Source organism: Enhydra lutris, unplaced genomic scaffold (genome assembly GCF_002288905.1).
Source record: "Enhydra lutris kenyoni isolate GAN:26980312 unplaced genomic scaffold, ASM228890v2 scaffoldscaffold20, whole genome shotgun sequence".
Taxonomy (NCBI): domain Eukaryota; kingdom Metazoa; phylum Chordata; class Mammalia; order Carnivora; family Mustelidae; genus Enhydra; species Enhydra lutris.
In genome coordinates this window covers 19,143,312-19,278,023 of record NW_019154104.1, presented here as the reverse complement: position 1 = coordinate 19,278,023, position 134,712 = coordinate 19,143,312, and the positions used below count along the sequence as shown (strand labels likewise).

General features: G+C 40.4%; 2 protein-coding genes and 1 pseudogene across 2 annotated transcripts; 1 reads left to right on the top strand and 2 right to left on the bottom strand.

Moving 5' to 3' along the window:
• The first annotated feature begins 17,404 nt into the window (after positions 1-17,404).
• Positions 17,405-95,054, top strand: LOC111148478 (YLP motif containing 1). Its single transcript, XM_022505050.1, is given in 22 exon segments — positions 17,405-18,138; positions 18,140-18,517; positions 27,813-28,049; positions 29,174-29,353; positions 30,106-31,100; positions 47,228-49,348; positions 51,965-52,085; positions 58,836-59,256; positions 59,369-59,461; positions 60,451-60,646; positions 61,135-61,253; positions 61,739-61,893; positions 65,339-65,401; positions 65,676-65,795; positions 66,017-66,193; positions 66,273-66,356; positions 66,641-66,724; positions 71,119-71,199; positions 74,376-74,427; positions 79,463-79,593; positions 94,133-94,315; positions 94,640-95,054. Coding segments are annotated over 21 exon segments (6,450 nt in total). The 5' UTR covers positions 17,405-17,643; the 3' UTR covers positions 94,280-94,315; positions 94,640-95,054.
• On the bottom strand, positions 56,511-58,361 carry LOC111148717 (annotated as a pseudogene).
• Positions 95,055-116,569: 21,515 nt separating the features above from the next.
• On the bottom strand, positions 116,570-126,333 carry LOC111148741 (prospero homeobox 2). Its single transcript, XM_022505532.1, has 5 exons — positions 126,328-126,333; positions 124,263-125,627; positions 120,173-120,280; positions 118,678-118,872; positions 116,570-117,242 (listed from the first exon to the last, which is right to left on the bottom strand). Exons 1-5 carry the CDS (start codon positions 126,331-126,333, stop codon positions 117,057-117,059), a joined length of 1,860 nt encoding a protein of 619 aa, XP_022361240.1. The 3' UTR covers positions 116,570-117,056.
• Between the last annotated feature and the right edge of the window lie 8,379 nt (positions 126,334-134,712).

Genomic DNA, 134,712 nt, shown 5'->3' with positions numbered 1-134,712 from the left:
TAAAAAAAAAGAATTTTATTTATTTATTTGACATAGACACAGCGAGAGAGGGAACAAGGCAGGGGGAGTGGGAGAGGGAGAAGGAGGTTTCCCACCAAGCAGGGAGCCTGATGCGGGGCTTGATCCCTGGGATCATGACCTGAGCCAAAGGCACATGCCACCCAGGCACCCCTGTGGAAGTGTTCTATATTTCTCTTGTTGTGATGGTAACTTGGATATATTGATTTGTCAAAATGCATTGACATGTACACAAAATGAGTGTGTTTTGTTGTGCATAGATTATAATTAAGTAAATTAAAAGAAAGAAAAAGACGTGCAAAAAATATGCTGCTTGAATATGCAATATGGAGAATGTAGAGGGTTTTTAGTGGCATAATGTCAATTTCATGAACATTCCATGTACACTTGGAAAGGAGGTACAGTCTCCATTATCAGGGTAAAAGTTTTGCTATTTATCCATAAGATCTACTTGATGTTTAGATCTTCTGTCTTCTTATTTTGACTCTTTTATCTGTCTCAAGCTGAGAGGAATGTATTAGTGTTTCCTAATATTGGTATGTTTTGTTTATTTCTCCTTGTACTTCTTAACGTCTCCACTTGATGAAATTTGCTACTATGTTGTTTTGTGCATAGGTTCTCATAACTGATATATTTCTTGTGGATTGTAACCTTTAGCATTATAATGTATCCGTTTTGTCTCATTTAATGCATTTGGGCCTGAATTCTATTTTTTCTGATACTGAGAATAGAATCTCTGCTTTCTCTTTCTTTTTTTGTAGTGCATTTGTCTTATATTCCTTTGGTAATCCTTTTATTTTTAGCTTTTTTTTTTTATGAATTCCTTGTCCCGAAACTGAGATGACCTTGCGTGGCTTATCTTGTAGACAGAATTGCTAGAAACCGGTCATTTCTATGTGCTCTTTTTTTCTTTCTTTTTCTGAATGAGAGTGTTCACTGCAGTTGTCCTGTTCCTGTTCCAACAATTGTGTGTTTGGTATATGAGGGCAGATAATTTGCCCTCTTGGTGCATTGATCTTTAGATCAAAACAAGCCACACCTGCTGATAACGATACTACTACATATAGTACATAATGGTCGACTACATATACATGTGCTTTACCTGGATATCTTGGACTTTGAGCATGATGTCATGACTGGACAAGATTTTGAGGATGTCTCTGTCGGGGGAGGGGATTGGCCTCTGGTAAGGAAAGTAAGGAAGCGAGCTCAACATTTGGTAACTTAAAGGGTGGAGTGTAGCGTTGGTTTGTGCTGTTCAGCAAACATTTCCAACTCTGTTTTAGGGACCCAGGGTAGGACTCCTCTTCCCCACCACCTTTGAAGTTAGATGTGGCAGCTGGAGTGAAGATGACATACTCATTCCTAAGCGGACGCTTTCAAAGTTGTTGTGTGATTAGCTTTGGCCCCTTTGTTTTTTCCCTGACAGTCATAAAAACAAAGATGGAAACTTGCTTTGCCTGGATCCCAGCCTAATGATGGGAATAGTAGAGTGAATGATAAATAAGCATTTGTTATTTTAAGCTATGAGATTTGGGTTGGCTTTTTGTTTGTTTTTATTACTGTAGCATAACTTAGCCTGTATCAACTGATAAAGCACATGTTAAAAAGTCTGGGTCAGAAAATTAGACGAGAAAAATAAAAGGCATCCAAATAGGAAATGAAGTAAAGTTCTCTCCCTTCACAGATGATGTGATCTTATATGTAGGAAATTCTAAAGAAACCATTTTTTAAAAAAGATTTATTTATTTATTTATTTATTTATTTGACAGAGGGAGAGAGATCACAAGTAGGCAGAGAGGCAGGCAGAGAGAGAGGGGGAAGCAGGCTGCCTGCTGAGCAGAGAGCCTGATGTAGGGCTCGATCCCAGGACCCTGAGACCATGACCTGAGGTGAAGGCAGAGGCTTAACCCACTGAGCCACCCAGGTGCCCCAAGAAACCATTTTTTATAAGTTTTTATTTTCATTCTGGTTAACATACAGTGTAATACTAGTTTCAAGTGTACCGAAGAAACCACTTTTAAAACTGTTAGAACTAAAATGCTTTCAGCAAAGTTTCAGGACACAAAATCAACATGGAAAAATTAGGTGCACCTCCGTATACTAACAATGATCAATTAAAAAAAATTTAAGAAAATCCAATATACTATAGCATCAAAAAGAATAAAATACTTAGGAATAAATGTAAGTAAGGAGGGGAAAGACTTGTACACTGAAATTACAAAATGTTACTAAAAGAATCAGAAAAGATACAAAGAAATGGAAAGGCATCCTGTGTTCTTGAAAGACTCTGTATAATGAAAATGTTCATATTACCCAAAGCGATCTACAGATTCAGTGCAATTTTTATCAAAATCCCAATGACATTTGTTTGCAGAAATAGGGAAAAAAATGCTAAAATTTATATAGAATTCCAAGGGATTCCAAATAGCCAAAACAATCTTGAAAAAGAAGAACAAAAAAAAAAGAGAGAGAGAGAGAGAGAGAGAGAGAGGAACAAAGTTGGAGACCTCACAATTCCTGGTTTCAAAACAAACTATAAACAAATAGCAATCAGGACAGTGTCCTACTGACATAAAAACAGAGATACAGGCCAATGGAACACAATAAAAGGCCCAAAAATAAACACTTGGTATAATGCCAAATGATTTGTGACAAGGGTGCTAAGATTACACAATTGGGAAAGGAAAGTTTCTTCAACCGATGGTACTGGGGGAAACTGGATATCCACATGCAAAAGAAGGGAAAATGACTCCTACATCATAAAATAATTAATTTTTAAAAATTAACTCAAAGTGGATCAAAGACCGAAACATAAGAGCTAAAACTAAAAGAACATGGGGGGAAACTTGAGGACATTGGATTCAGCAATGATTTCTTGGATATGACACCAAAAGCGCAGGCAACAAAACCCAAAATAGACAAGTGGAACCACATCAAATTTAAACAATTCCTTCTTTCAAAGGAAACAATCAACAGAGTAAACAGGCAAACCTTGGAATGGGAGAAAATATTTAGAAATCATACATCTGACAAGGGATTAAAATCTGGAATTACAAGGAAGTTGTACAACTCAACAACAAAAAAACCAAATAACCCAATTTAAAAATGAGCAAAAAGACCTGAATAGACAACTATCTGAAGAACCAACAAGCAAGAGAAAAGATGTTCAACATCACTAATTATAAGTGAGATGCACATTAAAACCACGGTGAGCTACCACCTCACATCCATGAGGATGGCTACTGTCAAAAGAACAGAAAATAAGTGCTGGCAAGGGTGCAGTCGGTATCCGATTAAATGGAACACTTGTCCCTGTGGGTGGGAATGTAAAATGGGATAGCCTCTATGGAAAACAGTATAGTGGTTTCTCAAAAAATTGAAAAATAGAATTGTCATGTGATCTGGCACTCCCACATCTGTGTATATATCCAATAGAATTCAAAGCAAGATCTTAAAGAGATACTTGCACGCCCATGTCCATTACAGCATTATTCACAATAAGCAAGAGATGGAAGCAACCCAGATATCCACTGATGGATGAAGGGATAAAGAAAATGTGGTATAGACACACAACGGACTATTATGCAGATTTTAAAAAGAAGGAAATCCTGTTACATTCTACAACATGGATAAATATCAAACATTATTCTAAGCAAAAAAGCCAGTCACAAAAGAACAAATACTATATAATTCCACTCATGAAGTGTCTAAATTAAGCTAAAATCGAGTCAGAGAGTAGAAACATGGTTGCCAAGTGCAGAAGAGAGGTGGGTAGGGGACATTAGTGGATAGAGTTCATCGTGCAAAATGAAAAAGTTGGAGAGATCTGTTGCACAACAATGTAAATATACTTAACATGAGATGTACACCTAAAAATGATAAAAGATGGTAAATTTAATGTGATGTGGTTTTTAGTACAATAAAAAATAGATATAAGATCAAAGAAATACACAGTGAGAAATGAAAGTTTAACTATCAAAGGAAGTCCCATTCCCTTTAAGAACTGCTGCTTTGTTTGTGATAGGCCTGTGGACTTAAGCACTGTTGGGTTTCGGATCTCTGTGTTTTGGGGACCCATCCCTGGTGTGGGAGCCCTTAAAAGTTGGGGCACTAGATGTGTAGTGCAAACCCTTCGGTCCTCAGGAAGAAGCTGGGAGTTGGGGGCTCCCTCCCAAGTATTTGGTGCTATGCTGAAAATGAGCTTCACGATGACAGCATGGCTTAGCCCTTCCTACCCTTTTTTGGGTGAGTATTTCTCATTTGCCTGATGTATGCTAGTCTCTCAGCCAGTTTCTGAATTTCTCTTGGAGGCAAATTTGTGTGTACATTCCGTGCGTCCATAGGAAGAGCAAAGTTCAGGAGCCTCTGATGTCAGTGTCTTGGTCTTTCTCCATAAAAGGACATTTTTTAATTATAGAGAAATGCAAAGAAGTGCAAAAATGGATGGGGACTTGTGAAAAGAAATAGGAGGCAGCTTGGAAAGGCTCCTTCTGGCCATATTTGAGACCTTTTAATCATCAAAATTAATAATAACAGGAATGGATTATCACATTGATTTTTAAACTATATTTGAACATACAATGTGTAAATTTAAGGTGTATGACATGTTAATACATTACTGATTTTTATTTTTTATTTATTTTTTATTTATTTTTAAAGATTTTATTTATTTGTCAGAAAGAGAGAGAATGAGAGCACAAGCAGGGGGAGTGGCAGGCAGAGGGAGAAGCAGGGTCCCCGCTGAGCAGAAAGCCCAATGTGGGACTCAATCCCAGGACCCCGGAATCATGACCTGAGCCAAAGGCAGATGCTTAATGAACTGAGCCACTCAGGTGTCCCCATACTGATTTTTTAGAAGATTTTATTTATTTATTTGACAGAGATCACAAGCAGGCAGAGAGGCAGGTGGTGGCGGGGGGGGGGGGGGGAGCAGGCTCCCCACTGAGCAGAAAGCCCGATGTGGGGCTCAACCCCAGAACCCGGGGATCACGACCTGAGCCAAAGGCAGAGGCTCTAACCCACTGAGTCACCCAGGTGCCCCACCATACTGATTTTAAATAAAGAATCCATGAGTCCATAAGACACTAAGAATAAACAAATAAAATGGGATAGGAGAGCTTTCATATATAGGAATATGACAACTATTAAGTGTGGAAGGAATGATTGGAATATAAAATCATTGTTTTATAACCACCATTGTAATACTGTTTCAGGCAGGAATCGTCAGTGGATGCTAGAACCATTGGTGGAAGACTGTAGGGAACAAGATAGTTCCAGAACCTGAAAGTATCACCACACAGATTAGTTATATACACCTTTGCAATAGAGAAATTTGGCAGTCACTGCCTTTACCAAATGATCAAGCTGGATATTTCTATTCAGGGTTTAAACTAGCATAATGTATGTGATGTATGGAAGGAAACAGTACCCTGTAATATTTTTGTCCCCCAAATTAAAATTTTTTTACCTGAATCTAATTATGAAGAAACTATCTATCAAACCCCAAATTGAGGGACAGTCTGCAAAAATTGTCTTAGATTCATTTTTTTTTTAAAGATTCATTTATTTATTTCAGAGAGAGAAAGAGAATCCTGAAGTGGACTCCCCATTGAGTGCAGAGCCCAGTGCAGGGCTTGATCCCTGAGATCATGATCTGAGATCATGACCTGAATTGGCTTGGATTTTTAAAAACGTCAATAGCATGAGACAGAGGAGGGAGAAAAAAAAAAAAAGGCTGGTGAACTGAAGGACACTAACAAGGCACGACAACTAAATGCAAAGTGTTATCCTTTGTTATCCTTCAGACTAGACTCTGAATTTAAAAAGAGAAGAAGAAGAAGAAGAAGAAGAGGAAGAGGAAGAGGAAGGAGAAGGAGAAGAAGAAGAAGAAGAACGTGAAGAAGGAGAAGAAGAGAAGGAAGAAGAGGAGGAGGAGGAGGAGGGGGGAGGAGGAGGAGGAGGGGGAGGAGGGGGAGGGAGGAGGAGGAGGGGGAGGAGGGGGAGGAGGAGGAGGGGGAGGAGGGGGAGGAGGAGGAGGAGGAGAAGGAGGAGGAGGAGTAGAAGGAGGAGGAGGAGAAGAAGAAGAAGGGGACACCTGGGTGGCTCAGTCATTTAAGCATCTTGATTTCAGCTCAGATCTTGATCTCAGGGTCATGAGTTCAAGCCCTGTAACAAAACGAAACAGGGGTGCCTGGGTGGCTCAGTCAGTTGAGTGTCCAACTCTTGATTTTTGCTCAGGTCATGATCTCAGTGTCGTGGGATCAAGACCTGCATCAGGCTCTGTGCTCAGCAGAGAGTCTGCTGCTTCTTCTCCCTCTGCTCCTCCCCACAACCTGCTCCCCCACTTTCTCTCAAATAGATAAAATCTTTAAACAAAAGCAAACCAAAAAACCAAGAAGCCATAAAGGATATTGGGACGCTTAGGGAAATTTAAATATGGACTGATTGCTAGATAGCATAATTGTATTTATATTAAATATCCTTAGCATGAACATTATATTGTAATTACATATAAGAATACCCTTGTTTGGGGCGCCTGGGTGGTTCAGTGGGTTAAGCCTCTGCCTTTGGCTCAGGTCAAGGTCTCAGGGTCCTGGAATCGAGCCCCACATCGGGCTCTCTGCTCAGTGGTGAGCCTGCTTCCTCCTCTCTCTCTCTGCCTGCCTCTCTGCCTACTCGTGATCTCTGTCTGTCAAATAAATAAAATCTTTAAAAAAAAAAGAATACCCTTGTTTTAGGAAATACATGCTGAATGTTTATGTATGAAGAGTTACAGTGTCTTCAAGTAACTGATGGTTTGGGGGAAGAGGGATAGATAGAAAGAAAGAGGGATAGATAGATACATACATACATAAATAGATGAGAGAGAAAGGACAAGGAAGAACGAGAATGTGAGAAAATGCTAACAAATGGTGTGCCTAAATGAGGGGTAGAGAGGTGTTTATTTACTATTTTTACAACTTTTCTCTAGGTTTGGCATTTTTCAAAATAGAAAGTCATGAAAAAATAATATAAGTGAAACACACAGTAGAGTGAAAGTATAACGTAGAGTAGTGTCAAGGGATGGAATCTAGAACATAAAGACAAGCATTAACTTGGCACAGGAGAAGAGCCACTCAAAACTGGAGGATAGGAGGCTGGGGTGGCTGCCAGTAAAGACTAGTATGTAGGAGAGTGAGCAGAAGTTGAAGGAGTTTGTGCCTATTGGTCCCTGTAAAGTTGAAAGTGAGGCCATTTATTGAGGGACAAGGCTTGAGGTTGTGGTGAAGGATTGAGATAGCTACTGTACTGAGTGGGAGAGGTCGATGACATAAAATGATGGCAAAGTAATGATGAGAACCCAGACAGGACTGCAGAGCCTGAAATAGTAGTAGTATTAATGGCATGCTATGTGGTTTCTCCATAATCACTCAGTAAAAGAAAGTTCAGTAAGCTATATGGGAAATTTACAGGCCAAGTACCACAGTAGAACAGAATTGAGGATGCATGCAAAAGAGGTCGAATTGACATAACATAGATTCAAGAACTGATAGGTAAAGAAGTAAAACCATTGAGAGGAGCAGTGAACTGGGGGTTAAGGATTAGTCAAGGGGCTGGGGCTCAAGAAGGTTGACTAATGTGTATAAAAAATTGGGGATTGAGAGGGCTACAGAAATAAAAGATTGAGATATGTGGGGTGCCTAGGTGGCTCAGTGGGTAAAAGCCTCTGCCTTTGGCTCAGGTCATGATCCTAGGGTCCTGGGATCGAGCCCCACGTCGGGCTCTCTGCTCAGCTTCCCCCTCTCTCTCTGCCTGCCTGTCTGCCTACTTGTGATCTCTGTCTGTCAAATAAACAAATAAATAAAATCTTTGAAAAAAAGATTGAGATATGTAATTAAAGTATCAGAGGTTTGGGTTACCTGGGTGGCTCAGTGGGTTGGGCCTCTACCTTCAGCTCGGGTCGTGATCCCGGGGTCCTGGGATCGAGCCCTGCACCGGGCTCTCTGCTGGGCAGGGAGCCTGCTTCCTCTACTCTCTCTGCCTGCCTCTCTGCCTACTTGTGATCTCTGTCAAATAAATAAATAAAATCTTTTTTAAAAAGATTGAGATATGTAATTAAAGTATCAGAGGTTCCAGCAAAGATAAGGACTGATGTATGTTGCTGTACAGGTACCAATGGTGGATAAAGATTTTGAGATTGACATGATGAAAAAATTTTGAGCCTAGGTTGTTCAGTGATTAATCCACCTATGTGCTGAACAGAAGCCCTAGCATAAGTAGCACACACATAGGCCAATTCTAAGAGGTTCCTTCAATACAAATTGCCAAACTGGTCCTTCATGATCACAAACTTGATTCTGTTAATTGAGTCAAAGTTATGGGCAAATTACCCACAAATATCCAATGGACAGATTGACCAAGAGATCATGAGGTGGGCTGTTAAGAAAGTTTTGTCCTAAAGAAGTAGATCCTCTCTTTGGGGAATTTAGATCCAAAGACATGAAGAGTTGAATAGTCATAGACAGAATAGAAGCCATACATAAAAGCAGTGGTGCATTTAATACCAGAGTACCACAATGTCAGATCCCGGGGTAGGAATTGATCAAGAACCTCTTAATGCTGAGGGAGTAACAGCTATATCTACTTTGGGTCCTAAGTACCATTGAGATCCTGAAACACATTCTCATCTCTGTAAGGTCCACATATGCAGCCCGTCTGATAGTGCCTAGTGGAGTTTCTGAGTTTCCATGGGCCCAGCTCTGTGTCTGAGATACCTGTGACCATATGTATCCTTAGAATATATATCCAGATTTCAGTTATGGTGCTTTCAGTGCAAACAATAAGGAAATAAATCTTAAATAACAGGAATTTCAAAGGTAGTGTAGCTCTATGCACAGTACAATCAGTAGAAGCTCTACATCCCTCAATTCTGCACTTTGTCATCAAAGCCCCAAGTTGGCTTTAAACAGCGATTGGAGCAACAAGCTCATTGTTCACATCCATTGGAAAGAAAGAGGGCTTCTTTCCCAATTATGTAATAAAAATCCTTGTCTTTAGTATGATTGTACCAACTTTGGGCAGATGCCAACCCTTGGGTGGCCAAGGAAATGTCACATGCTGATTAGGTTACTACAGAATCTCCCAATAAATGGCATGAGGGAAGATATAATCATGATTGACTTAAACTAATTGGAACGTACTCTTGGAGCCAAAGATGGTCAGCTTTTTCTGAGTGACATGGGATATATATGGGGAGTTGTGAACACCTGAGCAAAACTGAAATTTTATTAAGGAAGAAGGAAGGAAATGGATGTTCTATGGGCACCTCATTCTCAAATACTTGAGTGTTTGAGGTAGAGTTACACAAGTTGAAACTATGTTTTAGAGTATAGAACAAATGTCAAGAGTTTTTTTCTAATTTTTCCTAAACCCACTTTATTTTTTATTTTATTTTATTTATTTGAGAGAGAGAGGGAGGGAGAGGGAGAAGCAGACTATCTGCTGAGCAGAGAGCTCAATGTGGGACTCGATCCCAGGACCCTGAGATCAGGACCTGAGCTGAAAGCAGACACTTAACCGACTGAGCCACCCAGGCGCACCCTCCACCCACTTTAATATTTCTCCATTCTCCTTTAATTTTCCCACACTAAAGAATGTAATACTTTATGCATTTATGTTACATATTTGAATATGCCTTTGAATTATGACAAATTATATGATATAAATATTGGATATATAGAGTATATTTAAGGTATGAAGAATATTACTAGGGGCACCTGGGTAGCTCAGTCAATTAAGTATCTGCCTCCAACTTAGGTCATGATCCCAGGGTCTTGGGATTGAGACCTGGGGTCAGGCTCACTATTCAGCAGGGAGTCTGCTTATCCCTCTCTCTGTCCCTCACCCCCGTTCCTATGCATGTGTGCTCTCTCTCCAATAGATAAAATCTTAAAAAAAAAGAATATTACTAAAATAGACGCCCTTGTACCCTATCCTAATTTAAGAAAAAGAATAGTACCCATAACTTTGAAACTTTCTGTGTAATTCTCCCTGATTACATTCCCCTGCCTTCAACTCCACCCCACCTCTGAGATAAACATGGTCCTGGATTTTATATTTTTGTCCTTTTGATTTTCATTATAGCTTTACCCATTATTTGAATACCTTGACTATATATTTGCAAGGTGTATGTTTTTGAGCTCCCTATAAATGAAATCATATGTAGTATTTCTTAATGTGGTAACACAAAATTTACCATTTTAACCATCTTTAAGTGGACAGTATGGTGGCATGAAGGGCATTCACATTGCTGTGAGATCATCACCACCAGCCAATGCCAGAATTTTTTTTCATTTTCCCAAACTAAAACTCCGTCCCCATTAAACAACAACTCCCCACTCCTCTCTTCCCCCAGCCCCTATCAATCATGATTCTATTTTTGTCTCCATGAATTTTAGTACTCTGGGTACCTTATTTAAGTAGAACCATACAGTATATGTCCTTTTCTGGCTTATTTCACTTAGCATAATGTTCAAGATTCATAATGTTCAAGATGTATCAGAATGTCCTTCTTTTAAGACTGAATAATATTCTACTGTATGCATAAACCACATTTGTTTTTCCATTCATCTGTCGATGGACACTTGGGTTGTTTCCACCTTTTGGCTGTTGTGAATAATGCTTCTATGAACATGGGTCTACAAATATCCCATCAGGTCTCTGCTTTCAGTTCTTTTGGGCATATTCCTAATATATATAGTCTTTTGGTTGTTGTTATGTTTCTAAGATTCATCCATGGTAATAGGTGGAGCTGTTGTTCATTCACCTTCATTGCTGCATGATATTTCATTGTGTGAATATTAAACATTTTGTTTATCCATTCTCCTCTAGATGGTCATTGGAGTTTCCAATTTTTGCTGTTACCAACAGGGCTGCATTCTCTTACATGCCTCCTTGTACATATGTATAAAAGTATCTCTAGTTCCCAATATATACTTAAAAGTGAAATTGTGTCATAAGGCACTGTATATCTTCAGTGATGATAGATATTGTCAAATTACACTTTCTGTACACCTTTGTACTCGCATCAACAGCATATGTAAGCTTCCATTGCTCCACAGCCTCATTAGAACTTGGTATTGTCAAGTTCAATACTTGAATGCAGATACTGCCAGTTGTCCCCGGATACTCCTTTGTCTTCCCTTAATAATATATCTCATGAGTTTTACCTGTGTTGCCCAGGTGGAAACTTTATTTCCAAGCCTTCCTGAGGCTGGGGAAGGCCAACCAACTAAGGTGTAGCCAACAGGATGTCACTGAAAGTGATATGTATCTCTTCTGGGTCCTTACTTTAAAAGGTATGCTTTTTTTTAAAAAATTTTTTTAAATTAACATATAATGTATTATTTGCCCCAGGGGTACAGATCTGTGAATTTCCAGGTTTACACCCTTCACGGCACTCACCATCACACATACCTTCCCCAATGTCCATAACCCAACCACTCTCTCCCTACCCACTCTACCCCCAGCAACCCTCCATTTGTTTTGTGAGATTAAGAGTCTCTCATGCTTTGTCTCCCTCCTGATCCCATCTTGTTTTATTTTTTTCCTTCCCTAGCCCCCAAACCCCCCACTTTGCCTCTCAACTTCCTCATATCAGGGAGATCATGTGATAATTGTCTTTCTCTGATTGACTTATTTCGCTCAGCATAATACCCTCTAGTTCCATCCACGTCGTTGCAAATGGCAAGATTTCATTTCTTTTGATGGCTGCATAGTATTCTATTGTATATATATACCACCTCTTCTGTATCCATTCATCTGTTGATGGACATCTAGGTTCTTTCCATAGTTTGGCTATTGTGGACATCACTGCTATAAACATTTGGGTGCACGTGCCCCTTCGGATCACTACGTTTGTATCTTTAGGGTAAATACCCAGTGGTGCAATTGCTGGGTCTTAGGGTAGCTCTATTTTCAACTTTTTGAGGAACCTCCATGCTGTTTTCCAGAGTGGCTGCACCAGCTTGCATTCCCACCAACAGTGTAGGAGGGTTCCCCTTTCTCTGCATCCTCACCAGCTTCTGTCATTTCCTGACTTGTTAATTTTAGCTATTCTGACAGGCATGACGTGGTATCTCATTGTGGTTTTGATTTGTATTTCCCTGATGCCAAGTGATATGGAGCACTTTTTCATGTCTGTTGGATGTCTTCTTTGCAGAAATGTCTGTTCATGTCCTCTGCCCATTTCTTGATTGGATTATTTGTTCTTTGGGTGTTGAGTTTGATAAGTTCTTTATAGATTTCAGATACTAGCCCTTTATCTGATAATGTCGTTTGCAAATATCTTCTCCCATTCTGTCAGTTGTCTTTTGGTTTTGTTGACTGTTTCCTTTGCTGTGCAAAAGCTTTTGATCTTGATGAAGTCCCAATAGTTCATTTTTGCCTTGTTTCCCTTGCCTTTGGTGATGTTTCTAGGAAGAAGTTGCAGCAGCTGTGTTCTCCTCAAGGATTTTGATGGATTCCTTTCTCACATTGAGATCTTTCATCCATTTGGAGTCTATTTTTGTGTGTGGTGTAGGGAAATGGTCCAGTTTCATTTTTCTGCATGTGGCTGTCCAATTTTCCCAACACCATTTGTTGAAGAGGCTGTCTTTTTTCCATTGGACGTTCTTTCCTGCTTCGTCGAAGATTAGCTGACCACGGAGTTGAGGGTCTATTTCTGGGCTCCCTATTCTGTTCCACTAATCTATGTGTCTGTTTTTGTGCCAGAACCATACTGTCTTGATGATGACAACTTCGTAATAGAGCTTGAAGTCTGGAATTGTGATGCCAAAAAGGTATGCTTTTTAAAAGGTGTGGTTCCCTAACCCATCTACTTGCTTACGGCTAGGTGCAGATTTGATGGCAGGAGCCAGAGTAGCCACTTTGAACCCAGAAATGGAAACTTTATATTGAAGAGGATAACTTTGGGCTGATTACCTCTGAACTATTTAATGAGTGAAAAAATGAACTTTCGTTTCAGCCACTATAGTGTTTCATTGTTATAGCATCTTAGACTGCATCCTAATTAATACATTAGTTATTCAGTTTAAAGTCATTCCCAATTTCACCTTTGCTCAGAGGGCTTGTGTTTGTTCTCTCTCAAGATCTTTCTGGTGATGTTCTTTTTGCATTTGATCTATACTGCTAAACTCCTTTTTATGCTCCTGTCCTTACGCATATTAGCCTGACAACAGTGGCCCAGGGTAGTGGATGTTTGTTGTTGCTTATCCACATCCACTTTTCCTTCCTAACAGCACCCAGACTTTTTTGTTTTGGTTTGGTTTTGAACGTTACATTTTCCCCAGTTGTATGCAATTTCCCCAGTGTTGCATTTTCCACAGTTGTCTGCAGGATTTAGATCAGAGTATCCAGCTCTTTTGCTATAGAAGATAAGGGGAACAATGGAGACTCTTTCTTCTAGATCCTTTCTCTTACCAGCCCATACATCTGCAAGGGCACCGAGTGGCTAAAGGTTAAAGAAAAAAAAAAAAAGAGTCGAACTTTGTTTCTTACAGCATTCAGAATTTTGATGATAGAATAGCTCCTGCCTCGGCTTTGTACTACTTCTAGATCTAGTTAAATGACCTTCTTGTCTATTTTGTGATTCCCACAGTATCTTTTCAACACATTAAAAAAAAAATTTCAGCTGTTGCTATGGATAACATCAAAAGAACTGTAATGGATACAACCACCCTCAAATTCTAGGCTTTTCTAAACTGCGACCCGTTGGAAATGGTTGGAAGGACTTGCTACATGTTAACTGGGATTACATATGAACACCTGTGGGTTTCTTTAAGACAAAATGAGAACAATAGAGGAGGAGAGCGTAATAGGGAGGGGAAGAAGCACTAACATGGCCAAGGTTATGTGTGACCAGTTTACTCGTAAGTCTGGACATTATCCATCCAAAATCCTGGTGAACTGCCTGCCTAAGGATGCAAAGGTCCAACAGTAGACAATCTGCCTCTAGATCCTGTTGCTTAGAGCAATATGAGCTGCAAGAGCTAACAGAGATTTGTATTCCTCAAGGTGGTATGTAAGCCATCAGCCAATCAGAATATGACCTCAGACCATTAACCAATCAAATGCCACCTCCTCTTCCCAGCCCTCACCCAAGTCCCCCTAGCAACAGCAAGAATGAAACGTAACAGGAAAGAAGTACAGCTGGGTTATAAACCTACACCGGAGAAGACTCATGCAAGTTGACTTTGACAGCACTGACAATTAAGAGCTAACCCCCTCTGGAGTCTCCCACACAAAACCTTCTGCATGATTTGTGCTTTAATTCAAACCTTAGCTCATTTTGAAGGAGCACTTTATATTTTTGTTGTTACTTTTTTCAAACTAGATTAGTAAAATTCATCTCTAAAAACTTGGCCCGGAATTGGTCATATAATGTGAAGTTGCTGTCAATAAGATGTCTTGAGGAGATCTTCTCTTCAAGAATTTTCTGGTATGGATAGGGGTTCTGTATCCTAAAGATGGCTGTGATTTTCTGAAAACTCTGCAGGCTAGAAGTTTTGAGTGGCCAGCTATATGTTAGTTCCCTGAGAGTAAGAATGTAGGGGACAGGATTTCCCATAGCGTCTAAAATAATTCCCAGTTGGATCTTTATCTTGAAATAATGAGGGGAATGTGGAAGGGCCTGTTTAAACATAGGTGCTGTCTCCCAAGTAGGTGCTGAAAAACCCATGGTTGTTGAGGGATGGAATAGAGGATGGAATAGCTAGAACCTACCAATGCCAGGTGGAAAAGAAAAAGACAAAGAGAAACCTTCTACTTCCTTCCATCTAATCTCATCTTTCTCTATCACTTTCCTCCTTCCCACTTTTTTTTAGCTTTTAAAAAACTGTGAAGTACACCACACAAAGTGGAAAGCACAAAGGATAAACATACAGTTCAGTGAGTTTTAACAAAGCAAATGTTTGTGGAATTACTGTTTGGTTCAAGAAATAGAACATTGTTAGCATTTCAGAAACCCTACTTGTATCCCCTTCTAACCACTACCCTTTCCCTCTCTCTAAAGGCAACCACTAAACTCACTTTTAACATTATCAGATCAAGAAGCAGAACATTACCAGCAGCTGCCTTTTATGCCCCCCTTAAATCACTATCCCTTCACCCCAAGAGTAACTTCTATCCTGAATTCTAATGTTGCATATCAATTGTTTTTTTGAACTTATATATGTGAAAACATACAGTACATATTCTTTTTTTGCCTAGCTTCTTTTGTTCAACATTATGTTTGTGAGATTCACCTGAATTGTTGTATGTGGTTATAGTTTGTTCATTTTCATTGTTCTTGTATAAATGTATAAATGTACATTTATAAATGTACTTTGTATAAATGTACCACAATTTCATTATACATTCTAGTGGAGGTGGACCTTTGTGTTGTTTTCCAGTTTTCAAACATTACAAATAGTGCTGCTCTGAACATTCTTGTACATACCTTCTGTATAACATATACATGCATTTCTTTTCATTATATGCCTAGTGATGGGATTCCTGGGTCATAGGCTATGCGTCTATTCTGCTTTAGTAAGTACTGACAAATAGTTTTTCAGAATTGTTGCCCTAAATTTACACTTCCACCATCAATGTATGAGAATTTCATTTGTTCCACTCTAGCTTGCAGCTGCATAAATCTTATCTTGGTTTTCAGCATCACATGGGCATTGTCTCTGTGTGTCTGTGTCTTCACATGACCATCTTTTTATAAGGACACTAGTCGTATTGGATTGGCCCTACTACAATGTGATCTTATCTTAACTAATTACATCTGAACAACCTTATTTCCAGAGAAAGTCACATTCTGAGGTACCGGGGATTAGGACTTAAACATTTGAGGGGTGGGATGGGACACAATTCAATCCATAACCGATGTGATGGTACTGAACATATGTTGTTGATCCCAGTGGGAAAACTTCAACTTTTCACAATTCAGTGTGATGTTTGCTGTAGTTTTTTAAAAACAAATACTCTATAAGATTAAGATGTTCCCTTTTATTTCTGGTTTGCTAAAATTTTTAAAAATTGTGGCCAGATGTTGAAATTTGTCATACGCTTTTTCTTCATCTAATGAGACAGTCATCTCATATTCTCCTTTAGGCTATCACTATAGTAAGTTACATGTATTTTTAATATTTTTCAAAAGAACTTTGATAGAAATATTAAAATTCCAAGTAAGTGGGATTTATGAGTTGGAAAATGTTCTGTTTCTCTTTTCTTTCTCTCTTCTCTTTTTGGGAAAAGAAGGGGCACAAGGGCAGGCAGGCATCTGACCTGGCCCTAATGTTCTGTTTCTTGATCAGGGTGCTAGTTACAACAGTGTGATTGGTTTGTGAAAATTCACTAACCTGTACACTTATGATGTTTAACTTTATGTATATATGTTATATGTCAACAAAAAATTAAGAGAAATTCAGCTAAATTCCTATGAGAATGAAAGCTCTTCTGAAAGATACTTAGATGCCCCAATTTCCACTCACATCAGCCTCCTAAGAGAGGTGAAGATCTGGGTTGCTAAGATGGAAGGAAGGTCAAATCTTTAAGTGGTTCACAACTGACACACTGACACACTTAATATGAGTTAGGTAGTTTGTTTTTTTTTTTCTCTCTCCAGAATTCAGTGTGTATCAGCCTTGTTTTTCAGTGATTCATTCAAGCCAAAGTTGAGTATTATGTTGACAGATTGGATTATTTTCTAGGTCACCCTCTCCGGACAACCTTTGAATCTGGTTTTTGCTATCTTTGCTTTAGTTGAGATTTTTCAACATGAATTTTTATGCGTTGAGTTATTCTAAAAAATTCCATTCTTCACCTTTAGCAGACGTTATCTTTCATATACCTGTAGGGATTGGTGTAGTCTTACATTCTGTCTTCAAAATGTTTCTATTCTTCACAGCTTTGTTCCCAACTGGATTTTTTGTTAGAATTGAATTAACTCTACTCATTTAATTTGAGAAGAGCTGACATCTCTACAATTTTTCCCTTTTCATTCAGGATCATGGTAAGCCTCTCCATTATTTCAAGTCTAATTTATTCCCCTCGGATATGATTCTGTATGGTTCTGTAGTTTTCTTCATATAAATTCTACATATTTCTTATTAGAGTTATTCCTACTTGTTTCATGTCTCTTTTGTTGTTGTTGAGATTGTTGCTATTGTGAATGGACCCCCCCCCCCTTTTTTTTTTTTTCATTCAAAAATGAACCTTTGGAGCGATAGGATCTCTACCAACCCTTTTAGCGGTGAGACTCTATGGTTCCTTGGTTCTATGAGAATATTCTACTCGCACGTCCATTATCCGAACCTGAAGGAAGATGGCAACCGAGAGTCACTAAGCAAAGGGTCACTCTATCTCGCCTTTGTTCTCCTCTCGGTGGCTACTGCGCAGGCGTAGTCGCTCCAGTGCCGTCCCCGCCTTCCCGGTCGCGGGCCCAGCTCGGTAGCGCCGGCGCACTGGCGCGCTCCGTTTACACGCTCCGGGGCCTGTAGGCGCCGCGAGTTCCGGCTGTCGCCGTCGCCGCCGCAGCTCCTGGAGGTCGGTTGCGACGAGTAACGGCGCCGGGACGAGCCCTGCGCCGCCTTCTCCGATATGTACCCGAATTGGGGCCGGTATGGCGGGAGCAGCCACTATCCGCCGCCGCCGGTCCCGCCGCCGCCACCGCCGGTGGCGCTTCCTGAGGCCTCGCCGGGGCCCGGGTACTCGAGCTCGACGACTCCCGCGGCCCCCTCCTCCTCGGGCTTCATGAGCTTCCGCGAGCAGCACCTGGCGCAGCTCCAGCAGCTGCAGCAGATGCACCAGAAGCAAATGCAGTGCGTGCTCCAGCCCCATCACCTTCCTCCGCCCCCCCTGCCGCCCCCGCCGGTGATGCCGGGGGGCGGCTACGGGGACTGGCAGCCACCGCCGCCACCGATGCCCCCCCCGCCTGGGCCGGCCCTCAGCTATCAGAAGCAGCAGCAGTACAAACACCAGATGCTCCACCACCAACGAGATGGGTCTCCTGGTTTGGTTCCCATGGAGCTGGATTCCCCCCCTGAATCTCCCCCTGTACCGCCGGGATCTTATATGCCCCCTTCCCCGGCCTTCCATGCCCCCCCCTCAGCCGCCACCCTCGTACTACCCCCCGGCCTCATCTCAGCCCTACCTACCTCCCGCTCAGCCGTCCCCTTCTCAGTCCCCACCTTCCCAATCCTACCTGGCGCCCACCCCTTCTTATTCTTCCTCTTCCTCCTCCTCGCAATCCTATTTGAGCCATTCCCAGTCCTACTTGCCCTCCTCTCAGGCATCTCCTTCCCGCCCCTCCCAGGGCCATTCTAAATCCCAGCTACTAGCTCCACCACCACCGTCCGCCCCTTCTGGGAATAAGACAACTGTCCAGCAAGAGCCTTTGGAGAGTGGGGCCAAGAACAAGAGTGCTGAACAGCAAGCTGCCCCAGAGCCAGATCCCTCAACAATGACTCCACAGGTAAGAAAGCATCTGCCTGAGCTGCATCTTTCACCTAGAGGGCCCTAAGTGAGCAGGCCTCAGGGCTTTAACCTGTGCTTAGGCTAATTCCAACACAATGAATAGCTAATTTACACTCCAAAGGATTCCTTAAGAGTCAAGTCTGACATCTCTGCTTTTCAAATAGCTAAATGTGAATTATTAAAAGAACAGTGTTTGAGGATGTTTCTGAACACCACAGAGTAGTGGGATGGCTGAAAAATTACTTCTCAGACATATTCTTTGGTTCCCTTTGACCCACCTCCTAGATTTTGTTGCTTTTGCAAAGCACTTTCTTTTATAAAATTGTATTTTAACCTCAAATTTCCATTTGAGACGCAGCATAAAAAAGTTTCCCAAAGGCTGTTACTTGAAATGTATACAAACCTTATGACTAGTTAGCTTCTTTAAAAAGTTATTCAGGGGCCACTGATAGCTGTCAGCTTCGTGAATTCCAAATGTTAGCAAATGAGGAATGGAAATCTTATTCTTACCAGGAGCATCCTAATTATGTGTATAGATGTGTATGCGATACATAAGAAGTCTCTTCACCTTTGACCATTTGGGAGTCTCTTGGTTATTTTAAGGAATGGACCCATTCATCCTTTTCCCACATCACTTAAAGCAAGCTTTAAGACATAACCAGTTTGCTGCAATGCATTGTTACCATTCGCTCCAGAGTAACTGCCTTGGAATTTGGCCAAGGTGAAGAAAAGTTACTGATATATCTTCCTCCATGAGAGAGTCATTCCTATAAACTTCTGTTTTAAGTGATGCTTGCTACAGAGCAGTCACAGATGGACAGGATAGCAGTAACAAATGAATTCCTCCCTTAAGAAAGAAGATAGAACTAAAGTGGAGTAAATAACTTGTTAATGACTTCTTACAATAGACACTTCGAACAATTACTAATCTCCCTTAGATTCCCTAATGAAAAGAGAGTCTTAGTCTGCAAACTCAGATTTACATATAAAAGATTTCCAGAAGATAGGGATGTGGTGCTCTAATGGTTTGCCATTAGAAATTAAGAACACAAGTTGTTTTAAGTAAGCAAGATGTTGTGCTCGACACATCATCAGGAGAAGACACTTGTGATATTGGAGTAAAATAGGAGAATAAGATATTCTGTGGGCTTACACCATCCCATCAGGTTATTTTCCCCAGATTCCTCTGTTATAGAGAAGAAATTTCTGTCCCCATTCCCAACCCATTCTGAAATTCCCATTGTTTTTGTTGTCAAAACACTATCGGAGTTAGTCCATGCCAAAGTATAACATCCATATCCTCCTCTCTACTAGACTTTTTCTGGCCTTTTGAGAGACAAATGAATTGTTTTTGGAGGGAGGGGAGGAGGAATCAGACCCGTCTTTAATACAAATACATGAACATTGGTTTGCTGGTTTTGCTTTTCTGCCTTTACACCCTTGTCTGTATTGAACTTCTTTCAGTGCTTTGCGTATTCATTGCCTCCAATTCTTTGGTGAGAGCCAGAAAAAAAGAGTGGAAGATGAGGCTTGAGAATTGTAGGGGGCAGACCAAGAAGGGCCTCATAAGCTTGTTTAGGTTTTCTTACCTCTGTCTAGAATTCACCCCAAGTTTCTCAACCCTCTCTCCCTGCCTTAGTTGTATTATTTTCAAGATACATCTCAAATATCAGGGTCTCTGTGAAGCCATCCCTGACTCACCCACCTGGTTGGTTGGTTTTCAAGTCCCTTGCAGACAGGGACCATCTCACTCATCTTTTTATCCTCTGTAGCACCTAGGACAGTGCCTTGCAAATTGTAGACTCTGCATGGAGATTTGTTGAATAAGCTACGAGAGTTGTCATGTTCTAGACTTAGGATACTTTGGCTTATTAGATTACACAGGTTTTCTTCATGCCAGTACTGATCTCTGACAATGAACCCTTCTGCAAATTTATTATTCTTTGGTTCATATTTTATTTTTGGATTATGTCATTAGAAATTTTGATGGCAAAAGATTATAAACACACCCAAAAGTAGAGAAAATGGTATGGTTTCTTCTTTAAACCCATCATTCGGATTCAAAAACTGTCAAGATTTTATCATGTTTACTTGACCTGTGCCTTTTTTTTTTATTGCTGCTGAAATATTTTAAAGCAAATCTTAGATGTCATGTCATGTCGTCTCTACATTCTTAGTCATCTTTTTAAAAAATGGACCTTTGCGGAGCGCCTGGGTGGCTCAGCTGTTAAGTGGCTGCCTTTAGCTCAGGTCATGATCCCAGGATCCTGGGATCAAGCCCGCATCGGGCTCCCTGCTCAGTGGGAAGCCTTCTTCTCCCTCTCTCACTCCTTCTGCTTGTGTTCCCTCTCTTGCTGTCTCTTTCTGTTAAATAAATAAATAAAATCTTTTTTTTTTTTTTAAAGGACCTTTTCTTAGGTAAATACATTATAACACCTACAAAATGTAACAACAATTTCTTTGTATCATCTAATACCTGACCCATTCAGACTTCCCCTATTGTCTCATCATACTAATTTAAAAAAATTCCTTGGTATCATCCATGTTAAAATTCCCCAGTGAACTCAGTCATGTTTTAATGGTTTATTCAGATCAGGATCCAGTACTGACATTGTGAAGCAGGACCATTCTTTGTCACGGAAGGCAGTCCTGTGCATTGTAAGATGTTTAGCACACCTCTGTGCTGTAACTACTAGATGTTGGTAGCAGCCTCCAGTGGGAAATGAAAATGTTTCCAGACATTGCCAAATATCCCTTGGGGGTTAAAATCACCCTCAGTTAAGAACGCCTATTAGTCTCTCCTATTCTCTTTTTCTATCCCATGCCATTGAACCTGATGAGAAATCTGTCTCACTTGTTCTGCAGAATGTCCCACATTCTGGATTTGCCTGCTTTCTCTTGGTTTCTTATCATTTGACTTGTCCCACTCCCTTTCACGTTTCTGGTAAACTCTTGAAAGCTTAGATTTAAGTTCACATTTCTTTTTTTTTTTTTTTTTTAAGATTTTATTTATTTATTTGACAGACAGAGATCACAAGTAGGCAGAGAGACAGGCAGAGAGAGAGGAGGAAACAGGCTCCCTGCTGAGCAGAGAGCCCAATGTGGGGCTCGATCCCAGGACCCTGGGATCATGACCCGAGCCAAAGGCAGACGCTTAACGACTGAGCCACCCAGGTGCCCCTAAGTTCACATTTCTTTTGGCAAGTGTACTTCATAACGAGGGTGGTGCTGTGTACTTCATTTGCATCCCATGAAGAGACACACGGTGCCTGGTTGTCCCACTGTTAGTGGAGCCAAGATTGATCAGGGGTTAACAGTCTAGTCCCTCCATTGTCCCGTCAATTTTGCCTCTAATGTTCCATCTGGTGATTCATCCGCTGATAGTCTTTGCCTGAGTAAATTAGTTTTTCACTGAAAGTTATTACATGGTGATTTTTTCTTGCCATTTCTTCTACATTTACTATATGGAATTCTGTAAAGAAAAACTTTCATGAACTAGAACTATTTAATTGGAAATACAGTTGGTATAGGAAAGGTAGGATAAGTGCTTCATATTCTTCCATTTAATTTCTAGTTTTCAGGGTAAAGCATTGATGATTTAATGGAATGTGTATTTTTGAAGAATTAACTTTTCTATGTGTTTAAGGGACTGGCTAGGTAGAGTGTATACTAGCCTTTTATTCATAACTTGTGACTTTATTAATCCTTTTATTCTCAAAACTTAAACTGTTGACTTGGATTAGAATTTGTAGTCACTTATTTTTTTATTTTTTGAAGATTTTATTTATTTATTTATTTGACAGAGAGACACAGTGAGAGAGGGAACACAAGCAGGGGGAGTTGGAGAGGGAAAAGCAGGTTTCCCACTGAGCAGGGAGCCAATGCGGGGCTTGATCCCAGGACTCTGGGATCATGACCTGAGCTGAAGGCAGCTGCTTAATGGCTAAGCCACCCAGGAGCCCCAGTCATTTATTTAATATTCATGTATTTATTGAGTAGCAATTATGTGCCAAGTGCTGTGCTTAGTTTAGTACCAGAGATTAAATAGTGAAGAAAGTAAGACATGACACTTGCCCTCAATGACTTGTCCCAATGGGAAGAACAAGACATTTAATAAGTAATTAAGAGGAGTACAAGGTGCTGTGGGATTATAAAATACACAGTATCAGTAGACTGTTCCATGAGGAATGGGAAAAGGTCAGGGTTTTTTGTTTTGTTTTATCTTCTGGTTTTAAGCTCACCATTACATTTGCAGTGTCTTGCTCAGGGTCTAGCATGTAGTAGGTGAGAAACAAATATTTTTTAAGTAATTGAATATAGTTGAGAGCTATAACCTAATTGAAGAGGCCTCCCTTTGAAGTGATATTTGAGTGAAACTTGAAGAACGAGTAGGAATTAACCAGATAGCATTCAAAGTAAGGCTTACTGAAAGCTAAGGGTAAGAATGGTAGACACAAACCAGGTCGGGAGGGCCTATGAGGACTTTGAGGCAGTAGGAAGCAATTGAAGGGTTTTGTATAGTCGAATATGACAGATGTGGGCATTTTTGAAAGCTTATTGTGTTTGCTGTCTGGAGAGTGAAACTGAGAAGAGCAAGGGTGATTTAGAGACAATACTTAATAAAATAATCCAGGCAAGAGACAACAGTGGCTTGGACTTGGATGGTCATAGTGGAGATGGAGAGAAGTGGAAGGACTGGAGAAATATTTGTGCACTAGGATGTAATTGGAAATTGAGTAGTAGTAGAGAGGGAGGTGTCAAAGAGGATTCCTGAGTTTCTGGAATCGACTGCCAGGTAGATGGTGGTCCCATTTACTAATAAAATAGGAAAACCTGGAAGAGGAGGAAGAACAGGTCTGGGAATGATGTGAAAGGGCGAGTGTAGTTTTAGACCTACCGAGTTTGAGGTCTGTGAACCATATGATTCCAATGGAGATGTTCAGTTGAAAGTTAGGTACAGGTCTGGAGCCTAGAAGTGAGATCTCGGAGACAGAAAGAGTTGTGAGTCATCAGCATAAAAATGGTATTTGGGGCACAGAAATAGATGAGGTCTCCTGAGGAATGTGTGTAGAGTAAGGATAAGAGTTTAAAGGACACTGAGCCCTAGTCCCGCAGAATCTCGGTATCCAGGGAAACCAACAGAAGAAAGACCAAACGGGTAGGTGGAAAGTCAGGACGGTGCAGTCCCACAGAAGTACAAAGAAGACTGTTTCTAGGAAGAGGGAGTGGTCAGCTGTGTCACTACCACTGAGAGGTCAAGCAAGATAAAGACCGTGAGTTATCTTTTGCATTTACTGACATGTAGATTATTGTTGACCTTGGCAGGAGCAGTTTCATAGTGACTGAAGCCATATTGCATTGATTTGAGGAGTGATGGAAGGTGAGGAAATGGGGATGGTGAGTATAGACAACTCTTTCAAGAAGTTTGACTGAAGGAGAGAGAGAGAGAATGAGGGCAGGAGCTGGAGGAAGAGGTGAAGTAAAGGAGCTTTCTTTTTTAGTTCTAATTTTTTTTAGATGGGACTAAGATTATCTGGTGACCTTATTCCTGGAGTGGAATGTGAACCTCAAAAGTATTAAAACTAAATAGGTTTTAAATAAGACTAAAAAATGGAAAATCATTATTTTGCCAGATTTCTCCCCACCCCTTGCTTTAGGATGTAGGCCATAGTACATTGAGTGTTACAGGCATTGATAATAACCTGGATAGGAAAGGCAACCTTCTGAAATTGATCTCTAAAACATCTCTCTCTCTCTCTTTCTCTCTCCCTCTCTGTCTCTCCCTTCCTGCCCCACCTCACACATTCTCTGCTTTATATTTCCCTGCTTGGAAAATCATTTAGTACCTAGTTCATTACTGTACTGGTAGCAAGTGGTTAGTAAATGCTTGCTGAATAAATTAGCATCTTTTTGATAATGATATTTGTGACAAATAATTCTTACATCCTTTTGAACTCTCTCCGTTCAATCTCTTTTTGAATGTGACATATGCATTGATTTTCCTCTATCTGTGAACTAGCATCCCATGTAAGATTGAGTTGTCTGATACGATGGGACAGTCAGAAAAAGTGGCTACTAGTTTGGCTTTGGCTTCATTAGTAAGTCCAAGCAGGTTTTATTCCTTTCTAAAATAGAGATAAATCACTTTTCTCTTGGGGTCACTGAGGACATGTCTGAATGATGCTCATCTGTAGAGCTTTAAAAATGTGCTGAAGACTGGTCCTAGGACTGAATTAGATCTAGTTACTCTGCTTCTTGGGTTCATATGAAATAGAAATTGACCTACAGTGCTACTGTCAGCAAATCAACAAGTACTCGAGCTCCTAATAAGGTTCTTAACCTTAGACTAGGTCTTAGACAAAGATGGGAAGCTTTGACAGTTAGGTGGATACATACAAATTCATCAAGAATCTAGATCTGTACAGTCCTCCATGTCTGTAGCCATTGGCTTCTGGTTTATGAAAGATGGTTTGCATCTTTGTATCTTTTAGTGATGCTTTCAAAGCAACTAAAAACAAGGGAAACTTTTAACTTCTACTTGAAAGAGACTGAGTTTATTAATTTTTTTTATTAATTTTTTTAAGCTGAAAGATAAACCTGTTGCTATTTTCATAAAATAGTGGAAGACATTGAAAATGTTTTAATGGTACATTATTGTCAACTATCATGGTCAGTGTGCTGGTTTTTTTTTTTTTTTAATGTTCAATAGGAAAAGTAATTATATTTATGGAGCTGATGATTATGTACATGGTAATTAAAAACATAATAGCTCATTCATGACCCAGACTTCAAGATGTAGGTAGTGAGATGGAATTTATTCCTCTGAATAGTTTGAAGCAAGTTTCAGGTCATAGAAATGAGTGGAAAGGAAGTCTTCAGTTGATCAATAACCCTTTACTGACATTCTCCTGTGCTCTAGCACTATGCTTAAGCACCAGGTAGGATATAAGAAAAGCATGAGACAGCTCTCTCTCAAGAAAATTACATTCTGTGAGTGAAAAAACAGATAATAAAACATTATGTTCAGTGAGAAGAGTATATATTATATATTTTTTATCCATTTTGCTTGCATGTGGGAAACTGGACAGGATGTACAATAAAATATTAGCAATATAGAAAATCCTGGTTATCCAAAGATAGTGAATCCCCGTGAATCTAAGCAAAACGAATCCACTCAACACAGGTACCCAAAGTTTATGTAGAAAGTAAAAAATTTGATTTGGGACACAATCTTAAAAAACAAAGCCCCAAATCATAAGGAATAGCTGAGTGTTAGAATGAACAAAGAATAGTGTTAATTTGGTTTCTGTACTATAATTTTTAGTTATAATACCAACACAATTATATGGCAGCATTATATGTCGTCTTTTATTTTGGTTTTAGATATATTAAAGAAGAAAGTAGAGATTTATCAGTTTTCCTAGGAGCTGTTTTCAGACTTTGATATTCATATTCTCTTTTGCAATTCCTATTATAAAAAATGTTTTGGGGGGCACCTGGGTGGCTCAGTGGGTTGAGCCGCTGCCTTCGGCTCGGGTCGTGATCTCAGGGTCCTGGGATCGAGTCCCGCATCGGGCTCTCTGCTCAGCGGGGAGCCTGCTTCCCTCTCTCTCTCTCTCTCTCTGCCTGCCTCTCCGTCTACTTGTGATCTCTCTCTCTGTCAAATAAATAATAAATAAAATCTTAAAAAAAAAAAAATGTTTTGGTTGTTAACTGACAGGACTTCTGCTAGATCCTCAGCTGTCAGTAATGGGTTCCAAAGTTCTCCAACATCGCTTTCATAAAATCCTACATCTTTATAATTGTAGTAGAAATACATGCTGTTGTTAATTGTGGAAGTATAAAGGGTAGTACATGTGTTAATATTTTAGTGTTATGACAATTCTTTTCTGTACGCAACCTTGTAACCATAGGGAAATATATGATAAATACTGGGAAAATGAAGATCCTGTAGTTAGGTCTGAGTGGTGAGATTTTTTAATTGATTTTAATTAATTAGTTATTGCTTATTTGTACAGTCTGTTCTCCTTATTTTGAGGTATTTGTGTTCCATAAAGTTGCCAGGAACATTGCATTAGTGAATACGAAACCATTGCTCCCAGGGGCAAACACAGGGTTCGGTTCCTGTGAGCCTTTGGTTTCGTGTCATTTCCATCAACCAGTTAATACATAACCTTGTTTCACGTGTGCTCCTGTCTAATGACACCTTATTTAATATACTTTGTTGATTCATTAACATTGAACTCACAGCCAACAGCATAACACGTGTCTGAATGAAATTTATCTAACACACAGGTTTTCTGTGTGAAGCACATCACAGCTTCCTTGCACTTAGGAACACCAGACCACACACCACACTAGGCTTGCAGTCATTTTAAGCAGCAAAGTCACCAACCAAAAGCACAGAAATCTGAAAAATGTGGTCCTAAATAGACCATGAAAAGGACACTTGTTTACAGTATGAGAGCGAAACAAAGAGGCAGAGCATGGCCTTGTTCTGCCACAGCAGGAAATGTGCAAGTCTGGCAACTCAGAATTTTCAGTGCTGTATTACGCATGTCCACAAATGACAGCCAGAGTTTCCCGAGTATTGATTTTGGAGTTAGAAATAAACTTTAGCAAGTAGGCATATTTGCAAATATAGAATCCGTGAATAATGAGGAGCTGCTGTATTTTCTAGTTATTTCTGCATTAGACTTGTTACTGTTGTAACGTTTTTCAAGTGGACGCACAAAACAAGCTTCCAGAAAGTTAAATTACAGTATAATTTGGAGGACAAAGCTGAGACTTTTAAAATAAATAGTATTCTAAAACACAGTATATTCTCATTTATGTGTATAGAGCTGGCATACAGCAGGTGTTCAAAAGAGGGACGAGCACTGGAGGAGAGAGAAGGCAAAGAGGAGACAGAACTGTTTGGTTGTGTTCATTAATTATGAGACTCCTTGGATAAATCCACAGCAGCCAGTGGCAGGTTAAAAGCAAGCAGCTGTGAATACTGAAAGGATTTCCTGTGAGCATTTACCAGAAAGACTGCTCTCACTTCCAGAAGTATGTGTGTTGAAAGAGTAGAGAAGTATGTTGAATTAATATATGTGGTTTAGCTTTAATGTATATACTTGGAGGGGGGGAATTGAAAGATTATGTTTACTTATTTGCCTTTCTCAGTCCAGCTTTGCCTTTTCTTACGTACAGCCACGTGACCACACACACAAACGCAGGTCTCTGTCAACACCAAGTTGCAAATATATGGGATTTTCAACTACCGTTCTTAAAACTGCCCTCTGTCATAGGAACAGCAGCAATATTGGTATCGGCAGCACCTGCTCAGTTTGCAGCAGAGGACAAAAGTGCACTTGCCAGGACACAAGAAAGGTCCCGTCATAGCAAAGGATGCCCCTGAGCCGGTTAAAGAAGAAGTTACAGTACCTGCCACCAATCAAGTACCAGAACCCTCTTCGTCCGACGAGCCCCCGTTGCCACCACCTAATGAGGAGGTACCGCCTCCTCTCCCACCTGAGGAACCCCAGGTAACCATGAAATTAATTACTTGCTGTTTAAGAAATTGTTCAGCTTTTCTCTGATTCTTTTGTATATACCTTTGTCAAATGAATGTATGTCAAATGAATATATGAATATATGTTTTTTTTTTAAACATGTAAAATTCCAATATGGGAAAATTGGATAAATGCCTGATCGGGTTTAGAAAAGGCATTTTTCTGGTGGTTGAAGTGAGTGGAGAATTAGACACTCTTCTGTACGGAGGCTCTCTAAGCGCTGAAGGGATGCCCGGGAGCCATCACACTGGCAGCCAGGGCAGCCCTCAGGAGCTGCCGTGTCTGTCGTTCAGGTGCTCCGGCGGCAGGGGCGGCGCTGCCCCTTGCTGGTGTAGGGGACTCTGCACAAGTTGGTTAGCCATTCCGTGCTGCAGTTTCCTCATCTGCAGAATGGGTATATTCAAACAGTGGCTATCTTACAGAGCTGTTGAAGCATTCAGTGTGATCATCCTTGTCACCAGCTGACACACGGAAAGTTCTCACTTTGGTCCGAAGGTATTTGTTCTCCCAAGAGCCTGTGTGGAGACTTTATTGAGCCGTAATGAGGACATTGTAATCTCTTAGTTGAAAGTGGCTAATGTGAAAAAGAAAAAGGTCTCTCTCTCTCTTTTTTTTATTTGACAGAGATCACAAGTAGGCAGAGAAGCAGGCAGAGAGAGGGGCGGGGGAAGCAGGCTCCCCACTGAGCAGAGATCATGACCCTGGGATCATGACCCGAGCCCAAGGCAGAGGCTTTAACCCACTGAGCCACCCAGGTGCCCCAAAGGTTTCTCATAGAGTGCAAAGGACATAGCTATAAAGCGACCGTTTTGGGGAAATGGTTGCCCTGTTCAGGAACAGTGAGATGATTATTCCAGTGAAGACTGTGGGATTCATAAAGTCCTTTATATAAGTACTCGTGAGCCACAGTGTAAGCAGAGCCAGGGATTTTTATCCAAACACAAAATAACTTTTCTCGGTCAGCCAGAGTTGTAGAGATTCTGGACTATTCTGGACTATTAAGTAATACAATACTTCATAAAATATTTGGGTCTTTTGTTAATTTGGTTGCTGTTTTGTTACTTATATAAAAGTGTATTCTGTCTTTTATCTTTCAGTCTGAAGACCCGGAAGAGGACGCTAGGTTAAAACAGCTGCAGGCCGCAGCCGCGCACTGGCAGCAGCACCAGCAGCATCGAGTTGGCTTCCAGTATCAGGGAATAATGCAGAAGCACACTCAGTTACAGCAGATCCTCCAGCAGTACCAGCAGATTATCCAGCAGCCGCCACATATGCAGGCAAGTGCCGCCTCAGCTCACACGTGGGAAGTTGCCCCAAGTCATGGAGGAGTTGTTATTCCTGAAAGAGATCTAAATGTGAAGGAGAGAAATTAAATTTGATCTTTCCACGGGGGTTCCAAGTAGTTACCTGTCACATCACCGGGGATTTGGGAAGTACAGCTTTATGGAAATGCCCTTGGGATGGGGCAGGTGTGGTGCAGACTTCTGGTCATGTCAACCCAGGCAGGTGTTAAAGGACCGTTGCTAAGGATTTTAAGAACCAGAGATTCTTATCATGTAGTTTCAAGTTGCCTACAAATCACTTCAGTGACAGACAAGCAAAAAATCCACCAAAAAGATCATAGCAATCACCACAGAAACCTAGAAACAGAGCAAAAGATAACTGCTCTTTTTATATCCGGAAGACACAAGCTTGTGTCTGTATGTCTATAGTAATAAATCGTTTTTTAAATTCTTAAAGTGATCCATGGTAGTACGAAAAACTTGAAAACAATTATTACTGAGATAGGTATTTGCTTTAGTGTTTAGTTGGTTTCTCCAGCTCTATGATAACTTAGAGAAATGAGTCAAAGGAAGAAAGAATGATCGTCATTAAGGAGATACAACAAGTTTATCCTTACTAGTCTCCTGAAGTCTTTAGCGTTTTAATTTCTTAAGACTACAGATGCCCTTGATTCGTTAATATTTTAACTTTAGGGTCAGTTCTCTTATAGGAATGTCTTGAAATAATTGTCACCCTTTGTTCGTAGACCATGTCTGTAGACGTGCAGCTGCGGCATTATGAGATGCAGCAGCAACAGTTTCAACATCTCTACCAAGAATGGGAGCGGGAGTTTCAGCTGTGGGAGGAGCAGCTCCATTCTTATCCTCATAAAGATCAGCTTCAGGAGTATGAGAAGCAGTGGAAAACATGGCAGGGACATATGAAAGCGACTCAGACCTATCTCCAGGAGAAAGTCAATTCCTTTCAGAACATGAAGAACCAGTATATGGGGAACATGTCAATGCCACCTCCTTTCGTTCCGTATTCTCAGATGCCTCCACCTCTACCGACAATGCCCCCTCCGGTATTGCCTCCATCATTGCCACCACCAGTGATGCCCCCTGCCCTGCCTGCTTCAGTGCCACCGCCTGGCATGCCCCCACCTGTGATGCCACCTTCTCTACCAACCTCTGTGCCCCCACCTGGGATGCCTCCATCTCTCTCTTCTGCAGGGCCACCGCCAGTTCTTCCCCCGCCTTCCCTCTCCTCTGCAGGGCCACCGCCCGTTCTTCCCCCACCTTCCCTCTCCTCAACGGCACCTCCACCTGTCCTGCCCCTGCCACCATTGTCTTTAGCCACACCTCCTCCAGGATTACCTCCCCCGGGGGTTCCACAGGGGATGCCTCCTCAGTTAGGATCAGCCCCAGTCCCACCAGCCTCCACTTCTCAGAGTTCACAGGTTCCAGAGAAACCTAGACCAGCACTGCTTCCCACTCCTGTGTCTTTTGGTTCAGGCCCGCCCTCAGCCTACCACCCTCCATTGCAATCAGCTGTTAGCCCATCAGAACAAATGAATTCTAAAGCTCCTCTGAGCAAGTCTACTCTGCCATATAGTTCATTCTCATCTGAGCAAGGACTTGGGGAGTCTTCAGCTGCTCCATCTCAGCCAATCACTGGAGTCAAGGATATGCCAGTGAGGTCAGGTGGACTGCTTCCAGATCCTCCTAGAAGCAGTTACTTGGAAGGCCCAAGAGGCCCAAGGTAGGTCTGCCTTTGTTTGGTTGGTTGGTTTGGTTTGGCTTTTTTGTTGTTTAGGCTAAGTAGGCCTTGATGGTATAAAAAACTTTATACGATTTTTATATTCTTTTTGTACTTTTATATACATTCCTGGTTTACAGTTAATAATGTTAGTATTGTTCACTTCTCAGATGTGACATAATAAGATCTAGAAGTAGTACATGCCCCCATTTCTTTGATGTCACTGCTTTTATCCTACATGTAGAGATCATAGTCCAGAATGAATGTCCTGTTTTAGGGTAATGCTTCTCAATTTCTTGCTGACTTTTTAGCTTCAGAAGTAGTATTTATTAAGTTTATCTTTTTTTTTTTTTTTTTCTTAATTTCACAATTAACTGAATCGGTAACTTCTCTTTGTTAGGTAATATGCCTGCTCTTGGCGATAAAGATGAATAAGCCAATATTCTAATGAAATAGGCAACAAAATTTAGTATAAGAGTAAATAGGACTTTCACCCATTTGTTTAGCAAATATTTATTGCTCTGTGCTTATAACAATGAATATAACCGAGCAGACAAAATCCCCGCCCCCATGGAGCTTATTTCCTGTATATCTCCCTCAATTTGGGAGATGTTTTCCTTTTGTCTGAACCACATTTTTATTTAGAAAAGCACACAGAGAAATTTACTAGTAGTCTTAAGTTTTTTTGTTTTTGTTTTTTGTTTGTTTTTACTTTGCTTTTTAAAAGGTGTTAAATTCATTTTTCAAGTTTGTAAAAGTATAGTCCCCCCCTGCAGGTTGACCTAAATGTTAATTTTCCTGTAGAAAAACCTTACCAATCACATTTTTTTCCCAATTGGAAATTGTGATAGAAATACGTACTCCTTATACTTAATTTAGATAGTACAAAAAAAAATTCTAAAAAGTGAAATTCACCTAATTCCACAATCTAGAGATAATAATTAAAAATATATATGTCATCAAAAATGGGATCATACTGAGCATTTTGTCTTGTAAACTTTTTCTACTCGTCAGTACATTGGTTAGTTTTCCATCTCAGTGTCAGTGTTATCTATATTATTTTAATTTAACCTGAATTTTGACTTTTGGAAACAAAATATATCTTTTATTTGTTCCCCAAATTTATAACTCTTAAAACATGGCACAAAACTCCACCATCAAATAAGGGGTTGACAGTTCTCTAGAAAACTTGTTTCTTGCATTGAACCTAAATGTGTTGCTGTAACCTCTACCTGTTGATTCTAGATCTGCCTCTGTGGTTAACACATAATTAACATGAATTCCTCTGGGTGCCAGAAGACTTGCCAGAGGCTTTACATGCATTATGTTATCTCGTAGAGTCTTCTCAGCAACCTGTAAACGAGGCAGGCTCATACCCTGTGTTTACCCTTTAGAGACTGGGCCTGAGAGGTTGAGTAACTTGCTCAGCATCATGTAACTGGGAGAGTAGAGCCTGAGTCCACACCCAGTGGGAGCAGAGTCCAGGGGGCTCCCAGAGCAAAAGCACTAGTTAACTGCTGTATTTAATGCCATGATTCAGTGATATTCATACTGTCAGTGATTACAAGTACATTTTGTAGTCTTGATTTACTTGGTATGTGTAACTTTTTTATTAGAATTCCCACTTACCTCTTAGATTAAGCATTGCCTTTTGGATCTGGTAATGAATTTGCTGTCAGAAAAGTACATTATTCTTAACACCTTAAGAAACAGAGATTTCCTGCTCCCTTTTTTCCCTATCATATTAATGTTTTCTGTCTTTTGCCCAACAAATCTTGTTGTAAATTTAGGACCTATTTTAAGTTTTTTTCTTACCATAAGGTACAGCTAATAATTTCACTTCTAGGCAGATCTTAGCAATTATCTAGCACAATATCCCGTCTATAGCAATTGATATTTGTGTTGCATTTTAGGTTGTCATCCTGGGTCTTGCACATATTCTCTTATTATTTCTCTGTGATCTCATGAAGTAAACATATAAGGGAAGTTAAGATTTGGAGAGATTCTAAATAAATTGCCCCAGATGACGTTGCTAGTAAATGATTAAGATGGAATTAGAATCCAAGGCCTTCTGATCGCCCCCCCCTTTTAAAGATTTTTTTTTTTTTTTTTTTTTTTTTGAGGGAGAGAGAATGAGCCTGTGCCAGTGGTGTGGGGTTGTGTGTAGAAGGAGAGGGAGGGAGGGTCCCAAGCAGACTCAGTACTGAGCGTGGAGTCCAGTGTGGGACTCAACCTCATGACCCTGAGATCATAACCTGAGCCGAAACCAAGAGTCAAACACTCAACCAACTGTACCACCCAGGTGCCCCGATCCACTTTTGAGTTCATTTTACTTCCTGTGACAAGTAGTTGATGGCCTCTTCTTAAACATTGGCACTGCGATAAGGAATACCAGTATAATAAGGTATTGACAGTTTTCTGGAAAGTTGTGCCTAAATGTGTTGCTGTCACTTCTGCCTGTTGATTCTAGATCTGGCTCTATGGTACAATAGATAATTATCCTATCCCCATCTATAGCATGTCCCTGCGGTTCTTTAGACACCGCTCTCCTGTCTCCCCCATCAGGCCTTACCTGCTCTTCTCTGCCATCGCAGAAACTCAGATTCTTCTTTTCTTTTCACACTAACATTGGGTCTGGCCTCCTCCTGCTACATTGCTCCTTATCTCGCGAAGGGCCTTGAATTTGTCAGTCTCCTTCAGAATGAACACTTACTTCAGATGCAGGGAACCGTAGAGCCTGTTACCAGCTTTGTTATAAATAACGTACTTGTGTAGCTGAACAAAACATCAGTTTGGCTTCCCTGGTCTTTTTCACATTAGCCGTTACTAGGGCAAGCCTCTCTCATCCCAAACTTGTATAGTTGTTTTTGTTTTGTTTTTCTCTTTTTCTAAGACTTTATTTTACATTTCATCTAGTTAGGTTTGGGCCAACTTTCTGGTCTGCTGCAATCTTAATAAATGTTGATTATATTGCTTTTACATGTTCCTCTCCAGCTTTTTCACCTGCAACTTTGATAAGGATGGCTTTTTTTGGTTTTTGAATTGGATCCTGCTCACATTATCTACCCTGTTTCTAAAACCTTTCCCCAGTCTAGCTTATGTCATTTCCATTTCTCTTATCTTTCTAGTTCTTTTGCTCACTTAGCTCATATCACGTTTAATTTGTGACTGTTGCCTAGGCATGGTTCTTTTTCCTCCTGTGTACCTAGGTTACAAAAAAAAAAATCAGTGGGAAGCTGGTAAGTGAATGAAAGAGACTGAGGTAGGAATAATCCACACTGTCAAGGAAACCTGTGAAAGCTGGGTAGAGAAACAAGAATGGAGAACACAGATAACTAACTTACCAATAACACACTATCAAAATAAAGTAATGTAAATGACTTTGAGTTTTTGCAAAATCCAGATTTACGCTGCTTTCTAAAAACTGTGAAGGTTTCCAAGAAGTCCAGTGGTAGAACTGCATCATGTGTAAATTCCATACTGGAGCATCTGGGGCAGCTGTTTTAAATTTGTGTGTATGTATGTGTATCATTTGATTCATCAGGTCTTCTAGAAGACTACCACTGCTCTAAAACTGTTAGGTCAGTGGATGTTGGTTTCCCAGAACCCTTTATTTTTCAGTCATAAGATTTATTTATTAAAGGGTGACATACAGAGATATGCACAATCCTGAGTGCATAACTTAGTGAATTTTCACAAAGTAAACACACTTGTGTTATCACGACTGAGATCAAGACATGAAGATAACTAGTGTCTGAGTAGTATCCTCATGCCCCTTCCCATTTTCCGTCACCCCAAAGATAACCACTAGACCAACTTTTTATATCATAGATTAGTTTTGCCCGTTTTTGAAGTTTATATAAATGGAATCCTACTGTGTGTACTCTTTTTGAGTCTGGCATCTTTCATTTGACATTATGTTATTGTGAGATTCATCCCTGGTGTGTTCATTCCCATTTCTCTACAGTATTTTGTTTTGTGACTATACCACAATCTGTTTATCTAGTCTAATAGTGATGATCATTTAAGCTTTTGGTTATTAGGAAAAGCACTGCTTTGTGTCTTTTTGTGCTGTATGTGTCCCTTTAGGGGTGTGTGTGTGTGTGTGTGTGTGTGTGTGTGTGTGTATTTTGTTTAGAAATGTACCAGCGATAGGAATTGCTGCATTAGGGGGTAGGTATGGTTCTGCTTGGATAGATACTGTCAAACAGTTTTCTGAAATGATTGTATCCATGTACATTCTCACCAGCGGGTTTTTTGCATCCTCATCAACACTTGGTATTGTTAAATTTTTAAATCTTAGCAATCTTGGTGGACATCTAGTGGTGTTGTGGTATGGCTTTAATTTGTATTTCCCTGATTACAAATGAGGTTAACTTGTCTTTCCATTTGATTATTGTTAAGTTGAATTTCCTCTCTTATGAAATGCTGATTGAGGTCTTTTCCCAGTTTTCCTATTGGGTTATGTATTTTTCTTACTGATTTGTAGGAATTCCTAATGTATGCTAGATATCATTCTGTGTCTAGATTGTCTCAACTGTTTCTCACTCTACAGCCCTTTGTCTTTCTCATCCTCACTGTACTGAAAAAGTGTCATATTGATCCAGCGGACCCTTTTAACATTTTAAAGGAATTTTACAAATAACTTACAGAAGTAACAAAGGGATAGTGAAGAACAACTTATAGGAATTTTTATAAATATTTTACAAGCGTAGAGCTCTGCCTCAAGTAAATTTTGGCACATAAACGTAAACATAAAAGATGAAATAATCCTGTCACACATTCTCCTGGCAAAGCAAAATGGTCCAGGTTCTTGGCACAAATTACTATGTGATGACATCCTTCCAGTTTAATGACTAAGCGGATGACAGTACATTTCCTTTCTGTCCTTAGAAATCTATTGTTCACTCATCGAATCTTGAGCTTGAGAATATTAATCTAGGGTACTGTCATCTGAGGACTTAACAGTTGGAGATTTCACTTTTATGATTGGTTTCACAGCTTTATTAGAGCCTAGAGTGCTTCTCTCTCTGTGTTTATTTTTTTATTTTGACACAGCTTCCTCTCTCACTTTTCTTTGCCATGCTGGTCAGAAAATGAAAATTTCTAAATTCTCAATTGTGTTCAATGAAGCCTAAAAGTAGGGTGTAATATTTTGGGCAATACAAAGTGGGGTGAGGTGACAGCTGTTTTCACCTTTGCTTCATCTTTTAGGCAAATCCATCATTCCTTCATTACCTTTGTATGTTAATCTTCTTTGGCATAGTTGGGGATAATTGATAAGTAATGATGAGTGAGTAATGAATTGCAGAATATTTAAGATATAGAAGAAAGTCACTTAGGATCCCATAGTGTGTCTTAAATTTATGAAAGGCTATAATGGACCCATATAGTAATCGCATGATAATGTAAGTTTTATTCTTTTTTAAGAGGTAAATTTTCTCTTTGTTCTCGGGAAAGCCTATAAGAAAAAAGTCATGAAATAGCAATCCTCATAATAGAACTGTTTATTTTTTAAGAGTTCATTTCAATTCCAGTTAGTTAGCATACAGTGTAATGTGTGTTTCAGGTACTACAATATGGTGACCCAACACTTCCATGCAACTCCTGGTACGCATCACAGCAGCTGCGCTTTCTAATCTCCGTCCTCTATTTATCCCATCCCCAGCCCTGCCCACCTCTTCTCTGGTAACATCACTTTTTTCTCTAGAGTTAGAGTCTGTTTCTTGTGAGGGGGGCACCTGGCTGGCTCAGCCAGTAGAGCATGGGACTCTTGATCTCAAGGTTGAGTTCAAGCCCCGTGTTGGGAGTAGAGCCTACTTTAAAAAAGAAAATCTTTCTTGGTTTGTCTATTTTTTTTTCCCTTTACTCATTTGTTTTGTTTCTTAAATTCCACATTGAGTGAAATCATCTGGTAATCCTGTCTCTGACATTTTGCTTAGCATAATGCTTTCCAGCTCCATCCACATGGTTGCAAATGGCAAGATTTCATTCTTTTTTATGGCTGACTAATATTCCATTACACATACACATGTATATGTATATATACAAACACACACCCCCTCCCCACACACATCTTTATCCATTCATCAGTGAATGGGTACTTGGGCTGTTTCCATGATTTGGCTATTGTAGAAAATGCTGCTGTATACATGGGGGTGCATGTATCCTTTTGAATTAGTACTTGTGTATTCTTGGGGTAAATACCTAGTAGTGCAATTGATGGATCAAAGGGTAGTTCTCTTTTTAACTTTTTGAGGAGCATCCATACTGTTTTCTATAGTGGCTGTACCAGCTGGCATTCCCAGCAATGGTGTAAGAGGGTTCCCATTTCTCCACATCCTCACCAACAGCTTTTGTTTCTTGTGTTGTTGATTTTAGCCATTCTCATAGGTTGTGAGTATACTAGACTGTCTAAAAACAAAACAAAACAATTCTAAAATTAGGATCCAGTGAACCCAGAGGAACCTCAAAAGTTAATGGTGTCTTTTGATTAATAGACATTATTGATTTTAATTTAATAGTCTAATTTGTTGATCTTTTCCTTCATGGTTGGTGCTTTTTTGTGTCCCACTTTAAGAAATCTTTGTTTACAACAAAGCCATAAATACATTATCCTATTTTATCTTCTGTCTTTTATTGTTTTACCTTTTATTTTTAGGTCAACAATCTATATAGAATAGATTGTTCGTTAATGTGTGGTATGAGGTAGGGGTCATGGTTTATTATTTTTCATATGGCTGTGTAGTTGACCCCAGTGCCATTTATTGAAAAAGTCATCTTTTCCTTACTATGTTGGTAGTAACTCCATCATGAGTCAAATGACTATATGTGGGAATTTATTTCTGGACTCTATTTGTCCATCCTTGCACCAGTATCCTGTTTTAAGTACTGTAGTTTTGTTAATAAATCTTGATATCTCTTAGTATAAGTCCTCCAATTCTGTGTCTTTAGATCAGAGGTTGGCAAACTTTCTCTGTGAAGGGCCAAATGGTAAATATTTTTAGGCTTTGTAGACCACGTTTGGTTTCTGTCAAATATTTTTCTTTCTTCCTTTTATTTTTCACCTTTAAAAATGTAAAAAAAATCATTCTTAACTTTATTTGCCCCATGGGCCTTAGTTTACTGACCCCCAATCTAGATTGACTTGTCTATTCTTGGTCCTCTCTCTTTCCCACATAATGCTTAGAATCAGCTTGTCAGTTTTCAGAAACCTGCTGGAATTTTGATGAAAATTGCATAGAATCTCTTGACCATTTTGCACAAGAATTGCCATCTTTGTAATATCTCGGCTTCTGATCTGTCACACATACTTTTTGATTGGCTTTCAGGTTGGAATTGTGGACCTCTTCTGTTCTGTACCTATCTTATTAGGATTAGTAAGGGATTATAAACACTATAATTTTACTCTGCTTTCATTTGTTATGGTTGTTCCTGTTTATAGAGATTACTCTTGGGGGGAATTTTGATTTTAGGATCTTGGTTGTACATATTAGAAAATAACTGAAAAATTATCTCACATGAAAATTAAAAGGACAGGAATTTGGTTCCAGTATTGAGTATTTTGTAATTCCCATGGTCAGCTGATTTGAGTATGTTTATGTAACTGTTGTGACAATAAGATGTTATCTTGTTTAAGGGTATATGTATTTTCCTGCATACCTCTTAAGTTTTTATACCAACATTTGGAGTCTATTTTTTTATGTCAAATCTTTTATAAAGTTTTATAAATACCTTTAATGGTTTCATACCTAGTTTGGGGTTTTTTATTTTTTAGAAGTTTATGGAATGCCTAACTGTACAAAAATTTTTAAATATTTAAATGCCAAATATTTGTTTTTCTTTTCATCTAATCAATGGGCAATGCATGTGTTTTTATGTGATTGTATTCAGTGAATATATACTATGTTTGTACTTTATTTCAAATGTTTTTATATGTTAAAAAGGTCATAGCATTTCATTGTATTGATGTAAACATGACTTATTTTTGTGCATACTTTTAAATTGAATATCTCTTAATATATTTCTTCTAAAGGCTTAAGAATTCTTTACTTTTATAAATACAAAAGGTTTTGATAGTCTTAACATTTTGTTACATCCTCAAGCTTTAAACATGTGAAAGTGCAGTGCTGATAAATAATTGCCATTTACGTGTAGTGTTGAAAGTAGATTTCAGTTGCTTTAACATTTTCTTACTCCCCAAATAAAAATAAAATGATGACCCTTCGCTGTTGATCAGCAATTTAATCTGAAAGCAAAGCGCCCTCCCCTTTAAGGAAACTGCATACTGTATGTGCGGGCATGATGCTTGTAGTAATGAGTTCCTTAACTTTTACAGGCTTGCCACTGTGTTCTCTTCTTCCTTATCTGCACATCTTTTAGTGCCTCTCTGGCTTCGTTTTTCCTTTCCTCTGGCTTTGACACGTGCTCTTTTCTTTGTCTGGAATCCCTTTCCTGTCAGTTTTTGCTTTACTGCTTCCTATTTTTCCTGCCCTAGGGGCAGGGAGCCCTTTAGTAATTATGTGTTGAGATCCTTCAGTGAGTCAGACCATGGGGATCCCTCAGTGAACAAGGCCAACATGTCCCATTTGATCAAATTGTGTTCTAATTGTTGGTTTACTTGCCTCATTCATCCCGTGGACTGTGAACTGGAGTTATGTATCCGTTTATTTCTAGAGCTGACAGGTCCTGACAGGTGTTCAATCAGTCTTGCTTATGTCAGAATGTCTCGGTTATGGACAAAATTCTGAAGGCGTTCACAGTTTGGGTAGGAAGGCAGTTCATTTGTATTCAGATTTGTTGATAAAACTGGGTAACAAATGCACAAGGGTTCTTACTCTTGTACCTTGTGGAGGATAGTCTTACTTAACACTTAAGTGAACTACTAGTGATTATTGAATTGAATACAAAGCCGATGGCTTTACACAATTTTATTGATCTCAGGTGTTTTTCCAGGCACTTTGAATTAATAAATGTAACTTCAAGAAAAGGAACTAAACCATCACAATCCGTGAAACAGTATCATAAATAGGTAAATAAGTAAATAAGTGACCTCCATCCTAAGCATTGTGGTGTATCCTTTGACACGTCTCTGGTCAGCTCCTTTTCCTTTGCCCGACAATAACGATGCCAAGCCTTCACCACTTTGCAGAGACCATCTGCACTAGTGCTGCTTTCTTTGTCTCCACAAACATTTTTATTTTGCTTTGTATCTTTATTTTAGCTTCCTGCCTCCTAGAGAAAATCAAGGCTTTCAGGCCCAGTGAAACTCACTTCCTGCCCTTCTGTTTACCTTATCTTACTATCCTCATCTTTCTTCTTCTAGCCTCAGAGTAAGTCCTTCTTCCTCATGGTTAGGGGTAATCTCTCTGTGCCACTTAAATTCATTTTATATTTTTATCCAAGTGGTACATACATACAGTTTGGAAAAATCAGGCAAAGCAGCCAGCCTAGATTCTAATGACATCTTTTAATTCTTTAGCTGTTTCTTCTGGTAATTACCTTCCTGTCAATAAATAATATGCTCCGGCTTTCTGGACTTACACATTTTAGATGTTATATATTTGCTTCCAGGTCTGATAAGGATTTAATTCTTACACTACTCCAACCCCATCTGTCTAATACATTTATATCACTGTTGTTAGATAAGTAAACCAGGTTTGCTATAGAGGTAAGCAGTGTATTATAATTATATTTTCTTTAGTGTAATGACTTTTCTAGAATTTCCAATTGTCTTCTTGAAAAATATTTAAAATAATTCTCCAACCCTCGTCTCAAAAGCACCAGGTCTTTTTTTCCTGAGGAGATCGCTTTCCCAAATTTATTCATCTTGCTTTTCACCTGGGCGGGTTGGGTGGTTGGTTGCTCAAAAGATCTGCCGTATGGCTGTTACTCCAGCATTTCCCTTGACTATCCTCCTGGATTGGATTCACTCTCTACTGAATCTCATGGCTTCCTGTTTGTGGTTTAGTGCCTCTTTTTCCCCAGAGTGCATGCCCAAGTAGCTTACTGAGAGATCGTGGGTTGGAGGTAGGTACATTTTCTGAGTCTTGTGTGTGTGATAATATTTTTTTTTAAAGATTTTATTTATTTATTTGACAAAGAGAGATCACAAGTAGACGGAGAGGCAGGCAGAGAGAGAGAGAGAGAGAGGGAAGCAGGCTCCCTGCTGAGCAGAGAGCCCAATGTGGGACTCGATCCCAGGACCCTGAGATCATGACCTGAGCCGAAGGCAGCGGCTTAACCCACTGAGCCACCCAGGCGCCCCGTGTGATAATATTTTTATTCTAACCTCACACTTGATTAATCATTTGGATATAGAATTTGAAGTTAAGCATTTAAAATTTTTTGATGTAATTAAACTAAAAAAATTAGTTCACCCATTTCCCCCTTAACCCCACACCTGCCTCTGGCAACCACGAGCCTGTTCTCTGTATCTATGAGCTTGGTTTTTTTCTATTGATTTATTTATTTTTACATTCCACATGTAAGAGAGCTCATACGGTATTGGTCTGACTTACTTCACTTAGCGTAATGCCCTCGAGGTTTATCCATGCTGTCACAAGTGGCAAGATTTCATTCTTTTTCATGGCTGAATAATATTCAGTTCAGTATTCACGTTCTTTATCCATTCTTCCATTGATGGACACTGAGGTTGTTTCCATATTTTGGCTACTGTGAATAATGCTGCAGTGAACATGAGGATGCATGTATCTTTTCAAGTTAGTTTTTTGTTTTCTTCACATACAAATACCCAGAAGTGGAATTGATGTATCATATGGTAGTTTTACTTTTAATTTTTTGAGGAACCTTCATACTGATTTCCTTGTGGCAGCACCATTTACATTCCCACTAACTGTGTACAAGAGTTCTCTTTTTTCCATATCCTTGCCAACACTTGTTATTTCTAGTCTTTTTGAAAATAGCCATTCTAACAGATGTAGGGTAATATCTCATTGTGGTTTTTGTTTTTGTTTTTTTAAATTTATTTATTTGACAGAGATCACAAGTAGTCAGAGAGGCAGGCAGAGAGAGGGGGGAAGGAGGCTCCCCACTGAGCAGAGAACCTGATGTGGGGCTCTATCCCAGGACCCCGGGATCATGACCTGAGCCGAAGGCAGAGACTTAACCCACTGAGCCACCCAGGTGCGCCTCTCATTGTGGTTTTGATTTGCACTTCCTTAATGAAGGAAAGATGCATACAAAAGATGTAGAATATCTTTTCATGTACCTACTGGCCATCTGTATATCTTCTTTGGAAGAATATCAGTTCAGATCTTCTGCCCTTTTTTTAATCAGATTGTCTGTATTTTTGCCAGAGTTGTATGAGTTCTTTATTTTGGGTGTTAGCCCCTTATCAGATATAATATTTGCAAGTATTTTCTCCCAATCAGTAGGTTGCCTTTCTGTTTTTTGTTGATGGTATTCATTTTGTTTGTCTGTTTCTTAAGGTTTTTTTTTTAATCTATTTGACAGAGCAAGAGAGGGAACACAAGCAGGGGGAGTGGGAGAGGGAGAATGTAGGCTTCATGCTGAGCAGGGAGCCCGATGTGGGGCTCAATCCCAGGACCCTGGGATCGTGACCTGAGCTGAAGGCCATAGATGCTTATCTGAGTGAGCCACCCAGGTGCCCTCATTGATGGTTTTCTTTGCTGTACAGAAGCTTGGTAGTTTAATGTGGTCCCACTTGTTTATTTTTGCTTTTTGCTTTTGATGTCAGGTTAAAAAAATCATTGCCAGGACCTACGCCAAGGAGCTTACCTCTTGTTTTTTTCTAGGAGTTTTTTGGTTTGGGGTCTTACTTTCAAGTCTTTAATCCATTTTGAGTTAGTTTTTGTGTATAGTATGAGATAGCTCCATAGTTGCATTCTCTCGTATGTGGCTGTTTGATGATTTTCCCAGGATGATTTATTGAAGAGACTGTCCTTTCTCCATTTTATATTCGTGGCTCCTTTGTCATGAAGTAATTGACCATATATGTGCAGGTTTATTTTGGGCCTCTCTCTTCTGTTCCATTGATCTGTGTGTCTGTTTTTATGCCAGTACCAAACTGTTTAATACCATTTAAGTATTGAAGTTGAACGTAATTATTCCTCAAGGTTTTAGGAACATCATTCTATTTTCTTCTGTCACTTAGTGTAGTTGCTGTACTGTTGTGATTCTTGTCCTTTTTATTGTTTTTAATTTTTTTTAATTCTTGTCCTTTTTAGATGACTTCTCCCTATTGCCAGAAACTCCTCCCCCTCTTCCCCCAGTATTCTAAAAGTTCATAGTTTGTTTTGTTTTGTTTTACTAATTATACTGGGTACTTAGTGAGCTAGGCTCTTTCTGTCTGGATATGAGAGTCTCTTAACTCTTAAATTTTTATGGTATTTCTTCATTAATTTTTTTTTTCTTCTTTTATGTTTTTCTCTTTCTGGAACTCCTTGTTAGTAGACTTTTGGACCTGCTAGATTGATTTTATTTGTCTCTTTTCTCTTTCATTTGGTTGTACTTTGAGATACTACTAATCCTTTTATTGCATTTTGTTTGGATAATTTTTAAAAAAATTTCTGTAGTTCTTTTGGTTCTGATCCTTTTTTATATATAGCAAATTGATTTATAGCTACAATATCTTTAAGAATCTCTCTGAGGATATTATTTGGGTTTTTTTTTTTTTTAAAGTTCTCTTGTGTTTTTTGCATTATCTCTGTTTTCTCCAGATTTAGGACTTTGTTTACCTTTGGTCTTTTCCTTTTGTTTTAGAGACATTCCTCAAATATCTAGATATTAAAATAAATATCCATTTATATTTAAGAATGGGGGACACAGACAAGCTAATTGGAAACTCTGTGTGCATATGGGGGGCATATCAAATATTCTTGCTCTCATTCAGTAAATTCAGGCTTTGTTTTAGGTGGTAGGGCAAAGAACTGTCTGCTAAAGTTAGAGGGCCCTCAGATTCAAAAATTTAGGGACATTCAGCCTAAAGAAAGTCTGTTTTGATGGTTCTGAATATAGATTTTAATTTACATATTTTAGCCCTCAAGTCTTATTTCTGTCCTTCATGGTATCTGAGAATGTTGACTCTCTAGTTTCTGTGAGCAAACCAGCCCCATTTTATTTAATGTCCTTCTACTACCATCATTCTAAACTGCAGCTTCTCCTTGCTCCATATGTTACCATTCATGTTTGCTCTTTGTCTAACAGAATTTAAAAACAAAATTCTCATCTGCTATTGGTCTCCTTTCTGTTTATAATGGATTTATGTATATCAAAATTCCTTGTGATAACTCTGTGTGGTGTCAGTTTGGCTAGGCTGTAGTACCCTTCCCAGAGTTCCCTTATATGTTTCTGATTAGGGTGGGAGATTTTTGCATCTGACATGAAATATTTATCCCTGGACAACTGAAAAAAGATTCTTACCTATTTCCCGGAAGAGGATATAAAGTCCCTTTTTTGTCCTTGGAGAAATTTTCATTCTTCTAGCTGGTTCACAGTCTCTCTTTGACACTCTGTAATTTAAACTCTTGAGATACAAAATTAACTATTATTTATACATCTCATGTTAGATGATAAGGAAGAAAAATCAACCAACAATATTTGACTAATAATGTGTATATATTTAAACATACCAAATTAAGGAAGAAATACTCATAACTATTACAGTTCTTTCTGCAACTGGTCATGTAACTATAGTTGGTATTTATAACTTCCTTCTTCCACTACCCATTTTATAGTCCCTTTGCTCTCAGCATGCACCTCGGGTGGTCCTGGTTTTTTGCCTGGTGGAGTGACCCAAACCTTCATTCCTGAAGGGTCTGGGCTATTGACAAGCCTGTCTGAATTGAGTTACTATAATTTTTAATTGACTTTAATCACAGGACATGGAAGTGCTAAGAGGTGTTCTAGAGGCTCTCCATTGCAGACATAGTCTTCCTTATCCTCATTGTGCAGTAGTAACCCAATTTCCCCTTGCAGCTCAGGGCCAAGTCACCCCCAGCCAGTATAGTAAGTCCCTTCTTTGCCTTTGATCAGAACCCAAAGTAGCCAGGTGGCAGTCTCAACTTGAGTTTAATGGAGTTATTGTTGTGTCCCCTGATGAGAGCATTCCTCCCTTTGATACTAAAAGACTTCTAGACCAGCAAAACCTGATGCCTATTCCTGATAGGGATAGGAGATATATGCTTTATCCGAAACCGAAATTTTTATTTTTCACTGATTTCCCAAGCAAATAAGAGAAAAATTCTTTCTCATTAAAAGCATGAAAGGTATCACCATCGGTTGAGGCCTAAGCCAGAAACCTTGGAATCATCCTAAATTCTTTTGTTATCATTTTAATCTCACATGTTAGAAAATCCGATCCATTTTACCTTCCTTCACATCTCTCACTTTTATCTCCTCTACATCCTCATGTCAGTCACTGCCATAGAACAGGCTTCACTTTCATTTACCCAAATTGTAGAAACAATCTACAAAAAACTTTTCCCACCTATCCATCTGCTACTTTTCTGCTAGGGCAATCTTTTAAAAATCAGACCATCTGTAGTTGGCTCTAAGTCTCATTAAGTAATTCCCAGCTTCTTACCCAGCTGAATTAATTCATCTATGGTAACAAACCCACAGTCACATACTTTAATAAATTAGAGGTTTATTCTTTCTCAGCACTTATGTGATGGCTGTACAATGTCAAGAGTCCAGGTTCCTTCTAATTTGTTACTTTTCATCCCCTCGTGTATTGCCCTTATCTGCATGGTCCAAGATGCTTCCCCACCATGTCAGGGCCAGCATGAAAAAGGAAATATTGAAGAGGAAGATGTGCCCTTCCTCTTATAACCCAGGAAGGTATAACCAGAAGAATGCACCAGTCATTTTTCACTCTCAGCCCATTGGCCAGAACATGGCTACAAGTTCTAGCCGCAGGAGAATTTGGGAGAGTCAGTCTTTAGTTTGGTTAGCTTTGTGTCCAGCTAAAAATGAAGAGGCTTAGTTACTGAAGGGAAAGGGGGAATGACTACTGGAGGAGCACCAGTAGTCTCTGCACAAGGCACACAAGGTCTCCTGGAGATTGATTCTTGCCTACTCTTTACCTTGTCTCTTCGTTCCCTCCCTTTGCACTCCTTTCCTGGCTCTCACCTACTCTGGCTCCTCTTGGCTGCCGCCATGCTGAACTGTTTGCAGACATGCCATGCTGCTGTGTGTTTCTCTGCCTTTCCTCACAGTGCTTCCTTAACCTTCGATGCGCTCGCCACCCATTTCCCTTATTTCCAATACACTCTGTTAGCCTGGCCTCAGAGAATTTGTCTTTCCAGACTTAATGTCAGCATCATCTATTGTATAAAGCCTTTATTGCATAGCAGCCTGTACCCCCTTAGTCTGCTAGAACTGACCATCCCCTCCTCTGTTGCCTTTGTTAAATGCAGATAGACTTCTGTCATTATACCTCTGGGCACTTACTTACACTTAGATCCTCTTTCTCTTCGATTGTAAACCCTTTGAAGGCAACAGATGACATTTTATTTGTATATCCCTTGGATGTACCATAGTGCTTTGCAGGGGATATGCACTAAAAATTTACAGAATGAGCAAGTAGGTCCATAGCAGATTTTTAGGGCCCTGTCCAGACTTTAAAATGTCAGGGTGCACTCCTAAGATATAGCTGGCTACTGTCTTTTTGAATTTTTGTCAGTCCAGATGATCTTAGTTCCAACAATATTTATAATCATCCCTTATTATAATAGTAATTGTTTCCTATTTAGTTTTTGGCTGTATTTTAATTCTAAAAGTACGCTCAGAATTAGCTGTGGCATTTTTTTCCCATTAAAAAAGTGAGTGGACTTTTCCATCTACTAAGTCACAATGTTTATATTTGCTTTTTAACAATTTAGTGTATCAGTGACTTGCTGCAGGAGATGTTTTGAAGTGAATTATAATAATACTGACGTGAATTCCAAAGCCTGTCCTGAGACCTTCTGAGCACTGCCACTTTAGCATACTGATTCTAGGTAGATGCCTCAGGATTTATATAATGACTGAAAGAGTCATTTTTGTATAAACAGATTCTAAGGCACGATTGCCTTAAATATTCTTACATGGAGAATTTTTTTTTTCTGCTTTACTGTCTTGAGTAATATCTTTTGTTTTACTTGTAGATTTGATGGTCCTCGAAGATTTGAGGATTTAGGGTCAAGGTGTGAAGGACCGAGACCCAAAGGGCCTCGTTTTGAAGGAAATCGCCCCGATGGGCCAAGACCCAGATATGAAGGTCACCCACCAGAGGGCACTAAAAGCAAATGGGGAATGATTCCCCGGGGGCCAGCATCTCAGTTTTATATTACCCCCAATACGTCCCTCAGTCCTCGACAAAGTGGACCACAGTGGAAAGGCCCCAAGCCAGCTTTTGGACAGCAACATCAGCAGCAACCTAAGTCACAAGCAGAACCTCTTTCAGGAAACAAAGAACAATTAGCAGACACCAATAGTAACCAGCAGAAGAATTTTAAAATGCAGTCAGCTACATTTTCCATTGCTGCAGATGTAAAGGACACCAAGGCGGCTCAGTCAAATGAGAATCTAAGCGACTCTCAACAAGAGCCACCTAAAAGCGAAGTCTCGGAAGGGCCCATAGAGCCTTCTGATTGGGACCAGAATTCTCAAAGTATGGAGACTCAAATGGACAAAGCCCAAGCTGTTACTCAGCCTGTATCCCTTGCAAATAAACCTCTACCTTCTCAATCTGCTTTTCCCTCAAAACCAGGGGGGATGGAGGGAGGAGCAGCAGTGACAACGTCATCGTCATTAACTGCAGATAATGATTTTAAACCTTTGGGTATCGGTCTGCCCCATTCAGAAAACAGCCAAGAGAAGGGGCTGCCTCGGCCAGATAACAGAGATACTAGGTTAGAAGGCAATCGAGGCAGCAGCTCATCTTACAGAGGTCCTGGGCAAAGCAGGATGGAAGACACACGGGAAAAAGGACTAGTAAATAGAGGTCGAGGCCAGGCACTCAGCCGTGGCCCAGGGTTGGTCAAGCAAGAAGACTTTCGTGATAAGATGATGGGTAGAAGAGAAGACAGTCGAGAGAAGATGAATAGAGGAGAAGGCAGTCGAGACAGAGGGTTGATGAGGCCAGGAGGCAGTCGAGAGAAAGTGCCAGGTGGTCTGCAAGGCAGCCAGGACAGGGGTAGAGCTGGCAGCCGAGAAAGGGGACTACCTCGAAGGGCCGGCAGTCAGGAGAGAGGACCACCTCGAAGGGCTGGGAGTAGGGAGAGAGTACCACCACGAAGAGCCGGGAGTAGGGAGAGGGGACCGCCTCGAGGGCCTGGCAGTAGGGAAAGGGGACTGGGAAGACCAGATTTTGTTCGTGACAGAGGTCCATTTAGACCAGAACCAGGAGATGGTGGGGAAAAAATGTATCCATATCACCGAGATGAGCCTCCTAGGGCTCCATGGAACCATGGAGAAGAGAGAGGGCACGAAGAGTTCCCATTAGATGGTAGGAATGCTCCAATGGAACGAGAAAGACTTGATGATTGGGATAGAGAAAGATACTGGAGAGAATGTGAACGTGACTATCAAGAAGAAACACTAGATCCATATAACAGAGAGGACAGGTTCTCAGCACCACCATCTCGGTCTCATGATGGAGATAGACGAGGCCCTTGGTGGGATGATTGGGAGAGAGATCAGGATATGGATGAGGACTACAACAGGGAAATGGACAGGGACTTGGACAGGGATGTGGATCGGATTGGAAGACCCATGGATATGTATGATAGAAATTTGGATAATGAGTGGGACAGAGATTATGGGAGACCACTGGATGAACAAGAATCACAGTTTCGTGAACGGGATATTCCATCTCTTCCACCTTTACCACCCCTCCCACCTCTTCCACCTTTGGATAGATATCGGGATGATAGATGGAGAGAAGAAAGAAATCGAGACCATGGGTATGATCGAGATTTTCGTGATAGGGGTGAGTTGAGGATCCGAGAGTATCCAGAAAGAGGAGATACATGGCGGGAAAAGAGAGATTATATCCCTGACAGAATGGACTGGGAAAGAGAACGGTTGTCAGACAGATGGTACCCATCTGATGTGGATAGACATTCCCCCATGGCGGAACATATGCCCTCCTCACATCATTCTTCTGAAATGATGGGGTCGGATACAAACTTAGACTCTGACCAAGGCCTTGGAGGGGTAATGGTTCTCAGTCAGAGGCAGCACGAAATCATTTTGAAAGCTGCACAAGAACTGAAAATGCTTCGGTAAGTTGACTACTTAAGATCATTTCTTTTAGTCAAAACCACATGCAGACTGCTCTTTTAAAGTGATGTGATATATTTGAATGGAATAATTTTGCTTCAAGTTCTTATCTTGTAATTTTAATTTGTAACCTGGCTGTTCAGTGCTGTTTTAGGGTTAGGGTATGTATTTAGGAACTGTGTTAATTGTGAGCTTATGTCCTGAAATGTGAAAATTTGGTAGCCACTCTTGGCTTTTATAGATGTGTTGCGGACATACCGTATACTTGTGCATGTTTCAAGTGTCAAACTTCAACTTTCCAGTGCTCTGGACTTCACAGAGCTCATATGTAACACCTTCTCCCCCCACCCCTCCCAGAGGCATTTTGTTCTTTGGTATTATATCTCATAGACTTCATATTCGCTAATCTTCGATAAAACTTTGGAAAGTGCTGTAAGGTTTTTCTCTGCTGAAGCCAAGAATGGTTTACCTGAAAGTGTCCTCAGATTTGTCTAACCATTGATACTTTCTTTCTGGGGTGTTTTATCTTTCCTTATAACTAGAAGCAGATATCTCTACTTGAGGATGTTACTTGTTTCTGCATAATCAAATATTTTCTTTGTGAAGTGGAGACTAGAACTTGGATTTCTTGATTTACAATCACCTATGTATAGGGATCTACGTAATGCTTCCCAGGTAGTTGCAATAAAAATAAATAAAATTAAAAAGCTAACATTGCATGCTTACTATGTGCCTGGAACTGTATTGAATACTTTGTATATATTCATTTAATCCTTAAACCAACTGTATCCTGAGAGGAGAATTTAGGAGTCATTGATAGATTGTAAGCCTTTGAGTAATTTCTTAGGAATTAACAGTGTTTTGAGAAAATAAAGTAATGGTTAGGTTTTGATATATTCCAGTGTATTATGTTTCCTTCATTTTTCAATTCTGGTCTACATTTGTGGATTATACCAGTTGAAATTATAACTGCAGCTTTATGACTGGAAAAATGTAATGAGGAAAAGTACCTGTAGGTCCAGATGAAAGATCTGGTACCTTGGGCAGCACAGGAGATTTCTGTCTGTAGAAGATACGCTCTGAGAGATTGGACGCTTCCAGATGACTCATGAAGAAGGTGTGAAAACATGCTAGAGAACATTTAGTTGCTACACTGTTCAGTTTTAAGTTACAGACACCTTTAATTTAACCCCCACTGTGTGCGGGGCACTGTGCTAATAACTTAGTATGTATTATCCCAGTCCTCCTGTCTCAGATCCTTTTATCTCAAAGGCTTGCAGAGATAAGTAGACGCATCCGCATCCATATCCTCGCTTCACAGATGACACTAAACTCAGAGAGGTTAAGTCCACTTGGCTAATCAGTGGCAAACCCAGAATTTGAATGCAGTCTGTCCAGCTCTAAAATCTGTTTTGTTTATGGAGAACACCAAGCTGATTGGTGTTAGCAAGCTGCCAAGGTTTCTTTCCTTTTCTTTTTAAAATTTCCTTGTCATCCATTATTGCTTTATATGGAATGCTGGATAAAAGGTGCTTCTTCTTCACCATCTTTTTTTATAAAGCTCTTTCTAGGCAACATAAACATAATTAAAATATATGAAGGTGATTGGTAAGAATTGTCATAGTTGAATACATGTAAGCTATGTTGTATTGGTGTACAGTCATAATATGATTTATATGAGGCAAAAAATAAACTATATTGACCCTTATTTTGTGTCTATTTGAGTCACTACACCCAATGTAGGGAAAAGATTATAGAAGGTCTGAAGAGGTTATAGTAGATGTTACACCTGATTAAAGTAGGCATTTTAAGGAAAAGTTAAAAAAAAAAAAGAATTTGATCAGAGATTTGAAGAAAAGCATAAAGAGTTACAAAATTACTCTTTAGGAATATGAAATGTCATTTTTAAAGGTCTAGACTGACATTTGTTCTCACTGTACATAGCAGGGCCTGTAATTAAAATACCCACAAGAACTACACAGGTAACTAAAAATGAGTAAAAGTGGGCCAGTATAACTGGGGTGTGGTGAGGAATGTGGCAGACTGCTTCATGTAAAGTGGACAGCCACTACTCCAGGCAGTTAATTGTTGACATGAGGAAACGTAGGCCCATTGTTACCAAGCCCCTTTAAAATGTGAATTTATATGTGAATTTTTATGTGAAATATCTTGCTTTGTAAATAATGGCAGCTAATTCAGATTTTAAAAACTGATGTGAAAGCCAAATTAAAGCAAAAAAATTTCTAGGCCATATTTGGCCACCATTTTGCAACTTCTGGTCTAGAGTCTTGAACAAAAAATATAGGGGAGAACTTTTTGTTCAATGAAAGAAACACATGACAAGTAGATAATATTTTAGAATAGACTCATGAGGCAGATTGTAGAGTCTGCCCATGAAGATCCTTGAATACTTTGTAGTCATTTATAGGTTGTACGTGACAGGTCAGTTAGCTGTATAAAGGCAAGAGAGTGTTACCCTGCAGGTGCTCTGTGAGCACTGTAGAGGGTTTTAGAGCAAGGTTTTTAGGTCTCTTTTTTGTTCTGTGATAACAATTGTAGTCACTTAGGAATGGAGTAAACATGCCTTAATGGACCATGGCAATTTTATTTGTTCACAGGGAGCAGAAAGAACAGCTTCAGAAGATGAAGGACTTTGGGTCGGAGCCACAGATGCCTGACCATCTGCCGCCCCAGGACGCGAGGTTGCAGAACGCATCTTCAAGGCCTGGAATGTACCCGGTATGGGAAAATATGTGCTCAGGAAATGAAGGTGTTCCTGCTTTGTTTGTTTCTATGTTGTTTGATTTTTTTCTGTTGTAGTGAGTATCAAATTTCCTCTAGAAAAAATGTAAATTTGGGGAAAGTAAAAAGTTAATGGTAATTGACCTTCGAAAATCTTTTAAGTGTGGTCAGAAGTGTGACAAGTGCATCTTTTCCCTAGGTTTTGATAAGTACACCAAGCATGCCTGAGCTACATGGCTTCATGATCACAAAACTGTAGAATTTTCCTAATAATCTCTTTTGTTCAAAAAGTCCTGTTTTTCATCTGGGCAGTTGCAGGGGCTCCCCGTGAACCTTGTTCCTGTGAGCCTCCTGGTCTCCCCACCTCCTTGGGCTACTGGTTCCTCAGCTATGGAAGGGATCAAACATCAGGCCCCAGTTCAGGCGGTAAAGTTCTGTTAAAGACTTGTTTGACCAAGTTCTCCCTTTGTTTTCCATTCATTTTTGTTGTTTGTTGTTTTTACCTTTACGCCAGTGATGGGCTTTTAAAAATGTTGTCATGCAAATAACTTTATAACAATACAATGAGAGAAAAAAACTCAAACAATTTCATGAGGTTAACTCTTCATTTTTCAATGTTCCCTTTCATCCTGGTCTAACAGATAAAACTCACATAGTTGTTAACGCCAACGGCCGCCATGATTTCACCTCTCTGTGTCTCCTGTCCCGACCTGTGCATGCGTCCATCAGCTTCCCGATGTGTGTCCTGTCACTCAGCGTATTCAAATTGGAGCTCATTATCATTCTCCACTAAACTTGTTCTTTCTCCTCACCATCACCCAGTCGCGCAATCTGGAAACCTGAAAATCAGCCTTAACTCTTTTCCTTTGTCCTGCCCTTCCATCTTCAGTCATTCTGTTGACTGATTTTACTACCTTTTTAATATTATTCAAATATACTGTCCTGCACTTCCTCACAACCTCAGTCCTAGCCTTTGTCAGCTCTTGCCTAGATTATTCCAGAAACAACCTCGTTCATCTCCCCATCTCATTCCCCTCTGATACATTCTCCATTCTGCTGCTAGAGTAATTATTTTACTGTATTTTTGAATCAAATTTTGAAGTATAGTTTACATGTCATAAGTCATTTTAAGCCTACGTAGGCTTGAGTTTTGACAAATACAAAGAAGAACAGAATTTCTATTACCCTCCCCCAAGGTTCTCTAGTGCCATTCTTTACCCCTCTGCTTCATTTCAGACAGCACTGATAGAACTTCTAGCCAGATGGACATGGAAAAACATAAACCTCACTATGTTGTGTGCACCCTGTTCCCCCATGGCTTTCAGGATAAAATCTAGAACATTTTATGTTCTTCCTGAACTGGCCTGACCTCTGCTTACCATTACTTACCATTACCATCACTCTCCTACACTCTGCTTTTCTTCCACATGGAGCTTCTTACAACTCTGCAAGTGTGCCAGGCTCTTACCTCTCCATTCCTTTGCACATGCGTGTTGTTTTCTAAAGCCAGAGTTTCTTTTCTTTCTCTTCTTATCCCCTTCTCCACCTCATTCATTCTTGTTCATTTTTTAGAACTCAGCTCTGTATCTTTTCCACTTGTGTAAGGTGGTTGCCTTCACATGTACCCCTGTAACATCTTGTACAAGCCTCTGTCATAGCCATTATCCTATTGTAGTTTGTCTGTTAACCTTGCTAGTCTTTCCTTTTAAACAGAGCTCATGGGGTGCCTGGGTGGCTCACTTGGTTAAGTGTCTGCTTCGGCTCAGGTCGTGATCTCAGGGTCCTGGGATTGAGCCTCATGTTGGGGCCCTGCTCAGAGGGGAGTCTGCTTCTCCCTCTGCCCCTCCCCCTGCTTGTTTGTGCACTTTCTCTCTCTCAAATAAATAAAATCTTAAAAAATAATAAGAAGAATCATCTTAAATTCCCAAAGTGGGATACTTCAGTTACAGAATAAGGACATTTTTAATGATTCCTGGAATACAGCCAATGGCTCTTGAAAATAGTTGTATAACATGTATACTAGAGCCTTGCAAGTGTCAGCTACTTAATATTTTTAGTAGATTTAATAGTTTTAATAAGATATTTTAATATGCATTTTTTATAATTAGTGAATGTGAGGTTTTTTTCCCATATTTCTTCTTATAAAAATTCTATTTTGTTCTTTACCCATTTATCTCTTTGACTCTTGAGGTTTTTTTTAGCAATTTATTTTATTATTAATGTAGTTATTAATTCTTTCTTATGTAAATACTGTAGGGATGTTTTGTTTTTTGTTTTTTACAAATATATATATTGCTTTCACTGTGTAGTGTGAAGAAAACATTTTCTATTTTATTTATAGACATGGTCCCAAGAGCTCTTAAGATATTTGAAACAGGACTGGATAGCTCCAGACACAATAGTTTTTGTCTTATATTGGCATTTTCTTCAAGTTTAAAATGCCATAATTGAATGTTTACCCTTAGGTAGTAACCCTTTGTCTTTAACTGCAGCCTATAGTGATCTCTAATTAAACAACATTTCTTGTGTATTGGCCAAATCCATTTGTTACTCAAAAAGTTCGTTTTTAAAGTACAACCCATCCATGAGTAAATATGTAAGTAATATATATTGTTGGCTGGTCTCTGTAAGGTCTAAAATAGCTGTCCGTGAAGAACAAACAGGTAAATAAATAAAATCTTTAAAAAAAATAAAATAAAAAAATAAAAAATTAAAAGAATAAACAAACCAGAAACAATGAACTAAGAGAAAAGTGTAGTGAGCATTTGAATCAAGCTTGCGAAGATTAAAATAAAATTTGACAACTGGGGTTCAGTATTGACTAGATAGGACCTGTCAAGAGGTTTCACTATCTCTTTAATACACATTTCTGTTGACATTTGGTGATTGCTTTGGGAAAACCATTGTAAACATTGCACGCTACAGTGGCTCTCCCTCTTGGGGAGGTTACCAAATGTCCCACTCAGTTTCTTTGGTTTGTTGTTTCCTGGTGTTGATGTTGTATGTTGGCACCAATCTTGCCACAAACTACTCTTGTCAACCAGACAACTGAATAGAAATGAGGAGGCTAGCTAGAGTTTATTTCTGTCTCTGGAAATTCACTCTCTTTGTAGCAAGAGGTCACCAGAGTGAGAAAGATAGTTTATAGCAGAGGTTCTTAGCCAAGGAGTCAACGTCAGAATTATTCACAGAAGTTTTGTTTTTAACTAATGCTAGGCTTACACCCTGTGGAAATTCAGTAAGTGTGGGGTGGGCCTGGGACATTTATATTTAAATAGCTAAGTCCCTAACTTTTCAGGAAGGAGAAAAAGAGGGTGGTACATTGTGGGGAGGGGATGATAATGTTGAGGACAAGGTTTTTTTGTTTGTTTGTTTTTTAATTATGTTCAGTTAGCTACTGTATAGTACATAATTAGTCCTTGATGCAGTGTTCAGCGATTCATTAGTTAACGCCCAATGCTTTTGAAGTGGGTATTTTATTTTATTTTATTTTTTTAAAGATTATTTATTTATTTATTTGATAGACAGAGATCACAAGTAGGCACAGAGGCAGGCAGAGAGAGAGAGAGAGAGGAGGAAGCAGGCTCCCCGCTGAGCAGAGAGCCCAATGTGGGGCTCGATACCAGGACCCTGAGATCATGACCTGAGCAGAAGGCAGAGGCTTTAACCCACTGAGTCACCCAGGCGCCCCTGAAGTGGGTATTTTATTTATTTATACTTAAACCTATAAACCAACCAGCCAACTGGTACTATTATCATAATACATTAAAATACAAAACATCTTTCCGCAAATACTAGAATAATGAACAAATTAGGAGTTATAGTAAAACAACACAAGGGGCAGAGGAAACCCATGAAGCACATTATAGCTTAACGCTTCACTGTAACAACTGAGGTTATTAACAACTAAAGCCTCACAATGTCAGAAAATACAAATAATCCTTCATCACACACCTTAGTATTTTTTTAAAAAGATTTTATTTATTTATTTGACAGAGATCACAAGTAGGCAGGGAGGCAGGCAGAGAGAGAAAGGAGGAAGCAGGCTTCCTGCTGAGCAGAGAGCCTGATGCGGGCTCGATCCCAAGACCCTGGGATCACGACCCAAGCCGAAGGCATAGGCTTTAACCCACTGAGCCACCCAGGCACCCCACACCTTTGTGTTTTTACTTCCAATTCTTGAGATTAGATTTTAGAGACTAAAGATATCCAAATTATCACTGCATCTAGTTATCTTTCGCCAGAGGCATGCTATGTTGTCCATAGCAGCCAATGCTACTGAAACTTCTTTGATTAGACTCCATTTGTACCCCCTCAGTTGACACAGCATAGTGAGAAACAATATCAAGGCAGAGATGCAGGACCCTAAAAGACAGATCCTAGGAGATGTGCCCAAATTGAGATTGAATAATATACTCATCGTCACTCATCTTCAGGCTGTATGTTCAGAGTCCTTTGAGAATAAATCCATTCTTTGCTGGGTGCTAAGGTACTTAGCAGTTTGCTGTATTACTCTATAGCTTCCCCAGCCGTTTCTAAGATAGACTCCACATCACTGACCAGAGTTGACTAGAACTGGATCTGGGGCTGCAGGGATTCTTCTCCACAGTTGTGGAGCTGGTTGTTCCAGGAATCGTTGTTCCAGGCCTGGGGACACCAGGTCTGACTGTTGCAGGAATGGTTGCTCCCTATGGAAAGGTTCTGGAAGTGTTCATCAGTTATCCCTGGTGACAGGAAGAGAAGCCTGGGTGTTCTGTATTTGCTGATCTGTCCTGAGTCATGCCGTTGCTATTTGGCCAATTGTGTTTCTGGCACCTCTTACATTTCATTCTCTGTTTCTGGAACCGTGTCTTAATGTGCTTGTAGCTAATGTTCGGAATTGGGAAATTCTTGGATCTGCTGGGAGACTGAGGTATTTCTGTCTCTGAAATTCGTCATTGAGTATATGTAGTTGGGTCTGAGAGAACAGGGTTCTGATCTTTGGTTTCTTGGCCAAGGCCATATCTTCCTTCTTCGCTGTTCTCTCCTCTATAGAAGTGGGTAGTAGTTTTACTCTGGGACTGGTGGAAGAATCGGGCTGTCCTGAACAAACGGATCCATGGAGGGAGGAAGAGGAGAGATGGTCTCCATGTGGGGTGTCTCAACAGATGACATTTGCAAGGATGCATGATTTTCTTCAGGCCTGTAAATCTCAGGCATTGGAGAAATGTCCCTAGAATTGGGTGCATCAGGGCAAGGTGGACACTGGGGCTGAGCCAGATCCGTACTCCTGTTACTGAGTTGAGGGTAGAGGGAAGAAAAAACTGAAGAGTGAGATTGTTTGTTTTAAGATTTTATTTGTTTTGTTATTAGAGAGACAGAGAGAGAGCAGGCAGAGGGGCAGAGGGAGAGGGAGAGAATCTCAGTCTCTGCTTACTCCAGAGCTTGCCATGGGACTTGATGCCACAACCCAAGATCACTATCTGAGCCGAAATCAAGAGGGTTCGCCCAACAGACTGAGCCACCTCGGCACCCAAAGAGTGAGATTGTAAGAAAGGCCCTGGGTTTGTGTATCTAGGTGGGAGAGCTTAGAGAAGTAGGAAGATCTCCAGATGTAAGAATATCAGGCAGGATGAGGTGGGTCACCACTGCAATAGCGAGAGCCAGCCAGCCCAGTCTAGCAAAAGGTCGAAGACCATTGTTTTTCTTTTTCCCAAATAACCTAATTGAGGTACTTACATAACAAAGAATCTACCCATTTTCAGTGTGTGACTCAGTGATTTTTAATAAATTTTACCAAGCTGTGCAATCATCACCATAACCCAGTTTTAGAACATGGTCATTACCCCAGTAAGATTCCCTTTTGCCAGTTTGCAATTAATCCTCATTCCTGCCCCAGGTTCCAGGCAACAATTAATCTACTTTTTGACTCTCTAGATTTGTCTTTCTGGGCATGTCATTTAAATGGAATTCATACAATATGTGGTCTTTCATGTCTCTCAAGTAGCCTCATGTTTTCAAAGTTCATCCATGTTGTAGCGTGGATCATCACTTCATTTCGTTTTATTGCCAAGAATATTCTGTTGTATGGATATACCATGTTTTGTTTATCCATTCACCAGCTGATAGACCTTTGGGTTACTGAATAATGCTGCTATGAATACTTGTGCAAGTCCCTGAGTGGGTATGTTTCTCTTGGATAGACACCTGGGAATGGAAGTGCTGGGTGTATGGTAAATTTATGTTTAACCTTTTGAGCAACTATTGAGCCATTTACCAAAGTGGTTGCACCATTTTACATTCCCATTGGCAATCTAAGAGGGTTCTTGTTTCTCTGCGTTCTTAGCATCCTTTGCTATTGTCTGTTTCATTAACTACAGCCATTCTACTGGGTCTGAGAGGGTATCTCATTATGGTTTAACTTGTATTTCCCTGATGACTGATGATGTTAAGTATCTTTTCAAGTGCTTATTCTGGTATCTTCTTTGGAGAAATGTCCAAATTTTTTGCCTATATATTTTTTTCTATTGTTTGTCTTATTAAGTTAGAAAAATTTTTTGTATTCTAAATACAAGTCCTTTATCAGATACGTGATTTGCGTTATTTCTCTCCGATGGTGTATTTTAAAACACAAAAAGTTTTTAATTTTGAGTGACTCCAGTTTATCAACTTTTTCTTTTATGGATGGAGAATCGGATTTTAATTTCTACTGATGTGTGAAAACATGGTGGTCTGCTTATCCACTAAAGCATTTACTCTGTTCTCCAGCCTCCAGGGTCCTATAGACCACCCCCTCCTATGGGTAAACCACCAGGTTCGATTATAAGGCCTTCTGCTCCACCAGTAAGATCGTCTGTTCCTGTGACCAGGCCGCCTATCCCAATACCACCACCGCCGCCACCACCTCCTCCACCTCCACCTCCTCCTCCAGTAATAAAGCCACAGACTTCAGCTGTGGAACAGGAACGCTGGGATGAAGATTCTTTCTATGGTCTCTGGGATACAAATGATGAACAAGGGCTGAATTCAGAATTTAAACCAGAAACTGGAACAATTCCACCTGCTCCAGTATTACCACCTCCACATGTTCACCCTTCTATCCCCCCTCCTGGCCCATTGCCTATGGGTATGCCACCAATGTCCAAGCCACCGCCAGTGCAGCAGACTGTTGATTACGGCCATGGCCGAGGTAAGTGATGGTGACAGGTCTGTATTTGGGATTCTTAAGAAGTTGTTAGCTTCACCTTTGTCTTCTTTAACCTTCATTCTTACAGTGTTTTTTCCCTGATTTGGTTCACCAGATATGTCCACTAATAAAGTTGAGCAGATACCCTATGGAGAAAGAATAACTTTGCGCCCAGATCCATTACCTGAAAGATCAACTTTTGAGACAGGTAGGAGTCAGAGAGATCAGTACTTTTTTCATTATTAACATATAATGTGTTATTTGTTTCAGGGGTACAGGTCTGTGTACCTGTACAATACACAGTGCTCACCACAACACATACTCTCCCCAGTGTCCCATCACCTTGCCACCCCATCCCTCCCGCCACCCCCCTCCTCCAGTAACCCTCAGTTTGTTTCCTGTGATTAAGAGTCTCTTACGGTTTGTCTCTTTCTCTGGTTTTATCTTGTTTCATTTTTTCCCTCTTCCCCTATGACCCTCTGCCTTGTTTCTCAAATTCCATATATCAGTGAGATCATATGATAATTGTCTTTCTCTGATTGACTTATCTCGGTTAGCATAATGCCCTCTAGTTCTGTCCACACTGTTGCAAATGGCAAGACTTCATTTTTTGATGGCTCCATAATATTCCATTATATATATATACCACATCTTCTTTATGCATTCATCTGTCAATGGACCTCTGGGCTCTTTCCATAGTTTGGCTATTGTGGACATTGCTGTTATAAACATTGGGGTACAGGTGCCCCTTCGGATCACTACATTTGTATCGTTGGGGTAAATACCGAGTAGTGCAATTGCTGGGTCATAGAGTCATTCTCTTTTCATCTTTTTGAGGAACCTCCGTACTGTTTTCCAGAGTGGCTGCACCAGCTTGCATTCCCACCAGAAGTGTAGGAGGGTTTCCCTTTCTCCAAATCCTTGAAAACATCTGTTGTTTCCTGACTTGTTAATTTTAGCCATTCTGACTGGTGTGAGGTGGTTTGAGAGATCAATATTCTTAAACCTTTTAGGACCTAATTACATGTGATTTTCTTTTTGGTAAATTATCTGGGTCTCCCTTACATATAGTTAAAAGATTCATAAGTTGAGTTTAGAATCATAATTTATACCAGTTCTAAAGTTAAATTTGCACCTTTCCGCTTTTATTTCAGAAAAGGGGATGTAGCTCTTACTGTGTACTAATTGTTTTCGTAGAGCACACAGGCCAACGTGACCGTTATGATAGAGACAGAGACCGTGAGCCTTATTTTGATCGTCAGAGTAATGTCATGGCAGATCATCGAGATTTCAAAAGGGATCGGGAGACACACAGAGACCGAGACCGGGATCGGGGTGTGATTGACTATGACCGGGATCGATTTGATAGAGAACGCCGACCTCGAGATGATAGGTGTGTTATGAAAAATATCTTTTTGCCTGGTATACAAATTATCATAGACTTAAGTTCAGCAAATTCATTGTATCTAAAGGAAATTCAGTAAATGATGTGTTCTTCTTGTACATATGTATGTATAATTTGGAAAGGTATGAGCAGTTCCAGACTAGGTACATAGTCTGCTTAAACTTTGTGAGCTTGAATTCCAGAGAATTGAATGGGAGATGGAGATATCTAGTAAGGAAAAGAAATAATATTGTTAGTAAAGGTGTAGTCATTACCTAAGTAGTAGGCAAACAGTGTATTTTTGCAATTCATGAGCTCTTTAGATGTGTATATGCAAGGCAGATCTAAATGGAAAAGCAAAATAAAAATGAAAATGTTGACTGTGTAGTAGCTATGCATGGAGAAAATTGGGCAGATAGTAAATATTGCATTGTAAGACAGAGACCTCCAATTTTTTTTTTTTAATTTTCTAAAGCACTTCCTGTTACATCTTACAGGACTCAGTCATATCGAGACAAAAAAGACCATTCCTCATCCAGAAGAGGGGGATTTGATAGGCCATCCTATGACCGGAAGTCTGACCGACCAGCCTACGAAGGTCCATCCATGTTTGGAGGTATGTTTGGAGGATGTTGAGAATGCAAATCAGTGGAGATGTTTCTGTATCCAAATCAGCTATGGATATAAACTTTCAGAGTAAAATGTACTCACAGATTTTTCAGAGATGGCAACATTATTATCAAAAGTAGCAGTGTAGAGGCACCTGGGTGGCAGAGCAGGTTAAAGCCTCTGCCATCGGCTCGGGTCATGATCTCAGGGTCCTGGGATCAAGCCCCGCATAGGGCTCTCTTTTTGCTAAATTTAATACAAACAAAGATGATTTCAGTATTTTTCAGGACATTCTGTTTGCCTGAAATCGTACCTGAATCTTTTTATTTTCTTGATTTTAATAATTTATGTTTCTTTAGACTTTCTCTCATTAAGGTTAAAAGTGGCCCCCCAAAAATCATGAATTATATTACCTTAGCATGAGTGAAGAGAGTTAAAATTTAAAATAATTACCACATAAATAGTAATTTTGTTCAACTGCTGGAATTCTAGGAGAACGAAGACCTTACCAAGAGGAACGAATGCCCCTGCCAGCTCCTTCACTAAGCCACCAGCCACCTCCAGCTCCACGGGTTGAGAAGAAACCCGAATCTAAGAACGTGGATGATATTTTGAAACCCCCTGGCCGAGAGAGCCGACCTGAGCGAGTGAGTCCTATGTAGTTGACTTTTTTGTCAATCAGAGGCTGATAGGAGATCTTTTTAATATCCTGAGTAGAGGGGTGCCAGGATAGCTCAGTGGGTTAAAGCTGCTCGGGTCATCATCCTGGAGGCCTGGGATCGAGCCCCCACATCTGGCTCTCTGCTTGGCAGGGAGCCTGCTTCCCCTTCTCTCTCTTTGCCTGCTTCTCTGCCTACTTGTGATCTCTGTCAAATAAATAAATAAAATCTAAAAAAAAATTTTTTTTTAAATATCCTGAGTAGAATTTCTCGATTTTTCTGTGACATGGTAGTACCAGAGTCAAGGCATCTTACCATCTCCAAGTCATTATATAATCTCAAATTGCTTACCCTATAGAATTTAGGAAATTAGAGATTAATTGCTTGGCAGAAAAAGATGTTGAAAACTTCAGAAACCAGTTCATAAGAGGTCCATTCATTGTTCTGTTATTTTGAAGAGGGGGAAGGTGGATTTGGTTTTATGGCATGTGAAACAAAAAGAGGGAGAATTAGGAGACTTGATTTGCTTGGGCTTGTTTTCCTAGTGACCTCCAAATGTGTATTTTTTCCAGTTAGTTAACAGTGTTACATTAGTTTCAGGTGTACAATATAGTGATTCAACACTTCGATACATCACCTGGTGCTCATCAGGACAAGGGCACTCCTTAATCCCCACCCCGGTTTAACCCATCCCCTCACCCTTCTCCCCTCTAGTAACCATCAGTTTGTTCTCTTAAGAGTATGTATCTTGATTTGTTTCTCTCTCTCCCTCTTTTTTTCCCTTTGCTCATTTGTTTCTTAAATTCTACATGTGAGTAAGATGATACGGTATTTGTCTTTCTTTGACTGACTTATTTCACTTAGCATTGTGCTCTTTCCGTCCATGTCATTGCACATGGCAAGATTTCTTCTTTTTATGCCTAAATAATATTCTATTATATATATATACCACATCTTCTTTGTCCAAATGGGTATTTGGGCTGCTTCTATATCTTGACTATTGTAAATAATGCTCCTGTAAAGATAGGAGTGCATGTATGCCTTTGAATTAGTGTTTTTGTATTCTTTGGGTAAATAACCCAGTAGTGCCATTGCTAGATCATGGGGTAGTTGTATTTTTAACTTTTGAGGACCCTCCATGCTGTTTTCCACAGCGCTGCACCAGTTTGCATCCCCACCAACAGTGCACAAGGGTTCCTTTTTCTCCACATCCTTGCCAACACCTGCTATGTCTTATGTTGTTGATTTTAGCCATTCTGACAGGTGTCAAATGTATACATTCTTAAATTTATATTGCAAAATAGTTAGATTCTAATTCAGTAAACTGATACTAGAGATTTCCATCAGATGTTTGACTACATAAATCATTGTCATAAAATCTATTTCATCTCTTTTTAGTATAGCTATCCTAGCTTTCCTGTGGTTGCTTATTTGCATGATTTATCTTTTCCATCCTTTTATTTTCAGGCTATTTGTCTTTGAATCTGAAGTAGGTCTCTATTAGACAGCACAGCATATAGTTGGATCACGTTTTTTAATGCAGTCTAACAACTTCTGCCTTTTAATTGGATTGTTTAAGCCACTCACATTTTAATATTGTTATTGATATAGTTAGCTTAATTCCATTCTGGGGTTTCCAGTTGTATAGAAATACAACTGACTTTTATATATTGATCTTATTTTATATATTGATCCTGCAACATTGCTAAACTCCATTTATTCTAACTAATTTTTAGTGGATTCCCTAGGATTTTCTATATACCAGATCATGTCATCTGAAGATAGTGAGGGTTTTACTTCTTCCTTTCCATTCCAAATGCCTTTTCATTTTTTTCTTTTCTTGCTTACCTCCAGTACAGTATTGAATAGATGTGGTAAGAGTAGACATCCTTATTTACTCTTGATCTTAGAGAGAAAGCTTTCAGTATTTCACCACGAAGTGTGATGTGAGCTGTGGGTTTTGAGTAGATGCCGTTTATTAGGTTGAAGAGATTCCCTTCCATTCCTAGTGTGTTGAATGTTTTTATCATGAAATGATGTTGGATTTTGTTGAATGCTTTTCCTGCATCAATTGAGATTTTTGTGATTTTTATTTTTTAATGTGTGTGATTTTATTCTTTTGTATGTGATTTTTGGGGGGTTGTTTTTTGTTTGTTTTCTCTATTGATAATGATGTATTGATTACAGTGATTGGTTTTTGGATGTTAATTTGCATCCCTGGGATAAATCCCATTTAGTCATGTTGTATAATTCTTTTTACATGTTGCTGGACTCCCTTTGCCAGTATTTCATTGGGGATTTTTGCATCCATATTCATAAGAGATAATCTATAGTTTTCTTGTGATGTTTTTGGTGTTTGGTTTTAGAGTATCTGCTTGATTTGAATTGCTGGCCTCATAAAATGAGTAGAGAGTTGTTCCTTCCTCTTCTGTTTTTTGGAAGAGCTTGTAAAGAGTTCTTTAAATATTTGTTGGAATTTAGTGATGAAATTATATGGACCTCTGAGCTTTTCTTTGCAGGTAGTTTTCTTTTTCTTTTCTTTTTTTTTTTTTTTATTGTGTTATGTTAGTCACCATACAGTACATCAGCAGGTAGTTTTCAGTTACTTATTTAATCTCTTCACTTGTCATGGGCATATTCAGATTGTCTATTTTTTCTTGAGTCATTTTCAGTTGTCTGTGTTTTTCGAGGGATTCGCCCATTTCACCTAAGGTGTCTAATTTGTTTGTATACAACTGTTGGTAGTATTCCTTTAAACAATTTTTTATTTCTGTTAAGTTGCCAGTTGTGTTCCATCCTTCATTTCTGATTCTAATAATTTGAGTCTTTTCTCTTTTTTCTTAGTCTAGCTAAAGGTTTGTCAATTTTGTTGATCTTTTCAAGAACCAGCTTTTTGTTCTATTGATTTTTCTTTATTGTTTTTCAGTTGTCCATTTTATTGACTTCTGCTCTAATATTATTTCCTTCTTTCTGCTTGCTTCAGGTTTGGTTTGTTTTTCTTTTTCCAATGTCTGAAGGTGAAGGTTAGGTTATCGATCGGAGATCTTTCTTCTTCATGTAGGTGTTTATGGCTATAAACTTCCTTTTGAGCACTGCTGTAGCTGCGTCCCATAAGTTTTGGCATTTTTATTTATCTCAAAGTATTTTCTGATGTTTAAATTCCTTCCTTGACCCATTGGTTATTTGGGAGTGTGGTGTTTAATTTCCACATACTTGTGAATTTTTCAAAATTTTCCTACTATTTCTAATTTCATTCCATTATGGTCAGAGACATACTTTATATTATTTCTGTCCTTTCAAATGTATTAAGGTTTGTTTCATGTCCTATCATATGGTGTATCCTGGAGAATGGTGTGTCACTTAACTATAAGACATCATTGTAAAAAAAAATCTTCTCTGAGTGATTTTTTTTTGGTTTTTCATTATGTTTCAGATTGTTGTTATAATGAGAGGATTGCCTGGCAGTGGAAAGACACATGTTGCAAAGCTTATTCGAGTGAGTATGGGAAAGCCAAAAAATCCGTTGCTTTTGTTCCTTCTTGTATGATATTGATACTGGTATTTCCTATTTGATTCATTCTTATTGGCCCATGTGGGAGATGCTGTCCCATAAACATTTTGTTCCGCTTAAACAAATATTTTTGCCTTTGCTTGATTTGAAACCACCAGAAGATTGCCTGTTACGTAGCCATGAGAAGGAACTCTGGTTTGAGCATTCATTAATTTATTCTTTGGATTCTCTTTAACTCTCTTGACTATATGATTCTTAGGATAAAGAGGTAGAATTTGGAGGACCTGCACCTAGAGTTCTAAGCTTAGATGATTACTTCATCACTGAAGTGGAAAAAGAAGAAAAAGACCCAGATTCTGGAAAGAAGGTGAAAAAGAAGGTATGGCATATTCCTCTCGGACTGTGCTCTGATTCATTAATAATATTGAGAGGAAAATGTGTTCAGAGACTAATTGTGTCTTTTTTTGAACACAAACTTTAGTACTTAGGTGTGAAGGAAAGACTACAAAGTTATCTCTATCCAGAGGCTAACCAGGGAAGAGGTTTAGGATGGTTCTTTGTTTTTGCTAACTCCGTATCTCTTCTGGGATGTCTCACTAGGTCATGGAATATGAATACGAAGCTGAGATGGAGGAAACCTACCGCACCAGCATGTTCAAAACTTTCAAAAAGACTCTGGATGATGGCTTCTTCCCCTTTATCATCCTGGATGCCATCAATGACAGAGTTAGACATTTTGACCAGTTCTGGAGTGCAGCAAAAACCAAGGGTTTTGAGGTAAAACAGCTTTGGAGTACTTTATATTATCATGTAAGTGTTACATTTGTTTGCTTAATCACTATTCATTCTTTCTTAGGTATATTTGGCTGAAATGAGCGCAGATAACCAGACTTGTGGCAAGAGAAATATTCATGGAAGAAAACTTAAAGAAATAAATAAGGTGATTTTTGGAAACAGGAAGTGTTGTATTCTCAGCTTCATTTTGTCTGTATGATCAATGTTGTCTGGAAGTTCTTGTTTATCCTCTTTACTTCCAGAAATATCTTTTCTACCTTCTTTAGCCAATGATTCTTATCCTTTGTATCTAAGTGAAAAAGGTGTAGCCTTCTTCCAGGAACTGGCCTGTTAGACTTCACAGTATTAGTTAAATTTGTCTTAAATGCGCAGTTGGTCTGTCTTTGAGTAGTTTCCCGAGATGACTTGACTTCCTGAATCTTTCAATAGATGGCTGACCACTGGGAAACTGCACCTCGTCATATGATGCGCCTGGACATTCGTTCTCTGCTGCAAGATGCTGCTATTGAGGAGGTGAGTGTCCTCTGCCATGAAAGCAGCACAGAAGGGACCTTTTTTTTGCAGCTTTTTTATCTGGAAAAAACTTTAAACTACAGAAAAGTTGCATGAATCGTGTAAGAACAACTTATACAACTTTCATTGAGATTTCTGATAATATTTTTGCCACATTTTTCTTTATATAGATATATATGTCCTTTTTTTTTTCATTTAAATTCAATTAATTAACATACAGTGTATTATTAGTTTCAGAGGTAGAGGTCAGGAATTCATCAGTCTTATATAACACTCAGTGCTCATTCCATCAAGTGCTGTCCCTAATGCCCATCACCCAGGTACCCCACTCTCCTTCAGCAACCCTCAGCTTGTTTCCTGTGATTAAGAGTCTCTGATTAATCACAGGAAACTCTGATTAAGACTCTCTGATTTCATCTTGTTTTATTTTTCCCTCGCTTCCCCTATGCTTCTCTGTTTTGTTTCTTAAATTCCACATATGAGTCATATGATGATTGTCTTTCTCTGATTGACTTATTTCACTTAGCATAATGCCCTCTCACTCCATCCATGTTGTTGCAAATGGCAAGATTTCATTCCTTATGACTGAGTAATGTTCCATCGTTTATATTATACCACATCTTCTTTATCCATTCATCTGTCAGTGGACATCTGGGCTCTTTCCATAGTTTGGCTCTTTCGGGTCATTGCTGCTATAAATATTGGGGTGCAGGTGCCCCTTTGGATCACTACATTTGTGTCTTTGGGGTAAATACCTAATAGTGCAATGGCTGGATCACAGGGTAATTCTATTTTCAACTTTTTGAGGAACCTCCATATCGTTTTCCAGAGTGGCTGCACCAGTTTGGGAAGTTTGCATTCCCACCAACAGTGTAAGAGGGTTCCCTTTTCTCCACATCCTTGCCAACATCTGTGTTTCCTGACTTGTTACTTTTAGCCATTCTGACTGGTGTGAGGTGGTATCTCATTGTGGGTTTGATTTGTATTTCCCTGATGCCGAGTGATGTGGAGCATTTTTTCAGGTGCCTGTTGGCCATCTGGATGTCATCTTTGCAGAAATGTCTGTTCATGTCCTCTGCCCATTTCTTGACTGGATTATTTGTTCTTTGGGTGTTGAGTTTGGTAAATTCTTTATAGATTTTGGATACTAGTCCTTTATCTGATAAGACATTTGCAGATATCTTCTCCCATTCTGTCGGTTGTCTTTTGGTTCTGTTGACTGTTTCCTTTGCTGTGCAAAAACTTTTTATCTCCGTGAAATCCCAATACTTCATTTTTGGCTTTCTCTTGCATATGGAGGCATGTCTAGCAAGAAGTTGCTCTGGCTGAGGTCAAAGAAGTTGCTGCCTGTGTTCTCTAGGATTTTGATGGCTATGACATAGATATATATGTCTTCTTATTCCTACTGTTGTTATCACTGTGATTGTAGAACTGTTTGAGAGTTAAGTTGTAAGCCTCATAACCCTTAGCCCTTCACCCCTAATACAGTGTTTCAGTATGTATCTCCCAAGAACAAGGGCATTCTCTTACAAAACTAGAAGTCCCAATTATCAAATTCAGGAAATTTAACATTGATAAAGTATTATATTAAGTAGTACAAATTTCCTGAATTAAATTTCCTGAATTATCTCATGTAACGTCCATATTTACATTTCATTAAACGTTCCCATAATGTGCTTTATAGCAATTTTTAAAAATCCAGGAGGTCATCCTTTAATATTAAAAAAATACTTTCTCAGCCATGTCATTGTTTGGAAAGACAAGGAATTTTTGAAGAGTATAGGCCAGTTGTTTTGTAGACTACCCCTCAATTTGGGTTTGTCTGGTTGTTTTCACATGATTCGTTTTTTTTTTTGTTTTTTTTTTTTATTTTTTATAAACATATAATATATTTTTATCCCCAGGGGTACAAGTCTGTGAATCGCCAGGTTTACACACTTCACAGCATTCACCATAGCACATACCCTCCCCACTGTCCATAACCCCACCCCCCTTCTCCCAACCCCCTCCCCCTAGCAACCCTCAGTTTGTTTTGTGAGATTAAGAGTCACTTATGGTTTGTCTCCCTCCCAATCCCATCTTGTTTCATTTATTCTTCTCCTAACCCCTTAACCCCCCATGTTGCATCTCCACTTCCTCATATCAGGGAGATCATATGATAGTTGTCTTTCTCCGATTGACTTATTTCGCTAAGCATGATACCCTCTAGTTCCATCCACGTCGTCGCAAATGGCAAGATTTCATTTCTTTTGATGGCTGCATAGTATTCCATTGTGTATATATACCACATCTTCTTTATCCATTCATCTGTTGATGGACATCTAGGTTCTTTCCATAGTTTGGCTATTGTAGACATTGCTACTATAAACATTCTAGTGCACGTGCCCCTTCGGATCACTACGTTTGTATCTTTAGGGTAAATACCCAGTAGTGCAATTGCTGGGTCATAGGGTAGTTCTATTTTCAACATTTTGAGGAACCTCCATGCTGTTTTCCAGAGTGGTTGCACCAGCTTGCATTCCCACCAACAGTGTAGGAGGGTTCCCCTTTCTCCGCATCCTCGCCAGCTTCTGTCATTTCCTGACTTGTTAATTTTAGCCATTCTGACTGGTGTGAGGTGATATCTCACTGTGGTTTTGATTTGTATTTCCCTGATGCCGAGTGATGTGGAGCACTTTTTCATGTGTCTGTTGGCCATCTGGATGTCTTCTTTGCAGAAATATCTGTTCATGTCTTCTGCCCATTTCTTGATTGGATTATTTGTTCTTTGGTGTTGAGTTTGCTAAGTTCTTTATAGATTTTGGACACTAGCCCTTTATCTGATATGTCGTTTGCAAATATCTTCTCCCATTCTGTCAGTTGTCTTTTGGTTTTGTTAACTGTTTCCTTTGCTGTGCAAAAGCAAAAACATGATTCATTTTCAGTTAAACATTACCAGAAATGCTGTGGTGGAATTTACTTTGGTGGAAGTAAATCTTTATCATGAAAAGGAGAGATTTTTCTCTTTTAATCAGTTGTGTACTTCTGTTTGGTTTGAGCTCCTGTGAATGAGAGTTTTCTATACTTAATGTTGTCATTGTGTTTTTATGTGTTTTTACCTCCCAGTGCCATTCGTCTACCAATTTCCTCTGGTTTCTGCCCCATCCATTCTGATACATTCTCAGCAAAGATTTCCATGAAAATAGAGAATTCTCACTTCTGTTGCCTAATCCTGCAGCCACATATGACTTAGTTGACCATGTCCACCTTCTTGATAACATTTTTCTTTTGGCTCCTGCGAGTCTACTTTCTCCTGGTTTTCCTCATGCATCTCTGGCCATTCCTTTCAGTCTCCTTTGATGGCTTTTCTTCCTACTCAGTCCTAAATGTTGGAGTTCTTTAGGGCTCTATCTTAGGATCTTATCATTCTGTACTTTTGATATAGATAGCTTGGATTGCCACATATGTGCCCTTAATATTAAATTGTGAGGAATCAAATTAATTTTATCAGCATCTTAACACTAGTTATATCTTAGTAGAGGGATTATGGGTGATTTTTATAATTCTATAGAATTATAAATTCTAATTCTATAGATAGAATAAATAAAATCTAATTCTATAAAAATTTTATAATTTTTAAATTCTATAGAATTTAAAATTCTATAATTTTAAAATTCTATAATTTTCCAAATTCTTTGCCGAAAACACATTACTTTAGCACATCTCAAGTTCAGCCTGTCCACTATGTAATTCATCCAAACCTGTTCCTCTTCTGGTATTCTCTTTCTTAGTGATTAGACCCACCAATCACTTGGTAACTGAAACCTTGACTCTACTCTGTTGTCTTTTGCTCTTTATTCTGTGTTATATAAACTTTCAGCCTTATCCCTCCAGCATGTAGTCAGTCTACAAGTTTTGTCAATTTTACCTTATAAATACTTCTCTAATCCATCTACTCTCTATTTGCATCACTACCATTCTGGGCCAAGCTATTATCATCTTATTTTTCACGATACCCTTTCTTACATTTTGAAATTTGAATCATACACATGTTTTAGTGGATTGGAGAAATACTTGCTAGAGGTTTTGAAGAGAAATTCTGGTAATCACAGGCATTCAAAACAAGTAATCATCAACTTAGCATATATTATTATATTCAACTTAATAGGAAATTATAAAGATGGATATCCTGGGAAAATGAAAGGCAGGACTATCATTCTGTCTTTTTATAAGTTCTGTTTCAAACTTTAGGGTTTTAAAATTAGGATGTAACAGTGATTCTGTGCTGCCCTGCTTTGGGCACCTTTGCTGTTTCAGATCTCACTGAGGGACTCAACGTTTTCCTAAATGTTAACTCATCTTTTTTTTTTCTTTTTTTTTCTTTTTTTTTTTTAATTATTATTGGGGTGGTGTAGGTAGAGATGGAGGATTTTGATGCAAATATCGAAGAACAGAAGGAAGAAAAGAAAGATGCAGAGGAAGAGGAAAGCGAACTGGTAGGAGACAGACCAACCACTTTGAACAAAGTGTCTCTATTAAAATTTTTAAGGGTTTAATCTCAGATCTATGGTCAGATTCCTACTGTTGATTTACACCTTAATGGTAGAAATTTCTATAATCATCTTCAAGGAGACTTCTGGTACTTTTTCTTTTTCCCCTGATCAGAAGAACCCTCTACTGTATTGTTACATGAAAATTTTAAGAATGCTAAGAAACTTACCCTGTACTCACTCATCTACTTGTGGGTGACTTTAGGGAAGTCTACTTTTTAAAAAAATCAATTACATATGAAAGGGCATTCTTACACTCCAGCAGATATGTGGTACAGCCTACCCAACGTATGCATAATTGTCTCTTCTTTGCTATGAGATTTCAAAATTGAGTTTCTGTCAACTGAGGCAGAAGAACTTCTAGAATGAGAAGGCAGAGGGTTGCCACTGACTGCTGAATTTGTTCTTCTGCATTTTATCCTTTTCAGTGATGGGGAAAATGATTTGAGTGTGTAGGCAATGCATTTTATTGAGGCTTATTAGAGGCTTCCGTAGTGTGAGTTCAAAGTTCCCGTGTACCTACTGTAAATGCTTTTGATCACACCTCTGTAGAGATGTTTGCCTTACCCTGTCATTGAAAAATATGCGACCTGTAGAATTATGTTACTTTTCAGTGTTTGCTAACGAGGCACAGAGATTAGCAATGTCTTGAAACAGTGTTGCTTTTTTAATTCAAAATATCATTTGGTTTATTTAATACATCAGCCCTTGCTAAAGCTGCTTCTCATACTCTTCCGGAAATGTACAAAGTGAGAACCCTGAATCTTACCCCTAGAGAATATAGACTCTCTAAGGAGTGGTCCCATCAATCCCATGTGTGATACAGAGGACTTTGAAAAGAAACTGTGTGTGCTTAGAGATGGTGTCAACCTCTACATTCCTAGATTTCATATGCGGATTAAAAAATAAGCTTTAAAGTTAATTGCATTTGAGTCTCAGTATGTTTTTTCTTTAAACAAAATATTTTTCTTAATTAGGTTGTTTTTTTGACATATATGATCTAAAACTTAGGCAGGAAGTTCATTTAAAGGCCCACGCTGTTGTGGAATATGGCTAATGACCTGTGGCTACTTGCAGCGTGTGTCCTAGAAAGTGATCATGTGATAAATCTATAATGCTAGCTTTCTGAAGCTCCGTCTTCCTTTTGTGGAGATTTCAGTTCAGGATATGGTTCGTAACATCTGACTTGTCTAAGTGTAGGTCAAAGCTCGAAACTTTTAATTGAATGTACTATTTATTTTGAAAAGTGAAACACGCTGTAATACTCTATTATTACATCAAAAAACATGGCAAGGAAGTCTTAGAACTCTACCCTGCTGGACTATCTCTTTTATTTCCAAGTGGCTTAACATTTCAACCAGTGAGAAGATGATACAATTTTAAAGAAGAACAGGGTGGTTCCAGCAGGAGGAAATTAATATACTCATTTTGCATATCTTTATATTCTAAAACTTCTCTTAACCCATTCAAAAATGCCAAATCCAGATCTTCTGCTATTGGGTTCTATTCCAAGAGTAAAAGATTCTTGGAGAATTTTAACCAAAGGGTTAAGAGCAAGTCTCATGTCATTTGGACCATTTTAGTGGAATTCTCAATAAACTTTGCATTTTCTGCTTTGTACTAATCACTGCAACTGGGCAAAATCCAACCTTTTCTTGGTTAAGAGAATCCTTTTGGGGGATCACTGGTATGATATTTTTCCTTCTTTAGTACTTCAGTGAACCTAGTAGATATGATTCACAATCTATAAATATGTTATTCTAGTGATGCTTAAGGTTTTCAGGTGATTTCTGAGATATGACTTGTACAGATCGCATCAGTACTTTTAGCGCCAATCACTTCAGCATAGCTTTGTCTTGGTTTGTTCTAGAAATGCATTTGGGAAAGATGGTATGATTTATAATCTGAAGTACTACCTAATAAGTGAAAGTGAATTATTAGTCTGGCTTAAAGACTAGAAAAGTGCCACACCTGTAGGTTTCCTGGAAGAACTATGATGCTCCAGTATTCATACACAGCAGTTGTTGTCATGAAGCGTTCAGCATCCTTTCCAACCTACCTTTGTGTCAGTCTGTTCCATGAACTTGAATATTCCCAAGAGTAGAGATACTAATTCTTAAAAGAAGATGCTGACACCTGTGATGAATCTGTTCTATATAATAAGCCCTAATACTAAAGTTCTGTATGTTAGGATCTAATAGAGAACAGAGTCCAGGTAAAGGAAAAGAGGAATCACAACCGTACATTTGCTAGGTGAATAAGCAGAAAGGATTACTATATAGTAAAATAGGTATATTGGGAAATTTGAAAATCTTACAGGACATTGTTTGAAATAAACCAGGTTTGTTTTTGTTTTTTGTTTGTTGTTTTTTTTTTTACTAAATAAAATATAAATACCTGTGGGGATTTCTGGTTTTTCGTATATTAGGAAAATGTCATTTTAAAAGACATTGAAAATAATAATCTAGGTTCCAACCAATGAAAAAGAAATGCTTTCACGTTGATTCAGTAAAAACCAGCCTTTGTAAGATCTAACCGGTAAATGGGTTGAGTCATTTTTAAATGAAGTTGGAACTTTGTAGTTGTGTTCAGTGATACCATGTTTTCTTCTTTCGAGTACTGAAACTTACACTGCGATATAAAGTAGTTGTCTCGAAGAACACTCTTTGTACCATCACTTGAGAACCACAGTTGTATTTAGAAAATAAGCTAGCTAGTTATTATAAATGCTCTGCTACTCTGAATGGTATTAATACTAGCGCAGTAACGACCGTACGTTCTCACCATATTTGCTGTCCAGCTGTTGTTCGGACTACAACTGTGTGTCCCGAACTGTAGCTGCCTCAAAGCGCCTTCATGATACTATTTTGAAGTGACTACTCTGAAATCTGGGCAGTGAAGTTGGGTGAATTGAATAATTCAGTTTCTTCAGAGATAATGAGACTGTGTGTTCCCTAAGGAGATATATATATATATATATATATATATACATACATATATATATAAAACTAGTGAGTGGAAACTGAATCCGTTCCCAGTTTTAATGCTTTTCCAGTTCAACAGTGATATGCATGTATGTGTCTCTTTCTAACCCTTCGAGCTTCTCTCTGTGTGCGATTTAGGGTTACATTCCGAAAAGCAAATGGGAGATGGACACATCTGAGGCCAAGCTAGGTGGGTATCTCCTTTTTCCTGTTTTTATATGTGATACCTGATGGTAATGGTCATAGATCTTTCTGCTGTAAGAAGAACAAATTTCCCCAAATTTCTGCTTTAAACCAAGATTTTTGGCCTACCTTACATCCTCAGTCTGTTTCGCTAGCTTTCAGTTTAATTAGTTTCATCTTGTGTCAGAGTGAAAGAAGAGTATTTAGAAGAATCACCTTCACTGTCACTTCAAGATTTTAGAGTAAGGGGAAGTATGAATTTAGCAATAAAATACTGTCACTTCTAAAATCCGTTCTGTTATATTAATCAAATGTTAGTGCTGATGAGATTTCTGCTTTTTTAAAAGAGTATTTAACTGCAGTCCAAAGCTGAACCTGATGATGAATACTTTGGGAAATAATAGTAGTAATAATAATAAATATTGAAGTTTAAACATTCCTTAAAAGGCAGTTATTTTCCTTGTATAATAAATAGAGTTTCTGGGTGGGGGGAGGTAGATATGTAATTCAGGTTTTTGAGGAGCCTACTTTATAAGATTCTTACCTTCAACTTGTTTTTAGTGGCAGATTACAAGGTAAACTGGTTAAAATTACTGTCTAAATCAAAAGTTGGAGTTGCTTAATGTGAGGTTGTCTGTCAAATAGAAAATCAAACATATCCAGTGGATTTTCTTCCAGTATTTCATGGTAATAATTGCAAAACATTTTTTCTTTTCTTTTTTTTCCACTTCACTTAAAGAGAATCATTTATCACGTTGATTAAGATGTATTAATAAACAATCTTTAAAAATGAGATAAGGGCTTTCCGGAAGATTGACCTTTCTAGTGTATGAAGTGTAACCGTCAGGCTCTGCGTTTCTCTTCGAATATCATGGTGTTACTCCAAAACTGAAGTAACCATCTAAATATCTTAAGTTCATAGAACAAATCTGAGTCATTTAGCTGCTTCACTGTTTGGGATACATTGTGTTTCTGATGTAAGAGGAGTGCATTTTGCACAAGTTGCGTAAGTTTCTGCCTTTTATTTTGCCCAGCTGATCACGTTAGCGATTGATGTTCACTAGGTCCTATGTAAAAGGTAGTTCCATAAACTTTAGGATTACTCTGTTATTGGGATAGGTGCTTTGATATAAAGTCCAGGATTTTTTTTTTTAATGTGTGACAGGTGAAAATTGTGCGTGCTTACTGACATATTCTTAAACTAGTCTTCCCTCTTTGGGAAATCTTTGTCAGTGATCTCTTCCTCTAAACTTTTAAAGCATTTATAAATGTTTAAGTGCGATTAAATACTTGGAAAATAATAATCACAAACTACTTTCTAAATAATAATGCTTTAGATCTGCTTATTTTGATATTAAATTAAGTCTGTTTGAAGTTCTGTACTGTACTTTGAGAATAACCTATAAGACTGCAAGATCATTTCCTTCTTCTGGTTCTCTAAATAGCAATTACCTTTTGGAACAAAAAGATCATAAATAAAGAGACAAGAAGATTGTAAAAGTGATCAGTATTTTAACTAAGCATATAATATTCAGAGGCATTGTGTAATATATGATCTATGATAATGCTTTTTTAAACTTGAGCCAGTCCATTTTCTATTCTTTTTTCTAATTTCTAAAGAGAAAGGATAATGGAATTTAGCTTTGATGAATATTCAAGAAAATATGATATTAAACTTGGTATTGATTTTGGAAAAAATCCTGGCCTGTCTACCATTTGCTTCTCAGAAAATACATTTTATACAAATTCAGTCCATCTTAAAGAAAGACTGTTAGGCAGTTAATTCCAGAAATGGATTTGATAAATAGACATTTCAGTTAAAGGCACCGCAGGTCCAGTAAGAATTCAGAACATAAATCCACCATGTTTGCTGCTGCTGCTGTTTTAATAAGAGTGACAGTGATGTTTCATATAATGACTCACATCTTGTACCACTCTGTTACCTTAAGAGCCAATCTACCCGTGGAGGAATGCAGATTGAGTGTGAGCATTCTTGAAAGTGCTGGCTTCTTCGAGATTGGTCCATGTAGCCAAATGAAACAAAGATTCTTCCCTAAAACATGAGGCTTTTCATCTGAGAATTAACCTATTTATGGTGCCTTCTTTAGCACAACAAACTCAATAGATTGATTACCAGGTCCAAATAATTTTTGTGAGTACTCTACCAACATTCTTGAATTACTTTGGGTAACATGATCATGCGAGATGGAAACATACTAAGCTTCATCGGTATCACACACTGAGCCAGAAGAGCTACATCTGTACCTGGGGAGTTTTGATTCACAAATGAGTCTACCAATGAGAAAGGACTCGTTCACCTTTCGTGCAGCTGGTTCAGTCTCATTGCGGATTCTTGATCTGTGTTTATTAGGTACAGTATGCAGTTCAGCTGATGTTTAAGTGTTAAATCAGGAGTGGCGTAATTTTAGAAAGATTCAGAACCGGCCTGAAATGCATCTGGCACGGGTGTCGTGGAGTTGTAACGACTGTCTGTGGCCCACTCCAGTTGCCCCTGACCGGCTCCTTCTCAGCTGGGGCACAGGCACCCTCATACAAGGGTGGGTGTTACGTGCCACCTCAGATGCTCGGATTCGGCACTGAAGCTACTTAAATTCCGATGATACAGCTTTGGTTTCTCCAACTGTGAGAAACCAAGAGAAGGTCTGAGAGTGTTATCCTATTATAGGTTTCTCCATACCAAGTACTTTTGCTTTCCTCATCTGTCATTTGTCTCTGCTTATCGGTTATTGTGTATTAGCCTGCTACGTGTCAGGCAGATTCATCTCTTCACAGTTGGAATGCACTTATTCGTATAGGCACATACCCCTCGTATGTTTACCATGAACGAATTTTCAGAAACACCATTTATATTTAGAAAATGCATATATGTATTTACAAAAATTTTCTGTTGTGCTATATAATATTTACTGTTCTGAAGATGTGGGAAAATTCTGTGACCTGCCAAGTTGGATGTTTAGACCTTCATCCTCATCTTAAAACTTCATCTTTTGAAATTCAGACCTCTGAAAGTCATTAGTATGGGTGTATGGGACACCAGCCGTCTTCTGTAATTAACACCCCAGATTCCTCTTCCCTCACCTTATGCCATACATCTGTGTGTTTGGGTTTCCAGGATGCCATGTGGAAGAGGTATGAACCTTTCTTCATCCCCAAGAAGGAAGCTTTAAACATGCTGTGCACAATGAAATTTCCAATTAAACATTACAAACAAAGGTGTTCAGACTAGAAGTACATGCTCTTCTGATCTTCCATGTTGCAAATATGGGACTCCTGGTCTGTAACTCCTGTCACTTACCCGGTGTCTGAGGAAACGTTCTTGCAGTTTTCACCCTTGCCCTTCTGCATTGCTGCCTTGGCCATGCTCTATTCTTGGAATTCAGATATGAATTTTTTTTCCTTTCAAGTATGTTAATGTCAAAGTTAATCTTAAGTTTGGAAATCGTCTGAGGTTTATTTACTAAGTATGTTAGAGCTTCCTACTCTTCTAGTAACACTGTATCCTGTTGAACTAGAACAGTTTTATTGTTTATAGGACTTCATTGGTTTTCTAATACCATAATCTGTGTCCCTGAGCAGTCAAGGGATCACTTTAAGAATTTGTATACTACAGCCTGTCATACCCGTGAAGATAGAGCCATTTGGTACAGCATGTGATTTACAGAAGAGATCAGGAAACCGTTTCTTTTGAACTCATTCATGTTAAAAGTTTTTCCAAAGTGATATGATAAAAATTTATTGAGTTTTGTAAAGTGTTGTAGTTTGCTTGCAGATTTTTCAGTAATACTGCTTTTATGGGTGAGGGTTTTAGGAAATAAAAGCTTTGCCAAGTATGTGAAATCTTACTGGTTTTTTAAGCCTGTATGGTGTGGTACAGTTAGTTGTGTGTGAATCTTTCACATTTGAAGCACAAACTCACCCTCTTTTCCTGCCACTGCTTCCATTGTATTTTCCTTTTCATATCAAGTTCTCTCCAACTTGGTGCCTAACAGATTTTTTATCATATATACACTCTGCACCCTTTATGGAGTTTAATGAAGTGTGGTTATTGTGTATTTCTGACGTTTTTCGGTTTTCTTTTATTGACTTTCTTAATAATAGTGTGTGTATGTAATCACAGATGATTCAAGAGTTTAGTACTTCAATGTAGCTAAAAATATAAATAACTCGTAATATTTCACATAGGGAATTCCAAATCAGTGTTAACCAATTAAAAATGACTACACATTTTCATCATGTGTTCTTGAAGACACCTAAACTCATGTCTCAGAATTTCTGAATCCTCAATCTCTCTTCTTTTAATTGGTTACAGTTTGGGGCCCTTGAGAAACCTAGCCCTCTCAGATTGAGGATTCAGAAAGAAAATTTAGATCTGGTCACTTTGGTGGACTAACTCTTAGCCTCAGAATGGTCAGTAGCACTTCACAGCATAACCAAAGAATGTGGTGATTCATACAGTCAGCTTACTCAGAAACATTAACTCGTGGGGAATCCTTGCACACTGGTCAAAATCCCAAGGAACTATTAATCTAAAACCTTTTTAAACATTAGCTTGGCTCATTAAGTTGTTGGTACTATCTACTTTTCATAAGACACGGTATCACACATGATTACAGATCAAATACGGGTGGTGTTAATATTGCGTTAAAGGAAAAAAAAAAAGAGTAGAAGAAACAGATTTTAGAAAAACCCGTCTCCGCATTTTCCTTCAGAACACAAGAGCTGAAGTGTGATTTGGTGGTGTGGGAGGCCAGGAGACAAGTGACTTTTCTTGCCCTGTCCATGTTTGTTACTTAAACCAACTTTGTAACGTAATGCCTGCCAGTGTGAACACCAGATAAACAATGGAAATTGCCCAGAACTGTTACCTCGGCCAAGAAGATAGTTTGGATCTGCAAGCGATGCTGCTCTCAAAAATGTGGCTCTGCCCTCTGACAGTGTTCCAGACTTCTTTTCCTTTGTTTGTGTGTTGTGTGCAAACTCACACTCCTCCTTAATGCTGCGGCTCTGTGTTTGTCCCTCAGACAAGTTGGATGGCTTGAGAACTGGTACTAAAAGGAAACGTGACTGGGAGGCAATTGCCAGCAGAATGGAGGATTATCTTCAGCTCCCTGATGATTACGACACTCGTGCTTCTGAACCTGGGAAGAAGAGGGTAAGAGACTTTGTCGATAATTGCCATTAGGTGAAGGGCTCCTTTAGGCAGCTGCTTTTAGAAAGTTATAGGCAGATAAGAATATGGATGCTGTTTTTTAGAGTGATTCAATTTATACTATATCATACTACAGATCAAAAGAAGGAGTCAAGACCTTATAAATTATCAGGTTAAAATGCACAGGTAACTTTAAAAAATGAAGAACAGAATCTCATGGCCAGCACATTGTCAACGGAATTTGAAGTGGCCACTTGTGCTGTTTTGTCCTGGGGCACAATAGCCAGGTGCAGAGGAAAGTGTTGAAGAGAATCTGTGGAGTTCTTTTTTTTTTTTTTTTTCTTTTAAGATTTATTTATTTATGTGAGAGAAAGTGAGTACAGGGCAGGGAGGGGCAGAGGGAGAGAGAGGATCTCAAGAAGACTCCCTACTGAGCACAGAGCCCCATGACCACGAGGGGTTTGATCCAATGACCATCAGGTCATAACCTGAGCTGACATCAGGAGTGAGATGTTTAACCAACTGAGCCGCCCAGGTGCCCCAAGAATCTGTAGGATTTCCTAGTGGATTAGATATAGAGGGTCCAGGAGTGGCTGGAAACAAAGGTGAATCTTCAGGGTTCTGGCCATAAGCATGCCATGTGTGTGGTGCCATTTACTGAGTCAGAGAAAACCAGGGGAGTCCAGTTTGAGACTAAAAAACGAGGTCAGTGAGGGACCATTTAAGTTAGAAATGATAATAAGACGCAGGACCTCAAAATTTAGAAATTCACGTAGAGGTGAATGTTTCAAGAAGTAGAATAGTTAATTCTTAAATGATACAGAGAAGGCAAGTAACAGAGGAATGGGAACAGAGAAATGGCTATTAGGTTTGGCAACATGGAGATCACTGATTGATCAGTAATCAGTCAGGTTTTCTTAGAGAGTTAAAGGGCACAAGCCCTTTAACTCTCTTCTTTAGCAGATTAAAGAAGTAACAGGAAATGAACTGTAGAACAGCAGATGGAGACACCTTTTTGATGAACTTTGCTATGAAAAGGAGCAGAGAAATGTAACCAAAACATTGTACAGACATTAAATTTAGGTAAAGTGACCTTTGTGTATATCCTTTAAAACAAAATTAACAAAGTAAAAAATCATGTTATATATGATCTGGATAAGCCTTGTCTAGCTAATATGTCTTGGTCTTCCTATTTAAGTATATACAGATCTACCATTCTTTTTCAATAGCTACCTAATGCTTGGTTGTACAGTTATCAGGTCCCTTACTGATGGATACTTATGCTGTTTTCACTGTATTGTTAATGTAAATACTATGGGGAAAGTTTTGGTGCACATGTTCTTGGCATCATTTTGAAAGTATATCCCTAGGGTAGAAAGCACTAAAGCTGCAATCTTCTATCAGTTTGACAAATACTGTGAGCTCTCTTTCCAAAAAGATTACATCTGTTCATACACCCACATGTAAGTAAATGCCTGTTTTTCCACACTTACACTGAAGGTGCTATTATCAGACTTTTAAACTTTTGACAATTTGATAGGTAAGACAAAAATGGCATCTGCATTTCCTTAATTAAAATGACGTTGTGTGTCATTTCTTTACACATCTTTTCTTTTTTATGGATTTCTGCAGTACTTTTAATATTGAAAGAGTATTTATTATACGAGAATAAAAATGCCAGTAACAGTTCATTACATTGGATAACATTACAAAGAACTCCAGTTTTCCAAGCTCCTTTAAATAGTTCAGATGGCCCCTAGGCCCACCAGTGTCTATGTACCTGGAAAGGAGGGAAAAGGGCGATTAGGGGCCTTCTGTGTGCCTCACTTCATCCAGGCACTACCTGTGTTGATTCCTCCTATTCCAGTTTTAAATTTGGAGCAATAGAATCAGAAATAGCTCAGGGTGCCTGGGTGGCTCAGTTGGTTAAGCATCTGCCTTTGGCTCAGGTCAGGATCCCAGGGTCCTGGGATCAAGTCCTGCATCAGGCTCCTTGCTCAGCAGGGAGCTTGCTTCTCTCTCTGCCAGCTTCTATCCCTGCTTGTGTTCTCTCTCTCTCTGACAAATAAAGGAATTAAAAAAAATTTAAAAACTCCCTTTGGAGGGAAAAAAAAAGAATTAGAAATAGCTCCTCCTTGGGAATAATAATTTGGTATAGTTCAGTAACAATGAATAATCTCAAATGAGAAATATTTTCTCTGGTTTATTTTTAGTCAAATAACTGTTACTCTATGGAGTATGTAATCCCATGTAATTTACTGTGTAAGCTGGGTGAACAAAGAGAATTAGGCTGTGTACATCCTAGTTGTTGGGTTTTTTTTTTTTAAGTCTTTATTTTAATTCCAGTTAGTTAACATACCATGTTATACTAGTTTTAGGTGTACAATGTAGTAATTCAGTACTTCCATTCAGCAGCTGGTGCTCATCATGACAAGTGCACTCCTTATTCCCCATGGACTATTTAACCCATTCCCCCCCAACCCCCATCACCTCCCCTCTGGTAATCCTCAGTTTGTCCTTTATACTTGAGAGTCTGTTTCTTTCTTTCTTTCTTTCTTTTTTTTTTTTTTAAAGATTTTATTTATTTATTTATTTATTTGAGAGAGAGAGAAAGAGCATACGTAGGGCGGGGGCAGAGAAAGAGGGAGAGAGTCTCAAGCAGCCTCTGCACTGAGCGTAGAGCCCGAAGCAGGGCTTGATCTCAGGACCTATGAGATCATGACCCAAACCCAAACCAAGGGTCGGGTACTCAACTGACTGAGCGACCCAGGTGCTCTAAGAGTCTTTTTTTTTTATTTGTCTCTTTCTCTGTCTTTTTTCCCCTTTGATCATTTGTTTCTTAAATTCTACATATGAGGGGTGCCTGGGTAGCTCAGTGGGTTAAAGCCTCTGCCTTCGGCTCAGGTCATGATCTCAGGGTCCTGGGATCAAGCCCCGCATCGGGCTCTCTGCTCAGCAGGGAGCCTGCTTCCCTCTCTCTCTCTCTCTCTGCCTATCTCTCTGCCTACTTGTGATCTCTGTCTGTCAAATAAATAAAATCTTAAAAAAAAAATTCCACATATGAGTAAAACCGTATAATAGTTGTCTTTCTCTGACTTACTTATTTCGCTTAGCATTATTTACACACACACACACCCCCCATATCTTTATCCACTCATTAATCAGTGGACACTTAGGCTGCTTCCATAATTTGGTTATTGTAAATAATGCTGTTGTAAACATAGAAGTACATGTATCCCTTTGAATTAGTGTTTTTGTATTCTTTGGATAAATACCCAGTAGTGCAATTGCTAGATTATAGGGTAGTTGTATTTTTAACTTTGGAGGAACCTCCATACTGTTTTTCACAGTGGCTGCGCCAGCTTGCATTCCCACCAATAGTGTGTAAGTGTTCCTTTTTCTCCACATCCTTGCCAGCACCTGTTGTTTCTTGTGCTGTTGATTTTAGCCATTCTGACGGGTTTGAGGTGATATCTCATTATAGTTTTGATTTGCATTTCCCTTGATGATAAGTGATGATGAGCGTCTTTTCATGTGTCTGTTGGCCATCTTGTATGTCTTTGGAGAAATGTCTGTTCATATCTTCTGCCCATGTTTTAATTGGATTATTTGGTTTTTGGTTCTTGAGTTTTATCAGTTCTTTATGTAATGTGGATACTAACCCGTTATTGGATATGTCATTTGCAAATATCTTCTCCCATTCCATAAGTTGTCTTTTAGTTTTGTTGATTGTTTCCTTTGCTGTGCAGAAACTTTTTGTTTTAAAGTAGTCCCAGTAGTTTATTTTTGCTTTTGTTTCCCTTGCCTTAGAAGACCAGGAAGAGGTTGCTACAGCCTGTGTCATAGAAGTTACTGTGTGTGTTCTCTTCTAGGATTTTTGTGGTTTCTGGTCTCACATTTAGATCTTTAATTCATTTTGAATTTATTTTTGTGTATGAAACATGGTCCAGTTTCTTTCTTTTACATGGTGCTGTCCAGTTTTTCCAACACCATTTGTTGAGGAGGCTTTTTCCCATTAGATATTCTTTCCTGCTTTGTTGAAGATTAGTTGACCATATTAATGGTCAATTTATGTTGACCATTATAAATGGTAGGTAGGTAGGTAGATTCATTTCTGGGTTTTCTATTCTGTTCCATTGATCTGTGTGTCTGTTTTTGTGCCAGTACCATACGGTTTCAATTACTGCAGCTTTAATTTAACTTGAAGTCCAGAATTGTGATGCCTCCAGCTTTTCTTTGCTTTTTCAAGATTGCTTTGGCTATTTGGGATCTTTTGTGGTTCCATACAAATTTTAGAATTGTTGTTCTAGTTCTGAGAAAAATGACATTGCTATTTTGATAGGGATTGCATTAAATGTGTAGATTGCTTAGGATAGAGTATAGACATTTTAACAAGATTTGTTCTTTTAATCCATGAGAATGTCTTCCCATTTCTTTGTGTCATCTTCAATTTCTTTCCTCAGTGTTTTATAGTTTTCAGAGTACGGGTCTTTCACTTCTTTGGCTAGGTTTATTCCTGGGTATCTGATTCTTTTTGGTGCAGTTGTAAATGGGATTGTTTTCTTAATTTCTTTTGCTGCAGTTTCATTATTGTTGTATAGAAGTGTAACAGATTTCTGCACATTGATTTTTGTATCCTGTGACTTTGCTAAATTCGTGTAGCAGTTTTTCGGTGGAGTCTTTCATATTTTCTTTATTAGTATCATGTTGTCTGCAAATAGGGAAAGTTTTACTGCTTACTTACTGACTTAGATGCCTTTCTGTCCTTTTTGTTGTCTGATTGCTGTGTCTCGGACTTCTAGAATTATGTTGAATAAAAGTAGTGAGAGTGAATATCCTTGTTTTGTTTCTGTTCTCTCCGTTTTTTTTCCCATTAAAGATGATACTGGCTGTGGGTTTTTCATATATGGCCTTTATTATGTTGAGTTGTGTTCCCTCTAAACCTAATTTGTTGAGGGTTTTTATCATAAATGGATGTTGTACTTTGTCAAATGCTTTTTCTCCATCTGTTGAAATGATCATATGGTTCTTATCCTTTATCTTATTGATGTGACGTTGATTGATGTGCAAATATGAATTACCCTGGAAACCCAGGAATAAATCCCACTTGATTGTGGTGAATGATTTTTTTTAATGTATTGTTGGATTCAGTATGCTAGTATTTTGTTGAGGATTTTACATCTACATTCATCAGGGATATTGGCCTATAGATCTCTTTTTTAGTGGTGTCTTTCTCTGGTTTTGTTATGAGAATAATGCTGCCTCATAGGATGAATATGGAAGTTTTCCTTTTCTGTTTTTTGGAATAGTTTGAGAGCTATTAACTCTTTCTTTTTTTTTTTTTTTTTTAAGATTTTATTTATTTATTTGACAGACAGAGATTACAAGTAGGCAGAGAGGCAGGCAGAGAGAGAGGAGGAAGCAGGCTCCCCGCTGAGCAGAGAGCCCGATGTGGGGCTCGATCCCAGGACCCTGGAATCATGACCCGAGCTGAAGGCAGAGGCTTTAACCCACTGAGCCACCCAGGCGCCCCCTATTAACTCTTTCTTTAAGTGTTTGGTAGAATTTGCCCGTGAAGCCATCTGGTCCTGGACTTTTGTTTGTTGGCAGTTTTTCGATTCCTGATTCCATTTCTTTGCTGGTTATCAGTCTGTTCAAATTTTCTATTTCTTACTGTTGCAGTTTTGGTAGTTTTATGTTTCTAGGAATTTATCTACTTCCTCTAGGTTGTCTGGGTTTGTTGGCATATAGTTTTTCATAATACTCACGTATAATTGTTTGTATTTCTGTTGTGTTGGTTTTTATTTCTCCTCTCTCATTTGTGATTTTGAGTCCTTTCTCTTTTTTACTTGGTAAGGCTGGCTGCAGGTTTATCAATTTAATTGATACTGATTGATATTGAACTAGCTCCTGGTTTCGTTGGTCTGTTCTATTGTTTTTTTAGTTTCTGTATCACTTACTTCTGTTCTCATGTTTATTATTTCCTTTCTTCTTCTGGTTTTACATTTTGTTTGTTCTTTTTTTTCCTAGCTTCTTTAGGTGTCAGGTTAAATTGTTTGAGATTTTTCTTCTTGAGGTATGCCTATAATATTTTATACTTCCCTCTTAGAACTGCTTCTGCTGCATCCCAGAGGTTTTGGTCTGTTGTATTTTCATTTTCATTAGTTTCCATGTACTTTTTAAATATCTTCTTTTATTTCCTTTTTGACCCATTCATTCACAGTAGCACATTATTTAACCTCCACATATCTGTGCTCTTTCCAGATTTTTTCTTGTGGTTGACTTTTAGTTTCATAGCATTGTGGTCAGAAAAGATGAATGGTATGACTTTCATCTTGAATCTGTTGAGGCTTGTTTTGTGGGCTAAATATTTGGTCTCTTCTGGAGAATGTTCCATATGTACTTGAAAAGAATGTGTGTTCTGCTGTTCTAGGCTGGAATGTTCTGAATATGTCTGTTAAATCCATCTGTTCCAAAGTGTCATTCAAAGCCATTGTTTCTTTGTTGATTTTCTGTTTAGATGATCTATTGATGTAAGAGGGGTGTTAAAGTCCCATACTATTACTGTATTATTGATTAGTTCCTTTATGTTTGTTATTAACTGTTTTATGTATTTAGGTTTTCCCTTGTTGGGTGTGTAAATATTTACAGTTGTTATATCTTCTTTTTGGATTGTCTCTCTCGTTGTTACTATTATGTCCTTCTTTATCTCTTGTTTCAGTCTTTGAGTTTTTTGTTTTTAAATATTTTATTTACTTATTTATTTGACAGAGATCACAAGTAGGCAGAGCGGCAGGCAGAGAGAGAGAGGGAGGAAGCAGGCTCCCTGCTAAGCAGAGAGCCCGATGTGGGGCTCGATCCCAGGACACTGGGATCTTGACCTGAGCTGAAGGTAGAGGCTTTAACACACTGAGCCACCCAGGTGCCCCTACAGTTTTTGTTTTAAAGTATTTTGTCCAATGTAAGTATTGCTACTCTGGCTTTCTTTTGACATCCATTTGCAGGATAGATATTTCTCTATCCCCTCATTTTCAATCTGCAGGTGCCTTTAGGTCTAAAATGAATGAGTCTCTTATAGGCAGCATATAGATGGGTCTCATTTTTTTTATTATCTTTTTAATTATTTTTAATTATTTTTTATTGTTTTTTTTTATTATTCCATCACCATATGTCTTAATTGGAGCATTTAGTCCATTTACATTCAGTATAATTATTGACAAATATGTTTTTATTGTCATTTTATTATGTTTTGTGGTTGTTTCTGAAGGTATTCTCTGATCCTTTCTTGTCTTTCTCTCGTTGTTTGCTGATTTTCTTTAGTGATGTATTTGATTTCATTCTCCTCATTCTTTGCATATTTATTAGTGGTTTTTGCTGTATGGTTATCTTTAGGTTTGCTTATAACCTCTTCTGCATGTAGCAGTCTATATTAATAGTCATTTAAGTTTGAACTCATTGTTTTTGCCTTTCCTCCCCACATTTTAAGTATATGTTGTAATATTTTGCATCCTTTTATTTTGTGAGTTCCTTGACTGTTTTTTTTAAAGATTTTATTTATTTATTTACTTGAGAGAGAGAGAATGAGAACAAAAACATGAGCGGGGGAAGGGCAGAGAGAGAAGCAGACCCCCTGCTGAGCAAGGAGCCCAATGTGGGACTTGATCCTGGGACTCCAGGATCATGGCCTGAGCTGAAGGCAGTTGCTCAACCAACTGAGCCACCCAGGCGCCCCGCCTTGACCGATTTTTTAACAGAAATATTCATTTTTATTGCTTTTGTGTTTCATACCTTTATACTGTCACTTTTGCTCTCCTTTCCAGTCAGAGTCCCCTTTAATATTTCTTGCGGGGCTGGTTTACTGATCATGAACTCCCTTGTTTTTTGTTTGTCTCGGAAACTCTCTATCTCTCCTTTCTGAATGGTAGCCTTACTGAATAGTGTATTCTCCGCAGCAGATTTTTCCCATTTAGCACTTTGAATATATCATGCCACTCTCTTCTGGCTTGGAAAGTATCTGCTGAAAAATCTCCTGCTAGCCTTATGAGTTTTCCCTTGTAAGTTACTGCCTTATTTTGTCTTGTTCCTTTTAAGACTTTTTCTTTATTATTATATTTTGCCAGTTTAATTACAATATGTCTTGGTGTGGATCTGCTTTTGTTGATTTTGGTGGGAGTCCTTTGTGCTTTCTGGATCTGGATATGTTTCCTTCCCCAGATTAGGGAAGTTTTTAGCTATTATTTCTATTTCTTCAGATAAATTTTCTGTCCCCTCTTGTCTCTCTCCTTCTTCTGAGACTCCTATAATAAGAATGTTATTACATTTGATAGAGTCACTGAGTGCCCTAAGACTATTCTCATTTTGCATAATTGTTTTTTGTCTCCTTTGTTCAGCCCAATTACTTTCCATTACTCGGTCTCCTTAGATCACTAATTCCTTCTTCTGCTTCTTCCATCCTGCTGTTCATTCCCTCAAGCATGTTTCTCATTTCATTTATTGTACTCTTTATCTCTGCTGTGCTATTCCTTCTCTCTCTCTCTGCTAAGGGTCTCACTGATGTTCTCCACTCTTTTCTCAGATCCAGTGAGTATCTTTATGATCATTACTTCAAATTCTTTATTAGGCATGTTACTTATATCTGTTTTGCTTAGATTTCTGGCCCTGTCCTTGTTCTTTCCTTTAGGATAAATTTCTGTTTTCTCATTTTGTCTAACTCTGTGCCTCTTTCTGTGTGTTAGGAAAGTCAGCTACAGCTCTCATTCTTGAGGGTGATGGCCTTATGAAGAAGAGGTCCTGTAGTGCCCTGCTCTTTATCCCCTATTCCCCAAGGCCTGGCACTTCCAGGAGTATATGCTTCTGGGAGTATATGCTGCATAAGGTCTGCTCTTTTGTCCTAGCCATTTTATCCTTCAGGCTAGTTGTCTGCAGAGGCTCTTTGCTAGTTGTGGGCAGTGTTAGGTCCCTGGCCTGAATGTAGTACATTTTAACTAGGTGTGCTGTGGTCGGTTTGTGAAATGAGACCTGTTGCCCCCACTGCCAGAACTGAAGCTCTGCAAAACCCCTACCTCCGGAGATGGCAGCGTGAGCAAGACTGGTTCAGTCTTGGGGAGAGGGTTTCTGCTTGCTGGGACTGAGGCTAGTGTGATTGGGAGAGGCAGGTCCACCAGAGTTTGTGCATGCACAGAGTGGGGAGGGGTCTCGGGTTGGGGAGGGGTCTCGGTTTAGGCAAGTTAGGTAGTGAATGTCAAGTGTTGGGTGTCAGTGCTGTGCTGGTTCCCACAGGTAGTCCTGCGCTTGTGCTTCCGGGGCAGGGGAGGGAAATGGTGCTGGCCAGTTCTTTGTTTCCAGAGGAGTCTCTCTCTGTGAATGCTCTCTCGGGGGTGTGCTCCAAGATGAGCAAATGACCTTCCCACTGTATGCCACAGGCACTCGATTGCTGTTACCATGCTGCACGCTTGCCTGTCTTCTCTCCAAGAGCAGGGCAGTGCCCTCAGGGCTGTCTCCAGCCAAGCCTGCTGACTTTTGAAACTCCATTACCAGAAGTCATGAAATTCAGCCCCTCTTGCTTTCCAAGACAATTAGATGGGGATTCGTTTTCCCCTGCACTCCCCAGTGTGTTAGTATGTCTCTCCGCCTTCTCCCTGACCACTGCTTCCTCCATTTCTCTCCCAAACTGCCTCTTTACACTTTCTACCTTCTTCATTGTGGCCTCTCCTCTACCTTTAGTTGTGTGGTTTGTTCTGCCAGTCTTCAGCTTGATTTCTGGTGTATTTAGGATGACTTTTTTTCCCAAAGATTTTATTTATTTATTTGACAGACAAGAGATCACAAGTAGGCAGAGAGGCAGGCAGAGAGAGAGAGGAAGAAGCAGGCTCCCTGCTGAGCAGAGAGCCCAATGATGTGGGGCTTGATCCCAGAATCCTGGGATCAGGACCCTGGGATCATGACCTGAGTCAAAGGCAGAGGCTTTAACCCACCCAGGTACCCCTATTTAGGATGATTTGATAGTTATCTAGTTGTATTTGTGGGCCAAGGTGAGCCTAGGGTCCTCCTACTTTGCTGCCATCTTCTTGACCCCCACATCCTAGTTCTTTGAAGTGGCTTATCTTTGACTCCTCCCCTGCCTCATATCCTCATTTCAAATAGTTTTTAACTCTAAAACCACTCACCAAATCAACACCAGACCACAAGGAGCTCCTGCGGGTAGCAACTAATGCAGAATTCATAACTTATTCCTTTTCTGGAGTCTCTTGCTTTCTTTATAATTGAGGTTTTTTTACAAATACCAGGCAGGTTGCTAGAATTAATGTCCACTATAACAAGAAGGTAGTTTTTCCCATTTAGCACTTTGGGTTAATCATAACTAGAATTTTATAAAAATGTTATATTTTTAAAATATAATTCATTTTTTAAAAATTTTGGTTGCTTAGTTGGGCATAAAATGGTAGCTCCAGTGGACTTTGTGTTTCTTTGATGAATGGAAGGTGAACAGTTCCCTTGTTTGCAGGACTCACACATTTTAGAAATATTTTTAGTGATAGTGGCTGAAACATATATACCTCAAACCTTTGAGTGTTAGTCAAGACTTTTCTATATTGCACATTTTTTTAATGGTTAAGATAAATGGAAAAAAAAAAAGATGGTAAATCTCAGTTAAAGTACCGCTAGGAAGATTAAGAGAGGCACTGACATTTAAGAAACCATTTCAAGTTGAAAGCATTATTCTGCTCCGATATTTAGTGTTTTGGTAATCATTCATTCATTCTACAGTGTTGAGTGTGTGTCAGATCTGCAAATGAGGCCTCTTAAGAGCAGACCTCCAGTGGAGGAGTCCAAGATGCAAATAAATAATGTTAATATAGCACCAGTGTATATTAAAGATATGAACAAAATACAGTAGTTTCCAAAATATTTTATTTTTTATTTCTTAAAAAGAATTTATTTACGGGGGCACCTGGGTGGCTCAGCCATTAAGCATCTGCCTTCAACTCAGGTCACAATCCCAGGGTCCTGGGATGGAGCCCTGTATCAGGCTCCCTGCTTGGTGGAAAGCCTGTTTCTCGCTCTCCCAACTCCCACTGCTTGTGTTCCCTCTCTGGCTGTTTCTGTCCGCTAAATACATAAATAAAATTTTTTTTTAAAATTTTATTTATGTATTTGACAGAGAGTGAGCGAGCACAAGCAGGGGTGTGGTAGGCAAAGGGAGAGGGAGAAGCTGGCTCCTTGAGGAGCAAAAAACCCGATTCGAGGCTTGATCCCAGGACCCTGGAATTATGACCTGAGCCAAAGGCAGATGCTTAACTGACTGAGCAACCCAGGGGCCCCCAAAATATTTTAATTTCAACTTAAAATTGTGGTCATTTGTTCTAAAACATATTGCTTATTTAAAAAATAATTACATACTTTTCATTCTAATCCTATGTTCTTTATTTTATCTGAGTTTTAAAGACTTAATTTAAGCTACAGACTTAAAAGTTAGCTCTTAGTTTGTTCAGGGTAAGATGGACCAGTGTGTTTAACTCTGTACCAAAGATGTACTGTGGACTATTTACCATTTCTTTCTTCGGTGGCCACAATCTGTCCATTCTTTTTTTTTTTTTTTTTTTTAAGATTTTTTATTTATTTATTTGACACAGAGAGAGAGATCACAAGTAGGCAGGCAGAGAGAGGAGGAAGCAGGCTCCCTGCTGAGCAGAGAGCCCAATGCGGGGCTCGATCTCAGGACCCTGGGATCAGGACCTGAGCTGAAGACAGAGGATAAACCCACTGAGCCACTCAGGCGCCCCTAGTCTGTCCATTCTTCATTCCCCTTAACCATAATCATTTTTTGCTAAAATGCGTCCCCTTGATCCCAAGGGCAACTGAGAGAGTGTATGAATCTATCAAAATAAATACAGTCAGCATAAATCCATAGCAGAAAGCCCAGAGAGCTCTGTATACAAAAAGCCCACATTATTTAGGCTGGCTGGCTGGCTGGCTTATTTATTTATTTATTTATTTATTTAGCTAAAGTCCATGAAGGAAATTTAGGTCTTTTACCCACTAAAAATCTGCTTTTAAAAACAGCTGGGGGACGCCTGGGTGGCTCAGTTGGTTAAGCAGCTGCCTTCGGCTCAGGTCATGATCCTAGCGTCCTGGGATCGAGTCCCACATCGGGCTCCTTGCTCGGCGGGGAGCCTGCTTCTCCCTCTGCCTTTGCCTGCCTTTCTGTCTGCCTGTGCTCGCTTTCTCTCCCTCTCTCTCTGACAAATAAATAATAAAATCTTTAAAAAAAAAAAAAAAACAGCTGGGCTTGGGGCACCTGAGTGGTTCAGTTGCTTAAGTGTCTGTCTTTGGCTCAGGTCATGATCTCAGGGTCCTGGGATCAACCCTTGCATCAGGCTCCCTGCTCAATGGGGAGCCTGCTTCCCCATCTCCCTTTGCCCCTCTGTCCCTGCCCCTGCTTGTATTCCCTCTCTCTCTCTGTCGAATATACATAAAATCTTTAAAGAAAAAAAAAATTTTTTTAATTGTGTTACCAATTTTTCCCATTCCTGTTACTACTTATGTTCTCTTTGACCAAATGGTTGCTGTTTGGAGAAGCCTAGTCATTCATTATGGTAATAGGGAAGGTCAGTGCACCTGTAAATGGAAATAGGGAAGGTCAGTACACCTCTAAGAGCAGTAATGCATTTCTATGTCCAGTATGAAGAGCGTGGAGTATGCATGCTCTGGTTTTCTTGTCACAGATAATAAATCACAAGCTAAATTTAAAGTACAATCTTATGGGGCCCCTGGGTGGCTCAGTTGTTAAGCAGCTGCCTTCAGCTCAGGTCATGATCCCAGGGTCCTGGGATCGAGCTCCACATCAGGCTCCCTGCTTGGTGGGAAGCCTGCTTCTCCCTCTCCCACTCCCTCTGCTTGTGTTCCTTCTCTCGCTGTGTCTCTGTCAAATAAATAAATTTTAAAAATAAATAAATAAATAAATAATAAAATACAATCTTAGGGGTGCCTGGGTGGTACAGTCAGTTAAGTGTCCAACTCTTGGTTTCAGCTCAGGTCATGATGTCAGGGTTGTGAGATCAAGCCCCATGTCAGGCTCCAAGCTCAGTACAGAGTCTGCTTGAAATTCTCCCTCCCTCTCCCTGCCCCTCCCACTTGTGTGCTTATGCTCTCTTCTTCTCTCTTAAATAAATCTTTTTAAGAAATACAGTCTCTGCATGAGGCTCCTGGGTGGCTCAGTTGTTGGGCATCTGCCTTCAGTTCAGGTCGTGATCCCAGGGTCCTGGGATCTAGCCCTGTGTCAGACTCCCCACTGAGAGCCCACTTCTCCCTCTCCCTCTGTCTGATGCTCCTGCTGCTTGTGCTCACTCCTTCTGTTAAATAAATAAATAAAATCTTTAAAATATATATATATATAATCTCTGCAGACTTTGGTGCTATGTCCACAGTTCATAGTTTCTCCTTAAGTATTTCAGCTTATGCAGAATATATCTACTTATTTTTTAATTGTTTATATAAGAATCTATATTTGATATATTACTAAAATTGAAAATGTATAATGTATTTGCTTATATTCTGAAAATATCAGAATACCAACCAAGGGAAATATCCCTGATCTATGTATTTGTAGTTAAAATCTACATATTTCCATAAATGCTAGCAGTTGAGTCCATCTCTTTATCTCATGAATGAAAATAGTAACAGCTCCCTATTTTCTAAGTTTAGATTTCAAGAAATATTTGTTGTGTAGAGATAAATAAAAGTCCACTGATCTAGGGTATTTTTAGTCTCTTAGGGAAGACAGGTCTATAAATAGATCATTGCAATATAGTGTGAAAGTTCAAAAGTAAACATGTCAAAATCCAGAAGTAGCTCTAAGGAAGCAATGATTGATTAATTATTTGATTGGCAAAGAACAAGAAAGATAAAGCAGGGGTAGCTGAGTAGACTTACGGCAGGTGGACAGGGTTAGGGCATTTCAGGAAGGAGATGAGTATATGCACAATTACAGAGATGGAAAATGGCCCAAGGTGCTCTGAGAGCTAGAAGTAATTTCGTACTGCTTATATAAAAGGCTGTAGGCACTGCCCAGAAACACCACTGGAGAGTAGACAGGGCCAAATCCAGAGGGACCTGGTGTGCTTAGATTTTATTTTTTAGGCAGGAGAAGGATTTAAAGCAGGTCAGAGTCATAACCGTGTGTATTTTGGGATCACTCTGGCAGAATGGGTTGGAGGGACTGAGCGTGTAAGGTAGGAAGACTAGGCAGAGGGAAAAGTAAGATCAGCGAACCAGAAAGGAGTGAGACAGAGGAAAGGTAGGCGCCAGGACTGAGCTGAGAGCTGAACTGTTCAGGAGCTAGAAGGGTTAGGATTTGGTAACTGACCAGAGTTTTCTTTCTGTAACTTACATGGCTTTCTCTGCTTCTCCCCAGTTAATTCCTAATGTTTTTATCTCTTGGTTTCAGATTAGTTACCCTATCCCTTAGACTATCCAGAGAGTGAAGAAGCTCTTTCCATATTTATTTTCCCTAAAGCCCAGCCTAACGCTGTGTTCTTTTTAGGTGAGATGGGCGGACCTGGAAGAAAAGAAGGACGCAGATAGGAAAAGGGCCATAGGTTTTGTGGTCGGACAGACTGATTGGGAGAAGATCACAGATGAAAGTGGTCACCTGGCTGAGAAAGCCCTCAATCGAACCAAATATATATGATACTTAGTTTTTGAACGGAGTCATTGTTCCTCTAAGGTAAGATCGCACAGTCGCATAAATAGCCTCTACCGGGTGGCTGTTCTGAAGGGTTTGAGATAAAGGAGACAGCATGCTTTGCTAAAAATGCTTCTCTTGTATTATTTTCTGGTTCTTAAAAAAGTAAGTATGTGCTACTTGCCAACATTTACAGTGCATGGTGTTGGAAAAGGGAGCAATTTTCTGCAACCTGGCTCCCTTAATATAAGAGTTGAGAAAAGCTTGGATTCTATAGATTTGAGGAGTGGAATGATGTGATGCTGGAGTCTACTGGACTTTCTGCCTGCTGTTCCGTGGCGTGACAGCCTTTTCTTTTCTTTCCAGGTGGTTCGCTTTGAGGTGATCTGAAGCCACGACCTCATGGAGCTTCGTTGTGTGTCACCTTGCCTTCCACGTTTCGGTTTTTGTTTTGTTTCTACCACTTTAGTTTTTTAAAGTTCTCCAGTGTCCCCAAGAGGTATTAGAATCTTGCTGTACCCAAGCAAGACATTAATTTTTCTTTTTAACTATTTTGGGGAGGGAGGGAGTGATAGCTTAACTGCTGAAGCCAGGTGGAGGGTCTGCTGGAGGATTCCACCAGAAAACATTTCCTCCGCTGTACAATGTCACAGACTATCTCTATCATCATTGCTTTGTGGCTGTTTTTGTTTTTTACTGTATGTAACTGGTAGCTGATTGTACTAGGATTAAAAACAATAAACTTTCACGATAAAGCCGATGAGATTCATGGGCTATACAGCATGGGCCCCTTTCTCTTGTTTTCTTAATTTTATTTTTTACTGCTCTTTTAATATGGTGTGTTCTAATTACGTGCTAGCCAAACATCCAAAATCTCTTTCCCATTGAATGTTATATAGCTTAGTGATTCCATAGCACATACTGTAAGCACAAGGAGGGCTCTCAGTGATCTTTGTTTGATAGCTGATTTCGTTCTCTATCTTTGCGTCTTGAAGACTGGTAGAGATGATTGCCAGTATCCTGTCCTCCTTTTCTTCCAAGTGTCGGTTCCCTGGAGTACCTCAGTTACAGTTTGATGTTTCATTGTTTTATTTTTTGGATCCTCTTGTTGTTCCTCCTTCTTTCCACTTTGTCCCTTCATGCTGTGTTTTGCTTTGATTTTTCCCTCATCTGGCTTTGATTCCTGGTGGGCAGAACTGATGTACTCCATAGAACTCCGGAACTTGTTGCCTTATCCTTAAACTTGAATCGTTGATGTTTTCATCAAGATTGCAGGGGAGGACGAGTACGGAGACGCGCAGCCCTCTGGCAGGCAGCCTCTAAGCCTGTCAGGTTTTCAGGTTCTTGCCAGATTGCTCGTTATTGGAAAGCCTGGACTTCTGCACAGAGTTTTCTCTCTTGTGGATACTATGAGGTGGAACCTAGAAATTCACAGACCTAACACCCAAATATCATTCCAATTTAAAAGCAAAAAACAAAAAAAACAAACAAAAAACCTCTTTTACCTTTTCCATTCTGCAAAGAAAGAAACATCTTTTTCTAACATGAGAGAAGACAGGAAATTTTTTCCTCAAACACCATTTCCACTTTGTAATCCAACTCAGCAAGTTGTAAATTTGTTCGCAAAAGTCTTGAATATTTTGTAATATTCACTTTTGGGCTATGGACAAAAACCTTTTAATTTTATGACCTACATTAAAGACTGTGTGACCAGAAATGATATTTATTAGCATTCAGATAGTATATATCGCCTTGGGTTCAAGAATGTGAAATTATAGTACTGAAGACTAATTTAATGGGAATCCTGAAAACTTTCTGTTCTTCTCTCTCCACTCAAGTTCTGAATGTTTTACATGTAAGAGGCTTTGAGATCATTAACAAGTCAATATTGAACGTATAATTTGCTACATTGGATAACTTCCACTGTCTGTAGTATTGAACAAGCTGCTTTGGTTGCTTATTGGCCCACAGTGCACTTCTATGGACCCATCTTTCTCAGCCGCCTTTATGATGTTGAGTGAAGGTACATGACAAGATAGCCAATAGAATTACTGTTTGTACAGTAGACTCACTTGAATCTACCAAATGTCTTTTCTTACCAAAAGTGTATTTCCAGAATGTGTTCTCTAGCTCAGAAGACAATGGAAGCATATATATGTTCTTATAGAGGATGTTTTACTTTAGTTTTCTTAACCTTTTTGTGTTCTAACAGTATTCAGAATTCCAATGAAATAAGAAGTGGTAATTACTCATGAATCACTTTAAATCTGCCATATTTTGCCTTACAGCCATGGCTTTGTGTCTGCGATCTTACACTAAAGGGGATAGGGAAGAGGGAACAGAGTCAGAAATGGCCTCTGCTGGTTTTTGGAAGATACAGATTAACAACAGGGGATGAACATAGAAAGTTGGCTACTTTAGAAAGTTGGTCTAACAAATAACCTCAATGAAAGAAGATTAATGAAAAAAAGATTGGGCCCCCAAAAGAAAATAATGGAGACTGTCAGTTGGTATTTGACTTTGTTAGTCTAATGGGACTGTTAAAAAAATTCTTGAATTTGCATTATCACTAGATGGAGAATAGAATCAAAAGCCCAAGAATAGCTTGGAGAAATTTGGTGTTTGTAGAAAATGCCTTGATAACACAAATATACTTAAAATATCTCGTGGAATGCAGATGACCAAACTTGGGTTCCATTTATTTGCTAGCATGTTACAGTTGTCTTATTAACATTGTTTTCCTTATCATCTCAGAAAACTGTTATGTGTTTTAAGTTTTTTATTTTATTTTAATCATACTAAGTTTATTTAAAATCCTGTGTTGTGTCTTAGTACAAAATAATCTGGTGTTGGGCAAAGTTCCTGGTATCTTTAATGTTTCACATCTTTTAAACGAAATGTGAAAAATCTCACTTTAGTGATTCAGCTGTGCTTGATGAGATGCAGAGATTTTTCCTATTTAGAAATAATTCTATTTAGGGTTAAGTCGGCTTATTCAGAATACATCGTGACTGATTACGGGGTCAAAAGCCATCAGTTATACGCAGTAGTCTGTTGACACTTACTTGATTCATATAATTTTCAAGAAGTTACGTTTGATTTTAGATATCAGTGATTAATTCAGAAGCTTATTGACAGAGACAAAAATCTTAAATTTTCTGGTTGGATTTCTTTCCTTTGTGAAAGAATTCTGGTGGTTGTTTGGACAAACCGAGTATTAAATTTTGAATTGGATTGACTGAAAATTTTAACCTAGGTTTTCTTACTTTGGTGGTGCCTCAGCTTTTATGTTAAGTATTTTATCCTGCTGACTGCAAATTGTAGGTACTTTGGTAATATTGGTGTCTAGATCCTGGCTCACTGGTAGGACTGTGAATAATACGCCGTCAGCTACAAGGCAATTGTATGGCTCTTTCAGATACAGTTTAGAGCGACCAAAACTGAGATGAATTGTACCAAGCCACAGAAGAATGATTCCTCCTTGTTAGTATTGACAGACCCTGGTACACGTTCTAGTTCCTCTCTCAGAAGTTATGTGACCTTAAGCAAATCATTTAACCTATCTGAGCTTCCATTTCCTCATCTACGAAGTGCACATAACAAAACTTGCCCAACAAAGGTTGCTGTGAGTAGTCAATTGAGAGGACACTTGTAAGCTGCTTGGCCCAGTACCAGTAAAAAACTGGTAGCTATCATCATCGTCGTTACTACTTGTTATTACTTCTTGGTTTGTTCCCTTTTTTGCTTTTGAAATCAAAAATTTTCACTTGGCTTGAAGATAATCATCACCTTTTATAGCCAGCTACTATAAACCAAGCTATGCCATATGAAATAGTGCAGTGTGGGTGGGGGGCGGGGGGTTGGAAGAGTAATAATTCAGAAGCATTTTCAGGTAAGCGGTGAAACTGACCTTCAGAACCAATATGGCCGCTTAAGATGCTTTGGTACAAAGGCTAAGTACTAAGTAGTAACAGGAAGCAGTGGCCAGTCCACAGGTGTGTACAAAGGTGAAAGCACTGAAGCAGGGATTTGCTTTTTCATAAATTGAAGGGGAAAAAAAAGGTAATTTTGTGATACATTCATCTGGTATAAAATTCAGAAGGTTGAAGGACATATATATTAAAGTCTCCCTTCCTTCGTAACCCTGAGCCTTCCACATCCCATCAATAGAGGTAACCAGTGTTGCCTGTTTCTTTTGCTTCCTTTCAGAAAGGTTTTGTGGATAAGCATTAAGTATTAGCATTTTTTGGTTTTGTTTACTCAAATGGTAGAGTGCTGCACAAACCACCTTATTTTGTTTCTTCTTTTCAATAGTGTGTCTTGGAGGTCATTCAGATGTTGTGTGTGGAACATTCCCATTCTCATTCCCCCTCCTCTTCTTCCTCTCTTCTACCCCTTCTATCCTCTCCTCTTTCCTTCTTCCCTCTCACACCCTCCCTCCTTCCTTAATTTCCCAAAGGTACCTTTGTATTATAAGGAGCTTTACTGAAAATTTGTAAGCAGTTGCTTCATTTATATTTCTGTTCTTTTCATGGCATGGAATGTATGTTCTGCAGGTGTATCTCCGTGCAGTTTCGTCACGTGTGTAGGTTTGTGTATCCACCCCCATCTTCCTCATACCCCCCCCATCTCCCGGGGCAACCATTAATCTGTTCTCCAATTCTATAGTTGTAACATTTAAAGAATGTTATATAAATGAAACCATTTAAGATGTAACCTTTTGCTATTGGATTTTTGGCCTTTTTTCACATGGCATAATTCTCTTGGCATTCATTCAAGCTGTAGCAGTTAACTGTTTGCATTTTGTTCCTTCGTATTGCTCAGTAGCATTCCATCCCTTTTTCCTTTTACAGCTGCAGACGACTCTATGTCCTTAACGTGTGATTTAACATAGCAGGTTTCTGTTGACGGATATCCATGCTGTCTTTTGCTCTTATAAAGTTTGAATTTCATATATCATCATCGCTCTGCCACTTCCTGTGCTTGCCTGATTTCTAGAAATGAAGGAACAGTATCAATGGCATCCTTTATGTAGACATCCTCAGAGGGTGACAAGCACTGAAGAGCCAGCACAGCACAGGGGGGAACTATCAGAAGAGAGGCCGTAGTGAAATGACAAAGGCCAATCTTATTTCCTGGAAAATCCTGCGTGATAGGATTCTGACAAAGAATCATGATGCATCTTAGAGGGCCAGAGAGACTGATGAGTCCCTGGTCCACACATGACTGAAAGTTAAATCCTCAGGCCACTGTCCCCTGTACCCGGATATTTGTGCACCTCAGTGACTGGTGGGATTCCGTTCTCAGGCTCCATTGGTTTCACGTTAAACCACAGTCCACCAGCCTCCTCTTGAGTGGGGCTGAGCTTCTGGAGTTACTCACAGCCCTCTGCCTGCCAGCAGGACCTTGCATCTGTGATCCTATGAAGAGCTTATAGATTTAATGGTTTATTGTATAGGGAAGGACTTGACTTTGAGTCTTCTACTTAAGAAGCTTGCACTTTCTACCAAATATGCACATTCTTGTTTTTGACAACATTGATCTAGATCACAGATACTTCTCCTATATTTCAAGAATTGAAGCAATCTCTTCCACCATACTTGGAATCCTTCTGACACCTATTAGGTCTGATGGTGAGTTCTAATTCTTAGGTATGTCTCATGTTTATTTCTTTTACAGCATCTAGCTAGCTCGGTGTGTGGCTCAAGTAGCTCTTGAGTGAATAGAGGAGCTGGCCGCCGCCATGAGCGTGGCGTAGTCACACGCTTACTCAGTTGGACAGGTAACAAAGGAGTGAGTCAGAGGGTGGAGACTGGCAAACTGGAGAACAAGGTAGGTCTGGCTAAAGGGGAGGCAGCGCCTGGTCAGCCATAGGGGACTGTGGCCATATAGGGATGTGGGTCCTTGTTGCCAGGTTTTCTGGGTTTTCAAGAAAGTGTAAAATCTGAGTTTTTATGTGAAATCAGTGTTTAGGCACTAAGAATTTATTTTGGTTTTGTTTTGGTTGGTTGGGTATGGTTTTTTTTTTGCAGATGCTTTGGCCTGAGTAGTTTGCCTGCCATTTCTGACTTGAAGGTTGCCAGTTTGAAACTCTTGATATTTCGAGAAGGGGTTGGAAAGACCTTAGGGCTCATTCCTGTCAAATCCCTTCATTTCAGAGAGGAAGTTTCGGAGGCCGAAAGACACAAATTACTTACTCAAAGTTTACAGTTGTTTGGTGGCCAAACAAGGCTAGAACTTGGGTTTCCTGGTCGCTGACTTGGCATTTTCTTTTTCCTTAACTATGATACCTTCTTTCCGAAGCCTTCATAAGTTCTAGGGTGGTGACCGTTCCAGTATTGTGTGTGCTGTCTGTGCGTGCACAGGTGCATGTTTCCTAATGTCTGTGGACCTGAAAGTACATTCTGATGTAAATATGTGATTCAGTTGGTTACCTCTGAAACCATCTTCCTTGCACTCCCACAGTATAACTGTACACTTGGGGTCTCATTTATTGCTTACTAGCTTGTTTGATACCTCTTTTTTAATCGCAGAAGTTTAAAAATTTGACGAGTACTGAATTACTATGTAAGAACAGAGGAGAGGAAATCACGTTTTACGGTTTTCTGTAATTTGTAATTCCTTAGGTTCTATAACTGGCCTATTTGCTCTAGCTCCAGGGACAAGCATCTTAACCTCTTTCACTTGGAAGTTCCCTGTCACCCATCTTGTTAAGGACAACTCATCAGCATGGCAGTCAGCTCTGTCAGTAACATGATCCCAGCGACTTTGCCAGCTTTCTCTTCCACTCTTCTTACCACATGTGCACTACACTGCAGGCACACTCTGTGATTTATGGTACTTTCAGCTTTCCCTCAAATTTCCTGTTTCCTTTAGGAATTACGTGTTAAGGCCCAGCTCACATGCTCCATTCTCCCTGAAGCTGTGCTCTCCCTGACCCTCTTGTTTTCTCCCTCCTTCCAGCTCTCACAGGATTTTGCTTGATTTGTCCTATGGTCACTTTTTTTTTTTCTTTTTTGGATGTGGCTTTCATGTATTTAATTTTTTAAAAAGATTTTATTTATTTATTTGACAGAGAGATCACAAGTAGGCAGAGAGACAGGCAGAGGGAGAGAGAGAGGAGGAAGCAGGCTCCCCACTGAGCAGAGAGCCCGATCGGGACTCCATCCCAGGATTCTGAGACCATGACCTGAGCCAAAGGTAGAGGCTTAACCCACTGAGTCACTCAGGCGCCCCACATGTATTTTTTTAAGTAGATTTAATATGCACAGTTTCAGGCATGGAATATAATGATGCTACCGTTTGGTACATTTCTTGGTGCTCACCATAGTAAGTGTGGTCACCATCTGTCACCAAACAACATTATTACCATCTTACTGTTGATGAGAACGCAAATTGGTGCAGCCACTGTGGGAAAAGAGTGTGGAAGTACCTCAAAAAATTAAAAATATAATTATCAAATGAGCCAGTAATTCTACTACTGGGTAGTTATGCCCTCCCCCAAAAGGAAAGATGTATGCGCCCCTGTGTTTACTGTAGCATTATTTACATTAGCCAGGATATGGAAGCAGCCCAAGTGTCCATCCATAGATCTCTTAATTAATCTTTCTAGTAGAATAACTTATAAGCCTGTCTTGTCTTTCTGCCCCATCCTTCCCCATTTCCAAATGCAAACTCCTGGAGGGTTAGAACTATATTTTTGCTCTTCTTCCATCCGTAGAATCCCTAATATACAATATCTGTTATGTACAGCTGGTGCTCAACCATATTCAGAACTGATGCATAGATTTAAATATAAAGTTAGTTCAGACGGGTCAATATATGTGTAACTCACAACTCAAATTCTTGAGTTTGCTTTTTCACTGCCTCTGTATCTTCCAGTTGGTGGCATTTCCATAAGTATTACATAAACCATGCATCATAAGTTCAAATGCCTGCTATAGACAGGAAGATGTAAGTGAGAGAATTGGCCAGTAGTTTCATAATGGCATGTTCTGTTCTTTCATCAGGAACAGACTTTGCAAACTAGACATGTAGGAATATTCTTCATTCTCACGGGAAGATGTCCTCTTTCCAATTTGTCCCGAAACATTCTACACTATGTATCTTTACTTTTCCCACACTGGGTAGAGATAAAAGTCCAAGTGTTCATTTTCTTCTTAACTCGACTGTGAGAAATTCAGCAGTGGAAGCAGAGTGATAATGGCAGCTGGCTCTCAGCCTGGGAAGGCAGTAGGGCTCGGTAGGGACTGAGAGGATGCAGAGTGCTTGCCCTATCCCAGTGAGATTGCTCTTCTCCGGCCTGTGGTTGCTGTGAGGCAAGGTAGACCATGTAACCAGATGAAGATAAAAGTGGAAAGCTGGATTTTTATGAGATGTGGTTTTTTCAAAATAGTCTGAGGACAATAGAGTAGTGGCAAAGCAAGTCAGCTGGAGGCCACATATTACCTATAGGCCATCATTTTGGGACTTCTGACATGATTCATAAAAGATGTCTGAAAGGCAATTACTGGTACAGATGTCCCTAAGAGAGGAAACGTCAGGTTATATTACATAGATTACATAGATTGTATGTAAATATTTTGATCAGTACCTTGTGACTGATATTTTGGAGTAAATAATTCTGTTTTCACTGAGCCAGATAGCAATACCTACATAATACACTGATGTTGAATTTGCAGTAGGTTATTTTTTGTTCGTTGCTTGCTGTCACATGGAATACATGTCTATTTGCCTCCTCCTTGGGTGACATCCTTTCCGTGCCTCCATTCATCAAGATGGCAGGTAAGCATCTGTGTATGCACAATTAAATAGTGTGCATACACTTATCCCAGAGAAAGAAGACAGCAAGAATTCCCTTTGGTTAAGCAGAGTGGCTGAACAGCCATACCCAGCTGTGAATTTGACCAGAAGGTCCTTATAACTCTGCATTGCTTTCTACTCTTTCTCCTGGGGAAAGAGGATGTATGTCATTAAAGCTTCTTGGTTGCCACTGTCCATGTCAAGGTGGGTATACTTTTGCTATGTTTGATTTCTTAAAGTATGTCTTGAGGCATTAACTTTTTCAAATTTATTCAAGCCATAAAGTACAAATTCATTCGTTCTCATAATTTAAAGAAAAATACTACAAATTCTAAAAACCCCACTAAGCAACAAACATTTTAAAATCTTGGAGGTAATAACTGTTATAATTTTTTTGTGTGGCTTTCCAAATCGTTTTCTGTGCATTTATATACATATATATATACCTGTAAGGATATGGTTTTATTGGGTTTTTTTTTACATGAGTGATATTCTTTACATGTCTGCAGACCCCTTTTGTCTGTGTGTATACATATGCACACATGTATATATAAGTATACAAGTGTGTATGTGTGTATTACATGATATCTATATAACATAGATTGTTTCTCTTATTTGTAACCCTTTTTCACTATCATGACAATATTAGATTGAGCATTCTTGTAAATGCCCTTTTGGGGCATAGTTTCAAATTTTCCAGGGAAATACAGAATAATTTAAATATTGGGCCATAGGGAAACAGTTCCTCCTTTTATGTCCTCCTAATAATTATCTGTGCATGTGCTTAAGAAAGAGTCCTAACTTAATGGCTGGGATATCAAAATTTATTTTCTTGGTACTTTAAAATCCAGTTTTTTTATGCTGCTCTCATTTGAATTCCATCTTTTGAATAAGTTTGGAATTAATAAGTATAAGTATAAGCAAAATATGTTTGAGGTAGTAGCCATACATAGATCAAGACTATTAAGCTTTTGGGAATAGGTGCTATGTTTCAATGGTAGGGAAATTAAATTTTCAACTGAGAAGATTATCTCCCTTAATCATGAAGTTCTTTTTTTCAACTCCTTCTCCTCTCCCTTTGGAATTATGACAACTGGATTCATAGGTGCTATGAAAATATTTTCTCACATCACACATCTTGTTTAACACTAGTTTGAATAATCCTGGGAAATAAAAGTTTTCATACCCTATAAAAGAAGAAGTATTAGCTTGGTCAAATCTGGAATACCCATTTTACATGAGAAGATCTAGTTAAATTTTTTTACGTATTAAAAGAACATTTTGGGGGCTCAGTCGGAGGAGCATGCCATTTGATCTCAGGTCATGAGTTTGAGCTCCATATTGGGGGTAGAGATTACTTAAATAAATAATAGATTTAAAAAAACATTCTTTACACAAATAACTAATATCAGAAATGAAAGAGGGGATACCACTAAAGAGCCCATAGACATTAAAAGGATAGCAAAGGAATACTATGAACAACTCTGCCCACAGATTTGATCAACTAGATGAAATCAACCAGTTACATGAAAGACACAAACTGCCAAAACTATAAAAGGAAAAAGACAATTGGAATAGGTCTGTATCTATTAAAGAAATCAAATCAATACTTACACACCTTCAAAAACAAAAAGCTCCTGGCCTAGATGGGTTTACTGGGATTTCTATCAAACATTTTGGAAAGAAATTATACCAACTTCCTATGATCTATTTCAGAAGATAGAAGCAGATGAAATATTCCCTAATTCATACTATGAGGCCAGCATTATCCTGATATCAAAACCAATTACAAGAAAAGAAAACTGTAGACTACAGATTTCTCATGAACATATATGTGAAAACCTCTAACAAAATATTAGCAAATTGAATCCAACAATGTGTAAAAAGAATTATGCACCACAGCCAAGTGGGATGGTATGCAAGATATGGTTCAACATTCAAAAATTAGTTGATGTTGTCCATCACAACAGGCTACAGAAGAAAAATCACAACACATAAACAAAGAAACACTAGACAAAATCCATTCATGATTTAAAAAAAAAAAAACCTTCAATAAAATAGGAATAGAGGGAAACTTCCTTAATTTGATAAAGAGTAACTACAAAAAAACCTACAGCTAACATATTTCATCATATTTAATGGTGAGAAAATTGATGCTTTCCTACCAAGATCAGGAACAAGGCAAAGAAGTCCCTTCTCTCCACTGCTTTTCAAAATTATATTGGAAGTCCTGGATAATGCAACAAGACAAGTAAAGGAAAGAAAAGATACACAGATTGGAATGGAAGAAATAAAGCCACCTTTGTTTGCAGAAAACACTATCATTTATGTAGAAAATCCAAAAGAATCAACAAACTCCTGGAACTAATACGTATAGCAAGTTTACAGGATACAAGGTTAATGTATAAAAGTCAATTGCTTTCCTCTGTACCTGGCAATAAACAAGTGAAACTTCAAATTTAAAATAATACCATTTATATTAGCACCCCCAACAACAAACTACTAAAGTATAAATCTAATAAGTTGTGTACAACGTCCATATGAGGAAAATTACAAAATTCTGTTGAAAGAAATTGAAGAACTAAATCAATGCAGAGATAATCCATGTTCATGGATAGGAAGACTCAATATTGTCAAGATGTCAGTTCTTCCCAAATTGGTCTATTGGACTGCAATCCCAGTAAAAATCCCAGCAAGTTTTTTTGTGGATATTGACAAACTGATTCTAAAGTTCATATGGAGAGGCAAGAGATCCAGGATAGCCAACACAGTATTGAAGAGGAACAAAACTGAAGGACTGATGTTACCTGATTTCATGACTTACTATAGAGCTACGGTAATCAAGACAAAAACAGAAAAAATAGACAATAGGCAGAAATAAAGGGACCAGAAATGAGATCCTAATGTAGACTCACATAAATATAATCAACTGATCTTTGACGAAGGAGCAAAGACAATATGGAGCAAAGAGAGTACTTTTGTTGAAGATTGGTTGGTTGATTGATTTGAGAGAGCACACAGGCGGAGGAAGGAGCAGAGGGAGAGGAAGAAGCAGACTCCCTGCTGTGCAGGGAGCCTGATGTGGTGCTCAATCCCAGGATTCCCGGATTATGATCTGACCTGAAGGTAGAAGCTTAACCAATTGAGCCACCCAGGCGCCTGCAAAGATAGTATTTTCAACAAATGGTGTGGGAACAACTGGACATCAGTGTACAAATATGTTGAATCTAGATACAGACCTTATACCCTTCACAAAAATCAACTCAAAATGGATCATAAATGTAAAACATAAAACAATAAAGCTCTTAGAAGATAACATAGGAGTAAACCTAAATGATTTTGAGTTTGATGATGACTTTTTTGATTACCAAAGACAACCCATGAAAGAAAGAACTGGTAGGTTGGACTTGATTCAAATTAAAATTTTGCTCTATGATAGACACTGTCAAGAGAATTAAAAGGCCACAGGCTAGGAGAAAATATTTGCAAAATACATATCTGATAAAAGACTATTATCCAAAATGTATAAAGAACACTTAAAACTCAAGAATAGGAAAACAACCCAACCTAAAATTGGGCCAAAGATTTTAACAGGTAGGTTATCAAAAAGATATACAGTTGGCAAGTAAGCATATGAAAAGATGCTTCATATCTTATGTCTCCAGAGAAATGCAAATGAAAACAAGGTATCAACATATACCATTAGAATGGCTAAAATCTAGATCATTGATGAAACCAAATACTGGTGAGGATGTATAGCAACAGGAACTCTTGTTCATTGCTGATGAGAATGCAACATGAATACTTCCACTTTGGAAGACAGTTTGGCAGTTTATTAGAAAAATAAATATATTCTTACCATATAATCCAGAAGTCACACTCCTATGGCCACACAATAACCTGAACATGGATGTTTATAGCAGCCCTAAATTTAAATATTTATTACCCAAATCTGGAAGTAACCAAGATGTCCTTCAGTAGGTGAAAGAATCAGTATACTGTGTTACATCAAAACGTGGAATATTACTCAACACTAAAAAAAAAAAAAAAGCCTTCAAGCCATCAAAAGACATGGAGGAAACTTAAATGCATATTGGTAAATGAAAGAAGAAGCACATACTACACATTATATAATCCCAACTATATGAGAAAGTGGAAAATGTCAACATTCTGGAAAAGGCAACACTATGAGGATAGTAGAGATTAGTGCTTGTTAGGGGTTAGTGAGAAGGGAGGAGTTTTAGGGCAGTGAAACTAGTCTGTATGATACTGTAATGGTGGATACATGTCATTTGCACTTGTTCAAACTCAGAATGTACAACACCAAGAGTGAACCCTAATGAAGACTATAGACTTTGAGTGATGCTGACATATCAATGTACTTTCATCAGTTGTGACAAATACACCACTCTGGTGGGGATGTTAATAATGAAGGAGCCTGTGCTTATATGGAGGCAGGTCATATATGGAAATCTATGTATCTTCTGCTTGATTTTGCTATGAACCCAACATGACTCAGTCTGAGTTTTTTTTTTTTTTAAGGATATACTTTGAGGATGTTCTGTTTTTTTATAAGAGCCTTGTGCTTTCACTAGATGTGAATCTGAGTGTGTCGATAGGGACTCTGCAAGATCTGGAAGGCATTCCTAAAGTTTGTCAGGGAAGCGTATTGACAATGGTGGCCTTAAACCAAGAGCTGGTAAGGTTCTAGTTGAATAATTGGTTAGATTCCATTAGCACTTGAACATAAGAGTACTCTCTATGCATGCATGTTTGGCAGAATGGCAAAATATAAATAGTGCTCCATGCAAAAAGCTCTATGGTAGAGCAATTAGTTATAAAACTTTACATCTAAGAATTACGTGGGGAGGGGTGCCTAGGTGGCTCAGTGGGTTAAAGCCTCTGCCTTCAGCTCGGGTCATGATCCCAGAGTCCTGGGATTGAGGCCCGCATGGGGTTCTCTGCTCAGCAGGGAGCCTGCTTCCTCCTCTCTCTCTGCCTGCCTCTCTGCCTACTTGTGATCTCTGTCAAATAAATAAATAAAATCTTTAAAAAAAATTACATGGGGAATCTATTAAAACTCCCAAGGCTCAAGCTACATGTTAACATGTTAACTACATGTAGTTACATGTAACATGCAGTTATGTTACGTGTAACATGTATTTAACAGTTACGTGTAGTTACATGTAACATGTAGTTAACAGTTAAGAGTCATAACATGTAGTCATAACAGTTAAGAGTCTAGAGATGGGACTCGGGCATCAGTAATTTTAAAAATGTTTTTTAAGGTTTTTTTTAAGATTTTATTATTTGTGAGAGTGAGTGAGAGAGCACAAGTGAGGTTGGGGGGAGCAGCAGGCAGAGGGAGAGGGAGAAGCAGCTCCCCATTGAGCAGGGAGTCTGATGCAGGGCTTGATCCCAGGACTCTGGGATCATGACCTGAGCCAAAGGCAGATGCACCCAGGTGTGCCCCCTTAAGTTTTTTCTTTTTAAAAGATTTTATTTATTTGAGGGAGAGAGCCTGAGTTGGTGGAGGGGCAGAGGGAGAGGCAGAAGCAGACTCCTTGCTGAGCAGGGAGCCCGATGCAGGGCTCCATCTCAGGACCCTGAGATCATTACCCAAACCAAAGTCAGACACTTAAGCAAATGAGCCATCCAGGCATCCCTCAAAGATTATTTTTTTTAGTAATATCTATACCAAATGGGGGGCTTGAACTCATGATCCTGAGATCAAGAGACATATGTTCTGACGGAGACATCCAGTACCCGCCCCAATTGGTAATTTTTATATTTTTTAATGCAAGTTAGCCCTAAAGATTTTATTATTTCTTGAGGATTTATTTATTTATTAGAAAGAGAGCACAGGCAGGTGGAATAGCAGGCAGAGGGAGAAGGAGAAGCAGGCTCCCTGCTGAGTGGAAAGCCTGATGCGGAGCTTGATCCCAGGGTCCGGGGATCATGGCCTAAGCCAAAAGCAGACCCTTAACTGACTGAGCCACCCAGGCACCCCCACATCGGTAATTTTTAAAGCCCACCAGGTAGTTCCAGTGTGCAGCCAAGTTTGAGAACCAGAGGGCTATAGGAGATGTTTAATTTTATTCCATCTCCATCTAAAGATAAGTTCAGCAATCATAACTTCCAAAGGCCCTGGTGTGTTAGTACTTTGTAGGTGTGGAAGATGTTGGAGATGTTGGAAAGATACTTGTTAATAACAATAACAATTAATGAAACTCTTTAAGTGTAAAATAAAATCCATATAGCCTGAAAGTTAATGCAGTTTCCAAAGATGCTTTAGACAAGAAACAGTCTAGGCAGATGGAGAATCTGGCTTCCTGGGAGCAAATAAAGCCAAGATTTAAAATGTCTTTTAATGTGAAACACATATGTGCCCCTGGGCCTAAAAACAAGCCACAGCCTTTCCAGTTGTGGTGGAGTTTCCTAACAATAGAAGTGAGTTGTGGCACAATGTTATTTAAACTGGAAAGTTTAGAGAAGACTGATGTGTAGAGATCTTAGATGGGAGAAGACAAGTGCTGTGGGTAGGCAGGACAGGGTATTTTTCTAGGACTCTTCTGATTCTGAGGAGAGCAGAATTAACTGATAGTTCTGGTTATCTGTGTACAGCAGAGCAAAACCAAATAAACCCTAACAAAATGAAAATTGATATTTAATCAAGAAGCTAGAATGTACTTTATTAAATTAACCTGCTTTGGTATTTAAGATAATGTTATTTGTAGTTTTTTTTTTTTTAAGATTTTATTTATTTATTTGTCAGAGAGAGAGAGGGAGAGAGAGCAAGCACAGGCAGACAGAATGGCAGGCAGAGGCAGAGGGAGAAGCAGGCTCCCTGCTGAGCAAGGAGCCCGATGCGGGACTCGATCCCAGGACGCTGGGATCATGACCTGAGCCGAAGGCAGCTGCTTAACCAACTGAGCCACCCAGGCGTCCCGTTATTTGTAGTTTTAAATGTCCTTATAAAAGCACTCATTTATGGTGGCATGGACTTTTATTTGCTTCTTACATCAGTCCTTCAATAGAATTCTATCAAAGGTTCTAATTCTATATGGGTGTGTGTGTGTGTGTGTGTGTGTGTTAACTTTGTATTTTGAAAAAATTACAGATTCATAGGAAGTTGCAAAAAATGTGCAGGGAAGTTCTCATGCATCCTTCACCAAGTCTGCACCTAGGTAACATCTATAAATCAGAGATATCTCAAAACTAAGAAACTGACATTGGAATACTCCACAGAGGTTATTCAGATTTTTACAGCTTTAAAAGTGTGTGTGTGGCAGGGGGGCGGTTCTGTGCAGTGTTATACTACATGGCTTCATGTAACGCCACTGTGGTCAAGATACTGTGCTCCATGTGGGGTTTGAAGAACTATTAAGGGGTGTGGAATGAGTCACTTTGCTTGTAGTCCCATCATCATCCTGAGTTCAGGACTTCGTATTTTGGGGGACTGCTGCTTTGTGGATGTAGGTACCTTAGTTTTTGCAACAGAAAGTGACTTTTCTCTTTATGTGATCATCAAGAAAGATGTATTTATCAAGGACTGTGTTTTAAGGAGGTAAATCACGGTCACTTTATGTGAAGGACGTGAAATGAAAAATTTGTACCCCCGAATGTAAACATCTGTTATTGGTCTTTACTTTGGGGGCAAATCCACCAATTCTGGCACAACAGCAATGGACTGAATGCTAGAAAGTTCCTTCTCTGCCAAGCTTTAGAGCATTTGAGACTTGCTCAATAAATGGTGCACACGTGTAGTTCCTCAAACAGAAGATTGTTTGAGGGAAACCCTGATGTGTTTGAAGTGAACAGGTATGATTCTGTAATAAGGAAAAGGAAACAGTCAATACCATCTTCTAAGCACTGTCAGTATATTAAACTTTGCATCACTTAGGTTTTGTTGGTAACTGCTGTCTCCAGAGTTTAAGGATACGTAATCCTACCATTTACATGGCATGAGGATCTTAACTGTCTTTGCACCTAGTATATCAAAACCAAGGTGTTTACGAATGTAAATTCCGTGTCATTAAACCTTTTGTTCCCAGGATTTGCTGATAAATCTACAGTCTAGCAAAACTGCTTATAGGTATGCTTTGTTCCAATACCTGCACCCGAATCTTTCTTGGAAACCCATTTCTGACTCCATTTTTAGCCAGAGTTCTATAGGAGAGAAGAGTTCCGGACTTGATTGGTTGGAAAATTCCGGCTGGTCCAGTGAGCTCAGCTCTGATGAAGTAATGGGGTATGCGATGAGAAAGTGTCTAAACATCAAGATAATCATCTTGAGCAAAAGCAGCTTTGGGGTAAAGAATACATGCCACCAGGCATAACTGTGGGTTTTTTGTAGGGATTTAATATAGTAAGAATTCAGCAAAGCATCAAATTGGTAATCCCAATGTCTCATAACACTGGATTTGAAAAAGTCAATTTATTTAGGAACAGAGTGGCCAAAAAACATTAAGAGTCTTAAATATTCTGAAAAAGATCATCACCAACCCACATCCATGAAAAAGCAGAGGAGGGAGATCAACATTAATGACATTAATAAGATGAAACAAACAAACCATACACGCACGCACACACACACACACACACACACACACACACGCACAGAAAAGGGACCAGATTATTTGTAATAAAAAAGCAAGCTGGGATGCCTGGGTGGCTCAGAGGGTTAGAGCCTCTGCCTTTGGCTCAGGTCATGATCCCAGGATCTTGGGATCTAGCCCTGCATCCGGCTCTCTGCTCAGCAGGGAGCCTGCTTCCCCCTCTCTCTCTGCCTGCCTCTCTGCCTACTTGTGATCTCTCTCTGTCAAATAAATAAATAAAATTCTTAAAAAAAAAAAGCAATGGGGCGCCTGGGTGGCTCAGTGGGTTAAAGCCTCTGCCTTCGGCTCAGGTCATGATCCCAGGGTCCTGGGATTGAGCCCCGCATCAGGCTCTCTGCTCAGCAGGGAGCCTGCTTCCCTTCCCCTCTCTGCCTGCCTCTCTGCCTACCTGTGATCTCTGTCAAATAAATAAATAAAATCTTTAAAAAAGAAAAAAAAAAAAAAGCAAGCTTACCTTTATGAAAATGTGATCCTGAGCATGGATTTTAAACATTAGGAGAGGGAAAGTATGATTGTGTCAGTATAGGATCCCCCTAAATTCCCATCCAACTTTCTAAGGAGTGGAACAACTGCAAAGATGTTTTGAACAACCATCCAGGAGTTAATCAAGAAAATATTCAAGCCATACAGCCTATTCAATGGACAGTTGTTAAAGATGGCAAATTGAATAATTTTATAAATACCTCGTTAGTCACTAAGCTTATGGTTAAGAGGGTGTCCGACTACAATGTATCAGCCTGTAAAAGACAAGCCTTTAGTAACCAACCAGCAAATAGCGACAGTAGTTACATCATGTGCCACGTAGACACATCAACACAGGACTGTTGTAAAGAGATGAGGGAAAGCATATGGACTTTATAGCACAAGGCTTTTTTAGCTGGATTTTCTTTCCCTCTCAGAAAATGTTAACATCTCAGTTTAAAGCTTAGTTTTATGCTGTCACCACAGGTATTTGTGCATTTTATTGCATTTTAAAAGCAAAATTCAGAATACTTCTTAAATCCATAACGTCACACATCAGTGTCGTTCTTAAGCTAAGAATTCTTTTTCCACTGTAAAGCTGTGCAAATTCCTGACTCTAACAGTTCAGGGCTGCTAAGTAATAATATATCTAACAACATGCTGTGCACTGGGAATGGGCTGAGAAATTCACGCATATTTTACCTAAACCTTTGAACATCACTGTGAGGTAGGAGCTATTTTATTATATCTCTTTTACTGGGGGGAAAGCTGAGTAACTTGCAGAGATCCATAGCTGGTAGGTGCTGGAGCCCGGATGAAACCAGGCTCCAGGACTCATGCACTGAACTGCAGAACTCTTCTCAAAAAAGGTACTGATGGAGAGGAAAGTGAAGGGGTTGGGGGTGACAGATCAGATCCCTGAGGAGAAGGTGGGGAAAAGGTTAGGTTAGAGACAGCGTTCTTTACCAAAGCTCAATTTCCAGGCCAGAAGTGGTTATCAAGGAATAAGAGTCTGAGCCACAGAAGTCGGTAAATGGAGGGGAAGGGGGTTCAAAGGGAAGACTAGGACCCGATGTGTGTGTGTGAGGGGTGACTGGAGAATTTGGAAATAACAAAACAAGTCTGTGAGCATGAAAGGGTACAATTGTGAGAAACCAAACAGCGCAGAAGACTCTTGGTGAAGGAGAAGGCAGATTCCTTGGAGAGCGGGTAGATGTGTGAGCTGGTGAGACTTGGTATAGATGTTCTCTTACTGTTTTCATTATGTCTACCTGCCCTCAACGTTTCCTCAGACAGTCCCTTCTTCTTCTGGAGGCTAACATCTGGGGCTTGGGGGTTCTTGTCTTGCTGTCTTGTTGTTTTATATGACTGAGCATTCAACTCCTGCATACTTAGATTTCTATAGTCTGGAAGAGTTCCTTCTTGGTCTATAGGAATTGTGTACCCATGAAAAATACTCCTCATGAGTTATCTTTTTCCACAGGTGAGCATTTAATACATAATTTTCAATTGTAAGTACCATGATCGACCTCTGAGATACAATATGTATTATTAATACTCTGAAATAGGTAACCAGAGCTCATTCGTTACAGTGTGTGTCATATATACTTAAATCTGGCCAAGAATATGTTTATACTTTCATGAGTATTATATTTGCTATATTTTCACAAGCATATGTTCTCCCCCAAAGCATCAAGCCCAGAAGCAATTAAGAATTGTAGAGCACTCCTCTAATTTAAATGTGCATAATTTAAACATCAGCCTGATAGAACTGTAACTTATTTTAGCCAACCTGTTCGTTATCTCTGCCCTACCCATCACACTTTCATTATTGTTTTTTATTCTCTCAGTCCTGAGAAAATGATCTTGCATTACGTGCCAATGCCTCATAGAGTGTGTATAAAAAACATCAAAGGGTTTTTTAAATTTCCATTTTGTTTTGAATGCAGGTATCATGAAACTTTGTATCTATTTTACAGTGCAAAGAGTCAAAACTATAAAGAAAAGAGCTAGAATCAAAAATTATGAAAATCTGGAATATATAGGACTTCAAGAAACTCATTACCATAATTTTACAAGGATTTTTAAAAGAAATATTTTCTAAAGATACATATAAAGTTATGCTATAGAAGTCTCGTTTCAAATTATCTTTTCTGATGATTCTGTATTTTGTTACTAAAAACAAAAGGTTTTTTTAGAGTGGACCCACGGGCTTCCATAAAGGGCTAGGGCTGAGGTACAAAACCCTATTAAAGAGGGCTTTGTTCCTTCTGCCCTTGGTGCCTTGCCCTTCCTTGGAAAGAAAGGAAAGACTTCAGGCAGGCTCCGTCCATATGCCCAGGAAGTGCCTTTGTCCTCCTCACTGTGCAAATCTGGTTTGGAGCTGTGTATACTGTATGAAGCCATGTTTGAAATAAGATTCCTAGTGAACATTTTCCTGCGTGCAATGCCAACTAGCTACCTGCTTTTAGTTACTAACTGAGCATTAACTCCCTCATAGTGCCATCGTCATAAACCCCAGTCCAGGTCCTACTGTCTACTATTAAAGGATTAGACAATTATGCAGTGTTTGACCAGACTTTGAAAATGTCTGATTTGGGAGAGAATAGTGCCCACATATACCTTAATGGAAAGAATGGCCAGATCTTCGGCAATGTTAGGACAGCTAAAAGAACTTAATAACCAGCTCAGAATGTGTTCCCAACAAAGAAAGAGATATACTTGGTAGAAACAAAAATATAAAAAATTAGAATTCTTCTGTTGGCAGAGCATGTGTATTTATACATTCTTCTGTGTTTAGGTCAGTGGGTAGAGAACACTTCCTGGAAGGACCGTAGGACACAAATGTTTTCAATTTGAGCTTGTACGTTTCATCTAATTGGTCCCTGGGACCAGGTTCACTGCCCTGGAGGGGCTTGGCTTAATCTTTCAAACACCCTAACGAATTTCAGGTTTGGGACAGAAATGTCCCAGAAATGGCTGCCCCATATCAGACAATCATGTGAACTTGGAATTGTTTCCCATGAATATCTTTAGGAACTATGTAATTCCAGTCTGGGTAGTGGGTCCTTCTGCCATCTCCAACCGTTGGTAACTGCCCTTGCTTGGGGTACTCAGTGCTTGCCTGCTTTTAAAACTTAGATTCGGAGACTGCTTCATTTTTGAAGGGACTATTATGGGAGAAAATATGGCAAAGGTAATCTGAGTGCAACCGGATGTATCAAAGGATATTTACAAATAACCTTAAAGCAACCTGAAAAGATTGGTTTGGGCTGAATCCACCTGTTTTTAGTTTCCCTCCAAGCTGTTTGAAGTAAGAGAAAATTCAAAAGTCAATTTTCATACCTTTTTATATTGATGCATCTAGCAATAGTTTAGGGATTTTATTGGCTCTGATCCAGCCACCCCCCAAAAAAGTCAGGGAAGTTGAATAGAGAAAGTTGTTTTGTGTGGATGGGGAAGAAGTAAGCTAATGAAGTCACAGACATTCCTTAGAAGGGCAGGCCCTGAGCTCTGTGTGGCCCCACCCCAGCTTGCACACCTTTGCAGTGCTTACAAGACTTGACCCTCCCTAGTGGTGAAGACAGGTGCAGTGACTCAGCTTTGCACAGGTCTTGCCTAGACACTCGGAATCAGTCACACTTTGGTTGGGCCAGTAGGGGGGGAAATGTTGATTTCATGAATTCTTTCATCCGAAAGATTGACCATAGTTTCCATATGGAGTGGGAGAATTTCTGTTTCTATGTGTCATGCTCTATTCCTCCCAGTTATGCCTTTCATCGTCTGTGGGACTCTGCACAGGTTGTGCAAGGGTCCCGTCTGGACCTCAGTTCCCTCCTTCCTAACTAAAGGCAGGGCGGGCCAGATGATCTCCTAAGGCCCCTTCCCGCTCCCAGGTCTGACGTTCAGTTTCTTCTGCATGTAAGAGGTTGGGGCATCAACTGCTTTGGTCTTCTAGCACCTACTTGGGTTGTCCCGCTGATAAACTCGCAGCCAACGAATGAATGAACAGCAAAGCTCAAGTCCAGCAGAAAGTTTGCTTTCTGCATGCTGGCACAATCAGCGGAAATCCTGGCTGATGAGGCATTCCTGAGTACTAGGCAGAGGGTGTCAGATGACAGTGCCCCATTAGTGCTGGATGCTTCCTGGGGACAGTGGCCTGTTTGAGATCACAAAAAGCAGCATGAGGTGGTCCTGCATATAGTCCGGCATCAGAAGGGCTCGGGTTCCTCCAGACTCCTGACCATCCCCGCCGACCCAAGCGCCCGAGCCTTATACTTCCGCAAGCTGCCTCACAGCTCTCCAACTTGGGTTCGGTTATCTTTCAGATGAAGATAACATCTCCTTTTCCAACTGGAAAGCTTAAAGATAATGTCTTTGCACGTTGTCTAGCCAACAGGCGGAGCTCAATAAATAGGTAACTAGAACTGGGAATGTGTGAAAACAAAACACACACACACACACGAGATAACTTCATCTGAAAGCCAAGGGGGAGAAAACTAACACCTGTGTAGTGAGTAACAGTTCACAGAGGCCTTGAGGTCAGAATATCTTTTCGTCCTCACGACCTGGCTTTGCAGGTGCAGAATGCTTGCAAGGTCCCAAGGTCCCAACACCGGGAAACAATGAAGTGGAGATTTCAGTTCCAACTGCAAACTGTTGTGTCCCTTTTATAATATGCTACCAGCACACCATTACGTTTGGTTGATATATTTTATGGTTAGGTTTAAGACTCTGAGGATTCTGAAAAAGGAAATAAAGATCAGAAATGGCCATTGTTACCTGTGGGGGGTTCTCCTTATGCTCCCCCCCCCTTTTTTTTCTATGACTACAACTATACTGACTGTCATTTAAGACAAATCTAGGAAACCTTGGCCAGTTGCTCCTCACTTTGTGGGATCTTAATTCCGAAACAGCTCCTGGGGATAGCTGGAAGATTTGAATATCTCTGGGATGTCACTGTCCAGTTTCGAAATAATTTTATAAATGGGTTTCTTCCAGGAAGGATCTGAGTCTTTCCCCGCGGAGACAGCCCTGAAGAACTCCTGTAACGTCAAGCTGGCAACTTCCAAGAAGCAATCTGGGACCTGCATTCCCAGAGAGACCCACAAGAAAGAAAAGACATGAGGCCGAGGAGACCCAGTGCCATGCAGACCTCGATGCTGACTGCTCCTTGGGTAGTGGGCTGATAAGAGCATCTCTGCTCTCCTGGCTCTCGATTTCTGCAGCCCTAAGAATCCCCCGCTTTCTCTCATCAACTTCAAACCTTAAAATGATTGTCCCCATCGGACACCCCTAGGAAAAGCCTATTAGGGACACTCCCTTTGTAGGAGGAGCTGATTCTACTAATGGTGGTGATTTTAGTAAGTGGGAAACTCTTGACTCCAATTGAAATTAAATTTGTGGTTCAAAGATCTTTAATATGCTTTCCCTTAGTGCCTAATGAGGAAAGGCATCCCCCGCCCAAGTTTACAGCTGTTGTACCTCATCCCACTATCTTTTGGGACTGGATCCAAAAGACTTGGAATCATTCCTGCTTCCAAAGCCAAGCACGAGGCTGAAGGGGGACTCAAGAATGTGTTCCAGGACCTCACGCAGACTGGCACCATAAATGATGGGGAGTCCCACAGTCCTCCAAATTCAGCCTGGCCCAGGGCTTGCCACCACTGCGTGCCAAATGCACACTGTGTGCCCCACCCACACGCCCTTTCCCCTACGAGCCTCAGAAAGGAGGCTTAGGTTTCCAAACATATCCTGACAGACATTTGGTAGCTGCCAACAGTTCTTCCCTTTCTCAGAGGTATCCGAATCAAGGAGAAAGGCAGGGCGAGGGAAGTGTAGCCAGTGACCTCCAGAACGGGCGGCCAACCCAGCCGAGCTGTCAGCTGCCCACAGGACATGCGTGTCTGCATTAGGGGTTCTCATCCATGACATCTAGGCCACCTGCTCACCCTCGACTGATGCTTTACCTCTAAGGTGCCACCAGTGTGCCTTCACAGAGATCCCCAGAGGACCGAGAGCCTTGACTACTGTTTATTTCAGTATTTCCAGAAAGAAAGGATCTGAGGTGACTTGCCATGAAAGGCCCACAATTAAAACTGTCCAAGTGAGAATAAAGAACCAAATGATGAAACGAACAGAAATTGTAAAGAAAACGGGGGCCAAGTCTAGGCGCTACCACAGCCGGGCATTTAGTTGTGGGCCTCCTGGCGCTAAGGGGAAAAGGTCAACAAGCTGTGGCATTTTCACTGCAGAGTGTTAGATCTAAAACGGCACAACATCTGGTCAACTTCTGTTTTAGTTTCAGAATGAAGACCGCCTGTATATTCATCTTCTGATAGCCACCCACTGCCTCAGAGAAGATGTTGAGTCTCGTCTTTGTGGGTGATACAAACATTGGCCCCAGGCTGCCCCCAGCTCTCAGTGACTTAAGGACAGACACAGAAGGGGATCTTTTCTAAAACTCAATCACGAAGGGAAGGCACTCATCGGACCTCATGGGATCCAAGTACATGGTCTTACCTCAAAATCGTTTCCCTTGTTATAGTGCATATTGAGAGCTCGAAAAAGCTCTGAGTCACGGAGTACCACCAGCATCTTGGGATTTGTGACACCATCTGTAGTCGCTTGCCGGGCAAATTTCTCCATCTGGATGTAATAAAACTCCCTAAAGTTGCTGAACCACTTGATCATCTGGGAGGTTATGCAGCGGTTGAACTGTACAAACAACAGGGTCCATCAGGTCTTTTGCCAAAAACATCACGTTTGCTGTGAGGTGCTCAGAGTCAGAACTGTCAACTTCCGGTTCAACACAGGGCTTAGTGAGGATGGCTTCAACCACCATTCAAAAGGGCTTTCTTTTTTTAGGGGGGCGCGGGGCAGAGAGAGAGAGAGAGAATCTTAGGCAGGCTCCATGCCTAGTGCAGAGCCCAACCCCGGGTTCAGTCTCACAACCCTGAGTTCATGACCTGAGCTGAAATCAAGAGTCAAATGCTTAACTGATTGAGCTACCCAGGCACCCCCAAAAGGGCTTTCTTTTTTAAAAAAAATTTTATTTTTTATTAACACAGGATGTGTTATTAGCCCCAGGGCTACGGGTCTGTGCAAAAGGGCTTTTTAAAAAAAAAAAAAAAGAAGCCACAGTGTTTTCCTAGTCTATTCACTTGTATACAGAAAAATCTCAATTAGCTATAATGTCTCTTAGAAAATACTGTTTTTGATATACTGGATTTATGTCCTTTTTTTTTTAACCCATGAAAAACTTGCCATGGTATCTAGGGTAACTTTGGGAGAGTCTGGGGTCAAGGCCAGATGCTTCCGCTGCACCTGGGCAGATTACATGGCAGCCCCAGAGCCTTCTGCCAGGTCAAGGGTGAAAGGAAGGGATAAGGGTATAGAGCAGAGAGCCGTTCATTGCCACCCTGGAGTTGCAGAATGAATTGAAATCAGAGTGTGGTGCAGGGGCCAGCTGAGCAACTGAATATGAGGGAAAGATCTGGAAAACACAAAGATGTAGATACAAAGTATTACCCACCCTATCCTAACACCCACGGTAGAGGAGGCCCTCAGAAACTTGATGGGAACAGGCAAGGTCTGGTTCAAACCATCAGAGCTTTCTCTTCCTTATTGTCATGCTTGATCTCTGCGCACCTTCAGTTTCGAAATCCAGCACTTTGGATGTAAACATGACAGTGCCTGACTCTATATATTCTTCCTTTCTCGTGGTCTGCCCAGCAGAGACAAAACACGAGGCCAAAGATGCCATTACCTTCCCTCCCCATGTGTTTCTGGGTATATCTACGGCTCAAAATCTTAAAATTCAGATACCCAACCTTTGTGGTCCAAGGTTATTCATGCAGATTCTCAGCCCCAGGACTGGAAATTGTACTGATTCCAGCAGCAACATGAAGGGGACCTGAGGGGCACGTATGATGACCTAGGACTTGCCTCCCACTGGCCAAAACCCACTGCCTCTTGGGAGTTTTGCGAGGCTTTCAGAGGTGAGGAATGACTTTACCTGGACATCAGGGAAGTAAGCCTTCAAGAGGTTGGAGCTGGGGTAGCGTGTGAAGAAAAACATCAGTTTGGCCTTCTTCAAGTGACCAGGATTTAGGCCCTCCTGGATTTATCTCAGCGTCAAGGAAAATAACATCAGTTTATCAAATAATTGTATCACTTTATCCAAATAATGAATTGTCCTGTTCCTTATGGTTTCTATTTTATTTTTTCTAGCTGAATGGTGTATTAGTTCCATTTTTCTGTCTCTAGCAAGTCTGATCAGATAAGCTTTTTCTTAGGGTGCCTGGCTGGCTCAGTCAGTAGAACATGGGACTCTCAATCTTGGGGTCTTGAGTTCAAGACCCAGGTTGGGCCTAGAGCTTACTGGGGAAAAAAAAAAATCTTTTTTCAGATGCTGAATAGCATATATATACTGTAAATTTTCAGAATTAAAAAAAATTTATGTGTAAAATTCTATGGCATATACGACATCAAATACAGCTTGTCATACTTTGTGCATGTCTACTTTCAGAATAGAATGGGAAGAGGGGCACCTGGGTGGCTCAGTGGGTTAAAGCCTCTGCCTTCGGCTCAGGCCATGATCCTAGGGTCCTAGGATTGAGCCCCATATCAGGCTCTCTGCTTAGCGGGGAGCCTGCTTCCCCCTCTCTCTCTGCCTGCCTCTCTGCCTACTTGTGATCTCTGTCTGTCAAATAAATGAATAAAATCTTTAAAAAAAAAATAGAATGGGAAGAGATGGCAGGTCTGTCCCAGATTTCAAAACCCCATGTAGAGGTTTCTTTCCCCTTCTCTGCCTCAGTTTCCCCATCTGTAAAAGGAGGCAAACCAACTAGATAGCCCCCGTTCTGCTCTCATAGCTCCCTTGGCAGCATTTAAGCCAACAAACCAGCCTACGGGCAAGATCCCAGTTTGCTTCGGCTCCGGAAGCTTGAACTTCTCGGCTGCACCTGTTCCCCGTGTGCCTGGCAGAGCTCTCCCTCACCCCGCCCAGCTCAGCTTGGACACCCCTCCTCTGTGAAATATTTCCCTGCTGAATTAGGCCTTCCTTACCCTGGGCTACCAAGGCTCTTTGTACAAACCTCTGTTGTAGCAATGGCCTGACTGGAAATTTTACTGCATGTGTGTCTCCCCATTTAGACTGTGAGCTCCTTGAGGGCAAGGACCTTATCCTTTCCTCTTTGTATCCCACGTGGCTAGCCCGGTGCTAGGAACATAGTAGGTGCTCAATAAATGATTGTTGGCTGAAAGAATGAATGAGTGATTAGATGGTCAACCTGAACCCGTTATACTCCAACCCATACCTCACTCTGAGACAGATCTCTTCTCCTCTAACAAGAGCAGGGAGCTGTGGTGTGGCGGCCTAATGCCAGCGTGGGAGGGAAATAAAGATTCTTACATAAGAACTCATAGCATTCCCGGGGACAGGCATGGGGCTGGGTGAGAAGCATTACGCAGAGTCATGTTGGAGCTCAGGTCAGAGAGCTGTACCTTTAGGACAATGAAGACTTCTCAGTAGGGATATATCAGTTTAGCCAAAGGAGACCAATGAATTACAGCCACAGTTGGCCATGGCTCCCAGGCGGCTGCCCAGAGGACCCCTGCCTGGGCCTCGTTGGACCCACTTCTTATCCTTCCTAAAGGTTCACAAACGCTGTGGAAAGAAGGCTGGATTTAGGAGTCCAAAGACCCAGTTTCGGACACCTATTAGGGGCAAGCCCCTTACCTTCTCTGGGCCTCATTTCTAAAATGTAAGCGTAGTAGTAAAAGCGTGTGCCCAGGGTGTGACCCCTGGCTCCGCAGGTGTCTGTCTTGGGACTTTCTGCAGATTAGTTTGCTTCTCTGTCCCTGCCTCTCGATCTCGAGTGGAGGCTTGAAGATGGTGGGGTCACACCAGCCCACAGCCTCCTCTCTGAAACGCTGGGCCAAATGGGCTTCAGATTTCAGAATCTGTTCCCGAGTAAGGGTCACACGGTGCATCTGCCATAGGTCAGCCTAGGGCCAGGGCGGGGTCCGCGGCAGCAGTGCGAAACCCAATACAGATTTCCCCAGCAAAGTGGGATAGTCGATCGACAGCCTCCGATCAGTGCAGGTCAGGCTTTGCCGCCAAAACCGTCTCCATCAGCCTTAGGGGGAAGACATCACCGGGATTTTCAGGGCTCTCGAGTCTCAGAATTGCGGCTAAGAGGTGGTGGACGGTCCCGGCGAACTGCCGCTTCCCTGCCGGCCACCGGGAAGGCGCGCCGCGCGGAGGTGCTGCCCCCTGCCGTCTGGTCACCGCGCCTGCTCTGCCTGTTGGGTCGGGCGGGGTGCGAACGTGAACGTTCTTTTTCGCTTCAAAGTAGCTTGCTCTTAGCGGCTGTCGCCGCCCAGAAGAACACATCGCTGATGCTGGAGTGTAGGCAACCGGAATGAGGGACCAGCTGGGGAACCAGAATGCCGCCTGGGGGCCCCAAACCATTCCATGCAGCCGGGACCCGCGGTTGGGCCTCCAAACCTCCCAAAGCGGAGCCCAGTCTTCATTTTACGGGGCAAGGTTAGGCACACAGTAGGCGCCCGAGAAGTATCAGCATCTGCCCTGCCAAGGGAAGAACCTCTGGGGTTGGGTCCCTTAGGTTCTTCCACCATGGCCCTAATTTTAACCAAGTGGCCTCTTACCAAAGGCCCAGACAGGTGGGCCTTGCCACACAGGGCGATTTCCTGACGATCTCTCTCTACACCTCCAAGAAGCTTTCCTGCTGCCTGAGAGGCAGTAGTGGCCGGCGAGGTGTTCCTGCGTTGGTTTTAGAGCTGCTGGATGCCTGCCTGCCTGCCTGCGCAGGGCGAGGCGGTGTCCAAGCTTTAGGCGTGTTTCCAACACCTGCGACCAGAAGAGGGCGCTCGTGGTATTTAGAACACAAGAGCCCGCCGCCGTGTGGCCCTGAGCGGGTCCCCACCCCGTCCTGTCGCCCTTCATACAGCTTCCCAGGTTGCTCACACCTGGGTATGCAGCTCCACGGACGCACTGACCTCTGGAGACTCAATTATAGGCCGCCCGTGAGAAGGAGCGGTGTGAGCTGCGCTCGCTAAAAAAGCAACATCCTATCTAATGTCAGGAGCTTTAGCGCTGCAAGGACGACTGCTGGAAGACGATCTTGCCTCACGTGCGTTTGAGGCTGCAGACCTTCTCCTCTTAGAGCTTCACATAGGACATCAGCATGCTAAAGGCTCTGAGAAGTCCCGCAGTCAAACTACCCAGTAATAGAAATAACCAGTATTTAACAACCAGTGTTTAAATAACCAGTAGCAATAATCTAGTATTTATCCAAGCTGCTTTTTCCCTAACTTAACAACCATTAATATCCTGAGGGAGGGTTACTCTGGGCAGCACTCTTTGAGAGAGTGGGGTCTGCCTGAGGATTGCAGTAAGATCCAGATCCCTACAGACCTGCCCGGGCCCCTCAGCCTTCCCCATGCCGGCGCCATCCCACCAGATGCCCAGACCCCAAGTTCTAGTCCTCTCACTTGCCGCTTAGAAGCTGTTCCTTAAACTAAAGGCTTCTTACCCCTCCCAGCTGCCTCTTGGGTCTAGTCCCTCAGGAAACTGTCCCCTATTCCATCTGCCTCAGAAGTTTCAGGTCCCTCATGTCTTTCCCATGAATTATCTGGACAATGCAGGCTTTTTTGCCTGCGGAGCCAAGAGATTGGGAAGCCGGGCGTCAGACAAGGTCATTCCTTCGACCCTTTGCCTAGGCGTACAGGCTGCTGACAACCAAATTATGGTGTTTTTCCTTCCGTTGGGTATTTATCCTATTTTGGAAGCCCTTCTGAGTTTACAAACAAATGAAACTCTTTCAGACTCAAAGGAAAGAGTCAATAATGGTAGAATCCAGTATATCACACAAGAAGGTAGATGAACTTTCCCAGCATCCTTAAATGCCAGAAGGTCGCCACCCTCTTGTCAGAACCTGGTAACTGAGCCACAGGGAAGGAGGGCCTGGAAGCAAGCATTAAGGAGGCCATCGGGAAAGCAAAGCTATTTAATGCCATGGAGTTATTTGTCCCCACCTCCCCTCACCTTCCAGGCTTCCTCTTTCTCTAGTAAAGGATATGTGGACTGAAGGAAAAGGCAGCACATCGGGGACAGCCTGCAGGCCACCCTGTTCCATCTTCACCGAGGGAAGAACGGGCAGTCTTTCCAGACAGGGGGAAGCGAAGGGCAAGGCGTACTGCTGCTGGCTCAGAACCGATGGCCGCAGTTTGACCGCTCCCCACGGTCGCAGGCCGGACTCTGAGGAGCAATGACTTTGGGGAGTTGAGTCGTGGGGAAGACTGCTGCTCCAGTGACCACTGGGTCTGTGACCCAGCAGCTGGCCAAGAGTCTGATTTTCCTGGATATGGGAAGGCGCAGTCAAAGGACAGTTTGCTGGGGGACCCTGATAGGGTGTGGGGATCATCCTCAGAAAGACAGGGTACCTGGGAGGGTCCAGAGACTTGGCCAGTGAGAAGTTTTGCAACAGGACCCCGGTCTGTGGCTGGGCCCTCCTGGGCAAAGTGGCCAGAGGAAATAGGTCTTTACAGGCACCTCTCTCAGGAGGTGAGGGCTCACTTCTCCCCTCTGGCACAAGCTCCTGGAAGCTTCTGCCCAGCCGAGTCAGGTGGCCTGGTGGATCCAACAGTACCTTTTGTAATACTGAGTCCACAGCTTGGGACACTGCCCCGGTCAGTTCTTTCCTCAGAATCTCCAGCAAAGCCTGTGTTCCACAGGGAAGGAACCTGGGCTCCTCAGACTGGTGTTCCGCCTCAGAGGCTCTGTGTTTTTTCTCCTTGGGGTGGTCCCCACGGGAACCCTGGTAGTGGTCACTGTCCAGAGCCTGGGGCCTATGTCCATAACCATTCCTCTGCTGTGCCCTCAGAGGGCCCTTGTCTGTCTCGGAGCCCCCTGGGTCCTGGGCTGTGTCCCTGGGCTCAGCAGCCCGCAGGATGTGCTTTTGTAAATGTCTTAGCTGTTGCTTCAGCTGATGGAGCTGTTCTCTTACCCGAGGGCCCCCTTTCCGGCTGCCGTGTTCCCCGGCAGGGCCTGGCTTCAGGGGGCCTTGCTGCATGGGAAGGCTCTGCTTCCTCTTCCGCTCCCGGGCCTTCCCTGGGCAACAGGCGCCGTCCCTGGCTCGGGCCTTGCCGGGCGCCGGAGCCGGAGTGTGAGGAGAGAGGCACATGCCTTGGACGATGGTCTCCACCCTGGCCCTCTTTGCTTGGATGTTCTCATCCCAAAACCAGTCAGGGTCGGCGAAGCTGGAGCTGGGGCCGGGGCTCCAGGCAAAGGGGGAGTCTCTGCCCTTCTCTCGGGGGGCTGGGCTTCTCTTACCTTCCATACAGGGCTTTGGCAGGCGGGAGCAAGCCTGGGACAGAGGAGGAAGCAAGCCAGAGTTTGGATCCAGCTCCTGGCTAAACAGACACTTGCTCAGAGCCGTGGCTCCCTGAGGGAGTCCCTTTTCCGAATGTCCTCAACGGGAGGGGTACCCAGAGCGAGCCTGGGGCGGGGGATGTCCCACCTCTGCACTCAGAAGGATGAGAAGCAGCTGTCAAGGACTCAGACTCCGTGATGCCAGAGCTTACAAACCTGAGCCGACTCTGGAATGAGAGACGGGAAGAAAACAACAGCATAGGTGATTCTGAGCTGTGCTTTTCAAACCTGAAGGTGGAAACAAAGCACCTAGAGAGGTTGTTACAGTGCGGATTCGGCTTCAGCAGGGCTCGGGTGGGGCAGATTCTGTATTTCTGTCCAGTTCCTGGGTGATGCTGCGCTGCTGGTTGGGATCCTACTATAAGAACATTCCTGGGGCACCTGGGTAGCTCAGTCAGCTGAGCATCTGCCTTCAGCTCGGGTCATGGTCCCAGGGTCCCGGGATTGACCCCCGCATCGGGGTCCCTGCTCAGCTGGGAGCCTCTCCCTCTGTCTGCTGCTCCCCCTGCTTGTGCTCTCTCCCTCTTTCTGTCAAATAAATAAATCTTAAAAAAAGAAAAGAAAAAAAAAAGAAACATTCCTAAGAGTGACCCTTCAGGGAGAAATTCTCTTGCTAGGGCATAACAATAGAATAATAATAATAATAACAATAATAATAATAATTGTAATAGCAGCAGCTAACTGCACCACTGGCATTGTGCCAAGAACTTTACATCCATTACCCGATTTAATTCTCATAACTCCCTGAGCGTGTTGTCATTCTCACTTAAGAGATAAGGAAACAGGCTCAGAGAAGTTAAGTAATCCTCCTAAGGTCATACCACAAGTAAGTGGCAGGCTGGAGTCAAAACAAGGTTTATCTGATTCAGAGTAACTTTCTCAGTGTCTACACCACAACCCCCCCACCCCCTGCCCCCAATCCGGCACTTGTTTAAAATAGCAAATTCTGGAATCCCCACCTGCCCTGCACTGTCAGAATCCCTCTGTGGGACAGGGAATCTGCATTTGAAACCCGAAAACCCAAGTTTGAGAACCAGCTGTCCTGCTCCCGGAAGAATCAGATTCTGCCTTCATTGTTCACGTTTAACGACTGTTTATTAAGCCCCTCCTATGCGCCGGGCCTTAGAGAGACAGTGATGCACCAGCAGAATCCTGCTCTCTTGAGGCTGGCTGTCCCTCAGGGGAAGAGGGAATGAACACGTCTGTTTCCAGGTCGTGATTCCTGCTAAGAAGGAAAAGTGCAATAAGGGGCTGTAAGTTGGGATGCGGGTGTGGGAAGAAGCGGGGAACTATTTTAGGAAAGCCTGCCTAAAGCTGTTATTTCCCCCCACAAAGTATCAAAATACACTGTACTTGAATCAGGAGGCCTCAGATAGCAAGTTTAAAGCACTTCAAGTTTACCGAACATTTGTCCATGCCACCTCATTGCACCTGGTGCTAAACTTGAATTGAATGTCAGTGCCATTCACCCATTTTACAGATGAGGAAACTGAGGCTCAGTGAGGTTGAGATTGGCTCTTAGCCACTAAGATTCTAAATCCTTTGACACAACCACACTCTAGCTGCCACCCTGGAGATGGAAAGACCTATATAAGGGGCTGACTTCGGGGCTCCTTAGCACAGTCAGTTAATTGTCTGACTCTTGGTGTTGGCTCAAGTCCCGATCTCAGGATCTTGAGATGGAGCCCTGGGTCCGGCTCTCCTGAGGACTATCTCTCCCTCTCCCTCTGACCCTCCCCTCTGTTCTCTCTCTCTCAAATCAATAAATCTTTAAAAAGAGAAAAAGAGACTGACTTCTCTGTCGGTCAAGCAGATGCTTCCTTTCCTATAAGAGGTAAATGAATTTCTTTCCTCCAGAAATTTCCACTCTCCTTTACTTCGCTTGCACAAATGCTGGCAGGAGAGAGACTGCTTGTTTCCTTCCTACTCTGAATCTGAAGCTTACTTGGAGTTCTTTACCCTGGGTAAAGTTGGCTTTTCAGGAGCCTCTGGGTTCTTGTATGGACATGGCCACAGCCTCCACCTGGATCTGCCGGGAGACCAGAGTCCTGGACAAGCTCTCCGTGAGCCATGCTGCTCCGGGCGCCAGGGCGGAGGGTGGGAGGTGGTGGCAGCTGCTCAGCCATCATGGGGAAAATGCTGCTGAAAGGGAGGTTCTTGGGTCAGAATCATTGGAAGGATTTTGCTTTGAGTAAGACATTTGTAAATTACTAAAATAAAATAGATCATTTGCCAAATTAATGTACATTTTAAAATGTATCGCTAAATTCTTTTCAACAGCTTGGATGGTTTACCACCTCTTGAAGAGAAACACGTTTGTTAACTTCCTGTAATCATTTGACAATGAATATATATTATTTGTATAATATGAAAAAGCGATTTTTACATCAGCTCTTTCTTACCATCTGCTAGGCATACCTGGGTCATCCATTAACACGCATTGCGTGCTTTCTAACTAATAATGATCCCTGAACTGGCAGAATTGATATTTTAACCAAGAGAGACTCGCAGTAATACAAACTATATATATTTTCAGTTAAGTACCTTCCAAAAAGAAGAGGAGATTGGTTATGATTATTCTAACTGTTGAGTGAACACCTCCTGCTTAAATTCAACATTTTCAAGCCCAAACTCCGCAGCTGCCCCTCGGTCTCACCTCGCACACTACCGATCTTGTTTAAGCTGGAAGCAGGCGAGTCTCCTTGACTCCTCCCTGACTTCTCATCCTCAACACTGATTTTGGTTACCACGCCTGATCATTTATGGCAAAAAAAAAAAAAATTGCTCTGGACTACATTCCACCTTGCTTTTCCCATTACACTTTCTTGATTCAGGGTCTTGGGCTTTTCACCTAGACAATTCCAATACCTCGTGATGGTCGCCCATCCTCTAGCCTGTTCTCCCTGTGGTGCTTCTACATTCATTCATTCATTCATTCATTCAACAAACGTGGATCGAGTGTTGATAACCAAATCCTCTGCCCACGTGGATCTAACATTCATGCAAAGGGAGCCAGATGTCATGACATACTAGGTAAGGGAGGCCATTGTGCTAGGGTCTCGTTGGCCACTGTGAAGATGTCAGCCTTTATTCTGACATAAATGAGGACCCGCTGGATGGTTATAAGTACTATGACCTGACTCAGTTTGAAAGGATCATTCTTTCTTGGATGAAGGATAGGCTGGGAGTGGGGAGCAAGGGTTGAAACAGCCTTAGGATGCTCTCCGCCTCTAGGCATCTAGGCAGTGACCTGGAGGGTAATGATGGAGAGGAGGTGTCTTGGGCCAGGACGGTAGTAATGCAAGCGGGAAGTTACATCAGATCCTGGGTGTACATTGAATGTGGAGCCCATGAAATTTGCTAACAGATTGGAATTTGCTAACAAATTTGGAGCACAAAGAGAAATAAAGTACCACCAACAATGACTCCAAAGCATTTGGCCTGAGTGACTTGAAGGACCAAATTGCACGAGCTGTGTCAGGAGGACTCTAGAGAAGAGGGTTTGGGGAGGAGTTTCAGGAGCTTTGTTTTGCACGTGTTGAGTTTGAGATAATTATGAGACATCTAAATGAAGATGTTGAGAAAGCAGTTGGATAAGGAAGCCTGGGGACTCAGTGAACAGATCTGGGCTAAAAATATAAGGTTGATGGTTGTCAACAGGCAGGTGTATGAGTTCACCAAGGAATGGATGTACACAGAGGGGAGGAGGGTGCCAAGGTCCGAGTCCTGGGACACAGCAACATAAAGAGGCTGGGGTAGAAGGGGAACGAGTCGAGGATGAGAAGGAGCAATCAGTGAGCTAGGAAGAAATCTAGGGGTGTGGGAGCTCCTGAGAGCCAAGCAAAGGAAGTGTTTCTAGGAGCAGGGAGAGGTCAAGTCACATAAGGATTGGTAGTAACACAGAGGCATCCGAGAGCCTGATCAGAGAAGTTTTGGTGGAATGCAAGGAGAAAAAACCCCGTCACAGTGGATTTAAGGCAAAAGACAAGAGAAGGAATTGGTGACATTAACTCTGACAACTCTTTCAAGGAGCTCTGCAGAGAGGAGAGAAATGGGACCGTGGCTGGAAGGAGAAATGGGGTGAAGAGAGGGGATCTCAAGATAGAAGAAACGCCAGCATATGTGTAGGCTAATGGTGATGCTGTAGAAAGAGAGTCTGTTAATGTAGGCCAGAGGGGGAGAATTTCTGGAACCCGTCCTTGCGTAGGAAGATGGGGCAAGATGTGATGCCAGGGGAGAGATCGATTTTAGAGAAGCAAAACCCTGGTTCCCCCATGGTAGTGGGGGAAGGCAGTGTACGTGGACAAGAGCTGCCAGGTGGGTGGCTGCGGTGGTGGGAGCCGGTGGAAATTCCCTTTCGATTATCCCTGTTCCATCAGCAACTTTGGCATCAGCATTAATTTTCTAAAACACGGGTCTGCTTATGGCCCTCCATGGAATCAGTCTTTGCTAGTGGCCTGTTGAATCGAAGGTAGAGAGGTCTCAGTTCCTCCGGAGCCACTGTCCTTGAAACGTGCCCCGTTGCAAGCGTTGCCACTGAGCTATCCTGGGCTCTGTGCTCCCTGAGCATGCCAAGCTCCTTTACGAGTCCAGGTCTTGGTCCCATCTGCCTGGAAGGCCCCGCTCTCACTTTTTTACCTGACGAACACCTACTCCTTTTCCAAAATCCAAATGAAATGTCACCTCCTCTCCGAAGTACTCAATGTCATTTCTCCTTTATTTATTTTTTATTTTTTTAAAGATTTTATCTATTTCTTTGAGAAAGAGAGAGCACAGAGGGAGAGTGGGAGGGAGAAGCGGACTCCCCACTGGGCAAGGAGCCTGATGCGATGTGGGACTCCATTCCAAGACCCCGAGGTCACGACCTGAGCTGGAGGCAGACGCCCAACTGACTGAGCCACCTGGGCGCTCTGTCTCTTCACCTTCAGACTGTGACCCCAGCTAGTGCCTGCCTGGCTTCCAATGGTTGCCAAGTCGATGGTCGCTGATGCAGCTGCATAAATTTTCTGTGTGTACTTCATATAGACTGATTTTTGTCTCTTCATTAGACATACATTATTTCAGATCTTTCTAGCATCTACAGGGAGCAAAGCCAAGACAGAGACAGATAGACAGATAGATAGGGCATAAAGCCACCAGCTTGGCCAAATCTCCTTTGTGGTTTATCTAAGGCTTTGTTCTCTGAGGTTCCATGTAGTCTGTGTGCCCCAGAAGGCAGAACTATGGAGGTAAGAGAAGAACTCGGTGTGCTCAATGAAGCAACAGCCAGCGGGAATGTCTTGAGGCCAGAAACTAGAAATCCAGCCAGCCCCCGCTGTGGTTAGATGCCCAGAGATGATGACGTCCATCTCTGTAGGACAATCATGGAAACTCTGCATCTGGGCAGCTGAGAAACAGGAAGCCTGCGTGCTGGGTCCGCGTGCCACCCAGAGCTCTTTACCTGGGTGTGGCATGAAGCAGCAATGTTTTCTATTTAAAAATTAACCAGCAGCGCACTCACATTCACTGATGACAGAGCCATTGCCACAACCCTTTAAAAATAGCTTTACTGTGTTTCTTAGATGATGAAAGCAATTAAGGGTCGTTTTGCTCGCCAAATATAGAAATGTACTGAAAAAAAAAAAAGAAAGGCACCAATAAAGCTGTCTCCTAGGGAAAAAAAAGTCACAGTTAACATTTTGGTGTTTGTCATTATTTTCCATACTTTTTTTCTCTGTGTACAGATAAACTTACATGATTTCTCCTAATCACATAAATTTTCTTTAAATGGAATTATAAATACATAGTCCTATGGCTTCTCTTTTTTTGTCTTTTATGTCCATGAGTATCCATCTACAACACTGTGAAATCTGATGGCATTCCATTGTAAGTATGTATCATAATTTATTTAATAAATTCCCTTTTGATCAGACAGATTTTTTTCTTATGTTGTCGCTAGTCTAGCAATACAGACAATAGAGTATGAACCACAGGGTCAGACTGCTTCGATTTAAATCTCTAGAACGTTTACTAGACTGGTGGCCTCTCTGTACCTCAGCTTTCTCATCAGTAGCGTGGAAATACCCATTAATACCTACCGTTACCATAGGGTTGTTGCAAAGGATCCAGTTTTTGGACCAGTTCCTGGCATATAGTAAATTACTGATAAATGCTAACTATCGTAATCGTGAATAATATTGGGATGAACAGTCTTGTCTAGATCTCTGGGAACTTAGACTGCTTTTTGCTTAGAAATCTATTTCTAGAAGTTGAAATTCAGGGTCAAAGACTAGGCATGTGTAAGACTTTTATACTCACTGTTCAGCTGCCCTCCAGAAATGTACCAACTGATTGGTAGTGGAGATGAGGGACAGGAGAACTTTCCATTTCTACTCTGTATATTTCTGTATTAACTGAATTTTTTAAATTAACATGTAATGTATTATTTGCCCCTGGGGGTACAGGTCTGTGAATCGTCAGGCTTACACATTTCATAGCATTCACCATAGCACATACCCTCCCCAATGTCCATCACCCAGCCACCCTCTCCCTACCCCCCAACCCCCAGCAATCCTCAGTTTGTTTCATGAGATTAAGGGTCTCTTATGGTTTGTCTCCCTCCTGATCCCATCTTGTTTCATTTTTCCCTTCCCTACCCCCCACAACTCCCTGCCCTGCCTCTCAAATTCCTCATATCAGAGAGATCATATGGTAATTGTCTTTCTCTGATGGACTTATTTATAAGGATGTATTCATTGCATTGTTTGTGTGTATACTTCTAAATAGCCAGTTTTCTTTCTTACCAACATCTCTATAAAACAACACATATCCCTGCAGCCCCTTATCCTCATTGACACTGGGTATTGCCAGTCCTTTAAATCTTTGCCAATACGATGGGTGAAAATATCATCTCACCCTTTATACCTCTGATTCTCAGCAAGCTGGCTCATTTTCTCATATTTGGGAGTAAGTATTTTGGGGAAATATTTTTATATATATTACAAAACTTAGACATTTTTATACCACTTGAGTCAATGGTTCTTTGTCTAAGAAGTAAAATCAAGAAAATGATGCCAGACACACAGATTTATGTCAAAAAATGAACATCCCGCAATTAAAGAGTAAATGGGGGTTGAATATAAATAAGGTACTATCTATGTGATGCTATATTATGTATCCATTTTTTAAAAAATCATGTTTAGGAAGAGTTTATAGAACATTATTTTATAATAAGTAGAGAGTGAGAAAATCACTTATTAAAAATACAAAGGAGAAGAGATGAGAAAGAAATACATTAAAATGTTAGCAATGTTGTTCACGAGTGATGGAACCATGGATAGTTCTTTTTCTCTATTTCTTCTTTTTACTTTTCTGTATTTTCCATATTTTCAACGGGCACATTTTCACATTGTAATTTTAAAAAAGCAACCTTTGCCCTTGATATTAAAACAACTTGCATTTGTGGGGAAGGCTATGCATGTGTGGGGACAGGGGATGTATGGAAAAATCTGTTTGGCTGTGAACCTAAAACTCCTCTAAAAATTAAAGTCTACTAAAAAAACAAACAAACAAAGCTTGGATTTTCTCATTGACTCTTTCCTGGATATACATTCCTGGGCACCAGACGTAAAAAGCTCCACTAAAGAAGCAAATTTAGCTACAAACATGAGCACAGAACACAGGGCTCATGAGATAAGTGCAAAGTTATATAGGATTTTATAGCTAGAAAGTGTAAAATGAGAGTAAGGTGGAATTTCAAGTAAATAATGGAGCTAAGAAAGAAACCAGTGTCTGAAGTGTTAGAGACCATGGGCCCTGGCAGAAAAGACAGTCAGGGTCGGTGGAATTTTCAACTATGCAGATCACCTCCTAGCAGGGGAACCCTTCTCCCTGCAAGTCTATGCCTTTCCAAGAAATCTTCCTTGATATCTGCTCATGGGGGCAAAGGGAAAGGGCAGCTCACAGCCTGTGTCTCCCTTTCTGTGCTGTGCCCACATTTAGGGAACAGCAAACACCTCTGATACACTCCAGCAGGACCATCAGAGAGCCAATCAGTGAATCAAGGTGGGCTATGGGGCATCACGCAAAGCCCAAAAGATGCAATTCATTCTCATCGCTGTCTTTGATGCTTGATCCAGATTTATGCAAGATGATTGGATCCCAATGGGACCAGTCTTGCTCCTATCCAACAACCACCCACGCACGATACAGCTGGTGAAATATGGAGGAAAATGTCTTAGCCTGAAACAGCATCTCCCATGCACATGGCACAGGATCGAAGGGTCCATCACAAGCAATTCATGTTAGTGATCGCTCATCGTGCACGAGTACAGTGTTCCCGAGCAGCCTCTTATCCGGGTACTCACCAGGCTTAACGAACTGCGTGGCATAGCTCAAGGTCATACAGCATGCTTACATTTTACTAAGGTATTTTCATATACAACCTCATCTCTGTTTCACTTCTGGGGGGTCCCTGCATCCTCCCCATGTGGCTATGGGTGAGGAATGACCCCATCCACCTCTGGTCCAACCCTGGGCAGCTCTCCCTGCGTTGGCTGACCGTGGAAAATAGGTATAGGAGGTCAGTTTGACAACCCAGTCCACGCAGCCCTGTCCACAGACAGAATAAACACCACCAAGTCAGAAACCTTCCTGGTCTATCATTGGTGTCTGTGAGGGTGATCCCCTGTGTGCTGGACCTGGGCCAGACTCATTACTAGCTCCCACGTGATCTTACAGAGGTTAACTTTGCCTCTCTCCTTTCTCAGTTTCTTTGTCTGTAAAAAAAGGATTGGATTGATGACAGCGTTGTTTCTTAGAGTTGTGGGGGCGGCTCTCTCTAGTGCAGGACCATAGGCATTCCTTAATTTGCAATTTCCTTTTCCTCTAGGGCAGGCTTGGGAGGCCCTACAGCCCTGGAACTTTATTTAGCCCTGGAGGGGACTTCGGTATCATCTGGGACAGTGCCTGGTTTCCAGACTTTTAGATTTCAACCGTTAATAAAATGAAAACAAACAAAAAATTGGACCAGCCTGAGAGGTCTTGACACTTTATTTGCAGGTGAAACTCCCCCAAAATAGGTATGCAAAAGACTACCATCCACTATCATTTTTATTTCA

Excerpts from the sequence above, each read along its gene's own strand:
- LOC111148741 (XM_022505532.1), bottom strand. Across the intron at positions 118,873-120,172 it reads CTTACTTCCCTGATGTCCAG|TTCAACCGCTGCATAACCTC; the intron begins GTAAAGTCATTC and ends TTGTTTGTACAG. Across the intron at positions 117,243-118,677 it reads ACAAGGGAAACGATTTTGAG|GTCCCAGATTGCTTCTTGGA; the intron begins GTAAGACCATGT and ends CTGGGAATGCAG.